The sequence below is a fragment of the Pelophylax lessonae genome, assembly GCF_965119305.1.
Source record: "Pelophylax lessonae genome assembly, chromosome: 11".
Taxonomy (NCBI): domain Eukaryota; kingdom Metazoa; phylum Chordata; class Amphibia; order Anura; family Ranidae; genus Pelophylax; species Pelophylax lessonae.
In genome coordinates this window covers 32,840,529-32,984,707 of record NC_138778.1, presented here as the reverse complement: position 1 = coordinate 32,984,707, position 144,179 = coordinate 32,840,529, and the positions used below count along the sequence as shown (strand labels likewise).

At 41.3% G+C, this 144,179-nt stretch overlaps 2 protein-coding genes across 3 annotated transcripts in view; both read right to left on the bottom strand.

Annotated features, from left to right (window-relative positions):
• Positions 1-48,116: 48,116 nt before the first annotated feature.
• On the bottom strand, positions 48,117-91,579 carry SLA2 (Src like adaptor 2). The gene is made up of 8 exons (XM_082271757.1): positions 91,462-91,579; positions 72,333-72,452; positions 69,632-69,731; positions 68,084-68,170; positions 66,830-66,933; positions 56,403-56,552; positions 52,048-52,177; positions 48,117-48,470 (listed from the first exon to the last, which is right to left on the bottom strand). Exons 2-8 carry the CDS (start codon positions 72,406-72,408, stop codon positions 48,326-48,328), a joined length of 792 nt encoding a protein of 263 aa, XP_082127883.1. The 5' UTR covers positions 72,409-72,452; positions 91,462-91,579; the 3' UTR covers positions 48,117-48,325.
• A 36,374-nt stretch (positions 91,580-127,953) lies between these two features.
• Positions 127,954-144,179, bottom strand: part of NDRG3 (NDRG family member 3) — a 108,833-nt gene continuing 92,607 nt past the window's right edge. The window contains exons 15-17 of one of the 2 annotated variants that reach the window (XM_082271753.1): positions 143,698-143,749; positions 135,508-135,546; positions 127,954-128,201 (exon numbers count right to left, since the gene is read on the bottom strand). In XM_082271753.1, the coding sequence (XP_082127879.1) occupies positions 128,020-128,201; positions 135,508-135,546; positions 143,698-143,749 (273 nt within the window). In that variant the 3' untranslated portion in view covers positions 127,954-128,019. The remainder of the gene's footprint in view (positions 128,202-135,507; positions 135,547-143,697; positions 143,750-144,179) is intronic. The other variant, XM_082271754.1, reaches the window with a different exon arrangement.

Here is a 144,179-nt window from a genome sequence, read left to right as displayed (position 1 = left end):
GGTCACTGTATAAGTTCACTGTATAAGGTCACTGTATTTTATATATCAGGTCACTGTATAAGGTCACTGTATTTTATATATCAGGTCACTGTATAAGGTCACTGTATAAGGTCACTGTATAAGGTCACTGTATTTTATATATCAGGTCACTGTATAAGGTCACTGTATAAGGTCACTGTATTTTATATATCAGGTCACTGTATAAGGTCACTGTATTTTATATATCAGGTCTTTGTATTTTAAGGTCACTGTATAAGGTCACTGTATTTTATATATCACTTTGGCAGCATGCAGCACCATTTTTCTTTATTTTGTCTCTAATTGAAACTTCCTATGGATCTGGCTAAGGAATGGGGTGTGGAAGGGGAGGACTCCCTGTTTTGACTCATTAATGCTGTATACAATTCTGGATTGCTAGATCCACAAAGGCATATTGAATTATCTAAAAGGGAATTGTTTTCAACATGGAGGACCAGAAAGGCACATGAAAGTCGGCAGAGAGCTTTAAATGTTCAACGTAAAAGAAAATAAAAAAATAAAAAATTTACCTTTAAAAAAAAAAAAAAACATTTTTACATTTTAATTATTTATTGTCCATAGTCCGTCCCATAAAAAAAAAGAAAATATATAAAAAAAAGTTAAAAATACATTCCCTTTCAGTAAATATATTGGAAATAGATAATGTTGTTACAGGTTTGCTGGCTGCTGCGAACCTCCAAAATGCTACATCTACAGAGGCGCTCTTACTTCTCTTAGCGCCCCCACTAGAGTGGACAGGAAGTGGCGTATAGATTCATTCTGTTTCAAGGCCAGGGGTCTGTTGTGTTTTGGAAATGTGGTCACCGCACTGGCTTCATCCTGTGCCGTACCACATCACACACCTCTATCGCTTTCTCAGAACACAAAATGTTGCAGTTCTTTGTGGCTGTATTATTATCACACCTTTAAAGTATGTTTATCTTATCTGAAGTTATCTGAAAGAAAATGTTACAGGCATATCATGCTTTCTTCATTTGGATATTCTGCAACTAGAACTTATAGGGACTGTCGTGGTTTTAGATCAATTGATCTTCATTTTATTTATCATATTATATATATATATATATATACAGCTGCAAGAAAAAGTATGTGAACCCTTTGGAATGATATGGATTTCTGCACAAATTGGTCATAAAATGTGATCTGATCATCATCTAAGTCACAACAATAGACAATCACAGTCTCCTTAAACTAATAACACACAAAGAATGAAAAGTTGCCATGTTTTTATTGAACACACCATGTAAACATTCACAGTGCAGGTGGAAAAAGTATGTGAACCCTTGTATTTAATAACTGGTTGAACCTCCTTTGGCAGCAATAACTTCAACCAAACGTTTCCTGTAGTTGCAGATCAGACGTGCACAACGGTCAGGAGTAATTCTTGACCATTCCTCTTTACATAACTGTTTCAGTTCCGTAATATTCATGGGATGTCTGGTGTGAATCGCTTTCTTGAGGTCATGCCACAGCATCTCAATCGGTTTGAGGTCAGGACTCTGACTGGGCCACTTCAGAAGGCGTACTTTCTTCTGTTTAAGCCATTCTGTAGTTGATTTACTTCTATGCTTTGGGTCATTGTCCTGTTGCAACACCCATCTTCTGTTGAGCTTCAGCTGGTAGACAGATGGCCTTAAGTTCTCCTGCAAAATGTCTTGATAAACTTCAGAATTCATTTTTCCTTCGATGATAGCAATCCGTCCAGGCCCTGACACAGCAAAGCGGCCCCAAACCATGATGCTCCCACCACCATACTTCACAGTTGGGATGAGGTTTTGATGTTGGTGTGCTGTGCCTCTTTTTCGCCACACATAGTGTTGTGTGTTTCTTCCAAACAACTCAACTTTGGTTTCATCTGTCCACAGAATATTTTGCCAGTACTGCTGTGGAACATCCAGGTGCTCGTGTGCAAACTGTAAACGTGCAGCAATGTTTTGTTTGGACAGCAGTGGTTTCCTTTGTGGTATCCTCCCATGAAATCCATTCTTGTTTAGTGTTTTACGTATTGTAGATTCGCTAACAGGGATGTTAGCATTTGCCAGTGACTTTTGTAAGTATTTAGCTGACACTCTAGGATTCTTCCTCACCTCATTGAGCAGTCTACGCTGTGCTCTTGCAGTCATCTTTACAGGACGGCCACTCCTAGGGAGAGTAGCAGCAGTGCTGAACTTTCTCCATTCATAGACAATTTGTTTTACCGTGGACTGATGAACAGCAAGGCTGTTGGAGATACTTTTCTAACCCTTTCCAGCTTTATGCAAGTCAACAATTCTTAATCGTAGGTCTTCTGAGAGCTCTTTTGTGCGAGGCATCATTCACATCAGGCAATGCTTCTTGTGAAAAGCAAACCCAGAACTGGTGTGTGTTTTTTATAGGGCAGGGCAGCTGTAACCAACACCTCCAATCTCATCTCATTGATTGGACTCCAGTTGGCTGACATCTCACTCCAATTAGCTCTTGGAGATGTCATTAGTCTAGGGGTTCACATACTTTTTCCACCTGCACTGTAAATGTTTACATGGTGTGTTCAATAAAAACATGGCAACATTTCATTCTTTGTGTGTTATTAGTTTATTCAGACTGTGATTGTCTATTGTTGTGACGATGATGATGATGATCAGATCACATTTTATGTAAAAAGGACATCTCTGTGGACACTGGGCTGAGAGAGATGGCGAGGTAAGGCTTTGCTGTGTGTTAGATGAGGACAGTGAAAACTCAGGTGCTGGTCTGTGCTGAGTGTGGCACCTTGGGTATGAAAAGGAGGGCGTACCTCTTGGAGGTGCTCCTTGCTAGTTAGTCTCTGTGCAAGCAATGGGACCCTGTAAGGACGATGTTATATGGGAGACAGTCAAAGGCTCTGAAGACCCCCTGCAACAACTGGAGGAGGTGCAACCGGGTTCTCTAGACTTGGTGCCACATGAGGAGGAGAGGCAGCACCTGGGCCCCCCTGGGGATGACAGGGTTGAACCTGTCTATAGAAAGCTCGAGAGAGAGAGGACCATGACACAACAACCCTTCTTCCAGCCATCATAGTTGCATAGTTGGTAAGGTTGAAAAAAGACACAAGTCCATCATGTTCAACCTGTGTAGGTGTGCGTGTTCATAATCATTTCCCGTATTCCTGTATAGTGTGCTTGCTAAGATACACGTCCAAGAGTTTTTTAAAACTATCAATACTTCCATCAACCACTTGTCAGCCAGCAATGCCAGTGGTAAGTCTACAGCTGAATCCTGCCTTACCGTAACAGTAGTGGTACAGAGGATATAACCACAGCCAATAGACCCTTTGAGTCTGAGGAAGAATAACTTATCCTCCAGAGCATGGCAGTGACCGAGGACTAGCCAGAGACATTGAGGAAAGCCCCAAGGGGTGTTGAGCCCATTAAAGAGTTGCCACAGCCAATGGACCCTTTCAGTCTGAGGAAGAAGAACTTATCTTTTAGAGCATGGCAGTGAGAGAGGACTGGCCAGAGACATTGAGGGATGCCCTAAGCGGTGTTGAGCCCATTAAAGAGATGCCACAGCCAATGGACCCTTTGAGAAGAAGAACTTATCCTCCAGAGCATGGCAGTAAGATAGGACTGGCCAGAGACATTGAGAGATGCCCAAGGGGTGTTGAGCCCATTAAAGAGTTGCCACAGCCAATGGACCCTTTGAGTCTGAGGAAGAAGAACTTATCCTCCAGAGCATGGCAGTGACAGAGGACTGGCCACAGACATTGAGGGATGCCCCAAGGGGTGTTAAACCCATGAAAGAGTTGCGGAGTATGTCTATCCCTTCCACAAAGAATATCCCATCCAAGAAGAAATGGGGTGGGGTGGGTCCAGACTAAACATGGAGGGAACATCAGCCCAAATAGGAACTCTTACGCATATATGTTGTTTCTGGTTATGGAGTGACAATGCTCTGTCTCTGCTTCCCAGTTGTGTTCCCACATTGTCACTCTGTCACCTGTTCTCCCAGTGGAGACTACAACTGGTCATTCTGATTACCAAGGTTCCTTGTAAAACCTTAAGTCCCTGGGGTTCACATGTGCATATTTCTTTAGAGCATTGTCACGTTACACGCATAGGGCAGCCTATTCATTTCAGTGGGCTTCCCGCAGCACAGCAAAAACGGCTTACGTGCCAGTACACGAGAACACAGGCAGGGCTGACAACGCTACCTGGATTTCATGGCAGCAGAGGCAGCGTTAGGAGCAAACTGGATTTCTGGCAGGACCAACAGGCATATTTTTTTTTGTACTTGCAATGTTTTTAAAGAGACAAAACATGGAGAACCATGCATGTTTTGCAGAGATGTATTGCAGAGATTAAATATATACAGGGCTTTTTTTCAGCGGGAACGCGGGGGAACGCAGTTCCGGCACCTCCAGTCTGAATGTATGCAATGGCAAAGGGGTGCTGGGGTCAGTGGGGTAAGCTATTGATGCTGGCTGCTGGGGGATCTGTTGTTGCTGGGGTGAATCTATTGTTACTGGAGGGCAATTTGTTGTGGGTGGGTCTATTGTTGCAGGGGAGGATTTATTAGGGGGGGGGGCGATTGTTGCAGGGGACAATTTATTGTTGCTGATTCCAGGGGATCTATTTTACTGCTTTTCTAGTTATCATTGACAAATTCCATACAAGTTATCTAAAACCACAACATGATACTTGGTTCTGTATTCTCTAAAAGGGGGGTACTGGTGGGTTGTAGAGGGTGGAACCAAAGGACAGCGCTCGGAGTTGGGTAGGGGGTGGAGACAAGGGGTGACTCAGAAGAGGGGAGTACCTGCACCTATTCTACGAGAAAAAAAGCCCTGAATATATATATATATTATATTGACCAAATGTACACTTTACCTGATCCTATTGATGCAAACAGGAATCTGATTGGTTATCGCATTGCCTTACCGAATACATATGCATTATATACATATATATATATATATATATATATATATATATATATATATATATATATATATATATATATGCACATTACAGCAGCAGGATTACTGAACAACCAGTTCTCGTATTTTGACACTCTGCAAAAATAGAAGCAGAAGAAAGTTCATACTAAGCTGTAGTACAATATGAGGTGTAAATTTTCCATACTGAAAAAGTAAAAAAAGCATCACACAGGATAACAAAAAAAAATTTACGGTAGCCTTGTCCGCCCACTTCTTTTAGTTTCAAAACTTTTGCTTAGAATCTTACCTAACATGGAGACTTAAAGCGGTATTAAAGTTTTACTAAACCCAGCACCCTGCATTCACTATATCTGGTCTCCCACAGTACACAGAACGTGGAAATGCGATTATTTTAGTAAATATAAACTGCTAAATACCTTTTCTCATCAGCAGTATATAGCAGTCTTGTGACTTCTATCAGTGTCCAGCTGAGCACTGGTTAAAGCTTGTAGGAGGAGTTTCCATTCTGTTCTGACTGTCCTATGAGGCTGCAGGAGGAGACTGCCCTGACCCTCTGTCTGGATAATGCTGATTGGCCTTGTGCTGATCACATGCGCTCTTCCCCCCAAAAAACCCCCAAAAAAAAACATATCTAGCAATACACACCAAACTGAGCATGTGCAGAGTGCCCCCAAGGCTCTGTACTATCAGTAGATGGATTGGGGACAGTGAAAGAAGGGGGGGATCAGAGAAGGCAGGATTAAACAGCTTTTTTACACAATTAGGATTAACCCCTTAGGTTCCCTAGTGAGTTTAACAAGCATGATTTACTGCATATACACGCTGATTTTACTGTTGTGGGTTTAGTAAAACTTTAAACCGAAAAGCACATTTTAATATATTGCAGCTTAACAACCCTTAAATGTGGTGGCTGCATTTGTTTTCTTTTTCTGAATTTTTTCCTTTCACCTGGTGGTCCAGCCTGCAATACACTTTTTGACTTGGTTGGTCTCCACTCCTGATGGTAAAGCAATGGAGGCACCCTTGGAAAGCATTGTCAATGTGGGGAGAGGGTAGTGTTAGATTGGCTAGCAGACTTAGATGGGCTTGACTAACAAATTAAAGCTGAACCCCTGATAGCACTTTATAATCAGTTACAGCAAACAGTTTTTGTTCCTTTTGAAATAAAGTGTAGCACCCTTCTAGGTAGGTGCTAGGAAATAGAATAGTTTGCTCTGCCTGCTTCACAGGGGAGCCTGATCAGTAGTTAGGCCTGTTGCATGTGTCCAGTGGGTGATTCATCTGGTCTGAGGGAGTTTCCCCACTTTATCCAATAGGGGAACCTGTTGGACAGTGGAGGAAACCCAGCCAGTGACACACAGGCTTTTATGACTATCCCATTAGATTGTAAGCTCTTCTGAGCAGGGCCCTCTTAATCCTCTTGTATTTTATTGTATTGTACATGTACTGTCTCCCTCTAATATTGTAAAGCGCTGCGTAAACTGCTGGCGCTATAGAAATCCTTAATAATAATAATAATAATATCCCAATGGGTAGGCACAACAGTAGTGCATCCTGGGATATGTTATAAAAGCCACGGGCACATGTGGCAGGTGGTCTTTGGGCGGGATGCCAGGTCCCAGGAGGAGGGTGACGGCTGTCTCTCCTCCTGTTGCTGAGGAAGGTGGTCACAGGCGGTCAACCTAGTGGATCAGAAGTATGGTGCTGAGCCAGGAGGTCCAGTGGATGCTGACACAGGAGTTGGAGGCAGAGCGACCCAGGAAAAAACAGTGTCCGTGAGTACCGGGGAGCTTGCCAGGGGTCTGCCCAGGAAGGGAACCACTCCGGGAGGGTGTCAGTGCACAGGAGGTCAGCGCACACAATCAGTGAGAAAGGGGGTGCCAAGTTAGACCCTGAAGAGGAACCTAAACGAGAGTACATATGGCACTTTTCCACTGCAAGTACCGGCTCGGCTCTACTCGGCCCTGCTTGGCCCGGTTTGCTTTTCCACTGCTGGTACCGCATGGTACGGTGTTGGAATGGTTCGGTACGGTACGGTATGGTTTGCTTTTCCACTAAAGTAGTACTAAAGTTAAGTGGGTGGGATAACAACGATTCTCTGACCAATCAGTGGCTAGTAGTGACTGCATGCAAAGGATTGTGGGATATGGTACCGGTATGGTACCTCTTGGAACCACAATCGAGGTGGTACTGTTTTTGAGAGCCGTACCGTTCGGTTCCATGTAGTGGAAAAGCGCCGCCGTACCGTACCGAACCGTTCCTACACCGTACCATGCGGTACCAGCAGTGGAAAAGCACAAAAGCGAGCCGAACCGTTCGGTTCCATGCAGTGGAAAAGCGCCAATATTCTCCATCTTCACTTCAATGGCAAGGTGAAGCAGCGGCTTTGCCGTATTCTACAGTCAGTTGTCCTCAGAATTGGGCATAGTTCAAGTTGGAGTATCCCACTCACCCCTTCTCCTATCCAAGTTCCAACAAAAACACAAAAAACCAAATCCCCTGGACTGTTCATTGCCTGAGCCACGAACTTTTAATGCCGAGTATCTTCGATCAGTTGCTTATCGTAACCCAGGGGAACCCAAGAAGTGTAATTCTCAGCAGCTCCCTAGGGGGCAGTGCTACAAAGGTTTTACATAAATGAGTAAGCACCGCGGTTAGTGGTAAATGGTTTGTCTCATCCCTCTAACTGCCACTTTGGTGGACAGCTTGGTCTGTTAAAGTATAACTAAAGGTAAAACCTTTTTTTTTTTTTAGTTTTGGACAGAGTAGAGAAGGATTAGGACCACTGTCAGGTTTTTATTGCTGTCTGTGCCCCCGTTGGGGAGATTCCCCCACTCTATTTGTCCTTTTTACCATTGCCATTGAAAGTAAAAGTAAAAGAAAACCCCACATTTTAGGTTGTCCCCAGTAAAGTAATAGAGGGGAAATCTTCCAATGGGGACACTAGTTCTGGTGACCCGGGGGGCCCCTAGAAATTCCCTTAATTTACAGGGATTTCCTCTCACTTCCTGTTTGGCTATGGGACAGGAAGTGAAGGGAAATTTCCACTGTGGTACACAGATGGTGAAGATAAAAATCTGACCGGGTTATAACCCTCAAAATGAAAAAAAAAAAAGTTTTGTCTATATTTTTACTTTACGGGAAGCTGAAAAATGACAGACTTCCTGGCAGGATTACCAGATTAGATTACAGGAAAAAAATTAAAGAGAAAACGAAGGCAGCCACTACTACATTTTTGTTTTTGGGTTTGATACCGCTTTAACATGAGGCAGGGAATAAATAGTGAGGCACCTGTCCTGTTAAACCTCCGTATGGTCTTGGCCACTGTGCTGCAGCTCAGTTTCAGGGTCTTGGCAATCTTCTTATAGCCTAGGCCATCTTTATGTAGAGCAACAATTTTTTTTTTACAGATCCTCAGAGAGCATTTTGCCATTAGGTGCCATGTTGAACTTCCTGTAACCAGTATGAGAGAGTGAGAGCGATAACACCAAATTTATCCCATCACCACCACCACCTCTGCCTCTTACTTATCCCTTTCCACCACCACCTCTGCCTCTTACTGATCCCATCACCACCACCATCTCTGCCTCTTACTGATCCCATCACCGCCACCACCTCTGCCTCTTACTGATCCCATCACCACCACCACCTCTGCCTCTTACTGATCCCATCACCACCACCACCACCACCTCTGCCTCTTACTTATCCCATTCCACCACCACCTCTGCCTCTTACTGATCCCATCACCACCACCACCCCTGCCTCTTACTGATCCCATCACCACCACCACCACCTCTGTCTCTTACTGATCCCATCACCACCATGGGTCTCATCCCTATTCCCCCCAAATCAACTCTACAACAGAGGCAATTGGGGGGGGGGGATAGGAACGAGACCTGTGGTGGTGATGGAATCAGTAAGAGGCAGAGGTGGTGGTGGGGGAGGATTGCACCCCTGTTGCCACTAATCCCAACCCCCTCACCACCACCACTGCTGCCACTAATCCCACCCCCACACCACCACCATCGCTGTCACTTATCCCACTCCCCCTCACTACCACCACCGCTGCCACTTATCCCACCCCCCTCACCACCACCACCGTTGCCACTGATTCCACCCCCCTAACCACCACCACCTCTGCCACTAATCCTACTCCCCCTCACCACCACCACTGCTGCCACTAATCCCACCCCTCTCTCACCATCACCACCACTGCCACTAATCCCACTCTCCCTCACCACCGCTGCCACTAATCCCAGCCATCCCCATCACCATCATTACCGCTGCTACTGATTCCACCACCCCTCACCACCACCACAGCTGTCACTAAATCCCCCCCCCCACCACCCCCGCCGCCACTGATCCCACCCCTCTCATTACCACCACTGCCATTGATCACCCCCCTCACCACCACCGCTGCCACTCATCCCACCCCCTTCACCACTGCCACTCATCCCATCCCACCACAGCTGCCACTTATCCAATCCCACAACCACCACCACTGCCACCCATCCCACCACCATCACTGCTGCCACTGATCCCATCCCACCCCTCCCGCTGCCACTGATCCCATCCCACCACCACCCCTGCTGCCACTCATCCCATCCCACCACACCACCGCTGCCACTCATCCCATCCCACCACCACTGCCACTCATCCCATCCTATCCCCCCACCACCGCTGCCACTCATCCCTTCCCATCCCCCCACCACCACTGCCACTCATTCCACCCCACCACCACTCCCACTGTTCCCTTCCCCCAACACTGCCACTCATCCCATTCCATTCTCCCACCACTACCACCACCACTGCCACTCATCCCATTCTATCTACCACACCACCACTGCTGCCACTGATCTCATCCCATACCAACCCCCCACCACTACTACCAACCCCATGCTCCAGGAGGCCCATGACTCACCCCTGTACACCTGGATAGGAGGGGCAGCTGAGCACTATATACAGGAAACATTCCTCTCTCCACTGCAGGAAATAAGGGAAAATGTCCAAATTGGGTCCAATTAGCCATTTTCCCTCCCCAGTGTCATGTGACTCATTAGTATTACAAGGTCTCAGGTGTGAATGGAGAGCAGGTGTGTTAAATTTGGTGTTATCGCTCTCACTCTCTCATACTGGTTACAGGAAGTTCAACATGGCACCTAATGGCAAAAAGCTCTCTGAGGATCTGTAAAAAAAAAAATCGTTGCTCTACATAAAGATGGCCTAGGCTATAAGAAGATTGCCAAGACCCTGAAACTGAGCTGCAGCACAGTGGCCAAGACCATACGGAGGTTTAACAGGACAGGTGCCTCACTATAGTCGATCAAAGAAGTTGAGTGCACATGCTCAGCGTCATATCTAGAGGTTGTCTTTGGGAAATAGACGTATGAGTGCTGCCAGCATAGCTGCAGAGGTTGAAGGGGTGGGGGGTCAGCCTGTCAGTGCTCAGACCATACACCGCACACTGCATCGAATTGCTCTGCATGGCTGTCATCCCAGAAAGAAGCCTCTTCTAAAGCAAACAGTTTGGTGAAGACAAGCAGACTAAGGACATGGATTACTGGAACCATGTCCTGTGGTCTGATGAGACCAAGATAAACTTATTTGGTTCAAATGGTGTCAAGCGTGTATGGCGGCAACCAGGTGAGGAGTACAAAGACAAGTGTGCCTACAGTCAAGCATGGTGGTGGGAGTGACATGGTCTGGGGCTGTATGAGTGCTGCCGGTACTGGGGAGCTGCAGTTCATTGAGGGAACCATGAATGCCAACACTTACTGTGACATACTGAAGCAGAGCATAATCCCCCCCCCTTCGGAGACTGGGCCCCAGGGCAGTATTCCAACATGATAACGACCCCAAACACACCTCCAAGACGACCACTGCCTTGCTAAAGAAGCTGAAGGTAAAGGTGATGGATTGACCAAGCATGTCTCCAGACCTAAACCCTATTGAGCATCTGTGGGGCATTCTCAAACGGAAGGTGGAGGAGCGCAAGGTCTCTAACATCCACCAGCTCTGTGATGTCATCATGGAGGTGTGGAAGAGGACTCCAGTGGCAACCTGTGAAGCTCCGGTGAACTCCATGCCCAAGAAGGTTAAGGCGGTGCTGAAAAATAATGGTGGCCACAGAAATTATTTAGACTTTTGGCCCAATTTGGACATTTTAACTTAGGGGTGTACTCACTTTTGTTGTCAGCGGTTTAGACATTAATGGCTGTGTGTTGAGTTATTTTGAGGGGACAGCAAATTTACACTGTTATACAAGCTGTATACTCACTACTTTACATTGTAGCAAAGTGTCATTTCTTCAGTGCTGTCACATGAAAAGGTATAATAAAATATTTATAAAAATGTATGGGGTGTACTCACTTTTGTGAGATACTGTATATGTAAAACACTAAAATAATACAAAGGTGAGAAGAGGCAGCGCTGATAACAGCTGGACGCCCTGTGAAAGGAGTCTTCTGCTGTATGATAACGGAAACATCCACAGCAAATCTTAAACATCTTGCTTCCTTTAGGGACTATGTGTACTTTTTATGTACCATAGTGGCGCCTAAAATTAAGGATCAGAAAAAGGCAAGTTTTGAAACATTATGAGGATGTTGTATTATAACTAATTTTTGAGGTCAGTAGTGGTTTGTCCATATAGACATCATCAACAGGAAGTCACCACAGAACTGAAACAAAAAACAGCTTGTGACTGATCATATTAAAGGTTAAGTTTAGGTATGGCAATTTTTTACATAGTTACATCGGTGCAGCTTGGTCCAAAGTAAATATGTATTTGCTATATCTATGAGATCCATATGGAAGCTGGAAATCGCTGTAATGGGCACTGCTACACCGGTGATTGCTGCTAGTTCCAGGTCACATGCCGATTTACTGCCCTGCTGCTCACTAAGCACTATACATTTCTGTTTATTTGTTTTAAACAAGAAAAAGACATAACACAACATAGACACAGCGCAGGGCGGACACAGAAACATAAGAACAGCTGACAACATGTCAGCGAAAACCCTTACCCCCCCCAACCCCACCCACCACCCCAGGCTCCACCCATCAGGCCCATCACAAGAAACGGATAAGCCTCCGAGGAGGCTAGAGAAACACCTCAAAATAGTCCCAGCGCGCCTACAGCGTCACTATAGTGCCATTAAGAAGTAAAATTAGTTTGACAGCACATTTCAGCACCCGCCTTTGAGTGTAATAATAAAATGCAGTACAATACAGCACCCGTCCCCGTGTATCGGTCAGTCAAGGAAAGCGCTCAACAGCAGATACCTTACAGCAGCTCGAGCACACAGTTTAACTAAGACACAAAGGACCGGTCAGCAGAGGTTGAGGCCGGAGAGTCCAGCCACAACCTCCAGACTTTATCAAACTTGCGCGGGCAACCCCTACTGAGATACGTAGCCTTATAGAGGGGAGTCACCTTATTCACCAGACCCTTCCAAAAGAGGACGGTTGGAGCTAACGGTTTCTTCCAGTGTAGGAGCAGGGCCTTACGAGCATAAAAGAGAAGCAAGCTCATTAACGTGCGAAGGGCCCTAGTGGGAACCAACCCATCCACTAACCCCAGCAGGCAAACGTCCATAGATCGAGGAACTGGTACCTTCACCACCTCCCCTATACAGGCCAGCACAGCAGTCCAGAAGTCCTGAACCACCGGGCAGCGCCAGAAGATGTGCCCAAAATCCGCAGGGGAATGCAAGCATCGCCAGCACTCAGCAGAGGATCCCGGGTAAATGCGAGCCAGCCGTGTAGTAAATCCTGTGCAGGAATTTAAAGTGGATTAAACGATCCCTAGCAGAAACTAGGTAAGTGAATGGAGAACACCACATGTTAGCTCAGTCATCGCCATCCAAGTCCGGCACCTCCTCCACCCACCTTTCCCTGCACCTACGTACTGCCAATGGGGGGGGGGGGGTGACAAATAGCTCCTTGTAGAGCTCCGACAGAGGCTGCCGCACATCCTCAGCCTGCAGAGCAGTTTCCGCAGGTTGCTTATTCGGCACAGGTGCAATTCAAAGGATACTTTGCATTTTTTTCAAGCAATGTAAAGTGTTCTTCAATAGGACGAGATGGGATGAGTGGGTTCTGATCCCAGTGTTCTTGACATGTTTCAGCACTTCATTTCCAGGTCTTTTCTGGCACTTTTTGTTTACAAGTAAAAATCTGTATTTTTTGCCAGAAAATTACTTAGAACAACCAAATATATATATATATATATATATATATATATATATATATATATATTTATATATTGTGGGGATTCGCTCGATGGTAGGCGTATGGATGACCCCTTCGGGGGTGCGTTTACACAAGGAAAATAGCCGAGAAGTGGTTGCAAACAGTTTGGTTTATTCATGCAATTTTCTTCACCAGACTGCATGCAGCAAAAATATCCAAAATAAAATAAAACACAAAATAAATCCTTGCCACTGTGGGCGGCTACCTTCTCACACAGGAACCTACCTAAGAGTCTGTCTCCAACCTACTGTTGGAGCAAACTTTGCTGATCCCACAGCAGACACTCAATAGTCCATTAATTTCTTCCCACAACAAATGTTCATTGACCATGTCCCTTTTCCTCTTCACATTGAACCTGTCCCTTGTCTTGTCTCTTCACATAGCAAACAGTTAATTTATTTCTTCCACATAGAAATAGTTCAAGACCTCACCTTGAGTAGTCTTCACACTTGTTAATTTCCCCTTCACACAGGAAATGTCCATTGGTTTCTTTTCACCTAGAAACGATCCAAGACCTCACTTCACACTTGTTACCCTCCTCAGCTTCACATCGCTTCAGGAGGTCTTCCCCATGCTCACACAGCTTTCAGGGGGCACACATCTGACTGTCCTCCTCTCCCAGCCCACACGGCGACAGGAGGCAGCAGTCCTTCTCCCATGCCCACACGGCATCGGGAGGCACACGTCTGACTGTCCTCCTCTTCCCAGCTCACACAGCGACAGGAGACAGCAATCCTTAGACTTCCTTTGGACAAATTATAGAGGCCTTCATTTCCTCATTCTGAACAGCTGAATGGCTTTCAACTTCCTGCTGGCTCTCTCTGCAGCCGACACCCTATAGTAATTGGTGAACTTTCCAAACCAGGTGGGAATGTATCTCCTGTTTGTGACTACATCCACAGATTTACCTGACTTCCTGTCACAATATATATATATATATATATATATATATATATATATATATATATAATTTTTTTATTTTTTTTTTAGCAGAGACCCTAGAGCATAAAATGGCAATCGTTGCATTTTTTTTTATGTCACACGTATTTGCGCAGCGGTTTTTCAATTGCAATTTTTTTAAGGGAAAAAAAACACTTTAATGAATTTTAATGCAATAAAAAGCACAATACATAACCCAATTTTTTGGTCAAATATAATAGATGATGTTACGCCAAGTAAATAGATACATAAGATGCCACGCTTTAAAATTGCCCACGCTCGAGGGATGGCGACAAGTATTTATATACTTTTCCATCTTTATAAAGTTTCATTACTTTGTTATGCAGGTCTTTTGACAGTTCTTTTCTCCTCCCCCATGGCTCAGTATCTAGCCTGCTCGGTGCATCAACATGAGAGCTAACAAACTCATTGACTATTTATACACAGACACTTTTTAAGCCACAGATGTGGGAAATTTAATTGCCATTTTAACCCGCATGTGTCACCTTTTGTGTCTGTACCAAGGCCAAACATTTCAGTGTATGTAAACTTTTGATCAGAGTGATTTGGGTGATTTCTGTCATCATCATGATTTAAAAAGGAGCCAATCAACTATGTGATAATAAATGACTTCATATGATCACTATCCTTAAAAAAAAAAAAAAAAATTTTGGCATAATCAGTCATATTGTCAATATAATTGCCAAAATGTCACGATTTCTGCCAGAGTATGCAAACTTTTGAGCACAACTGTATACAGTGAGGGCAAAAAAGTATTTGATCTCCTGCTGATTTTGTATGTTTGCCCACTGACAAAGAAATGACCAGTCTATAATTTTAATGGTAGGTTTATTTTAACAGTGAGAGACAGAATAACAACAAAAAAATCCAGAAAAACGCATTTAAAAAAAGTTATTAATTGATATGCATTTTACAGAGTAAAATAAGTATTTGATTCCCTATCAGTCAGCAAGATTTCTGGCTCCCAGGTGTCTTCTATACAGGTAACGAGCTGTGATTAGGAGCACTCTCTTAAAGGGAGTGCTCCTAATCTCAGCTTGTTACCTGTATAAAAGACACCTGTCCACAGAAGCAATCAATCGATCAGATTGCAATCTCTCCACTATGGCCAAGACCAAAGATCTGTAAAAGGATGTCAGGGACAAGATTTTAGATCTACACAAGGCTGAAATAGGCTACAATCCCCAAGCAGCTTGGTAAGAGGGTGACAATAGTTGGTGCGATTATACAGTATATACAGTATCTCATAAAAGTGAGTACACCCCTCACATTTTTGTAAATATTTTATTATATCTTTTCATGTAACAACACTGAAGAAATGACACTTTGCTACAATGTAAAGTAGTGAGTGTACAGCTTCTATAACAGTGTAAATTTGCTGTCCCCTCAAAATAACGCAACACACAGCCATTAATATAACAAAGATGTCTGAAGTTAAAACCCCAACCACCCGCCCGGCGCTTACGGATATTAAAACAGTGTTGAGGATAAGATGAATAATAGAATAAATAACTACTATTTAAAATATTATTAAGATATTGATTAAAATATCCTTACGGATCATATAAAATCATATAAAGCTGTGTATCCTTGTAATACACTAGCAGCCACTGTGACAAAAAAAATTCCAATGTATAAATGTGTATAATGCAACCCAGTCCGTGTGTCCTAATCCAATATATTACACATTCAGCGGCGCATAAACATACACCCTCAGTGCATGTTAGTAAAGTTCTTTAACACATCTGAAACAGTTCATAATGTTCAGAATCTGCCAAGTCCACACATATTCAGGGAACCAGATATGGTCTGCAAGATCTTCCTCAAATGCACGGCACCAGTGTTTTCACACAAAGGTTAAGAAAAGCCTTCACCACACCGTCTGTGCTCCCCTATGCAATGGACACTCACCACATATGCCTTTATATCAAGCCTTTATGCATAAGCTGCATGAGCACTTGCTTCAGGTTAATCTGCTGCTTCCATAGACTATCCTTCAACCAGGGATATTCACCAGGCCTCGTATCTCAACCAGATGGAATGTAAGTAAACAACAGGAAGCGGAACATAGCGTAATATTGCTTCAACTTTATTCAATTTACCATATTTCCAATCCCCCATCAATCTATTCGCTTACATTGTATAAAACCTTTGAACACATTTGTATCAAATAGCTGTGACTAGGATGGTACCGCTGCTCGCCGACCGCAAGCTCTGGCGTCTCCCTGCAACGGGACCTGTCACTCCACAGCCGACCGGCAAGTTCCGGAACTTCAGCTCGTACCTCCTTCCGTCTCCAGGGCAGCAATGTACGTGCGTACTGACGCGTTTCGTCACGTGGGACTTCAACCGAGGACACAGCCATTAATGTCTAAACCACTGGTAAAAAAAAAGTGAGTACACCCCTAAGTGAAAATGTCCAAATTGGGCCCAATTAGCCATTTTTCCTCCCCGTGTCATGTGACTCGTTAGTGTTACAAGGTCTCAGGTGTGAATGGAGAGCAGGTGTGTTAAATTTGGTGTTATCGCTCTCACTCTCTCATACTGGTTACTTGAAGTTCAGCATGGCACCTCATGGTAAAGAACTCTCTGGCCTAGGCTATAAGAAGTTTGCCAAGAGCCTGAAACTGAGCTGCACCACAGTGGCCAAGACCATACAGCGGTGTAACAGGACAGGTTCCACTCAGAACAGGTCTCGCCATGGTCGATTAAGAAGTTAAGTACACATGCACAGCAGAAGTTGTCTTTGGGAAATAGACGTATGAGTGCTGTCAGCATTGCCGCAGAGGTTGAAGGGGTGGTAGGGTCAGCCTGTCAGTGCTCAGACCATACGCCGCACACTGCATCACATTGGTCTGCATGGCTGTCATCCCAGAAGGAAGCTTCTTCTAAGGATGATGTACAAGAAAGCCTGCAAACAGTTTGCTGAAGACAAGCAGACTAAGGACATGGATTACTGGAACCATGTCCTGTGGTCTGATGAGACCAAGACAAACCTATTTGGTTCAGATGGTGTCAAGCCTGTTTGGCTGCAATCAGGGGAGGAGTACAAAGACAAGTGTTTCTTGCCTACAGTCAAGCATGGTGGTGGGAGTGTCATGGTCTGGGGCTCGATGAGTACTGCCGACACTGGGGAGCTACAGTTCATTGAGGGAACCATGAATGTCAACATGTACTGTGACATACTTAAGCAAGCATGATCCCCTCCCTTCGCAGACTGGGCCGCAGGGCACTATTCCAGCATGATAACGACCCCAAACACACTTTCCAAGACAACCACTGCCTTGCTAAAGAAGCTGAGGGTAAAGGTGATGGACTGGCCAAGCATGTCTCCAGACCTAAACCCTATTGAGCATCTGTGGGGCATCCTCAAATGGAAGGTGGAGAAGAGCATGGTCTCTAACATCCACCAGCTCCGTGATGTTGTCATAGAAGAGTGGAAGAGGACTCCAGTGGCAACCTGTGAAGCTCTGGTAAACTCCATGCCCAATTGGATTAAGGCAATGGTGGAAATTAATGGTGGCCACACAAAATATTGACACTTTGGGCCCAATTTGGACATTTCCACTTAGGGGGTGTACTTTCTTTTGTTGCCAGGGATTTAGACATTAATGGCTGTGTGTTGAGTTATTTTGAGGGGACAGTAAATCTACACTGTTATACAAGCTGTACACTGACTACTTTACATTGTAGCAATGTGTAATTTCTTCAGTGTTGTCACATGAAAAGATATAATAAAATATTAACAAAAATGTGAGGGGTGTACTCACTTTTGTGAGATACTGTATATACTGTATATAAAATTCCACGTGTGCATTTAGCTGTTTTCCTGGACTTCAGCATTAATAAATGCATAGTACAACAGTAGGTATAGTGCATATTTTTTCCTAATATTGTCTTTTCACTGACTTTTAGTAGTCTATACAGGGCATGCCGTTCTAGCCTCCTGTTATCAGTGACTCACATGACAATGTGACATTCATCTAAGACCTCCTGCCACCTCCTCCCACAGAGGAAGAACTCTCTTTCTTCTTCTCATTGTGTCATGGCACATTAACCTACGAGCCATTGTGATCACACACAAGCTTAGATCTCAGGGTGGAAATATTAAATATCGGCAGAAATACGTTTGAGTCACAGATCACTGAGGACATTTTCAAAAAGAGATCCCTTTTATCTGCTAAAGCTACAGCAATGAATGGCTCGCCACATTAAACACTCTACTGCGAACTTGGTTCTAAAAAAGAAAATGATGACCGAAAACGGAAAAAATATATATATATTGTTACATAGCGACTTTTATATTTTTCTCCCCATACTAAAGTCTCAAGTCAGTGAATTGAGATGAAATTTGATTTGGACAATTTCAGTGTTTTCTAATGACTATCTCACTGTGTGTGTGTGTGTGTGTGTGTGTGTGTGTGTGTGTGTGTGTGTGTGTGTGTGTGTGTGTGTGTGTGTGTGTGAGCACAAATCAGATCAGGACAATAAAACAGTTAGACTAGCTGTATTTTTTTATTCACACTAAATTAGAGCAAAATAAGTCTACTGATGACTAAATACTTAAATATGTGTATGATGGAAAAATGACCAACTCTCTAGCACATGAGTGCATCACCCAAAAATCATACAAACATTTCCTCAGCACTTTTTTTTCGGAGTGGCTCTATTGCTGACCTTCTTGTACCAATGCTACTGGCCTGGCTATTATGCCGCCCCTCTGCTATCAGAATCGCTGACTTGGAAATTAAATGCTATAAAAAAATCCATCAATGATGAAATGAATTTACAGTATGGGAACTGTTTTATTTGTCCAAGGATCTGAAATATATATATATATATATATATATATATGTATATGTATATATATATATGTATATATGTATATATATATATATATATATTTTTTTTTTTGATTCATTTATTTATTTTTTGCTTTTATTCGGCACACTGTCTAAATAAAGTAATACCTTTTATGTTTTAATTTAAGCTGACAAATGTACAAAAAAAAGTTATCTTGTTTAAATTACTGCATTATTATTTTTAATAATGTAACTGTAACTGACAGTCGCACTATTAAACAGATGGCACTACAGATTATAGCCTGACAGACTACATACAACCTGAAGGTGACAGTGAGAGAAAAGCTCTCCAAAAGAATGGACATGACAATTGTTACCAGAAGGAGTGTCCCCATTGGATGATTCCTATTTATACAACTTGAAAATTCTGAAATTTCCCTCACTTTCAGTCCCCAGTGACAGTGGTGACTAGGGCACATAGAGAGAATGAATTTCTCTAATGTGGGCATAAAAAGCTGGAAAAAAAACTACTCTATCTAAAACAATAAAGAAAATTTGAGCTAATAGTACATCCTTATTTTGCCTCCCTTTCGACTCCAATGCCTTTCACCAAAATAATGACATTTCTCTGAAACCTGATTTTTTTTTTTATTATTATTATTATTGATATTATTATTCATATTAATATTATTTTTTCAGGGAAATGGAAATGCTAAAAATAGCTCATACTTAGTAAAGTATTTTTTTTTTTTTTGTTTGTGCTCATTAAGTGCCGGTTCACACTTATGCGGTTGCGCTTGCAATGCGAATTTGCAGTGCGAGTTTACCTTATGTTTTTCAATAGTACCAGCGCGATTGTAATGAAAATTTGAGTGCGTTGATTATGTTAATTAAGCTCAGGAGGGGTGGAGCTGAGGGGAAAATCAAACAAAAAATAAGAATTCGCACATAAGAATTCGCACATATCTGAACTGATAATGCGAGTCCAGATCGATTTACATTGATGTCTATGGAGACTAAATTCGCAACGCAACGCTGTAAACTCGCACAAGACCCTTTTTATCATCGCATCACATTCGCATCTGGATCGCAACGCATAGATGTGAACGATCGTCACGAATTCAATGTATTTTGTAAATGCATGCGATTGGAGACTATTTAGAACGCATCGCATTCGCAGTACAAGCGCATAAGTGTGAACCGGCACTTAACAAGAAAAAAAAACCCAAACAAACACTTTATGATAAATATTGACCACACATTTTCTGTTTTAGAGCACTACTACATGGGAACTACAAACCTCATCCTCAATGGTCAATTTTATGTTAAAGAGGTTGTCTATTTTTATGTCAGAGTCTATTTTTATGTCTGCATTAAGAGAATGACAGTTATTCCGTTTTACAGGTCTGACTTATTATTAAACTGTATATATATAATATAATTTTTTGTGTGTCTTTTCTTTCTTTTTCAGTGTTTCGTGTCACTATTGACTTTGAAGTAGATTTTTGTTTTTACTCATAAATTGAAACTCTCTCCTTTGTGAAACAAAGGACATTTCATTTCAGATTAGAGGGGTATACCTATAGGGACTTTCCTATACAGTATGAGTGATATGTTAGACTGATGTTTTTAATTTTTTTTTCTATTAAAATTAGAAATTGAATTTAGCTTGTAAATTGATCTAAAACGTAGTTTATTGAGAATATTTAGCAATTTTTTTTTATATTAACGTATAAAATAGATGATCTATTCTTATCACTAGGTATTAACTCTGTAAAGGGCAACTCTACTTTTAGTGCAGACTTGCCTGGCAGTGCCTATTTATTAACTAAATTATTAGAGATTATATTAGAGATTATTAACAAGGAGTAAAGATTGTTCAATTTGAAAATAGTAAAAACATTTAAACCGTGTTTACTTTGCAAATTAAAGAAAGAAAAAGATTTTTGTTAACATATGATTGGTTGATTGAAGTGACCATGCCTTTATCTTTTTGGTATGCTATAGGCAATGTGAACATTCTCTATTCTTCTGGTAAATCAATGCCAATGTCTAATAGTATACATACAGGTAAATCTTTAATATTTTGTTGTAGTCAGAAAATGAACTTGCAGTTGACCAACCTCCTTGCACTTCAAAGTACATTTAAACCCATTCACTAAACTCTCATATACAGTATCTCACAAAAGTGAGTACACCCCTCACATTTTTGTAAATATTTTATTATATCTTTTCATGTGACAACACTGAAGAAATGAAGGAAAGGGGGAATCAGCGCTCAATTTCTAAAATGGTGGGCAACAAAACACAAAGTGGATGAAAGGTGTTCACAAGAAATATATGATGAATAAAACAATATATATGATATGAAATATACAATGATGATCATAAAATTAGCTAAATAGCTGATAAGGTGATAAATATTCAAAAATATGCAAATGAGCAAAAAGTGCTGAAGTGCTTAGTGAAGTGATAAATAAGTAATCATAAAAGTGTAAAAGATGCAATAAATCAAAACATAAAAGTGACTGTGACAATACTGAACAGCAAATAAATAAAAGTGCGAGTGATGCAATAAAGTAGCATACAAAAACACTGTGAGGATGCTAACAGCATAAATAGTCCATGTGTCACTGGATGGTGTGCACAAAATAGATATGCATAAATAAATAAATGCAAAATGGGGTGAAAGAATTCAAGGGTGTTCCAGTGTATAAAACAAAGAATCTCATCCAGTGATATGCGTGTGCAATTAATTTGTGAGTTCTAATCCTAGATTAAGTGCAATGGCCGCTCACCTCCATTAACAAAAGAGCGTTTTTGGTGTGTTAGATCACCATCAAGGACATCAGGGGGTTTTCCAATGAAGTATAACTGGGAATGGACAGTGGATATCTCCTCAGATCATAGAATAGTTGTCTGTAGTGGAAATTCCTCTCCTTAAGGGCGCCCCCTCTTGTCATTTTGATGATTGAGTGGCATAGGAATACATCAGGATAAAAGTCCTCTTAAGGGACCCCTTATGAGTTTACTTTATAACAATTTGCTGTCCCCTCAAAATAACTCAACACACAGCCATTAATGTCTAAACCGCTGTCAACAAAAGTGAGTACACCCCTAAGTGAAAATGTCCAAATTGGGCCCAATTAGCCATTTTCCCTCCCCAATATCATGTGACTCATTAGTGTTACAAGGTCTCAGGTGTGAATGGGAAGCAGGTGTGTTAAGTTTGGTGTTATCACTCCCACTCTCTCATACTGGTCACTGGAAGTTCAACATGCCACCTAATGCCAAAGAACTCTCTGAGGATCTGAAAAACAGAATTGTTGCTCTACATAAAGATGGCCTAGGCTATACGATTGCCAAGACCTTGAAACTGAGCTGCAGGACAGGTTCCACTCAGAACAGGCCTCGCCATGGTCGACCAAAGAAGTTGAGTACACGTGCTCAGCGTCATATCCAGAGGTTGTCTTTGGGAAATAGACGTATGAGTGCTGCCAGCATTGTTGCAGAGGTTGAAGGGGTGGGGGGTCAGCCTGTCAGTGCTCAGACCATATGCCGCACACTGCTTCAAATTGGTCTGCATGGCTGTCATCCCAGAAGGAAGCCTCTTCTAAAGATGATGCATAAGAAAGCCCGCAAACAGTTTGCTGAAGACAAACAGACTAACGACATGGATTACTGGAACCATGTAGACTAAGATAAACTTATTTGGTTCTGATGGTGTTAAGCGTGTGTGGCAGCAACTAGGTGAGGAGTACAAAGACAAGTGTGTCTTGCCTACAGTCAAGCATGGTGGTTGGAGTGTCATGGTCTGGGGCTGCATAAGTGCTGCCGACACTGGGGAGCTACAGTTCATTGAGGGAACCATGAATGCCAAGATGTACTGTGACATACTGAAGCAGAGCATGATCCACTCCCTTCCGAAACTGGGTCGTAGGGCAGTATTCCAACATGATAATGACCGCAAACATACCTCCAAGACAACCACTTCCTTGCTAAAGAAGCTGAAGGTAAAGGTGATGGAATGGCCAAGTATGTCCCCAGACTTAAACCCTATTGAGCATCTGTGGCTCATTCTCAAACATAGGGTGGAGGAGCGCAAGGACTCTAACATCCACCAGCCCTGTGATATTGTCATGGAGGAGTGGAAGAGGACTCCAGTGGACTCTAGTGGCAATCTAGATAACTAGACTAGGGTCTAGATCAGTGTTTCTCAACTCCGGTCCTCAAGGCACACTAACAGGCCAGGTTTGCAAGAAAACTGAAATACATCACAGGTGATATCATTTGCTGCTCAGTGATTGCAGTATTCTAGTCGGCATTTCCCCAAGGTAATACTTAAAATCTGGCCTGTTAGTGTGCCCTGAGGACCGGAGTTGAGAAACACTGGTCTAGATCTTATGTTATGGCATAAGCAGAATCGGTTTAACTGGAGCATAACCTTAATGCCTCGAACACGCAACGATTATCGGCCGACCGATCGGCCGTCTTTTGTTCAGTGTTGTTGTGTTGGTTGAAATGTGCTCTAGACTGCGCACAAATTTTCTCGGCCAACAAAAACCAACTTCAGAAGTGATGTCATGTGCTGGTTTACTTTCCGTGTGTTTTTTCTTCTCTGAGCATGCCCAGTCTTGCTCATCAGATTTTCGTCTGCCGAAATCTGTACTGACTGACGGAAAATCGGCCGTTGTGTTGACGGCCAACAAAAATTTTATAGCCTGCACACCAGATTTTATTCGGCCGAAAAGTTGGAGTCAGTTGTCGAAAGCATAATACTAACAAGCCGAAAATCGGCCGATCGGACGTTGGCCGAAAATTCACGGCCAACTATCGACGCGTGTGTACGAGGCATAAGTCTAAATAGGGGCAACATATTGGGAATTGTCCTAAGGGTGTTAGAGGCTGAATGACAGTGGTCCTCCAGGTTTTACGAGAAGGAGAGAGACGGGTAAACAGGATTGTCAGCATTTCATCTATTTTTAATTGATTGTAAATCTTAAAAATACAATCCTAGATTTAAACCCAAATTCTATGTAAGATATGTCTGTTTCTAAAGTAATTTTATGAATCATGTGTATGATCCGTACACATTTTATTTCAAACTAAGCAAGTTACCTATTTACCTACTAATATGTCTATATCTGTATCTAATCTACACAAATGGACAATTGTTTTTGCATCACCATTACTTTTATATATGCACCATATATTTTATTACATACAGTATGCTTGCTGTTGTAGCAGCTTTAATTATCCAATCAGGTACAAGTGTTTCCGTTTTAAATTTTTTCTTAAGTCATCTTTGCAGTGAAGCCAATTCTAATTTTACTAATATCTGAAACTTCGACTTTTTCCTCTGTCGTTGGCGAGTTTTGTAGTTCAATAAAAGTTAAGCACTGTGAAATATAAGAAATATATTTGCTGTATGAATCTTTAGACTAGTCATCAACAGAAATGTTAGACTCATGGTTACCTGAAAAATGATAAATGAGATCAATGACTCACATATACTGACTGACTCTTTTTAAGAGCGCATTCTGTTAAAAAAGCAGAGTCTGCGTCCGGTAATGTCTTGTAGCTATTAATTCCTTTTTTTTTAATGGAAAAAGTTTCTTTAAAAAAAAAAATTCGTTTTGGGGAAGAAATGCTCTTTTAAATGTATATTGTGGTTTACAGTGTTGTTTGAATTTGTTTCTTGTTGATTCTTGTCACACCTTCCCGATATGTTTCAACAGCTTCTCCCACACACTGGCATACATATCTATTATGCTTTGTTGTTGCTGTAGAAGCTTCAGACAGGAAGGCTTGAAGTTTTATTGTTTTTAAATCCTTCTGTTGTTGATATTTAAAGCGTTAAGACGCCTTCTGTTAAGGTTATTTATTATGTAACAGATAAAAAAAAAAAAATTGCTTTATAAATAAAATATAAATGTATCCAGGTGCTGAATTTGAAAATACTTTTCAAACAAGCATATTCATCTTTTTATAAATATATATGTATTTATATATATAAAAAAATGTATATACTATATATAAATATATATATATATATATATATATATATATATATATATATATATATATATAGATAGATACATAGATAGATAGATAAATAGATCTATATATTATTATTTTTATATATATATATATATATATATATATATATATATATATATATATATATATAATATATAATATATATATGTATATAAATACATTTTATACATTATTATATATAAATATCTATCTATCTATCTATCTATCTATCTATCTATCTATCTATCTATCTATCTATCTATCTATCTATATATATATATATAGTATATACATTTTATATATACACATAGTATATAGAATGTATATAGTATGTGTATATATAAAATGTATATACTATATATATATACTGTATATATATATATATATATTTTTTTTATTTATATTTATATATATATAATGTATAAATGTATTTATATATATAAAAAATGTATAAACTATATATATATATATATATATATATATATATATATATATATAGATAGGTAGATAGATCTATATATAGATACAGAATGTATATACTATGTGTATAATTAAGACGTATATACTATATATATATATATATATATATATATATATATATATATATATATTGTATATACTATGTAAATATAAAATGTATCTACTACATATATATATATATATATATACATATATATATATATACTTTTTTTTTTTTTGCAGAAAGCAGCTTCCTTTTATATCCTTTTGAAATACTGATATCAGTTAACCTTGTGGATGAGAATGCTTGCACAGTACAGAGAATGACACGAAGCTGAAGCAACGACTTTTTACTTGTATTTTATTTTTTAGATAGGATGACAGTTGGTTTTGAAAATCGCCAAGCTGGCAGTCCTTAAGCATAAATAATTTCATAGATTAAAAAAAAAAAAAAAAAAACAGTATAATTGCACAAAAAAAATGATGTGCACTTTCTTAATATGCTCCAATTAAATCCAATTTAATTCAAGAAGGTAAGATCAGTGCTAAGGATATAAATACATAATAAATATAAAATAAAAGATTAAGTTGTAAAGTATTGACAAATAAAACGCTAATGGGTTTTATTTCTATAGAAACAGTTAAAGGGCAAATTGCTAAATGTGTTTTTCACCAAAGGTAAACTGCATTTTTTTTTAAGTCGATGGAGGCTTAAATTACTTTTTTTTAATGAGTTTACTTTAAAGTTAACTTAATCCAGACAGTCAGTAAAACAGTTGTCTTGTACTGTACATATGGGAACAGTTGCTGAAGATTTTGCAAATGCACATGTTCTGGTTATCCACCCACTCCTCCTGTGTCAAACCACTTTATAGCATAGAGAGGGTACCAACACTTTTGCCATTCTATAAGCTTTAGTTCTCAAAACTATTTAACTTTGCCTCCTCCATCCGTTAATCCACAAAGGTAAAAAGCTGGCAGCTTGATTTTTGCTTTCATCAAACCAGTGTATACAATATATTGCAAAATGTAAACAACCTATGTAAGTTAATAAAAAAGCATAACTTTTTTATTAACTTACATAGGTTGTTTACATTTTGGTAGAGAAAATCTTCCCCTTTACAAAGGTACTATGCAACAAAGTCTCCATCACAAGCAATGCATTTGCGCCATCATTGAACCCAACTCTTGAATCCTATTTGTAAAAATTCAGGTGTGCACTGTTGTACCTACTACCTAATTCTTCAAAGCCACTTTCACTTTGTTATCCCCGAAATCCAAAATGGTTTCCCCCGTAGAATGTTCTTCATTGGACCAAACAAGTGGAAGTTGGAGGGGGCTACATTTAGGCTGTATGGTGGATGGGGGACCACTGACCTACTGAATTTGCCTGAATTTCATTGGCTTCAAACGCTTCCAGCAAATCAGAGCAAACTTCCACTCTTCTCATCTTTAAATCTGGTGTCAACTGTCGAGGTACCCACTTTGCACACACATTCCGATACACTAATGCCTCGTACACACGATCAGATAATCGTACGAAAATAATTGTTTTCGACAGCCGATCACGACATTTTGTCCAACAAAATCCGAAGGGACAAACACAAAAACTTTTGTCGTACGATAGCCTAGCAAACGACAATCGTGTAATCAGTACAGTATGCGTTCGCTAAAAATCAATAGACAAAGACCACACATGATAAGAAATACAAAAATAACCTGGAAAAAGCCTGGCTGCCATTGTTTTTGTTTTGCACTATCCGATATGTATTTACGCAACTAGGAAGCTTTTCCCGAATCGTACGGAAAAAAATCATACATTTAGTACGCATTGTTGAATTCGATATTCGTATCATGCAAAAAAATGTGAACGATAAGTCGTCCGATTAGCTGATCGTGTGTACGAGGCATAAGTCTTCCACCATCTTCTGTATAGCATTATGACCACAGTCCATTCGTGTCAGTGGTCACAGTTGATAGTTTCCCACTGCATGGTTTGTTTTCAATGCTGGTTCCCCTTCTTTAAACTTCTTTATTCATATTTGGGCATTACCCTTGTCAATGGTATAAACCCCCTAAATATTCTGCAGCCTTCTGTAAATGTCGGACAAGCTGCACCCCTCCTTCATGAAGAACTCATTGACGCTATGGTGCTTCTGCTTGGCATCCATTCTTTACCTGTAATGAAAAAGAAGAAGAGTTACTATAGAGGAAAGTTGAGTCATTTTTATTTTGTTTAACCAGTGGGTTGAATGAAAAAAAAAATTACTCGATTTCCCCATCCACACATTTAAGGTGGTTGGGGAATCCTCCCTGCTGAACCTTTGTATTCTGACAGTGGGGAGACCTCCCTGCCTTTAGAATACACTGATCAGTGCTGCCAGCTATAGCCTGCTTCACTGACCGAGCAAGGAAAATCTGGAAGGGATCAGTAGATCGGCTTCTGTACAACCTCCTATCCCATACATGGATTGAAATTCAGCTGGCTCCTGGTTAACTGGCCAAATTTTGATCCATGTTTTACCACTTTACTCTACCAACATGTGAAATTTAAACAACTTATGTAAATTAATAAAAAAAGTTATGCCCACTTGTGCATTACTTTGGTACAGCCCTTGTGTATACATATATACAGTACATAAACACATATTTATCTTTACACATATATACAGTATATACAGAGGAGGTGTTATTGACATTAAATGTTCCCCACATGTCGGTAACAACCCATGCAATCAATATGTACAAAGAAACCAAAACAAATAAGTTCAGAAATGAAGTTATGTGTAATAAAATGGAATGACACAGGGAAAAAGTATTGAACGCATGAAAAAAAGGGATGTGCAAAAAGGCACGGAAAGCCAAGACACCAGTGGAAATCTGTTAGTAATTAGAAAGCAATCCTGCCCTTTGTCAGTGCAAATCAGCTGGTTCATTCTCAACTGATAGCCAATAAAAAGGTGTCTCATTACCAATGTAATGAGAAACATCTCATGATGGATAAAAGCAAAGAGCTCTCTCAAGACCTTCGCAACCCCATTGTTGCAAAAAATACTGATAACATTGATTACAGAAGGATTTCTAAACTTCTGAATGTTCCAGTGAGCACTGTTTGGGTCATAATCTGGAAGTGGAAAGAACATTGTTTCACTGTAAACCGGCCACGATTAGGTGCTCCTCGAAAGATTTCTGACAAAGGAATAAAAAGAATTATCAGAAGGGTTGTCCAAGAGCCAAGGAACATTTGTGGAGAGCTTCAGAAAGACTTGGAATTCGCAGGTACATTTGTTTCAAAGAAAACAGTAAGTAATGCACTCAACCACCATGGCCTGTAGGCACACCCACCACGCAAGACTCCATTGCTGAAGAAAAAGCTAACATTAAGGTTAACGTGTTCAATACTTATTTTACCTGCTGTATATACAATACATGTATATATATATATATATATATATTATTTTTTTTTCTGGAAAAAAACAATAAAGATTTCATGGCTCTTGCAAGAATACATAGCTAAACAGAAGGTTATTTATTGTTCTTACTTGTACTTCGGGCTTCTAATAAGTCTACACAGAGCTTTAACTCCAGCGATGCTTACATGGAGTTCTGGTAGTTTACAAGAGCCAGGAGCCCCGAACACAATATTATGCAACTACCATTTGTAGATATGGTGTGGATGCTTTGGTCTGGACAGTCCTCCATTTCTCAATTTACTATTGGCCAGTACGTTCAATGGGCAGCTTCACTGGCCAATAGCAAGGCACAGGAAGAGGTGGGTCATTGTACCTACTTTCTAGCTGAAGTCAGTATTTGCATAATAGAACTCTGGTTTACAGGGTTCCTGTGGTGCTCTAAAAGGTTACTAAGTGTAATAATATTGTAATTCAGTATTATACACTTTAATTAGAAGAGCCATACCGAAGAGTAATTAAAAATGAGCACTCCAATTAAACATCCTGTATAAAAGTTTGAGCAGTACCCCTATTTCAGTTGTACATCACTGGGCTTTCATTGGACAGTCATTTGCTCATTGGGTTTTTTTATTTATGATATGATGTCTGATTCATAAATTCTACACATTATGAACAATAATACTGTTGTTCTTAAGAAATGATAAATACCCCCCAAACCAAGTGCTTCTCTCACCACCACAAAACTCTGTGTGTGCCGTCTAGCCACCTACACGCTGTGTATATACACAGGAATGTATATAGAAAGGGTGGAAGATTACAATCATTTCAGTTTCGTATGGTTACAGCAGCTAAGGAACTTGACAACCTCCCACCAGTTATTACCACAGCTTTATCAAAACATCGGGAAACGCACACAATCTTCAGTCTTATTTATCCTGACTTTGCACACCTAACTCATCTTAAGCATGGTGACTTAATAAAGTGTATGGCAAGAAAACAGAACATCTTAACAATACTTGCACATTTCCTGATGTTTATCCGTTTATATCTGAGCTAAGAGCAAAAATATATGAAATATATTCCTTATTAGCTACAAAGGATATAAATCCACTTAGTGTGCACCAAATGCTTGTGCAAGCTCAGTTATTACCTTGTAAAAGTAGCTTGTGCTCTACGTAGTCTGTGCACGGTGCAAAGCTGTGGGAGGGACCCTATTAGGCCCCACCCACTACAGGCTGCCTGCAGAAAACTTAAAGGAGGGGGCGGATACAAGACCAACTACCCTACACAAGGAGAGAGAGCAGCAGTGATTGGTCTTTATTACAGGAAGCTCCTGCACAGAGGGAAGGTTTCACACTGGATTACTGCACAGATCTAAAATAAATACACAAAGCACGCCAGGTAAGAATGCCCATGCCTCTTGTATTTTGAAAGTATTTCCTCCTTACTGAGTTGGGTTTGAAAAAATGCTGCAAGTTGAGAAAAATAACTTTTGATCTGCCAGAGCTCCTTATATCCTTTTTGAGTGGACAACACATTGCCTTTCTGCTTTTGAATCCCAAGCAACATTGTCACATCTCTCTGCTGGAGGACTGTCAGAAAAACCAAGGTTGTGTTCCTGCCCAAAAAACTGAGCATGTGCACCGAGTGGCCCACAGACCTGTGCATAGAAGGCCATGGGTGTGTTTACACCAAGGCGCATTCTCATGAGCGTGCGTGTTGAATGGACTTTTGGCATCCAGTGGCCTATTTAAAGCACTGTAAGGCTCAAGATCATTGCTGAGTGGTCATCAGCTCCTGTGACCTGTGACCAGATCCTGCTTGTTCCTGTGTTTATTCCCGGTTTGCCTTCTGACTATGTCTGATCTTGATCCCTCCGGTATCTGACCTCTTGTTTCTTGAGTCCTCGTCTTGCTTATCGTTTTGGCTCATCTCCTGCTCATCTGATACTTAACTCTGGCAGACTACTGTTTACACTCTTGTCCTTTGAATCTGTACCTCCGCTGCCCGACTGTTACCAACTTCTACCTGTCTGGAAACATTCCTGTGTCTTCTGCTTCTGCAATCTCTGTAACGACATCTGGCACGGGTTCCAGCTCGTCAGCTTCAACTTCCCTGCAAAATCCAGTTCTTCTGCTGGCCAGGATTTCCTAAGTAATTCCGTGTCTTGTCACACTCTGTCACCAATACCTGGGGACAAACAGGAAAGAAGGTGTAATGGAGAGTCCTCTTATCAACCTGGCTTCCACTGGGTACGTGACAACTACAGAACTACATTGATTTATTTTCCAGCAAAGCAATGCTGCTGCATTGACTCCATAGCGCCTGCTTATGGTTTGTGAGCAGGAAAAGGGCTCTTTGGAGATGTAGTTCTGGTGGAAGGGAATGCCTACCAGCAGAAGTAGCCGGTCCATATCTGGCAAAACCGGTCAGGCTTTGTTACCCCACCCTCTCCTGGTGATCCAACATGGACTCATAAGTAATACTTATGAGCACCTGTGATCTTTCCGATTTTGGTCTGAGCCAGGTTTATCATATTAACTATGTGGAGTACAAGCAAAGGTCCTATTGTGATCTAATGGACCATATGGATCGGAGTTGTTGATCTACGTTTACCCATGTTCACAAACATTCTGAAGTATAAGTTCCTGTGTCCTCTGCTTTTTTTAATTAAAGCCCCCATTTGGTAGGTGAGGAAGGTATTTAAAGTATTGGAATCTCTGCTTGATTGTTTATAATGAAATTGGACTCTTACATCTAAAGAACGTAAAAAGCTCTGTAAAACATCCTCCTCTGGACCACAGTGCCCTATGAGAACCTCGAATGGCATAGCCAATATACCATTTTGGGTTTTAAGTGAATACTTTAAGTGATCTTTGGGACTTTCGGCCAACCTAAGGACTATACTTTCAGTTTTACTAGGTGGCCCATTGGCTCAGTTTATAAAGTAACTGTGCAGTCATCTTCCATAAAGGATCACTATAAACTTGATCAACTTATTTACATACTTATATAAGATATTTTTTTTCACAAATGTGGGTGAGTTATACTTGAGAGAGGTTGGCACATGCTTTTATGCGTGCTTGGTCTTTGGCATGCATGATGTTGTGGGGTTATTTTAACTTTGATATAATAATGTATATTGTATATTTTTGCATTTAGGTCAGTGAGTTGTCTTCGTATTTTATTTTTCTTTTGGTGACGGTTTCTTCTCCTTGGATACATAGTTTCTATGCATGTTGATTGTCATTTCAACTCATTTTGATGCAGAACCAAGAATGATTTTTAGTGGACTGATAAGTTATATGTGAATTAGACTTTACAATCTGATTTTGTTTTTTAAGCACTGCACCTATATTAAAAAAAAAAAAATTACATATATGAGAGGTGGTTGAGTCCACATCAGGTTTTTATCTTTTGAAGCTTTTCATGTTATTTTACTGGTGACTTCCACCATCTCACATGATGTAATTTGTTATATTTATATATGTGAGATATACTTTTCTTGGGGAGATTTGACCTGGAGGGTCAAAATAAGGTTTTTTTTTTCTATATCAATAGGAACTGAGCTCTCAGCAGCTGCCCCTGCAAGAATTTTAAAAGCTTGGTGAGGATGTCACAGGGTTAAACAGTGTTTCTTACTACAAGGTAAAGGAAACAACAAGGTAACAAGGTAAAAGTGAAAAAAACAAAAAAACTAGGACAGGCTCTAGAAGGAAAGAGGGAGGTTTTGGGGTAAAATTCTTGCCCCTGCAATACTTTTAAAAGCTTGGTGATGATGTCACAGGGAGTTAAAACGTGTTTCTTACTACTAGGTAAAGGAAACAACAAGGTGAAAAGGTAAAAGGGAAAAAAACAAAAAAACTAGGACATGATCTAGAAGGAAAGAGGGAGGTTTTGGTGTAAATTTTAGTAACGCATAGACATACACTTTAACAGCGAGGCAGTAACAGTAACAGCACATATTGTACTTCCAGTCTAGGGGATAGCCACAATGGCTGAGGGTTTTTTTTTTTGCCTTGTTAGGGTAACATTTTTACAACTGTATAAACCACATGAAATATCTAGTGAAATAATTTTAAAGAAGAACAGAAGTTAAAAAATTTAAAATTGCCAACATGCAGGGTCTTTTTTGTAGAAAAGACATGCAATATCCCTTCTGCAGTAAAATGTACTTCCACGCCTGTTCGCAATGTTCTTTAGAATGTACACTGATCTATGCATGTGCCACTTCACTTACATTCGTGGCGTCATCCTGTGCCAGGCCAGTCGAGGTTGCCGATGACCAGCATCTGGAAGAATCTGGGGAGAACATGCTGTTGCCACCGAGAGACTTTGCGGGCATTGGACCAAAGTTGGAGCTAAGGAATGTATCACTGCCTTTAGTTTGGCTTTGTGTTTATAGTAATAATTGCACCCATAGTTTGTTCCCCTTTTTGGTTTTCTCTCTGCCAAAAATGTATGTATTGACAGTAACCTTGCTTTAGCCATCTCTTTAGTAAGACATGCTCAATCAGAGGGATGTCACACAGCTATGGGGAGTCTACACAGCAAGTCAGGCTGTAACGTTTCCGGACTGGCATTGGGTAGGTAGTATGTTCACATCAATAACATTTGTCACATAAATAATAATCATTGTCTGTCCAGCTCTAACTTCACAGCAGGAGCCTTTCTAGCTGGGAAACGGATCTTGTGTTCAGATCCTTGAAAAACAGTAGTTCTTACCTTCAAAATCTGTTTTTACAAAATGTCTTTCTGCAAAACAACCTGCTTTATTTTCCCTAAGATTTTAGAGACCTAGAGAGGTCCCTGTGAGAGCTGTTGCTTTCTTATAATGAAACAACACAGCCATTGCCTAATTAGGCCTTGACTAGGCCATGCTCTAAGAAACAAACCGGCTTTCTCAGTGCCCCAGTCACACCAGCAAAACCAAAGGATGACAAGGACAGTGTCAGAGTTTGCAGCTTTAAAAAATAAGTAGGAAATCTCACCTCCTAGGCTTCTATACTGACAGGTTCAATTTAACTAAAAGATCCTTCACTTCAACCACTTCCATGCTGGGCCATTTCTGGCGCTCCTCCATGTAAAAAATCATCATTTTTTTGCTTGAAAATTACTCAGAACCCCCAAATATTATATATATTTTTATATATAAGTTATAGAAATCACAAAATATTTGGTTATGTATGCTTTAGTTGTCTTTCTTTCAATGGATGAGCAACTCATTTTAGCCTTTGATACCCTAAACAATATTGTGCTCCCAGACCAAGTTTGGGGTATATACTGACAGAACTGATCAGTTGATAATAAGTACTGCTATTATTACTATTATTATGATATAATTGGTTATTATATTATCTCATTAAATATTTTTTTGGAGTTCTTTTTTAAATATTTCCATATTATTTTATATATGATGGACACTTAATTTTAAATTTGTAATTGTAGTCTTATAAACAAACCGAAAAGCACTAAAAGTTTGAGCACCTTTGGAGCTGATTATTTATTAAAATTCAAATACACCCATGAGGAAAAGCAATAAACAGTTAATTTACCTTATTTATTATATTATTCTTCTTATTATTATTTTATATTATTATTATTATTATTATTATTATTATTATTATTAATAATAATAATAATAATAATAATAATAATAATAATTATTATTATTATTAGTATTATTATTATAAGTAGTAGTAGTAGTAGAAGTAGTAGAAGTAGTGGTAGTAATATTCACTTATTCATTTTTCTCATTACTCATTTTTTAGTTTGTTTTCAAAATCATTTTAAAAGTGCATATGTTAGACTATTGTGAATTTTACATTTTAATTGCAATTTTAAAAACAACAAAGCACTGAGACTGCATATCAGAGTTAGTCAGTTTATTATACCCAAACCCAATGCAATAATGTTAATAAAATAATAATAGCATCTAATATTTTTTTATTAATATTATTATTATTATTATTATTATAAGTAGTAGTAGTAGTAGTATAATTAGTGGTAGTAATATTCACTTATTCATTTTTCTCATTACTCATTTTTTAGTTTGTTTTCAAAATCATTTTAAAAGTGCATATGTTAGACTATTGTGAATTTTACATTTTAATTGCAATTTTAAAAACAACAAAGCACTGAGACTGCATATCAGAGTTAGTCAGTTTATTATACCCAAATCCAATGCAATAATTTTTTTTTTTTCAAATTTTTTCTTTATTTATTCAAGTTCGGTTACATATACATATTATTCATTACATTTTAACTTCCAATGTTATGATTTATAAAAACAAACATATCTAACAGAAAACATTCCTTAATTATATTATAGCCGTTCTCAAATCACCCTTTTCTTTCCCTTTTCCCTCTTTCCCCTTTTCCCCAAAAAAAAAAAAAAAAAAAAATTTTTTTCCTTTTTTTTTTCCTATCTAATTGGCTTTTCATGAGGACCATAAGAATCTCAATGTTCCACTTGCCATCTTTTATCTATTTTCTAACAGCCAGTTCTTATTCTATAATTAATGATTGGCATTCCTCTGACTTTCCAATGCAATAATGTTAATAAAATAATAATAGCATCTAATATTTTTTTATTATTATCTAACCTACTTTGCATAGTATTTTTTTAATGCTGTCTTTATTTGCAAAGAAAATCGGATACGGTACAGCAAGAGGACTACAAGGTAAACAAAAGCCAGTACATAGAAAATCAAGGTTACAATTTGTCAAGATAAGGCACATAGAAACACAGATGCAATGTATATACATTGAAAACAGAGAAGTGGCATACAATAATAAGTCGGTATAATGCAAAAAAACATATGAAAGTATGTACAGCAATAACATAACTCTGGTTGTGAATTGGGGGAATATATACAAACAAAATGCCTGAAATTTAGGTTTTTAGCATAATATAAAACTGTGAAAAGAACAGTAGGAAAGCCCACCCCTGATAAGAATTGAAAGTATTTCTAAGGTGAATATGATGTACTGGTATGAGTTTGTAACTGTTTGAAAGTAAAAAAAGTTTTTTTTTTTTTTTCACAATGTTATACTTTTTATTTTTTATGTAGTCCTACATTCATCAATTATTATTATTACAAAAAGGGACCCCTGTTAACTGTGTAATTATACTGTATGTCAATAAATTATTTGAAATACAACATTGTACTTTATCATTCTGATTGATTTTGGTGGCTTACATAGCCCTCTATATGATTTTATCTTTCTATTATAATCGTGAGTTTGTCACGTCCAATGCCTAGTAATATGATAAATTGAATGAAGCCTCAGATATTTGCACTAAATTGTGGTAAAAAAAAAAGCCCTGCAGTTTTCAATGTATGCTTAGAGTGAAGTATTCGTTGTCCCAGGAAGACATCTGTCACTGCACTCGATGTACGTATGTAGAAAAAACTGTGCCCGTATCTCACACTATCAAACCCCTAAATAACAATTATTTTGTGTAAAAAAAAAAAAAAAAAGCCCCCCGAAGACTAGCTGCTATACTTAAATGGCAATATAATATTATGTGTATTATGGGACAGCACTTAAATGCCCTTCATTTTAAAATTCCCAATATAAGTAAAACCCACTTTTTCCCTTTAATCCAAGAATTTATAATAAAAAGTTGTATTTTAATTTTTTATTGTAAGTTAAAAAAGGAAGAGACTTATTATCTCATAATTTACACATCATAATACATGGCACTCTATGTACTTCAGGCTCAAGCTGCAACAATTTGGGTGCACTCTGCCCTAACGAACCACATGTAATTGTCTGTTATCTACAATGGTTAAAACAAACTCAATTATTGAAATTTTAAGGTGTGACATCATTCATCACAGAAAATGTATAAACCAAATTATAACACAGTTCATCTAGCCTTTTTATGTCCCATTCTGTCCCCATCCAAGATGTTTGGGGTATCCTAACATGCATACTAACACTAAAATATATAAATGCTGTAAGTTATAAAAAATTAAGTTTAGGTATTGGTTTATGGAGTATTATCACTGAAAAACATGTGTAATAAAACTACTGTAAGATTACTATGATTATTATGAATAATGGTATCTTTTACATAATTTTAGATATTTCCATATGGTCTTAAGGAAATAAAGAAGATATGCGAAACATGTAACCACCTCAGAATCAAAATACGATTATAATGTTCAGAATAAAAGTTTGTGTAACCTAAATGACTTAAATGTCACAGTGATCTTACTGAATCATGAGAGGTAAAGGTAAATGTATGAGAATATTATGTTATGTATTTGGCTGCGTTACTACTAGTGATAACAATGCCCTACACTTTATGTATGTTTTATGGGAGTTTTTCATTTATCCGATATGTTTTATAAAGTTGGTAAAAATATAAATTACATTTTTTTTTAATATTTTGGTACATATGTTTTCTGTAATTAATGATTTGACACCCTAAAAGTCCCATTCTGAAGTTTGTTTTAATAGTTTTTGTTGCTGGGGATGTGGTACCTAAATGGTCATAAAGTGATACACTTCTTTATGCAATTTTATTATCTATATTGGTACCAACCAGCATTACTGTGATTTGCAAGCTCTGGAAAACATACAACAATGCTGATGTGTGAATAGTCCCGAAAAGCAAATGGTTGGTTTATATATTATGCTGAGTGCTAAAAAAAAAAAATGTCTTTCTTTCTTGTATTTTTTAATAAAGTAAATCTTTACCTATTACACTTGAATTTCTCAATTCTGGTAAACTACCTCTTTAAAAGAGCAATCATTTTGTGGAGGGCTGCTGAACCCAAGCCATCAGGCTCAAGTAATGACTCAAAAAGTGGTCACCGCCTCCACCTATAACTGGTCTTAGTGGTAAGGAGCACTGGGTGCCTTGTCGGGGCCTGCAGCTTACGCGTGTATTTGCAAATGTGTGCAACCAAACCCCTGTTTTTAACGCATACTGTTAGACAGGTCAATTCGGTTGGTCGCTGGCTGGTTGGTAAGTTGTGACTGGAAATCTCTTCGTTTTTTTGATCTGCGTCCGCCCTTCCAGTGCTCCTTACCACTAAGACCAGTTATAGGTGGAGGCGGTGACCACTTTTTGCATTATTGATATCCATATTGAGCCAGGCAACGCCCTGACACCTTTGCCGCCATTGTGCGATGTGCTAGGTGTTCAGTGTGACCCTGTGCCTTTAAGGAGGGGTGGGCTCCCTCTAGTCACCTGTCCTCCATCTATCCCATTAAATGCATGTGCTCTCATTGTAGAGACTCTTTAAATTGTAGAGTTAGGGACTGCAGATCACAGGGTGCCTTGTCGGGGCCTGCAGCTTACGCATGTATTTGCAAATGTGTGCAACCAAACCCCTGTTTTTAACGCATAATGTTATACAGGTCAATTTGGTTGGTCGCTGGCTGGTTGGTAAGTTGTGACTGGAAATCTCTTTGTTTTTTTGATCAAGTAATGACTTTGTCCACTTTTTGAACATTGGTGAAAATTTGTGTTCAAAGTGTGTAAACGCTCCTGTTCTTGTCACATGAACATTGACTAATTTACTTGGAGTAAACGCTAACCTCTAGTCTCCAAAACTGTTTTGGCTCAGGGATGCTAAAAGGACTGAATGCAGGGACAACCAGATAATTAGCATTTTCAAAAGCAAGTAAGAAATTGCTAGTACAGGTTTCCTTTAAATTCAGATATGATCTTATACAAAGAGGTCTCTCTCTGTGGTTGATAGACCCATGTGACCCTCTTTTTCCCCTCTTCTGGTGTTTTTGGCCTTGTATAGAACTTTGATGGAAACTTACATACACTTGAAACATGATGCACAATGGAACTTCATGGTGTGAACCTGCAACTCAGAGGCGGATGATAAAAATGGAAAACATGGGCTACGTTTCACTATGACCCTCATTTATGAGCATTCCAAAAATGTAATCTTAATACATTGGCAATAGATATAAACTAAGTGTTACATAAAGGTTCACTTGCACTTGCATAAACCTCCCAAGGGGGACACATTTCAGCACAAAGTAGGCAAGTAGGCAATGGACACACCCCGTCATGCCCCCAGTTCCACAAACCAGAAGAAAGCCACATGCAAAAAAATATTAGTTGACCCCATAAGTGTTCTCTTTCACCACTTATTTTATACTGTTTTTTCAAAATAACAAAAGCAACACTCTCAGGTTAAAGTTTGGTAGATAAAAAGTGCATTTTCTTAATATCAGACCAAAGTAAGGAATAAGGGGGAAAAGGGACAGAGGGACAAAAAAGGACAATACTTCTAAAAGATGTACAGCTGAGAGCTATGACTGACATCAGAAGTGGCATCCATAATTTAGTTCCACCTTTAAGATGAAAGGTTAGACTAAATTTCAGGAATTGTGACAGTAAAGTGTGTTGGCAATTTATGTAGGATATTATATATATATATATATATATATATATATATATATATATATATATATATATATATTGACACAGTTTTTAATGTGAACATAGGTGTGGATGTGTGGATTAGGCCTATTAGACTGGCAGACAAGTTGCATTTTACATATTAAAGGAGCCAGAAGGATTACTTACAGAGGATTGTCAAGTGTAAATTTGTCTGATAAGACTTGAAAAGAATAGTAACGGTCCATTGGGGTTGGTTAATGCAATTTGGTAAGGATGCATTTCTGACCATATAGTACCGTAAGTATTTTATTGATAGTCATTAGACTTGAGGGGGTATTCATGGGTAATGGTGGCTTGCTTACCTGGTAAATACTAAAAAGTGACTTTAACCACTTGCCGATCGCCTCCTGTATATTTACTGTGGCACGCAGCCGCTTACAGGCAAAGTGACGTAGTACTACGTTGCTTGCCAAAGAGCCTGTAGGGGGCGAGCTCCTACCCCCGCTTGTTCCCTGCCTAGCCAGCACGTGTGACCGGCGGCTCCGATGTCCGCCGGCCACTCGCGATCTCCCTCAGGAGTGGGAGAAAGACAGACGGCTGTGTTACATCAGCCGTCTGTCTTTCTCCCTCTCCTGAGGGAGATCGCGAGTGGCTGGCGGACATCGGAGCTGACATCGGGTTCTCACTGAAGTAATGACAGAGGTTATGCAATCCCTCTATGGCACTAGCCACGCCCGCTAACAGTTAGAATCACGCCCCTAGGGACACACTTAACCCCTTGATCACCAATAAAGTTAACCCCTTCCCTGCCAGTGTCACTTTTACAGTAACAGTGCATATTTATAGCACTGATTACTGTAGTAATATCACTGGTACTCCCAAAAGTGTCAAAAATGTCAGTCAGGGGTCCGATCTGTCCGCCACAATGTCGCAGTCCTGCAAAAAAAATTGCAGATCGCCGCCATTACTCGTTAAAAAAAAAAAACAATAAAAATGACAGAAATCTTTCCCGTAGTTAGTAAACGCAATAACTTTTGCGCAAACCAATCAAAATACGCTTATTGCGATTTTTTTTACCAGAAATATATAGCAGAAAGCAAATTGGCCTAAAATGTTAAAAAATTTAGATTTTCCATTTTTTTTTAGAATTTCATATAAAAAAAATGTGAAAAATATTGTTATTTTTTCAAAATTGTTGCTCTTTTTTTGTTTATAGCACAAAAAATAAAAATCGCACAGGTGATCAAATACCACCAAAAGAAAGCTCTGTTTGTGGGAAAAAAAGGACATCAATTTCATTTGGGTACAGCGTCGCACGACCGCGCAATTGTCCGTTAAAATCACGCAGTGCCGAATCGCAAATTATGGCCTGGTCTTTGAGCAGCAAAATCCTCCGGGGCTGAAGTGGTTAAAAGGTTATTGCCAGTAATTACAAGTAGGGTCTTTTCATGTTACGATCATACGTATGTTGTCAATTAATCTGGGCTTGCGTATTAACACGGTGAAATATATGGAATATTTTATGGGAAGCGGGGTAACAATTTAGCTTTTCCAGTGTGGGCCATGTCAATAAAATCTGATCATAGATAGATAGATAGATAGATAGATAGATAGATAGATAGATAGATAGATAGATAGATAGATAGATAGATAGATAGATAGATAGATAGATAGATAGATAGATAGATAGATAGATAGATAGATAGATAGATAGATAGATAGATAGATAGATAGATAGATCATAGATATGGAACAATGTGGTCTAAATAGAATGTTTGAAAGCTTTCAAAAATCATGTAGGAAAAAATAATGCAGACCCCTAATATGAATAAATGTATTCAAGTGCCTCCAGGACCACCAGGACTTTCAGAATTCTTGCAAGCTCTGTGAATGGTACTCACAGAATCTCAGCCATTACTTCCAATGGTATGTGCAAAATCCTTGACTGAACTTCAAAACAACGCTGGGAGTGTCCTCCCATACAACGAGTATTTAATTATCAGCCCTGGAAGTGGCTGGAGCTTTGTCTTCACCAGCTACTGTTGTTACAAAAAGTTATAATACTTAACTGTGAGGCTGATTGTTGATGACCTGGATTACCCTGACTACTTGCCTATTTGCCACCTGCCTCAACCCCTCCCTGGACCTTACTATTATCTTACTAATCCCCTAGTGTTTAGTCTCCATACTGTAGCCTTCCTGTCTTCTCTCAAACCTTGTTGAAGTGATCCTTAGGGCTGCGACCTGGAACGAGCCTTGGGTCCATCAAGGCTCTTGGCCTATCTCCATCATTAGGAGCTGGTGATTAAACTCCACACCTTTGGTGGGCCCACGTTACCAACCATGGGGTGTTGCTGTGTCAAAATGACCATGACTCTGGGGTGTTAATGGGTAGAAAATACATCAGCTGACTGGAATAAAGTACTAGCCTGCAAAGTGTATGTTTAAAGCGTATATAAACCAAAATGTTATGTTAATTAGAGTAGGGAAGGGCTAAAACCAGTGTCAGGTTTTTGTTAGATGTTTGTTTCCTGTTCCCGGAGATTTCCCAACCAAGGTGATGAAAATCCCTTATTAAAGTTAAACTTCAGCTGTACCTTCTGTCTTGCACAGCTGTACAGGCCCCTCTCATGTACTGAAATTCCTTACTCTGATTTCATTGCACCTTCTGAGCTTCTCACAGTGTGCATTAGAAGATGCAGCCAGTCAGATAGAGCCAGCCATATTTCCTAGCTGAAGAATGTCCAGCATCATCTATCCATTTCCTCCCCAGCCTGACTGTCCCTGGCTCACTCTTTTCATTTATTGGATTTCAATTCTTTCCATCACCACATGTGAGCATTACATAGGGAAATCTGCACACAAATGCAGCCTGCCTTGGAAAGTCTACTCTTCCAGACCAATATCCATCCATCAAAGTGTTTTGATATTTTTATAAGTCCCCTAAAGACCTGGCCCACAGCTTGGACTTCAGAACTGAGTGGTCTTTAGAGGAGTACTGTGGCAGAGTGTACTTTTCCCATGTTTTATCATTTTAAAGACCCTACAAGCATGGGCATCTGCATGGGGGTGCAAGGGGGGGGGGGCAAGTGCCCCTCCCTGTAATCTCATCAACTTCCCCTTTAAAGTGGTTGTTAAGCCACTTTATACTATCCTGTCTGGTCTGTTTAAAAATCCTGTGTGCCCGTGCCCCTGTGTCTGTGTGTGTTTTAGCACCGATCATGTGACCCACCAGCTCTCTCCTCTCACTTTCTGACAGCTGCCTGCAGCAGGCAGGGCCAAGGATTCCCCGCTGACCTCAGTCAGGAGGGGAGGAGGTAGGGAAGAGGAGAGGCCGAGAGGAGGAGAGAGGCGGCGGGTCAGGTGAGCAGCAATCAATGCTCTGAAAACTGGATAAATATTCCCGAGTCGGGGCTTGCGTGGTGACTGACAACAGCAGCTGCATGGACCACTGTCCTTAGCCCAAGGCCCTGGTGCTATCATTCCAGGAGAGGGGGAGCCTGGGGCAAGGAAATTGAGGAGATTTGTGGCCCCGTGCACAGAGGCATGACACGGCTGACCTTAAAATGATGCCCCCCATGAAAAAAGTTTTGCGGACACCCATGCCTACAAGTAGAGAAAAACACCTGTTGATCTTCCAGAAATGCATTTAGCTTCTAATTCCTGTTGTGGGCTGAAAACACACATTTTTGTTTGGGACTTTTTTTTTTTTTTTGGTGTTGTCAGGTCTACCCAGTGTCTTTTTCTATCCCACTTAACAATGCCTACTCCCATATCTCTACAGCATAAAGGCTAATCTTTCTGTAGTTCCAAGTTAAGAACTAGGAGGGTTAAATAGACTCTGTGGGATAATACAGGAAGTGTGCAGAGTACCCTGGGAAACTCTAAAATTTGCGAACAGATACTGTTTGCACAGATATAATATAATGCTTGCAATGGTAATGGTATATTATTATATATTGCAATGGTATATTAAACAGGGACTGAATAGTAGAAGTTGTTAAGAGTTACAGTACATACACTTTAAGTTTTTAAAGATGTCAGCTTTTGGGACTCCTTAAGTCCCTCCCTATAAAGTTTGAGGGAGGAACCTAAGGGGCCATGAAAGTTTGCATCTTTAACAACTTATGTTAGCAGATAAAGGATATCACTGAAACTGGTTTTGTGTTAAAATACATGTAATGATTTTTTTTTAAGGAATCTATGGATGGATTTATGGGAATCTATGGATGGATTTATGTATGTGTTCTTAATATTTGACTATTCTTTGGCTTAAAGAGACATTGTCACTTTACCTATTCAGGATTAACAATCCCATCCCCAGCAAGTTATACTCACCAATTCATGCTTTCACACCATTCCCCCCTGCACTCCAATTAAGCCCTTGCTGCATTGCTCTTAGGTAAAGGGGAACATGTAGCCCACCATGTTACAGTGATCACTCCTGAGCGGCCATTCTTAATGCCTGAACATGGTATTGTGAAAGGAAGGGGAAGTGAGGTCCTCTACTCTGGTAAGCTCTGACACTATCTGCCAATGGAGGTTACTCAGGATGGACTCATGGAGTAGGGGGTAGTAAAATTTAGGAAGGGTAAGTATACCTTGCTGGGTGGTAGGCTATGTGTAGATGCTATCCTTGCCCTGAATGGACAAAGTGATCTCTTTAAGATTGCAATGATTCAAGGAAAGAAAGCTGCACCACTCCAAACTCCACTCTGCCTCATAAATATTCCACTGCATTGGGTTTTGGTCTACATGAGTTCATCCAACTCTGCATACATAGTGAAATTAAAAAGCAAAAATCTCAAGCTGTTGAGTTTAACCAATGTAGCTGGCTTCAAACACAATCCCCACCTTAGGCCATGTCTTTCTAACACATTTCACCCCATTAGGTTTTATTCTGAGAATTGCCTTGGGTTGAAAAGCATTAGAGGGACATGGCCTATGGTGGTGACTCAACAGTTTGACATTGATAGAATGTGGTTCTTATTTTCAATTTGTTTAGGATTGTAACAGTCTTCACCCAAAGGGCTTTTTTTCAGTGGGAATGCAGGGGAACTCAGTTCCAGGCCAGCACCTCTAGCACTGAATATATGTAATAGCAGAGGTGTTGGGGTGTGCTGGAGGATCTATTGATACTGGCTGCTTCTGGTAGACCTATTCTTGCTTGGGTTGATCTAGTGTTGCTGGGGGGGGAGGGGGTTATTTTGTTGTGGGGGTTCTATTGTTGCACTGTGGACAAATTACTTAGCACAAAAAAATTATACCTGGTTTTGTATTCTCTAAAAGAGGTAGTACCAGGGGGTGGGTAGTGGGGTGGAACCAAGGGACAGCACTCGGGGGTGGGTACGGCTGGAGACAAGGGGTGGCACTGAGAAGGGGGGGGGGGACATGTTTTAGTGACATCTGTTTTAGAGTGAGTTTCCTTTTGCTTTTGCCCCAGTTCACATTGAGTGTGGCTTTGAAATCATGCGCTGTCACCTGAAATTGCACAATTTCGAAGCTGCATCTCAGGGTGACTTTGGTTGCAACTTTGAAGACATCTGTGCGGCTTCATGCACAGATGTCTATTGAAATCGGCAAGAGTATGTACTACTTTTTCAAATCAATGCGGCACCACAAAGTTGGCATTGCATTCATTTGAACACTGCCGTTGCCGGCAATAGGATGCGACTTGTCATGCGATTTGACCTGTCAAATCGCATGACAAAGTACTTAAATGTGAATGGGAGCTTAGAGAAATTTCTTCCCACTTTCTTTTGTGTGTCGGGGACTTATATTGAGGCAAAAGGAGATGCGTATGTACAGTATGAATGTGAGTGACCTTAGATTGTAAGCTCCTTGAGGGTAGGGACTGATGTGGCTGTACAATATACTGTATATATAAAAGTGCTGCATAAATTGACAGTACCTGTAATAAATAAATAAATAAATATTAGAAAATGTAAAGAATCCGCGCTGATGGAAAAGAGTAGGGAAATGGGCGGCTGCAGCCTACCTTCAAAAGAAAGTATATGCCTCTGAAAGGGGCAAAATACCAATTGGAAAAAAGAAAAAAGGGGGAAGGTACTGGGCGCTGCCAAACTGGTGGGGTGTAAATAAATGTAGGGAAATTGATATAAATAAAAAGTATAGATATTTCTCTTTAGGACATTTTTACAACTTTTTCAATTTATTGCATCATATCGCATTTAGCACTTTATCATTTGCACCACTCCTTTGAGAGATATCTATACTTATTATTTATATCAATTTCCCTACATTTATTTACACCCCACCAGTTTGGCAGCGGCCAGTATCTTCCCCCTTTTTTCAAATAAATAATTATATCTCACCAATGGAATTCAGACAGCAACCACACAAAAAAGTTTTTAACCATTCTACTGTATACTAAAGAACATAGGCGTGCGCACAGGGTGTGCCGGGTGTGCCTGGGCACACCCTAATCACCTAGGGCACATTAGCATTATCGCTCTGTTTGCCAGTGAGGAGATGGGAAAGATCTCCCTCGGACCTGCTCTGCCATAAGAGAAGTGCCACACACTTCTATTTCACTTTGCCAGCAGGGAGAGTATTGTACCGGGGCCATATACATGTAGGCAAACACATGCATGTGTATTTAAACTTTGGGGTGCACACCCTAATGCAATAGGCTGCGCACACCTATGCTAAAGAAAAATGTTTAGGTTTTAGATAAACAGTGGGGAAATGAATTATTTGATCCCCTGCAGATTTTGTAACTTTGCCCACTTACAAAGAAATAAAGGGTCTAAAATTTTAATCATAGGTGTATTTTAAATGATAGAGACAAAAAATATCAACCAAAAATCCAGAAAAAACACATGATACAAATGTTATAAATTGAGTTGCTGTTCAGTGAGTAAAATTAGTATTTGATCCCCTACCAACCAACAATAATTCTAGCTCCCACAGACTGGCTACAGTATGTGCTCATGTGATATACAGATTAGTCCTGTCAATTTAGGAAGGTTTCTCTAACGACAGCTCGTTAGGTGTATAAAAGACACCTGTCCACAAAATCTCTTTCTTCTATTCAAACCTTACTATTATGGGCAAGTCCAAAGAGCTGTCAAAGGACGTCAGGGACAAGATTGTAGACCCTGCACAAGGCTGGAATGGGCTACAAGACCATCAGCAAGAAGTTTGTTAAGGAGAAGAAGACAACTGTTGGAGTGAATATTCGAAAATGGAAGAAATACAAAATAATCATCAATCGCACTCGGTCTGGAGGTCCATGCAAGATTTCTGGGGTAAGGATAATCATGAGAAAAGTGAGGGATCAGCCTAAAACTACATGGGAAGAGCTTGATATTAAGGCCCAGTTGGAACAGTTGGCACAGTCACCAAACAAACCAATTGGTAACACAATAAGCCACCATGGATTGAAATCCTGCAGCATCCAAAAGGTCCCCCTCCTCAAGAAGGCACATGTACAGGCCCATCTGAAGTTTACCGATGAACATCTAAAGGATTCAGAGAAGGATTGGGAGAAAGTGCTGTGGTCAGATGAGACCAAAACCACGATCTTTGGCATTAACTCGAATCGCCATGTTTGGAGGAAGAAAAATGCTGACTTTGACCCTAAGAACACCATCCCTACAGTCGAGCATGGAGGTGGAAATATAATGCTTTGGGGCTGTTTCTTTGCTAAACTTACAGGCCGACTTTGTTGCATTGAGGGGCCAATGGATGGGGCCATGTTTTGTAAAACATTGAATGAGAACCTTCTTCCCTCAGCCAAAACACTGAAGACGGGTCATGGATGACCCAAAACATATCACCAAGGCAACAAAGGAGTGGCTCAAGAAGAAGCACATTAAGGTCACAGAGTGGCCTAGCCAGTCCTATAGAAAATTTATGGAGGGAGCTGAAACTTCGAGTTGCCAAGCGACAGCCAAGAAACCTTAAAGCGGAGTTCCACCCAAAAGTGGAACTTCCGCTCATTTGCTTCCTCACCCCTCCGGTGCCACATTTGGCACCTTTCAGGGGGGAGGGGGGAACGGGTATCTGTTTTTGACAGGTACCCATCCCCATTTCTGGGAACGGCACCGTCCCTCGGAAGTTTGGCCCCCTCCTCCCTCCCCCGCCGCCAGGCTAATCCAAATACGCAGCGCGCATTCGCAGTAGGCAAGACTTCACTGCCGGGTTCCCTTATCGGCAATGGCGGCGGCAGCACCCGACAGCCAATGGAAACATAAGCTGTGGTGCCGACATCGCTGGACTCCAGGATAGGTAAGTGTCCAAATATTAAAAGTTAGCAGCTACAGTATGTGTAGCTGCTGACTTTTAATTTTTGGAGGGGGTGGAAGGGGAGGCGGAACTCCACTTTAAGGATTTAGAGAAGATCTGTAAAGAAGAGTGGACCAAAATCCCTCCTGAGATGTGTGCAAACGCGGTCACTAACTACAAGAAACATCTTACCTCTGTGCTTGCCAACAAGGGTTTCTCCCTTATGTACTAAGTCATGTTTTGCTTGGGATCAAATACTTATTTTACTCACTGAAATGCAACTCATTTTATAACGTTTGTGTTTTTTCTGGGATTTTAGTTGATATTCTGTCTCTCTTTTAAAATACAAAAGCTAAAAATGATAGGCCCTTGATTTCTTTGTAAGTGGGCAAACTTACAAAATCGACAGGGGATCAAATCATTTTTTTCCCCACTGTATATAGTAAATAACTCAATAAGCTTTTTCTCATTTCCTTGGCTCAACCTGCTATGTTCTGTATCTTTTATATAAAAAGAGTCAATTTTTTAAATTAAAATAATCATTAAATTTTTTAATAAACACAACATATTACAAAGATACAAAGGACAGCAGCACAGCTGCAATAAATAGAGAGCAATAAAGTCTTTTAAGCAGCACAAGTCAGTAAGGATTGACCTGCAAAATCTTGCTGAACAGGTACCAAACCATTTAAATATCCTTTTTTAAAGTTTGTTAGTTTTTTTTTTTTTCTCATTTTGAGAAAAATGATCACAGTTTCATCTCCCAGTCAGTGAAGTGGCTTGACAGAACTGTAGCAGAGGAAATTAGTCTCTATGGTTTCCACAGATGTTTTCTCTCTGTTGACTTTGAGTCCTTGTCTTCTGTCATGTACATGTATGAGCTGACCGCTTCTCTGAGTCCTAAGCTGACCGGGCAATCTTCACTCAGGTTGCTGTCCTCAGCAAACAATGCAGAGCTGAAAAATGAAAAAAAAAAAAAAAAATGTTATATTTTTAAGACTTCTACCTGTTATATGTATCATTTTTATTTTTTAAGGTGGACTTATCATCAAGTATATTTTTTCATGTTAAGTTCATGCATGCTACATAAAGTGTAAAGCTAGCCATTCATAAATAGAATTTTGACTGATTGTTCAAATGTATTTCTGAAAAATTATTCATCATAGAATTCAATCATGCCATCATTTATTCTACAAATTTCATTTGAAAGCAATAACATTTTTTATCTAAATCCATTGCTGATGTTTTATATTTAAACCACTTGACCTCCAGAAGATTTACCCCCCCCCTTCATGACCAGGCCATTTTTTCCTTTACAGCACTGCGTCACTCTGACAATTGCGCGTTCGTGCAACGCTGTACCCAAAAAAAATGTATGTCTTTTTTTCCCCACAAATAGAGCTTTCCTTTGGTGGTATGTGATCACCTCTGAATTATTTTTTTGTGCTATAAACAAAAAATACTCGACAATTAAAAAAAAAAAAATATATATATATATATATATATATATATATATATATATATATTTGGTGGTATTTGATCACCTCTGCATTTTTTATTTTTTGTGCAATAAACAAAAAATACCTGACAATTAAAAAAAATAAATATATATATATATATATATATTTGCTGGTATTTGATCACCTCTGCATTTTTTATTTTTTGTGCAATAAACAAAAAATACCCGACAATTAAAAAAAATAAATATATATATATATATATATATATATATATATATATATATATATATATATATATTAATTTCTGCTATAAAACATATCCAATAAAAAAAATTTAAAAAATCAAATTACTCATCAATTTAGGCCAATATCTATTCTGCTACATATTTTTGGTAAAAAAAATTCCAATAAGCGTATATTGATTGGTTTGCGCAAAAGAAATTGCATCTACAAACTATGGGATATGTGATACTCTAACTGACCATTGCGTAATCGTGCAACACTTGACCCAAATAAAATGTCTTTTTTCCCACACATACAGCTTTCCTTTGGTAGTATTTGATCACCTCTGCATTTTCTATTTTTTGCGCTATAAACCTGACATTTAAATTAAAAAAAAAAAATGATATATCTATTTTTTTTTAAAGTTCTGCTATAAAACATATCTAATAAAATAAAATGTAAAAAATCTAATTTCTTCATCAATTTAGGCCAATATCTATTCTGCTACATATTTTTGGCCAAAAAATTCCAATAAGCATATATTGATTGGTTTGCACAAAAGTTATTGCGTCTACAAACTTTGGGATATGTTTATGGAATTTTTATTTATTTTGTTATTTTCTTGCTATTACTGGCGGCAATCAGGGACTTATAGCGGGACTACAATATTGCAGCGGACAAATCGGACACTAACTGACACTTTTGACCCTTTTTTGGGAACCAGTGACACTACTACAGTGATCAATTCTAAAAACATGCACTGTCACTGTACTAATGACACTGGCTTGGAAAGGGGTTAGCATCAACAATTAAAAAAAAGAAAAAGAAATTATATATATATATATATTTATTTTTTCTATATTTATAAAAGAAATATATATATATATATATATATATATATATATATATATATATATTTTTTTTTTACTTTCTGCTATAAAACATACCTAAAAAAAAATAAATAAACAGTAAAAAATCAAATTTCTTCATCAATTTAGGGCAATTTGTATTCTGCTACATATTTTTGGTAAAAAAAAAAAAAAATCCCAATAAGCGTATATTGATTGGTTTACGCAAGTAGTTACAGCGATATATGGGATATTTTTATTTATTAATTTATTTTCACTAGTAATGGCGGCGATCGGGGACTTATAGCGGGACTGCGATGTTGCAGTGGACAATTTGGACACTAACTGACACTTTTTGGGGACAAGTGACATTATTAGTGATCAGTGCTAAAAAATATTCACTGTCACTTGACTTACGACACTGGCTGGGAAGGGGTTAACATCAGGGGCAATCAAAGGGTTAAATGTGTGCCTAGCCTGTGGTAGTGCACTGTGGGGGAGGTGCTTTTTTATAGGGGAAGGCATAGATTCTTGTCTCTGCTTTGCAGGAACACAGGATCAATGCCTTCCCTACTGACAGAACAGCAATCTGCCTTGTTTACACAAGCAGACCGCCGTTCTGCCTTGTATTGAATGATTGGCTGGTGCTAGCGGACATCTAGTCCGTGGTACCCGCCGCTGGGCTCCCGCTGTGTTTCATCACAGCGGGAGTGAGCCGCCGGCGTGCATTCATGCACCCTACCTGGAAGAGCCGGATCACGTATATATATATATATATATATATATATACACACATGTTCCGGGGCACACAGGTGCTGCCCTGTAGCAGCAAAACTGCTACGGCTGGACCTGAAGGGATCAGGATGTATAGGATTGATATAATAGAACAAGTGCAATAGGATCCAATGGGCTTCACACATGAAAACTGCATCCACTTTATTAATAATCTTCAAAATGCCATCTACAGCAAATGCCATCTACAGTGGGAGCAAGGAAACCTGATTACCGCGTTTCGTTAAAAATGTATTCATGACTAATCTCCAGCAGTGCAAAACACACTGACTGTGTTTCCTTGCTTCCACGGGGTACACATCGCATCCACCAGGACCCACCGATCATTCTCAGGAGAGGCAGAACGGTGGTCTGCCTATGAAAATAAGGCAGACCGTCGTTCTGTGAGAGGGGAAGACAGAGATCTTGTGTTTATGCTAAGCAGAAACACGGATCTCTGTCTTCCTCCAGTCAAAGCACTCCCCCCACACAGTCAGTAAGTACTCCCTAGGAGCACACTTAACCCTTTGCTCACCCCTGATGTTAACCCCTTCCCTGCCATGTACAGTGACAGTGTTTTTTTTTTTAGCACTGATCACTGTAATAATGTCAAAAGTGTCAGTTAGGTGTCTGATTTGTCCGCCGCAAAGTCAAAGTCCCGGTAAAAATTGCTGCTCGCCGCCATCGCTAGTAATAAATAATAAAAATAAAATTCCATAAATATATCCCATAGTTGGTAGACACGATAACTTTTGCACAAACCAATCAATATAGCTTATTGAGATTTTTTTTAAATCAAAAATATGTAGCAGAATACATATTAGCCTAAATTGATGAAGAAATTAGATTTTTCATTTTTTATTTTTTAGCTAAATTGATAAAAAAGAATTGATGAAGAAATTTGATTTTTTACATTTTTTTTATTGGATATGTTTTATAGCATAAAGTAAAAAAATATAGTTTTTTTTTCCAGAATTGTTGGTCTATTTTTTCATTTATAGCGAAAAAAATAAAAACCACAGAGGTGATCAAATAACACCAAAAACTCTATTTGTGGAAAAAAAAAAGAATATGAATTTTATTTGGGCACAGCGTCCCACGACAATTGTCAGTTAAAGTAACGCAGTGCCGAATTGCAAAAAATGGCCTAGTTGTTAAGGGGGGTTAAACCTTTCCGGGGCTGAAGCTTGGGCACAATTAGTGAAAGTTCCACTTAAAATAACAGTACTCACCTATCTAGATCTCTCCAGTTGAGTGTTGGTTTCCTTACAATGATTGGCTGAGAGCTCGGAACTACTGGAGGGATGAAGCCTTGTACGATGCATGGGTCCTTCAAGACGCAGCAAATACCGTCTGAAATTTCTATAAAAAGATAAAAGAAAAGAAAAACAAATTCAACATAATGTTTCTACTTAAAGGAAAATTCCACTTTTGTTAAAAAAATCGACATATTTTACAATGTTAGATGTACATGTTTGTAAATGTAAAATATAAAAAAATAAATAAAAAAACTTACTATGTAATTGCAGACACTAAAATAAAGTTCACCATTTTTTTCTCAACAAAACTGGACTAAAACAGTGAAGGACCACCCCCAAGACTGATAATTCCATGGTCGTGGTAAATCGAATCAGGTGGAGCCTGTGGCATAATCTTCCAACCCAGAAGGCGATGAGTGGCTTCCTGGTGAGATGATGCCAATCCACTATCTTTGAGGGGGCAAGGTGTACATATTTTGGAGGTGGTCTTAGGCAAGCAAAAAATAATACAATTTTCTTTGACAGTGTTGATGGGGGAATCCCTCCCACAACGCTATTGTGTTTTGCTGGCAGGCAGCCTGGCAGTTATAGCCACTGGCATACAAATAATCCAACAGGCTGGTTGTATGGATGACGATCAATGATTCGACTTTCGTACAACCAACCTGCCCTTGGATGGATCGAATCTAGACTGGTCCCTGCTAAACCGGCCGAAATTCAAACCATCTATGGCCGGCTTTACTGTTCTGCACCGGTCTAATAGTGCACTAATCTATTTACGTGCATTTTCATTCTTTTATATGTTAAGGAAATGGAAGGCATGACAATGTTTTTTTTTTTTTTTTTTTGAGTTGAGGAGCTTACCATCTGGAAAAAAGTATAATTATTTCTGCTGTACCATACTAGAAGATTTACAGAGAGAGTGGTCTGGTGGTCATTTCTGAGATATCCTAAGGAGGTGTTTGAAGTCCCTTAAAGAGGTAGTAAACTCTGCTTTTGAACTATGAAGCCTATAATAAGGCTTACCTGTGAATACAGTGAATATCTCCTAAAGTTGAGGTTTTTAGGAGATATTCACACTGGAAGAAGCCAGTGATGTCACCGACGCATACACACTTAGCTTTGAAGGGAGGGCATGCCATCCCTTCAGAACGCTGTGCTGCAGCCATGGATTCCGTGTGCATTCTCAAGAATGATGTCATTGTGGCTCAGCCAATCAAACAACCGAAGTCTGAGAACCCAGAAGGAAGACCAGATGAGGATTAAAGCCTTGTCAGCATTGACAGCACGCCACGGGAGGGCTTCATTTTAAGGTAAGTCTTCCATACTAGCACATGATGGCTTAAACCAACTGGGAGCCAACGTTTTTCTGTTTTCTTAAGGCAGTTTATCGCTGTTTTAAAGAGGAAGGCGCATTGTGACCTACATAGGTCAACATCTCCATATGAGAGCACAGAGTGAAAGGTGGTGGAGTTCACATGGCACATATTTAATGAAAAATACTTATGAGCACATAGGTAGAGAAATATTTATTCACATGGATAAAGAAAATGGACTGTTGATTTATTCTGGTGTGTATGCACTATTTGGGGCCCAGCATGGACATCAATTATGGATTATATACAGGCATTAAATTGTGCTTAAAAGAGGAATTTTGTTTTTTCAATGTTTGTTCAATTTAAAGCGGAGTTCCACCCAAAAGTGGAACTTCCGCTTTAGGTATTCTAACCCCCTGACATGCCACATTTGGCATGTCATTTTTTGGGGGGGGAGCGGGTACCTAGTTTTGACAGGTACCCGCTCCCACTTCCGCTCGGAGCGCCGCGGCGCCCTGAACGGAAGTTCTCCTCTCCCCCTCCCTCCCTGCAATCTTCTGGGACATGTCAGAGGTCCCAGAAGATTGCCAGCCAATCAAGACGCGCAGCGCGACTCGCGCATGCGCAGTGGGTACCCGGCTGTGAAGCCGCAAACTTTCACAGCCGGGTGCCCACAGCAGTGATGCCGGCACCAAGGGAGAGGATTGAGGCTTCGGGCGGCCGCATCGCTGGACCGTTGGACAGGTGAGTGAAATGGCTGGAACTCCGCTTTAATGTTTGTTGATTCATGAAATCAATTTTTTTATACACAGCCTAGCCAAAAAAAAAGTCGCCATCTGGAATTAATTAAGCAGCTAACTAAACTAAGCATGCAGTAACTATCCTATTGGATTGTTATTGCATGTGCCCAAAGAATGAGGTCAGCTGACTACCTGAATATACTGAATGACCAGGTTATTCCATCAATGGATTCTTTCTTCCTTGATGGCACGGGCATATTCCAAGATGACAATGCCAGGATTCATTGGACTCAAATAGTGAAAGAGTGGTTCAAGGAGCATGAGACATCATTTTCACACATGGATTGGCCACCACAGAGTCCAGAACTTAACCCCATTGAGAATCTTTGGGATGTGCTGGAGAAGGCTTTGCTCAGTGGTCCGTCTCTCCCATCATCAATACAAGATTTTGGTGAAAAATGAATGCAACACTGGACGGAAATAAATCTTGTGACATTGCAGAAGCTTATCAAAACAATGCCACAGTGAATGCATGCCATAATCAAAGCCAACTAAATATTAGAGTGTGTGACCTTTTTTTTTGGGGGGCAACTTGTTTTTTGGCCAGGCAGTGTATATAAGGTTATGCAGTTTATGGATTATATGTGTATGTATATTAAGGGCAATATTTAACTGAATTGGGCGTGGGAACACATCTTGCAGAGTTTCTTTGAAAGTAATTGATTGCACATGAATTAAATCAAGTAATTGATTGCACATAGGGCTATTTTGATTATAATTGATAATGCCATGGTTGCTGGTAAATTTAATCTGCCTTCTTAAAACTCTTGGGTAACCCAGTGCTGAATTCTCAGCTTCACCTAACAACCACAATCAATGCATAGCTACATTCTAGTGTACAAGCCTTCCTATCAATCCTCCATAATGTAGAAAAAGAAAGACCCGTCTAGATAACTGTCATACCTTCATAAAGGCTTTTTTGAGGTCAAAGACACAAACTATTGCTGGGAGTTAATCATTGAAGACTCAAAAACTGGCTGGTGATTCAACACACACTGATTCCTATCCCAAACTAAGGTATCAATGTTGGGTGTGGTTGGCAGCCTTCTTCTACTTCAGTGCACACTAAATTATGTGAGAACACTATGGGGTCTACTTATACGTTTTTTCACAAAAGATTCACACAACTTCCACCCAAAATTCACATATTTTCTATTTGAATCTAATTGGAAAATTGTATGAAAGTTAGATGCCAATGTAACACATACAGTACATGCGGCCTTATGGAAGGGGGCCTTATTTCCGTGGGTCCACATATATGTGTAGCTCCTTTTGTGCTGGAAGCGCACCACACGGCACGCTCCCAGCACAGAGACCATGGTTTCACTGAGAACCTCGGACCCCGTACTAATGATCGTGACCCGAATCTCCCGATTCCAGGTCACCTGATCACTCTGGTTCCTCTGATTGGCTACCACAGTAATCAGTCACTGTGAAGTCTGCCCCAGTGTGTTTTTTTTTTTTTTTTGTGAATGGAGAGGAAGATACAATGTATCTTTCTCTATTCTTGCAGAAAAAAATAAAGAAAAAATACCAAAATCAAGGTTTGAACTAGGTCAGTGCCAAGGTTAATGTTTGGGTCAAGTAGGGGTCAAAGGTCAAGGTCAGGGTCAGTATATTTTGGGCAGGATTTTTTTTTTTTAAATCAGCATCAATGTCAGCTAATGTCAGTGTGTTTTAGGTAAGACAAAAAAAAAAAAAAAAAAGCATAATAAATACTATTGTTTCTGGGCTGTAATTCGGGTACAAACAACAAATACCATACACATATGTGGTATTGCTGTGATCGTCAAGAGCAGGAAATTTCTTTTGGGTTGTTCTGCAGTGGTAGGTTATGGTAGTAACAAGGAATATACAGCTACATTTAAAAATATATATATATATATATTTTTCCTATTTTGAGCCAGTTTTTCTTTGATAATAAACAAATCTCAAGAGATATTCATAATGATTTACTACCAAATGAAAGCCCAATTTTTCCTGAAAAAAAAAAACAAGGTAAAATCCACCTGGATGCACAAAGTAGTTGTGATGATTTGTACGGTTTTCCTAACACATGTCAAAATTGCAAAATTGTGCTTAGGCATTTAGATTTGTTTTACCCTTAGGTGCAAAGGGGTTATTCTTATGTGAAAACATTCATAAATAAACCCATAGGAGACAGACAATGCACTCTTTTCAATCTTCAGCCAAATCTGAAGCTTGGTCTTACCAGAATAGTAGTCCACTATGTCCTGAAGGGTAGGGAAAGTTAGACGAGGCGATATATACAGCCACCCATTCTCTAGTTGATGGATACGATAATGTTTGATGGAATCCCGAGTAACTTGATTGGATCTTTTAACTGACAGACTGTAACATCCTGTGGGGCAACCAAAAGATTATATGTATAAAATGACGTAGAATGTATGTTCAACACTGGAAGTATCTTAGTAAATTAGGGACAGTATTTCAAAAAATGCAATAAGCAAAGCAAGGTCCATTAGGACATGGATGAGGGAGTTTGGGGTGAAGGAACTTGACTGACCTCAACCCAGTATAACATTTTTGGGAAGAATTAGAGCACAGACTGCGAGCCAGGCCTTCTCGTCCAATATCAGTGCCTGACCTCACAAATGCGCTTCTGGAAGAATGGTCAAACATTCCCATAGACACACTCCTAAACCTTGTGGAGAGTTGAAGCTGTTATAGCTGCAAAGGGTGGGCCAACCCAATATTGAACCCTACGGATTAAGACTGGGATGCCATTAAAGTTCATGTGCCTGTAAAGGCATTCATGTGCGTGTAAAGGCGTGTAAAATAATTCAGCTTTATATAATTCAATACTTTTGGTAATATAGTTTTTTTTAAGCTGAAGTGTGCATGAGGCCTAATGGGGTCCCCTCCTACCCAGGCCCCATAGCAGAGGTGCAGACCATCATCATTAAGCCACTTGGTTTGAGCATATTTACCCCTGGAGTTGTGAATGTTACACATAGTAGTAGTAATATAATATATAGTAAAATTTTGAGTTAGGTGAATCAATAACCTGAAGCAGTTAGGATATTATCCAGTAACCTACAACAAAGGGACAGCAGAAAGAGTCGGCATACTGAGACAAGACTACACAGCACCTGTGTATGTACACCAGGCTATTTGGTTTCCTGTTACTAATGTCTTCAATGCATCATTTCCACAACTCGCACCACATTTTGTTTGACAGGTGTGAGGACTTCCTGAGGGCAGATGACAAGCGCGAGATGTTCTGTATAAAGTGTAGCTTTTAGACCCTTTGTTATATCTAAGTCAGATCTCTGTACAGAACGGTAAAAATGAACTCCGTTTTTTTTTTTTTTTCCAATGTACAATACACAATCAAATGTTCCTACAGGCATCCCATAACTAACTTTATCTGTGTATTGCTGGCTTCCATAAAAAAATGCTAGTTACTTGGCTGTCTTTGGTTTCAATACTTCTGAGACACTGACCCAGCTAAATTACAGTTCTCAATGCTGCCAGATTCTCATGATAGCCAGGGAACTAGTATTTTAAGAAGAAGAAGCCGACTTGTCATTTCCCACTGAAGGTTCCTTTAAGGAGCGGTTTAACCACTTCTGGACCAGAAGGATTTGCCCCCTTAATGACCAGGCCATATTTTGCGATTCAACACTGTGTTACTTTAACGGACAATTGAGCGGTCGAGAGACGCTGTACCCAAATAAAATTGATATCCTTTTTTTTCCCATAAACAGAGCTTTCTTTTGGTGGTATTTGATCACCTGTGCGATTTTTATTTTTTGCGCTATAAACAAAAAAAAGAGCGACAATTCTGAAAAAAAAAAAAAATATTTTTAACATTTTGCTATATAACATTCCCAAAAAAAAATTTAAAAATCTAATTTTTTTAACATTTTAGGCCAATTTGTTTTCTGCTACATATTTTTGGTAAAAAAAAAATTGCAAAAAGCGTATTTTGATTGGTTTGCGCAAAAGTTATCGCGTCTACTAACTATGGGAAAGATTTATGTAATTTTTATTGTGTTTTTTTTGATCTGCGATTTTTTGTGGGACTGCGACATTGCAGCGGACAGATCGGACCCCCTGACTGACATTTTTGACACTTTTGGGGGAACCAGTGACATTACTACAGTAATCAATGCTAAAATGCACTGTTACTGTAATAATGACACTGGCAGGGAAGGCTTTAACAGTGTGGGTGATCAAGGGGTTAAATGAGTACCTAGGGGTGTGTTTCTAACTGTGGGGGGGCGTGGCTTGTGAAATGATCACAGAGACTTGTGTTCCTATATAGAAGGATAACAGGAGCTCTGTGATCATTCCAGGGAGAAGAACGGTCAGCTGTGTTTACAACAGCTGACCGTCCTCTCTCAGTGGGGAACGATCGCGGGTGTCAGACGGCAATCAGAGCCGCCTGCCCCATGCTTTGGCTCCCCCGCTAACGAGCGGAGGCGGGAGCATGCCGCCGCCGGCACGCACTCGCCCCCTAGCTGCAGGCACGCGCGACCGACGTGGACCTACGTTGGTTTGTGCAGGACTGGCTGCCTGCCGCAGTATAACTGCGGCAGGTGGTCGGCAACAGGTTATGTAAAGTCAATCACGTTTATCATTTTATCAAACAACTTTTTTTTCAAAGAAATAAATAACTCGATTGCAAAAATATTGCACTGGTGAGAAATCAAGATTCTTTTTTTTATGCGTTAGTTATATAATAATGTGTTTTTACCTAATCAATAAATATTATAAAAAAAGAACAAGAAAACACTGCGCTAAAGTGAAAATTAAGCTGCCAGCACTAAGAGCAAACATACACACTCCAAAAAAGATAAACTCCCAGGGAGTGATGTCACTAGCTTTCAGTAACCACGCCCACTTGCTTCTCTTTGACACAGCAGGAAGAGGAATTGAAGTCATGTGACAGCACAGAAAACTGCAGAAATCAGACTATCTGTGACGAAACCCGTAGGGGGTCTACGGCGGTGACGTTATCACGTTCTTTCCACCCGATTGGCTGATTTACATTAGGAGCCGAATACACGAGGTGAAGCCCACAGGAACGCCGCTATACACATGCTGTTTACATCTTGGATCTTGTAAGTGCAATCTCTATTTACCTATTAAAGTGGTATTCTTGGAAGCGCTCTTTGTCTTATATTTTCTGGGATTCGATTGTGCCTACTGAACAGGGCTCTACCCTTACGTTCCATGAGAGACTTATTGGTATTCATTGGCTCCATTTGACCACCTATAATTTAGTGGTCTTACAATCTGGTAAGCAGATTCTACTATTCACTTTAGGTGTGAAGTTACCATTCTGAGTCACCCTTTCTTGAATATTTACATCTGTCATCACCGGTGGTTTCTTCCCTGCTGTGACTAATCCTGTGGAATGGTGTCTCTATACACTGTAATCAATGTTATAGCTCTGTTTAGACCTATGCAGGTGCAACGGAGTGCGCACGCAAGTTGTTGTGCATTTTTATTTTCTTTAGGGCAGCTCGTTCATTTCAATGGCCTCCCCTATGCATTAAACATCCACGAAAGAAGTGCACAAAGCTTTTGAGAAACCATGCTGCACCAAAATGCATGGTATTTTGTTACAATGTATTTTAGCGTGTGAAAATTCACACATGTTAGCTATACACTTGGGGGGTGCCATTAAGAATTAAAGGCTGCTCATTTTTGTGCATTCTGGGAAAGTGCGCAATTTTGCACCTGATCTCACAACACACAATGTAAACCTAGCCTTAACCAATATTCCTTTTTTCACAAAACAATATTTTATTTTTATATGCACATTAAATTGCTAATTTTTTCAGCTTTCCTCATCTGCACCTCTCCTCAAAACTTGAAGTGTTACTAAACCCAGGAGCCTGCATTCACTATATCTGATCTCCCACAGTATACAGAACATGGAAATGCAATTATTTTAGTAAATTTAAACTGCTAAATACCTTTTCTCATCAGCAGTATATAGCAGTCTTGTGACTTCTATCAATGTTTGGTTAAAGCTTGTAGGAGGAGTTTGCATTGTCCCCTGACTGTCCTATGATGCTGCATGACCCCTGACTTTCTGTCTAGACAGTACTGATTGGCCCTGTGCTGATCACACGCACCCTCCCCAAAAAAAAAAAACTCTCTAGCAATACACACCACACTGAGCAAGTGCAGAGCGCCCCCAAGGCTCTGTGCTGTCAGCAGATGGATTGGGGACAGTAAAGGGGAGGATCAGAGAAGACAGGATCAAACAGCCCTTTTACACAATGCTGATGATTAACCCATTAGGCTCCACAGTGAGTATATCAAGAGCGCTTCACTGCATTTACACACTGATTTTTCTATTGTGGGTTTAGTAACACTTTAAAGTGTATCCAAATCCAAAAACATAAATGTAATATATTGCAGCTTAAAGTGGAGGTCCACCCAAAAGTGGAAGTTCCGCTTTAGGAACTCCTCACTCTCTTTCATGCCACACTTGGCATGTCATTTTTTTTGAGGTGGGGTACCTAGTTTTGAAAGGTACCCGCACCCACTTCCACTCAGAGTGCCGCGGCACCCCGAACAGAAGTTCTCCTTTCCCCCTCCCTCCATGCAATCTTCTGGGACACGTTCCAGAAGATTGCCCGGCCACTGAGGAGGCGCAGTCCCAACTCCAGCATGCGCAGTGCACAGCCGGCTGTCAAGCCGCAAGCTGTCACAGCCGGGTGCCCAAACTTGTCATGCTGGGGAGAGAGGGTTCGGGTGGCTGCATCACTGGATCCTTGGACAGGTGAGTGTTCATTAAAAGTCAGCAACTAAACCTTTTGTAGCTGCTGACTTTTAATAAACACAAAAACTACTGGAACAACGGTTTAAAGTCCTTAAATGTGGTAGCTGCATTCGTTTTCTTTTTTCAGGCTTTTTTTCATTTCTTTTCACAAGGGAATTCTGCTAGTTACATTCATCTTGTTACCCTAGGACAGAACACCTTCCCCTCTCCTCCTCTCCATAACATAGGGGGGAGGTGTTCTGTTGTCCACAGAGAGAGAACAATGCTATCTGGTAACAGACAACACAGGCGGAGAGCACAAGAAGTTATCGGCTCAACAGATCTCTGGCAGAGCATCCGTTTTTTTTTTTTCATTTTTTTCACTCATCAAACAAAAATGAGGAAACGTTTTTTTTTTATATAACACTAAACTTGATCAATGGCAAAAAAAAGTTGGTGAGTTGGAGACATCATTTTTGTAGTTATTATTGACATTATTATATGTTTTCCAATAAATATAGTAGGAATCATAAAAATGGTTGTGTCTTTGTATAATAAGTAAAATATGCTTTTTAGAGAAGACTTTGTTTATTACTTTCTTCAGCTAAGAATTCTGAACGCATGAAACTCCTCCCTGAAAACCTTGGTCTGATACAATATACCACTGTGTGGGCGTGTGGGGTCTCAAACTTAAGTTTGTTCTATTACACATAACACATTTTAATGAATGTACTTTAAAAAAAAAAAAAAGGAAAACAAAAAAGGTGTCACTGAGTAGGAGTGTGCAGCTGTAAAAGTAAAATTTGTTAGCATTGAACCGAGAATCTGCACACTTTTGCAGGAGAACCGTATCTAAGCGTGAGAATAAAAATATAATATACTGTAGCTTACCAGTACCTAGATATGGTGACTGCCTTAGTTTTTTTTTTTATACTATTTTATTTTATTTTTACCCAGTGATCTGGCCAGAAACAAACTTTCTATGTTAGGGTGGCCAGAAACGCACTTTCTATTTTAGGGTAGCATTGTCAACCTATGGAAAGGGTCGTTGTTTTTTTTTTTTTTTACTATTTTATTATTACCCAGTGATCTGGCCAGAAACAAACTTTCTATGTTAGGGTGGCTAGAAACACACTTTCTATTTTAGGGAAGCCAGAAATGCACTTTCTATGTTAGAGATGCCAGAAACACACTTTCTATGTTAGGGTGGCTACACTCACTCCTCCACTGTATCTGTGGAGGAACAGAGAAGCCACCCTTACAGAAGCATTGTCAACCTATGGAAAGGGTAGTGTTGGATGAATATGTAGATTAAGATGAACTTTACATAACTAACTAACAATTTAGAACCCAACGCCAACTAACACTTTTTAACCACCATCTTTCCCAAGCATATTCTGACACTTCCCTCCTACATGTAAAAATCTACTTTTTTTTGCAAGAAAAATACTTAGAACCCCCATACATTATATATATATATATATATATATATATATATATATATATATTTTTTTTTTTTTTCAGAGGCCCTATAGAATAAAATGGTGGGTGTTGCAATTTTTTATGTCACACTGTATTTGCGCAGCGGTTTTTCAAACGCAATTTTTTGGGGGAAAAAAAACACTTTTATCAAAAAAATCAAAACACTAAAGTTAGCCCAATTTGTTTGCATAATGTGAAAGAGGATGTTACACCGAGTAAATAGATACCTAACATGTCACTCCTCCACTGTATCTGTGGAGGAACAGAGAAGCCACCCTTACAGAAGCATTGTCAACCTATGGAAAGGGTAGTGTTGGATGAATACGTAGATTTAGATGGACTTTAAATATGTAACTAACAATTTAGAACCCAACGCCAACTAACACTTTTTAACCACCATCTTTCCCAAGCATATTCTGACACTTCGCCCCTACATGTAAAAATCTACTTTCTTTTTGCAAGAAAAATACTTAGAACCCCCAAACATTTTATATATATATATATATATATATATATATATATATATATATATATATATACATATATATATATTTTTTTTAATTAATTTATTTATTTTTTTGCAGAGGCCCTATAGAATAAAATGGTGTGTGTTGCAATTTTTTATGTCACACGGCATTTGCACAGCGTTTTTTCAAACGCAGTTTTTTTGGAAAAAAAAACACTTTCAGAAACTAAAAAAAAATCAAAACAGTAAAGTTAGCCCAATTTGTTTGTATAATGTGAAAGATGATGTTACACCGAGTAAATAGATACCTAACATGTCACTCCTCCACTGTATCTGTGGAGGAACAGAGAAGCCACCCTTACAGAAGCATTGTCAACCTATGGAAAGGGTAGTATTGGATGAATACAAAGATTTAGATGGACTTTACATAAGTAACTAACAATTTAGAACCCAACGCCAACTAACACTTTTTAACCACCATCTTTCCCAAGCATATTCTGACACTTCCCTCCTACATGTAAAAATCTACTTTTTTTTTTGTTTGCAAGAAAAATACTTAGAACCCCCAAACATTATATATATATATATATATATATATTTTTTTTTTAGCAGAGGCCCTATAGAATAAAATGGTGGGTGTTGCAATTTTTTTATGTCACACGGTATTTGCCCAGTGTTTTTTCAAACGAGATGTTTTTGAAAAAAAAAAAACACTATTATAAACTAAAAAAATCAAAACAGTAAAGTTAGCCCAATTTGTTTGTATAATGTGAAAGATGATGTTACACCGAGTAAATAGATACCTAACATGTCACGCTTTAAAACTGCGTCTGCCCGTGGAATGGTGGCAAATAATGGTGCTTAAAATTCTCCAACTCTTTAAATGCCTTTACTAGTTTAGAGGTCCACAGGAGCTCTGGAGCTAAAGTGATTGCTCTTACTCTGACTTTTGTGACAATATCTCACATGTGTGGTGCGAGCATTGTTTACATATGCGTGTGGGAGTAACGTATACGTTCGCATTTGCACGTTAGCACGGTGGAGCTTTCAATTTTATTTATTATTTATTTTATTTTTTAAAAAATTTTTTTGCACTTACTTTATTGCTATCACAAGGGATGAACAGCATCCCTGGTGGCAGCATAGGTTGTGAAGTGGTTAAGCAGTTACAGACGAATGTACTTCAAACTTACATACATAATATACTTCAAAAGTTCTGTTGCTTTTAACATTCGATTTTGGAATTAATGGAATTTTGTTCATTTGATAAAAAATTCCCATTTTGCCCTGTTGAATTTTTTCATCACTGCAGTAGAATACGAATGTCAGTTGGACCTTACTAACCATTAGAAAATCAAACAAAAAAAAAAAACTTTTCAAACTAAATTCTAATGCTGTATGCCCAGCTTAATTGGCACAAGTTTTCCTATAGTTACACTTAGAAGTGTGTGTAAACACTACCTATAAACTACTCCTATTTGATCCCTTTTGGGGCTCTTAAACACTGCAGTTTAAAAATGCAGCCCATTGTTTACAATGTGCCTGTTCACACAGGTGCGTAAACAAGTGTTGCGAATTCTTTAGTAAAAAAAAAAAAAAAACATCTGCTTTCCCGGTCAGTATTTTGTGGCGGTACATGCAAAAATGCGCATATGAGCATAAATATTTACGATTTTTGCCATAAGGGATTTATTGTACACGCAAAAGCGCATACGTGCAAATACGCAAAATACGCAAATGCGTGTAACACCAACGACTGAAATTACACCCAGAAATGCTGATGCTTAAACATCAGCACAGTGTGCAGGAGGCTGAGGTCTGGTAAATTTACAGTGAAAATGTTTTGGAAAATACCTGTTGATCCTATCAGAAATCTTGCGAGCTGATGCTCTGCCTCTGCTGACTATAGTCATATGGACAAGGGGAGACGGGCAGAACCCTGTAGTCCTATGCTTTTTTCAGTTGCCCTCATACAGTAGGGCAAATGAGTGTTGTCATTCTAGGACTGGAAGTTTGCCATCAGGTAAAAAAAAAAAAAAAAATGTAAAAAATAAAAATAAAAAAATCAATGCAGCCACCACATTTGAGGACATAAAAGCTGCAATATAGTCAATTTTCATTTTTTGGTTTAGATTTAGATTTGCTTTAAGTGAGGTTTAGTGAAATACAAATACATTCTATGTATAATGTGTTTCTTGAAATTAGAAAACCCCAATTTGAAAACATCACCTTCATGAAGGACTTTGATTTATTAATGAAAAGCAAAACGTGTTTTTTATTGTTTCTTGTCCTCTTGGTTAAACAATTTTGATCATTTTAATCATCAAGGATAATAATCAAATAACTTCTCTCTTGATACTAAATGTCTTTTTATGTTTTAATATACTAATGTATCCCATGCTATCGTATATTATCGAGTAAATCCAACCTATCATTAGATATGGAGTCTGCATTCGTTTTCTTTGGCTTTCTCCCCTCTGTTTTCACCTGGTGATCTGGGCAGTAACGCACCTTTTGTATTAGAGCACCCTCACTCTGGATGAAGGAGCATCTTTGGACAACACCCCTGCCAGTATTAAATGGTCTGTCTAATCTCCGTAGCTGCAAGAGAGCTTTTTCTGTTGAAAAACAACAGAACAACAGAATTACTGGCCAGATCACCCGGTGAAAATAAAAAGAAAGCCTAGAAAAAGAAAAACCGAACGCAGCCATCACATCTAAGAATTGGTAAAGTGCAATATAACAAATGTTTTCTTTTGGGTTTAATACTACTTTAAAGTTTGCCTAAACTCAACCCAAGAACAAAAATGTAATATATTGCAGCTTACTGGTTCTTACATGCGGTGGCTATATTATTATTATTTTTTTTTTACAGATAAGTACATTTTGTAGAGGTACAAAAATATCCCAGTTGATTCCCTTACCAATCTTGTGTCCTTGTAATTTCCCATTCACTGAATTGAAATCACAAGCACCATTGTCAGCTTTATTATCTATCTTTGTGAATGATAAAGCAATATCCATCTATTTAATGGATATAAGGAGTGGGGAGGTGTTTGTAGTCCAAGTCAGGACATCAGCCTTGTGAAAATGCTGTTCCTCTATGAGTACAGTGCAACAAGTAAGCTTTGTCACAGTAGGACAGAAAGAATGTTATTGGCAGATTTCTCAGGTCACAATTAAGGGGAAAAAAGGCCTGAAAGCAGAAAGCTAATGCAACTACCACAACTAGGAAACTAGGAACTGAAATATATTAAATACATTTCAAGCAGAATTAACATTTAATTAAAAGTTTATGCAAGGATTGTATGTATTTGAATATGAAAATAATAAAAAGTCAAGACATGCTAAATGTGTAAAACAAACTTGCAATGCACTTGCTTTTTTTCTACAACTTTTTCGTTAAAACAACAACAAAAAAATGTGTTTAATGCACATTCAAATTTACAAAGTAAACATTTACTTTATAAAGCCAAGATCTGAACTTTTTGGTGGGTTGTGTTCCACCACCCTTATGTATAACTTTTTATTATTAGATTCTGTTTTTTTTTTTATTTAATAACATTCTTTCTTATTTCTACAGTTTTTTTGACACCATAGAGTCTCAGGATACCAAAAAGACCCAAAAATGAAGCAAGCTGCTGTATAAGTGCAAATTGATTTGTAAAAATATTTTTCTTTATGATATTCTGGGTTTCTTCTGTCATAACACAATGTCAAATAATGTGTTGGGGCAATGGACTTGCCCCGCACCCATTACCGTACCCAATTTCACAAACTACACCCACAACTACAGCAATAAACAATAAATAGCAACTCATTATTACCCTGTACAAAATAATCACTTCTGAGAGTTATATTAAGTATGTTATTTTTATATGTCATACTTTTCAAGTTGAAATGTTTTTAAGAGGAAGAACAAAATTATAAATTTAACAGTATTTACCTCTTCTAGTTTCACTTTCTCGGATCAAGAAGGAACCAGTTCTGTTGCTGCTCATCAAGAGCAACTCTTCTGCTTTTTCCCGATTTATACCTTTGAAAAGCCACCTTTAATAATAAGGAACTTGTGGTTAGGTATTATTCTGTTCCCTGCATAGCACATGGTACTTTTTAAATGTCTGCACAAATCAAATGTGGATGTGGTAATCTTCTATTCCCTTTTTTTGGCAGTCACATTTAAAGGGAATGCACAGGTAATCCAATATTTTTTTATATAGTTTAAATATAGATCAACTTGAAGAAAATAATTTTCTCAAGTTTAAAGCTTTAAAATGTAGTTTTTACATATAACTTTGCCAATATATACATACACATTTGTACTACACTGTGATTGTGCTTTATTGTTCCTTCTCACATTGGAAGTCTGTGAGTTGGCTGACACATTGTAAACAATTTTTTTCCTATTTTGTAGTACACTATATTGTCAAAAGTATTGGGACACCTGCCTTTACACAATTTTAATGGCATCTCAGTCTTAGTTTGTAGGCCCACCCTTTGCAGCTATAACAGCTTTAACTCTTCTGGGAAGGCTGTCCACAAGGTTTGTGTCTATTGGAATGTTTGACCATTCTTCCAGAAGCGCATTTGTGAGGTCAGGCACTGATGTTGAACGAGAAGGCCTGGCTCTCAGTCTGTGCTCTAATTCATCCCAAAGGTGTTCTATCTGGTTTAAGTCTGGTCTCTGTGCAGGCCAGTCAAGTTTCTTCAAACCAAAAACTTGCTGATCCATGTCTTTATGGACAATATAGTGTATATCTAAAACTGTAAAGCTCTCTTTAGTGACTAATACAAAAATAAAATATGGAACAGCGTGCTTGAAAAATGTGGAAAAATATATAAAAGTTACATGATAATAATAATTAAACTTTGCATCTAAGGAAAATACGCTGTGCTAATACACAAATGCTGCTGCCAGCATATAGAGCTTGCAGAACTTTTCTTAACAGACCTGGGAATGCTTATGGGAAGTAAGTAAGAAGAATGGCACAGTTCTGCTCCTTCGTGATCAATACTGACAATTAATAAGAGTTAGTGCAGATGGTGAAAATAGACATGTTTCGCAATGGTGCTGGATACTGGCAAGTATGAACTGCTTATAAATAGTGCTTTTAATGTCTCTTTGTTGAATGGAGCCTTCCTTTTTAGTTAAACCAGAATTCTTATTCAAAGTGCAAGCATTAATTAACTGCAAACTTACCTGTTATATACTTTAGCAATATAATCCCTAGGCATGTAACATTCTCTTCCACTTGTAACAGACATCACTTTCCACCATTCGCCATCCCTAGAAAACATTGACATTTAAGTAAAGTATTAATTTATTGAAAAAAGTCAACCAAACCAACATAAATATATCACTGGACTGTCCATATTTCCTGCAGCTAAAGAAGAGTCAATGTTTCTGACAAAGCTGGTTTGAGAAACCAGTTAGGTAAAATTACCCACTTTCTAGGTAATAGTTCTTGCCTCTCTTTTTATAGTCAATATTACCCAGACATTTGAAATAACAATTGCAATGAGAACTAGACGAATAAATGTTGCCTAAGGGGATATGCCTCAACTTTAAAAAATATCTGCATTGCAACCTAGGCTTGCCACACACCCATCAGTTTGAAAGATCAAAGTGATTGAAGATATAAAATAGTGGTCTCAATCCACTATAAGGAGACAGGATCAAAATTCTCTTGGTTGAGCGCAGAAGAAAAATATGATTGTTTCATGAGAAAAGTGCAGTATTTTTTTCTATTTCATTTTTCTATAGCCTGTATCCACTTTTGACTTCTCAATTGACCGAAATCTGGTGGTCACTGAAACTTGTGGGATTGTTTAGTTTCCGATGATTACTTGAGTCCATAGTGTATTGGGTGTGGCTGTTTTGTTCTAGACCCATGAACCCTGGAGCAGAGAGATTGTGAGGAGACTGCATCTTTTGATGGTCTAGGCCAGTGGTATCCATAGCCCCATGGGGTGCGAGAACCGAATGATTGGGTTATAAGACTGGATGAAGAATTTTCCAAAATGTTATTAAACTAAATTATTATATAACATGGATTGAGGTCATGAGGCTAATAACTAATCAGTGATCAGCTCACTATGGACATCTTCCCTGTTCACAGTATAGACAGTTGATATATTGGTATGGTTGGAGAACATTGTTAGCATCTGTATTTCAGTTTCAAACTTGATTGCACAAAAGCCACAGTGAAAATGTCTCTAACCATAGCTAACTTGTGTATTTGTGATTTGCCCTTTTTATATAAATAATAAGATAACCTCCTTATGTTTTTGTTTCAGCTGTTCTTTTCCTAGGTATCCATATGTTAAGTAAAACCAAGCTATTGGCATTTTTTTAAAGTCATAGATGTACCCAATAGGAGTGGTGATGATGATGATGACTTTGACAGTTTGCTGAATGGGGTATGGGGACATATTGAGCAATCCAATTGAGGTTTGTAATAGTAAAAAAAAAGTTAAGAACCCCTGAATTGAATGCATCTTTATTATAATTTGCAAAGATCGACTCATCTGCTAAATCAAAGAAGATCCATGTGTACTTCTAATTTAAAAGCTGGCTTTCTATAGAATTTAATTTTGCAATATCATTGTCTGGCTGCAGAAGAAATACCAACTGACATACTTTGTTGAGGTTGTTTACCTAAACTGTGCCTAGATGATAAAACTTGTTTTCTGATTGCACCTCATCCAGGCTGGTCAGGAAAAAACAAGAACATTTGAGGTCACTTACTCTGAGAGAACGTTTAACTGCTCTCCAAGTCGAACGCTTAAATCGCTTTGACCACTGGCTGGAAAGTTGTACAAAGCCACAAATATGCACTTGTCTGCTACTGAAAAACAAATAAACATCATTTGCACCGTACTTGCTAAAGTTGTGACGTACAAAATGTACAGAAACTCAGTTTGACAACAAATTATGCAATGACTTCCTCTATACTAAAATAAGGAGTTAAATCTGGACTCCAGCCAAAACCTTTTTTTGAGCCTTGAAAGCTATTTTGAAGGGTTTGAATCTTTGTTTTATTAAACACTGGGCACTATTATTTTCCAGCGTAGAGCTTATAAAACCAAAGCAAGCGTCGCTAAGATCGTATTCACACCGGAGTGATAAATAGTCCCACTGCTGGGGATAAATGCTAATTTTCTCCTAAAGGTAGAGCGAATAAGCAGTGCTATACCTACATTATTCTTTGCCCCCGCAGGCTTCCGCACACTCTACAACTGGTCTCCCAAAGCCACTTCTCTTGACTGTCCCACAGGTCACAGGCTTCCAACATAATCACATAAAATGCAGGACTAGAAGTCCTTCAATATAATGTACATGAGGACAGTGAGAGCCTGCCCTCATCTCAGAGTGTCAGAGAGCAGAGGAGAGTGCCAGGGGAATGAGGAGTAAGGAAGTATAGCTGTTTATTCAACCCAATTTTACTGGAAAGTAACTAGCAAGTTAAATATTCAGGCTTAAAAAAATATCTATTAAGCTCAACAAAAAGTAAAAAAAAAAAATACAATATAAAAATAAGAAACACAGACATTAAAAGAAACCTTAGGAGGATTAACCCTTCCCCACCTTATTGTTGAACAGACTTGGCCTAACTTCCCAACAGGAAACAGAAGGCTTGAGCTACAGTGGAAATTTTTTTCTCTTCACGCAGACCCCCAGATCGCAGAGCAGCCAAGTACAAATGAAGGCTATCCAAACAAGTACCTAAATTTGACTTGGTAGAATCTGTCCTGTTAATTGAAGCTTAGACCAGGAGATGGAGAAACAGCAGTCAGTTGTGCTGCAGCGCTTATGTGCTAATAAAGGGGGGAGCTGCTCCCTGGCTTGTTCCCTGCTACCTCAGTGCCCCTTATCTATTGTTCTTATGGAGTTGAACCTCCAGGATAGGGGAGTCCATGTGACCTCTCCCATGTGACAGTGCCCGAGTAACTAATCTCCTGGCCCTAACACTGTAACATGAAGTGGAGTGGTGACCTTGTCAACCAAGGTAAGCTCTGACACTATCCAACACTGTAGCTTATCCTGGTGGACTGCTGCAGTGGGGAGGGAGTGGGGATAGGGGAAAATGCTTTACTAGAAAGGTAGGGGGATATCAGCAGACACTGTTGTCTCCCCTTAAATTGGCAAAATGACAGTGGGGTTGATTTACTCTGCATAGAAACCAATCAGCTACCAGGTTTTTGTCAAAGCTTAAAAGAACAAGCTGAAGTTAGAAGCGGATTGGCTACCATGCACAGCTGCACCAGATTTGAGTAAATAAACCCCACTGTTCCTTTAAGTAGTTTCTTTAGTGCCGGTTCACACTACGTCGCTCCGACTTAGGGGGCGATCTGTGAAGTCGCGTGCAGCGCGACTTCGGCGCGACTTGCACGGACTTCATAAAATGAATGTCAATGTAAGTCGCCTCCAGGTCACCCCGAAGTAGTACAGGACCCTTTTTCTAAGTCAGAGCGACTTGAGTCGCTCCTATTAGAACCGGTCCTGTACTACTCAATGGACCGCGACGGTGCACGACTTGCCAGGCTGACCAAGTCGCCTGACAAGTCGTATTAGTGTGAACCGGCACTTAAGGTGAACCCTACAATAATAATAATTACATTGATGTGCTCACTGAAAATGCACTTTATTTTTCATTTACCAGTGCATAGTTGCCTCATATATTCCATCGCTTTGAAACATATTCCTTTTGTAGGCGATTTTGTTCTCTTACGCAAATTTTGATTCAAAAGCTACGGGCAAGTATTACCACCTTCTACCCAATTTGCATATTGAACCAACGTCTTTCATTATGACTACTCGAATACATGAGTAAATCATTAAAAAGTTGAGGAATAAAAAAAGCCAAGGACACCACATTTGATTACCCCAGCTCTGTGAATAAGAGATGGAAATTATTAGGCCTATTTTATCAAAGGGATTTTAGTTTTGGGTGGATTCCACCATCACCTCAGCATTTATTCCTTACTCTAACCTAATGATGCAATTATTATAAGAGGTCCATCTTTTATTCTCCACAGCGGGACACAGAAATACAATGAGAAACCCCAAGAGATAGAAGAGGTGATTAAGCCCAACAGTGTTATACAAAACTAAAATAAGGAGGATATTGGGGTCACCATTGCTGACCTCTCCTGAAAATTCTAGTTGAATGGATGTCATGTTTACATGAAGGTAAGGACCTCTGTCATTTGTGATCTGCACACTCATACCAGGACAGCCACTCACAACATATTGAAGCCAGAGGATCAATATGACTTCCAGGCAACTAGCATTTTCAGAAAGAGGTCAGCAATGGCATATTCCTCCTTTTTTTTATTTTTTAAAGCTAAACCTAAAACTTAACATTCATATAGAACTCTACAGTATGAAATATATAGATATGAAAGAGATATAATACATTTACCAGTGATTTCTTAAGTGATCTTACCAGCAATGTTTGCTTGAGAGTTGGCTAGAGTTGTCTGAATCGCTGAATATCCTCTTTTGCTGGGTAAGCTCCCCATTGATCTCGTTGACTCAGTTGTAGAAATTCTTAGGTAATGTAAATCTGTCAGGAATCAGAAGCATGTTAATATACAAATCCCTGGTTTATCCTTTAAATGTGAAATATATATATATATATAAGATAATTTTTTTTGTGTTCCAGGTAAAGGTGTTGTGTTTTTGCTAGTTTGAGAACAATGGGTATGAAGCACTGGATATTTGGTTGTTTCTAGTCCATTATCAAGGAAAATGGCTTGATTCATGGAGCATAATGCTCTGGCTATGGCAGTTAAAATACAACGGGGGCCTTAGCAGGGGGGAGCAGCTCAGGAAGAATCCAAAACATCTAGGACAGCCATTTTTAACAAGGGTTCCTCCAAAGTTTGTTAGGCGTTACTTGAGCTGGAATCTTTGGCTGACAGACATTTGATGGTGCCTTCATAGTTCCAGGGCCAATGCCACTTGGCAGAGTCAGCAGCATGGAACCAATGATATCTATTTGTAAGAGTTTAGTTCTGATCACCACTGTAAGGGGGACATTTTTTCCACTGACCACCAAAATAAGGGGCATTTTCTCCCTGATCCCTAATTAATTGGTATTAGCAATGGTTCCCTAAGTCCTGAAAATTATTTCAGGGTTTCCTCTGGGGGAAAAAGGTTGAGAAAGGCTGGTCTAGGAGCAGAAAGAGAGCCGCACCAATTTTCAGTCTAGTCCAAAGATATAAGTTGATAAGTCCTTAATCAAAATGACAAAATATGTAACATGGCAATGCATTCGTCAGGGAAATTGCCTTTAAAATCTGGAAATGTTACAGCAATCAAGTGGATCCACTAGGCTGCTGTGTCATTTACACATACCTATAAAAGGCAATTTTCCTGATGAAGGACATGTACAATCCCTGAGACGTCGGGTGTCACATCTTGTGGCTTAAGTGAGCTTCAAAATAAGCATCAAAACAAGCCTTACTGACCTCTGTAGCTGCAGGCATTGTGGAGTAAATGATTGAAAAAAAAATTCTTATCTCTATTCTTGTTTCAGGTCAAACATTGAAACCAATGTAAAAGCATGACAGCCAGGCAACTAACAATTTCAGAAGGAATGGTCAGCGATGGCAGCTTTCTTGTTACCCTTATGACAGATTTCCCTTAAAGAAAACCTTAATTAAGATTCTACTAGGCTGACTGCCATTGTTGAACCTATATGTTGCCTGGTTGACAGTCATTCTCCTGAATGACTAAATACTTTTTCCATGGACCTGTAAAAAGTAGGATCTGGACTTCCGAGTGGACTTCGATTTGACTTGCTGCATGTTTGATTTGGGTCAGGGGTACAGTAAACTCTAAAGCCACAGGGAGCCAGGAAACTAGCATTTTCAGAAAGACTTTTCAGAAATTATGGCCTAAGTACTCCTCCCGGTAGAGGTTTCCTTTAAAGTGGAATAATAATTTGTTGTCAAATATAGGATTTCCTACCACACGCATGCAAAACAGAAATTTTACATGAAACCCAAACTGCACAACAGGCGTCCTATCTTTTTTATTTTCGGTGGAAAATGAATCATATATTTTCCCAGGTGTATGCTGCATGTGTTCCACATTACAAGCATGCTTTAAAGTTTAGATTTGTGTGGGTGATGGGGGAGAACCGTCATTTGATAATGAAGATCAGTCTGTGATAAGTAAATGGAACAAAATTCAAAGAGCCTGCAGACAGTACATTTTATAAGAAAAAAAATTAAGCTGGTCATTAAAATGTAAAAGAAGAATAGAAAAAAAAAAACATCTACAAGGCTGCCCAATAATGCACCAAATGACCAAAGCTGTGTGGACACCTAAACATTACACCTATATAAGCTTGTTGAACAATCCATTCTAAAACTATAGACATTAAAGTATAGAGTGTGTATAGCCAAAACTTTATTTTTGCTTTGCATAGAGTAGGGAAGGGTTAAAACCCATCAGTTGATTTTTTTTGCTGCCTGCATTCAATTGGGGATAATTTCCTTAAGTACTTTCTTGGAGACACAAAAGGAAGCTGTAAGACATCTCTCCAGAGAGGGAAGATCCCTCCTAAGACAGTTGTCACCAGAACACCTCACTTTTAGATATGGTGTACAATTTTAGATTTCACATCCTCCTCAGTCTTGGTGACAATGGCCCCAAGGATAAATAGAGAAGATTTGGCTGCACGTACACTTTAATGAATATTGAGTTGCCCCCCCCTTTGAGGCTACTTTTCTGGGAAGGACTTCCACATATTTTTCTGTAGAGTGTGAATTATTTTATAGATAATACAAATTGTCTAGGAAGGCTTTCCACAAGATCTTGAAATGTGTCTGTGGGAATTTTTGGCTATTAATCCAAAAGAACATTTGTGAAGGTACAAATGTTGGATGAGAAGACCTGGTTCACAGTCAGTGTTCCAATTTATCCCAAAGAAGGTGTAGGGTTGAAGTCAGGGTTCTGAGCAGGCCACTTGGGTTCATCCACCCCAAACTGGTCAAACTATGTCATAGCTGATTTTGTGCACAGAACAGAAAAGGGTCTTCCCCAAACTGTTGCCATAAGGTTGGAAGCACACAATTGTCTAAAATGTCATTGAAAGCCGTAGCATTAACAGTATACTTCGCTGATGGACACAGTTGTTCACTGCATTTAGCATAAATAGGTTTTAACTAGTTCTATTAAGGCTTTGAACTTGGTAATTGATCAACCAGCTGTATCTGTATGTGAATGGAAACCTTAAGAGACCAGAGGTCTGGTTGTTTAGTTCACCAGCATCTATCAATTTAGAGTGGGCTGACTCTTCACTCTTTATTAATAACATCACAATTCGAATATTTATCATCGTAGGAAATGACAACTCCTGGCCACCAATCAGAAATTATTGTTCTATTACGGAGCCTTGTTCGATGTGCTATAGCGCACTGGATTAAACGACAGTAAAATACACTATAAGGAGGGCCTGTTAAACTTATGAAAGAATTTGGTGGGTTTCATCATTTGCGTTTCGTGTTCTTAGAATTGAGTTATATATAGAGTATTCCTCCCACCAGCTGTGAAGTTTAACCATAGGAAAAACAAGTGGCTTAGTTGCAGAGACGGTGTTACAGCCCCTTCTCAAGTATTGTACTTTAATGATTTAGAATAAACTTTGTAAATTCATCAAAGCCTCATTAAACTAATTCATTAAGGTGGCACAATAGGTAGATATATTTCCCATTTCACCGGTAGCCTCCCTTCTAATATTACCATGGTGCCATCTAATAGCCTAATTAAGACTGGGATTCCTAGGGAAAAAGGGTTCATAATTAAGAGAACGGGAGTCTCGATATTCAGTCAAAGGGAGAGGTCTCCAAACTTTGGCCCTCCAGTTGTTCAGGAACTGCAATTCCCATCATGCTTAGTCATGTCTGTGAATGTCAGAGTTTTACAATTCCTCATGGGAAGTGTAGTTCTGCAACAGCTGGAGGGTCGTAGTTTGGAGATCCCTTGTCTAAGGGCTTGTGTACACAGGCATTGTTATCAACTGTTTTCATCAATGTAGCAATGATTGAACAATGATCGAATCCAAAAAACGGCATTTGACTAGCAATGTAAATGCAACTTAGTAAGGCCTTCTCTGTCCAAAGAAACACAATACAAAGCAAAGCAGGTCAAATGCAGCCAACGCAGTGCCCTGTTTTTTTCAGCACTCTGCTCTCCTCCTGCCCAGTGCTCCAATCGACAGCCATAATACTCCGTGAGTTAATTGGAGCACTGGGTAGGAAACATGCTGGTCCACTAGAGACCCAGACCATTGTTCTGTATTTTGCAAATGTCTGATTTCCTAAAGTGCTGCTAGAGCAGGGTATGCCAACTGTAGCACAAAGTAAGTAAAAGGAAGAAAAAGGAACATTATTAATGTATATGTAGCCTGATTGCATTACAGGAATACATGTCTAAGCTGCATTTGAGTTTTAAGCAACCAAACTTAATACTGATAAGACCTAGCACAGCCTGTACCACAGTGGAGGTTCTGTGTTGGATTACTGTATTGAAACATGTGATGGTGGATGGTAGAATTATGCCCTTCCAGGATTTGGGGCACCTATATTTAGTGCCTAAATCCTTTGAATTCCGGTACTGACAACTGAGAGATGCCATCGGGATTCCGGAACTCACTTGCGGGGAGATCATCTAGTGGGGGTCTCTGCATCTGTACTGCACCCCGGGCACCTGCATCTCCCTTGTCCCCATCCTGCACTTAGGAGATCAGATCTGTGGGAGCCATTCTGAGACAAGCTGTCACTTGTAAACACACAAGTCAGATGTCTGTGTTTCCAAGTAATAGTGGTGAGCATGGAGCAGAGGGCCTGAGCCAGAGGTGGTGGAACTGATTCCACCAAGTTCCAGCTGAAAAAAAAGCCCCGGTGGTACCTCTGGACCCTCTGGTCTTACTGTTAAGTCACTTGGAGGATATAGAAGGAAACAGGTAGAACAAGCTCTGCCTTACTTTCACCTTATTTTATGCGAGAAGCGGAATTCTGTTAAGATGAAAGTCTGTGGAGCTCCCTACGTGAGCTTCATGGCTGCAAACTGTCAGTTCTGTACTACCATTACATACAATTACATATGAGAGTAGACATTGTCCGAAGAAGTTCGATAAAATTTGGTTACATTTGGTCAAATTGGACTGATAACTGACACGGTTATGACTAAGCGAATTTCATTTTGTGAAACGCGTCAACTGTATTGTCTCCTTTCTCTGGTTTGTCACTATGGATTTTTTGGACTTCCAATAAATGGATTTTATCGTTTTCCACTTTCAAGTCGGTGTGCGGTTGCCTTCTTCTTTAATTGTACAGCTGCCGGGATTGCGGATCTAACCAGCACCCTTCTGATTGTCAAGACATTCCTACACCTGAGCGGTCTCTTTCCTTTTCTTTGTTCAAATTGGACTGATGCTTGTGGCTAGGACTCCCTATCGAATGAGTGAGACCAACTTTGTGTACATCTGATTCGACCATTTCATCCCTTGTTTCCCTTACCTCCTTCTGCTCACCTCCCCCTTCACTTTCCTTTCCCCCCTCATCTCCTATCCCTAATCCTTCAGGCGTTTGTAATAGGTGATCCACAATGAGTTGCGTAGTCCTGATTGAAAGGCATATGTCTTTCTTCCGTACAGTATACGATGGAACATGCTTTATTTTATATGGTGCACAAGTCAGGGTTAGTATTTACTTCTGGAACTCTCCATGTGAAATGTATTGTTGTGCAACCTAAAAAATTGTTAATATGATGATGTTTTTTTTTTTTCGTTGGTTTGTTCAACAAAAAACTTTCTGCTAAACAAAAAAAAAAAAAAATTATATATATGTACATGTACAGTATGTATATATTTTTTTGTGATCTCTGTCCTCAGCTGCATAAGGGGGTTGGAGAGGTGGGGGTGGAGAAACAGCAGCAAACTGATCATTCTAGTGAATGACTGTGCACAACTCTAATCATTGGAGGACAGGCAGGCTGTTCTCCCAGCACAGCCACAAGACTGACAACGCTGGGATGGATGTGCTTCAATGTCTAGTGTGGTCAGGTTGAAGTAGGAAGGCAGAGGGACTGGCAGAATCACCAGGGGTTTCATGCAATGGAAGCAATAAAAAGAGAACAGGATACTTTATAACAAGTACATGGTACAGCAGACACATATGAGGAATATAAAATGTTGGGGTGACAATTTTTAAGCTGGCTGCAGAATACATTGTTAAATGCATGGACAGCATTAGAAGGTGTTAAAGAAAATATAAAACTATTGCATGAAACTTGATGATTCCAGAATGCAATGCAGAGTCCTGATTGGTTCTAAATGACCACAAGTCAGGGGCGTAACTACAGGGGTTGCAATTGCAACCGGGCCCCATGTTCCAGGGGGCCTGTGCGGCTTCCCTGTACACCTGGATAGGAGGGGTGGCATGTGCAGCATGTAGAGAAACCACTGTCCTTCTTTTTCCTCCTGTAACTGCAGGAGGAAAATGGAGGAGATTGGTTCCTCTGTATGCTGCCCCCGTCACTCCTCCTGTCACTTGTGTTCTACTGTCTCTGGGCCCCTGTGTGCTCCCCTGCCCCCCCCCACTGTGCTGCCCCCCCCCACTGTGCTACCCCCCCACACAGTGCTCCCGCCCCTCTCCTGCCGGCTGCTGCAGGGGATGTGTCACAACAGAGAACCAGTAAGGGGTTGGTAAGTATGTAATTTACCAGCTCCTTCATTCTCTGAATGGACGGAGTCATAGTCAGTGACATTGTAAAAAAATAAAATAAAATGATAAAAAAATAATATTAAAATACCAAAAAATAAAACTACTGACACCAGTGGGTGAACTTCCAGGATCACAAAGGTCACTCTTGCAACCGGGCCCTGGCATTCCACTACTGGCCCCAAGATGGCAGGAAGGGGGACCATTGCAAAACTTGGGAAAGGCTCAAACTGCGGGACCATAATAAAGGGCCCCGCAACGAAAGTAAAGGGCCCCATGATCAGTGGGAAGAGCCCCAGGCTTGAAGGGAAGGGCCCCGGCCAGGGGTCAGGGGGGCCCTTCATGGTTTCTTGAACCGGGGCCCTGAAGGTTCTAGTTACGCCTCTTCCACAAGTAGTTTAGTATAAAAGCTTTAGCCAATGAGGTTTAGCTTTTACAAAACCTGTGTTATTGATGGGAGATCCTTAGCAGTATATTTTTCTTTCTGAATACAACATGAACACCTTCTACACGATGGCTGCTTAAGGGGGTTTCCTTGCCTATCACTGGAGGAATGAGGAGGATGCTGAGTAAAACAAATTTGCAATTGGGTTTTATCAGAAGAAAACAGACTGCTGAGAAAGTAATAGTGATACTGAAAACACGCCTGGGACTCCAGCTCTAAACGCATGAAGGAGCACAACCATAAACAACCTGTGTATATAGAAAGCTCCCTATTTCTGATTATTAAAGGAGAACTCCAGACAGAACACATGCTTTATGCCGTATTTAGAGCTACGTACCTCCGGTTTTAAATTTTATTATATTTATTTGCATTTTATTTTTAGGGGCAGACAATGTCACATTTGCAAATGCATCAGCTCATGAATTAGATAACAGATACGTTCTCTCCAACTCCAACTATGAGTTACAGCAGAACTCCAGAAAATGTTCTTAGTCCGGCAGTCCGCAAAACAAAAACAAATGCAGCAGTGGCAGGCGGCAGCGGCGGTCTCCTCCGTGGGTCGGGCTTCCCCCTCAGTCTCCTCCCTCCTCTTCCTTGGCCAATAGCATGGCTTCTCCTTTTGGCCAATTTAGGAAACGGGTCTCAGGACCCGCTTCCTGATTGGCCAGGGGGAGAATCAGTAAGGCAATAGCGAATATTTATTCGCTATTGGCACACAACTGGGTGGGCTCAGTGCACAGTGCTCTGCGCCCCGATTCCACCCTTTTTTGAAGCCTATTAGAGCCTCTGGCTCTAATTACGTGCTTCAAAAAAAAAAACCCCATTGGAATCCATGCGTCCGGCGCCCTGCATGTAGATTAGGGGGCCGGACGCATGGATAGAGTCACCACATCTAAGGACTAGTAATCTGCTATATATATAACATTTTTGTTCCTGGGTTTAGGTGTCATTTAACTACACATTTTATAATGTATTGCTTTTTTCAAAGCTGAACTTCAGGCACATAATAAATGTACAAATGATCGCCGCTGTATTTAATAATATATCGTCAAATTAATTTTTTAAAATACAGTCTAAGTACAAAAATTTGACTCTGCATAAGACTCCTGCAGTCTCAAGGGCATAAGAGGCCAATACATTGTGCTGCAGTGCAAGGAGCATGCTGAGAGGAAAAGAGAGCAAAGTGACAAAGAGATGAGCTCATCAGTCTAACTGCTTCTCCTTTTCACTGCCAATTCACAGGGTGGGCATAGGGACAAAACCTGTATATATATATATATATATATATATATATAAATTACCAAAAGTATTGGGACACCTGCCTTTACATGCACATGAATTTTAATGACATCCCAGTCTCAGTCCATAGAGTTCAATACTGAGTTGGTCCACTCTTTGCAGCTATAACAGCTTCAACTCTTCTGGGAAGGCTGTCTACAAGGTTTAGGAGTGTGTCTATGGGAATGTTTGACCGTTCTTCCAGAAGTGCATTTGTGAGGTCAGGTACTGATATTGGACGAGAAGACCAGCTCACAGTCTGCGCTCTAATTCATCCCAAAGGTGTTCTATTGGGTTGAGGTCAGGACTCTGTTCAGGCCAGTCAAGTTCCTCCATCCCAAACTTGCTCATCCATGTCTTTATGGACCTTGTTTGTGCACTGGTCCAAACCATTTTGGTGGAGGGGGAGATTATGGCGTGGGGTTGTTTTTCAGGGGTTGTGTTTGGCCCCTTAGTTCCAGTGAAGGGACCTCCTAAGGGGTCAGCATACCAGGACAATTTGGACAATTTCATGCTCCCAGTTTTGTGGAAGCAGTTTGGGGATGGCCCTTTCCTGTTCCAACATGACTGTGCACCCCTTTTTGAAAGATAAAAAGTGCATTTTATATACAATTATATACTTTGTAGATCAGACCAAAATGAGGGACAAATGAGGAGGAAAGAGGAAAAGAGGAACCTTGTTCCGAATGAGGGATAGTCCCCCAAAATGAGGGACAGTTGGGAGCTATGTAAAGGTACTCTAAGAAAGCAGGTGGAAGCCAAGGGAAGCCTTTTTATTTTCTTTTTACTTCCAATGGTTTTTTATTTTTTTTATTTATTTAGCTCTTATTTGAGGGTTTCTTTCCTAGGGGTGGGGATAAGCAAGCTATTTAAAGCTGAACTTTATTTGGATATAACAGACACACATAACGCCAACTCTGTAATTATTAAAGCCAATTTATGGTCAAAATGTATAATCACATATTTGTTTCCACAGTGTAAACATTTCATCCTAGGCCTATTAATCTGAAAGATCTTAAAGTTTGAAAACGTACTATTCCAAGAATCCCACACATTTATTGCCTTGAATTCTGTGATCTCCTGTGTATATGCACTGCTGTGTCACACATTTCACAGAGCCTGCCTTCTGAACTATAGAGGTGCGGGGGGGGGGGAGTTTTAGGAGGTGGACTCAGTACAGAAATCACAGCTTGCAGGCATCAAGGTACCATAGGATATATAGTCCTTAGACATAGAAAGTAAACAGAAACTGCAAAGCATGCAGGGAATCCAGGAAATTGTGAAATAAGATGGATAGCAGACAGGCAGAACTCACAAAATGAAAGGAGATTTTTCAAGTAAGCTTATATTGTAATTGTCCACTATAAATATTTTTTTATTGCGATTACAATGCTGATGTTTTACAGTAAAAGTTTTGTGCTTTGACCATAGAGATCCTTCAATACATCATTGTAACGGAACCGCGACCCCACAATGCGCTTGTGTGCTTCCGTCAGAATACCACTTCCTTCAGTCTTGAACATTGATATCAGATATTCTAGCCGCCCCCATACAAAACTAGCCAAGAATATTTTGTAAAAGATCTGGAACATTTATTGAACAGATTCACACCGAATATATATACCCCACCAGGTCATGCGCCTGATCACATTATTATATGCAGATGAAATTGTGTACAGAAATATAATTAACCTAAACTAAATTACCTAGCCATCTGGACAGAAACAATAGGTGAATGAGTATCCACATCTAGACAATGTTATAATTCACGTGTTACTCAGCATTGAAACAAAGCTAAAACTAAATACATTACACATTATCCTAAATATAAACACAGACCACCTTATTAAACAGACAATAGCAGGAGACCCTAGTAGCAGACTGTCTGGCTCCTACATTGAAGTACATGGAATCCACATCTAAGCAATGCTTTGATTATTTAGGAGTCACAGACTTCATGGCAACAGGCTATAGGTCTCACAATCATTAATTGTTATATTTTTAAAGCTAAACTACAGAAATTCATTTAATTGCATATTTACATTGGTCTAGCTTGGCACAATATAAATATCAATATCTCATACCCAGTTGGACCATTGGAGAAGCTGACGATCACTATAGTAGTCAGCACTACTACAGTGAAAGTTGGGATCTTCACTAGTCCTTAGTGGGCGACTTCTCCTGTGCACCCTGACCACTTTGGGTCAGTTGCTTGGCACTGCCACCATTCACAGAACAGCATTTTTTTTTTCAATGGATACAAGGTGTTCTCAGACTGGACAAAGTGGAGATGTGATGCCACTGCCCACCTTTACATCAAAAAAGGCATGGAAAAATCTATTTCATTTTTTCATCATTTCAAATTTCATAATGCATATAGTGAATTACAGGTAATAACCCCATGAAAGTAATTAGGTGTTCTAGGAGAGGGGTTAACCTTAGGATGATCAATGAGTGCTTGAAGTGATTGCAACAAATGGTGCCACTCCAAAACCAGACAGTAAAATACAAGGTCACCGTTCTCCAAGTAAATCCAAGTAAATGTGTATTAAACCCATATTTATTGTAAAGATTTATAGAATACAAAAAAGAAATGCCACTATTCTTGTTCTTATATGACATGATCTTATCAATAAATGTAGAGTTTGATACACATTTACCTGGAGTGCTGGTGATTTTGCATTTTCCTGTTGGGTCCTTAACCAGTTGCCTACCACCCTATAGCAGGTTTACTGCTACAGGGGGCCGCGCTGCACAGGATCACGTATATAAACGTGATTCTGCACTTCCGGCAATCGGGTGCGAGTGAGAGCCGATCAGCGGGTCCCTCAGACTGTATGTCTGTTGGCACCTGCTAATCGTTCGGTACACAGGCAGAACGGCACTCTGCGTATGTAAACAAGGCAGATCGCCGTTCTGTCAGTACGGAAGACATGGATCCTGCGTCTCTGTAAAGTTGGGTCACCAATCCATGCCTTCGCCTAGTAAAAGCACCTCCTTACTACACTAAAACACAGGCTAGGCATAAAGTTAACCCTTTGATCGCCCCTGATGTTAACCCCTTCCCAGCCAGAGTCATTAGTACAGTGACAGTGCATATTCTAAGCACTGATCACTGTATTAGTGCCACTGGTTCCCAAAAAAGTGTCAGTGTCCAATTTGTCAGCCACAATATCACAGTCCCACTATAAGTCACTGATCGCTGCCATTACTAGTAATATAAATAAATAAAAGTTCCATAAATATATCCTGTAGTTTGTAGAACGCTATAACATTCGTGCAAACCAATCAATATACGCCTATTAGGATTTTTTTTTATACCAGAAATATGTAGCAAAATACATATTGGCCTAAATTGATGAAGAAATTTGATTTTTTTTTTACATTGGATATGTTTTATATTTTATTGGATATGTTTTATAGCAGAAAGTAAAAAAATATTGTTTTTTTTTTCAAAATTAAAAAACACAGAGGTGATCAAATACCACCAAAAGAAAGCTATATTTGTTGGAAAAAAAGGACAAAAAATTGCACAACCGCGCAATTGTCAGTTAAAGTAGTGCACTGCCGTATTGCAAAAAAATGGCCTGGTCATGAAGGGAGGTAAATCTTCTGGAGCTGAAGTGGTTTCACAGGGGCTATCCATACCTCCTGGAGATATGGGAACCCAATGATGGTGGTATATAACTGGTCCTTTGAATAATCAATAAACCTTGAAATAGGACTGTCAACATTACAGAACCTGAAATCAAAGTGATAAAATCTACCTAATGGGAATGCCATTGTCAGTAACTGTACATCCATTCCATGCGTTCAGTGCATAAAAACAACAGCAAAAAACTCACTGGCTATAGCTAGTCTTGTGTATTCGTCATTTGCCATTTTTATAAATATAAAGCATATAATCCATAAAATCTCTTTCAGCTCTTTTGTCCTTATCTATCCAAATGTAAAGTAAAACCAAGCTACTAATGTCACATTGGTTCCCAATAGGACTTTGGAGGATGATAACAGTCTGGACACGGGATATGAGGACATACTGGGCAACAAATTGGAATTCGTAAAAAGGATATTCAGTTTACCTGGTACACATTACTATTCTTCCTTAGTTATTTTATTTTGCACATTTTTATAACATTTTAGAAAACTAAAGAGATTTACACTCATAAATGTGATTTAATGAATATTAACCTAGTACAGAAGTCTTTTGGTGGGTCTTGTGTTAAATATTGGATTGTAAGTGACCATGGCATGGCCATGGCTGATGTCCAATAAAGTTTTTATTTATGTGTGTTTTAAATCTCATTTGTTAAATCTCTCATTGTGGATGTAAGAATTAATATTGGACCTGGCGGGATAGGGTCCTCTGCAGCTGCTCTCATTAGTGGGATCCTGGGTCTGATGGATGTGATGATTGTTGCAGAGGTTGAGGAGCACTGTGAAGAAAGGTCTGAGACCTTCTGATCTTTATAAATTTTACAAAAATTTGACTTAGGGCCCATTGGTGTATGGACCGCGTCTGTATTTATTTATTTTATGTCGCTGGATATTAGTTTAATAATAATTTATTTGTGCTTTAAACACAAGTGCAGTACACACTTCTGCGTTAAACACCCGGTGCAGAATCTGTGTGAGTTTGAGTGCGCAATGCAACTCTTTTGCAACAAAACTAAGCAATTTCACAGACAATGCAAGTTTTGCATGCAAACAATAAATAACTAATAGGAACATATGATTAGCTCGATTTTACATAAAAAAATATGTATGAAAAACATGCACAATTCGAAAATGTATGTTGTGCCTGAAACAGAGTAAAGGGTCAATTTACTAAGAATAGGAGCTGAAAATATAAGTCAGGAGGCTAAAAATTACAATTATTATGATAAATAACACATAGGGGTCAGTTTACCAATATTTATCAATATTTTTATTCAAGATTTATGCAGCTTTTACCCAAGATTTTTTTAATTCAGTTGAGTGAAAGTTAAAAAAAATCTTGTTTGAATACATAGACCCTACAGCCAAGTCTATTATCTCTAAATTGAACCATACTAATCTCCCTTGAATATCTAAAAATTAAAGTACGATACCAAATGCCGGTAAGAACATAACATCAACTAGAAGACATAATGCAACATTTGCTGCAAAGGAATGCAATCCATCAACCTGGAACATTCATGCTTTCATTGGTTCACACGTTTTGACAAGTTGTTTTTTTAATTGGCAGCGGCAATCAGGTTTCTGGCAGTGTCCAACTGGCAGCTGCCCAAGAAACCATGTTTTATTTTCTTCTAAAAATTTATTTTTTAATTAAGCCCTGTTTTTAATCTTAAATGGTCAGTCCACTTAGAACTGTCATTTCAGTTTTTGGTAGATGCTTGCTGCCCAAAAAACCCACGAAAACTCCCAGTTGGACAGGAACAAAGTTAAGAGTTAAGGCAATGGATCTCACTCTCGGAGAGCCAAAGATGTATAAGATGCCAAGGACCTTTATAAAATATATATTTGCCATGGAAAAATAAAGACATATAAGACGCTAAGGGCTGAATTCACCAACAAAGTTCCACTTGTAACTAAAATATCGTTGTTGCATGGACCTTTAAATAATATCAAATTTGCCTTAAGCCAAATGGACAAACCCCATGCCTAACAAAATGGGAAGCATCCATAGCAAACACCTTTTTTTTTTGCTACAGTATTGAAAAGAAAATAGCTATTAGATTTAGGCAAATTGCAAAGCATTTGATTTATAATATACACACTTGCCCAATCTTATAATTTAGGAAATATTATCAGAAAGACCTACAAGCAAATATTCAAGAGAATAGAAAACAATGAATCTGCCATTCCCCTGATTCAATCATCCCTACTTGTATGGGATCATAGACACCAACCATTATTGATTTCCAAGGACGTTCACAGATTTTGGATATTGACCTTTCATTTTTTTGCCATAAGGAATATTAGAAGACAGGGTCTCATAACAACAGATTTTCAGCTCAGTCTGTTATTTTATTTATATTGCCAGGGCTTCAACCAAAGGATCCATATTTATCCTACTTTTTGTCGAGTTATTACACAGTAAAAAAGTACAAAAAGGAAAACGTTTTTTTCTGGCGGGATTTTTGAGTCCCAAGTCACACAAAGTAAATTAACATTTCAATAACTTTATTACAAAAGTACTCAAAATTCCCATAAAAATGTAAAATGTATTTACATAAATCCAAAAGTGTCTGTATGCTGATCGCAGTTACCTCAAAGACCACTGGAGGCATTGTACTAGCCTAGAAGGTTCAAGAGGGGACCCCAATCCATGACAGTGGGGGCAACCACTTTAAGTGATTCTGGAGTTATGGAAACAATTTTTTTCTATTTTTTGTTATATAGCTGTTTTTAATTGTCTCCGCAACACCTGTTGCTGAAAAAGTGGATTGTGATCCAAGAAATGCGTTAAGCTTTATTGGTGTTACTTGGTGTAGCTTGTGCCTCAAAAATCAAGCCGAAAATTATTATTTTTTTACTTGTTATGTGAGGGATGTGGTATGCTATTTAGCCAAATTCCTATAGCCTCTAAACACAGGAAACGTGTTTTCAAATGCTGTAGGCAATTCACTGTCATGATCCTAGTAAATCAGCTAGCATCCACGAAAATAAGTGTGAAATTTATTGGTACAGAGACACAAAGGTCTTCTCAAATAAGCAATTTTATTTCTATGTTTTTAAGCATTGAATGGAAGACTATACATGAATACAGTAAATTGTTGTAACCTATAGCAGTCAGTAGTCACCTTTCGCTTTTTAGGCCTGGTCCACTTACATTTACTTTAAAAAAGTGCTTACATTTCATTGTATTCTATGCTGCAATTAAATACAAATATTGTGTGTAAAAAAAATTCTGCGCTAATTAAATACAAATATTAAAGCTTTATTATTTGAGTGCACGAAACTGAAAGCTAATAGGCTGCTATGGTTTGTAGCAACTTGTATGGCCTTGTTAAATTTAACGTGATTTTTTTATACCCTTTTCTAAACTGTAGGCATTCATAACTTTGGCAGATGCCCTCTCATATTATATCAGCAGCCTCTGACTATCAGATATTTTCTAGCATGGCAACATATGTTGCAAGAAATAATTTAAGGCCCCTCGGTCACCTCTAAGGTCTGAAGTCTCCAGTATAATTGATCATTATCTACAAGAACCAAAGCTGTGCCATCAAGCATGGTTTTGGTTCTAGTGGACAACATGTTGTTTTTTTTTTTTTAACAATCTCACACTTTTGTTGGCAATTTAAGTGTTTTTCCTAGGGATGCGCAAATCTTTGCCGTTCCTGGCAGACATTCGGCCTGTCTGTGTCCTGCATCCATTTAACACAGTTCTTGCTCTCTTTAAAAGTGACCACTACAGCAGATGAGTGCGAAATCAAAGACTACAAGTGAATAAGTAAAAAAATAATTGGCTTCTGTCCTATAAAGGAAAATTTTTTTGTACAGCTCACAGCAAGCAACAAGACTCAAAGCTCTACCGAAAAATGACATCTGATTGAATGTAAGAAGCAAGCTTATGCATTGCTGTGGGGTATTATAGACAACTCTTATTTCGCACAGCTTGATATATAGGGCCTCCAGTGAGTTGATGTCAGCCACAGCCGATAAACGAGTAATGGGTACACTTAGATTTAACAACAAAAAGAAATGTGTCCATAGACAGCAATGTGTTTTGCACCAAGCAATAAAGCGTTTTGTGTTGCTTGTCAAAAATGTAACAAATTAATTCAATGTACTGAATAAGCAATGATATGAGTCCAAAGGCACTGTTGTAGAAACCTTCCATGCAGGATCTTTCTCCAATGGAGGGTAAGTCATTAAAAAAATGATCAACCGCTGGAAAACGTACAACAGCAAGCAGTACCTGTATCCATCGAGGTATACTTGTCTTCTACAACAAACTGTTACTGACAAGTTTCAGCCGTGAGTAGACCATTATGAAAATAAATTGGAGCAAACACATTGCAGTTATATAAAAATATATTTAACTGCATAGAAACCATTTTATACACTTTTAGATACAGTATACTGGCAATAAAGGCAATACAGGGGGGTACTACAGACCAACTGACACATACAAGAAGGTATTTAGTAAACCACTGCTACTGTATAGGGCCACACAGTAAAACCGGAGCGGCATGTTTAATCCTTCTGTAAAATTCTGTAGAACTGGTGGTGGGAGAAAGCTGAAAATCTTCTGAGCATTAAATTATCTGGGAAATTAACTGAACTGTAACAATGGTGAACAGTCATTTTGTATTGGATATAAAGTGTAGCCATTCAATTTTTTAAGCCAAACAGGAGAATTCACGGGCACATTAGATACTACTAATTGTCAAAGTAGGCAGTTATCAATTATTTTGTCATCAAATAGTCTAGCTATGTAAAAACACCATAATATTGCCAGCCTTATCCAATTTTGGCCCCAAAGTAATAGGGACTTTTGAGGATTGCCCCAATGAGGGTTGCTATTGCAGTTTGAGGGTATTGTTATGCATTTACAACACCTCCTAGAAATTGCTCTAGCCAATTGTCAAAGTAGGCAGTTATCAATTATTTTGTCATCAAATAGTCTAGCTATGCAAGACCACCATAATATTACCAGCCTTATTCAATTTTCGCCACAAAGGCCAATACCAACAGTAATAGGGATTTTTGTGGTTTGTCCCAACAATGGAGCCTATTACAGTTTGAGGATATTGTTATGTATTTACAAGACCTCCTAGCCATTGCTCTAGCCAATTGTCAAAGTAGGCAGTTATCAATTATTTTGTCATCAAATAGTCTAGCTATGCAAGACCACCATGATATTACCAGCCTTATTCAATTTTTGCCACAAAGGCCAATACCAACAGTAATAGGGATTTTTGTGGTTTGTCCCAACAATGGCGCCTATTGCAGTTTGAGGATTTTGTTATGCATTTACAAGACCTCCTAGCCATTGCTCTAGCCAATTGTCAAAGTAGGCAGTTATCAATTATTTTGTCATCAAATAGTTTAGCTATGGAAGACCACCATAATATTACCAGCCTTATTCAATTTTCGCCACAAAGGCCAATACCAACAGTAATAGGGATTTTTGTGGTTTGTCCCAACAATGGCGCCTATTGCAGTTTGAGGATATTGCTATGCATTTACAAGACCTCCTAGCCATTGCTCTAGCCAATTGTCAAAGTAGGCAGTTATCAATTATTTTGTCATCAAATAGTCTAGCTATGCAAGACCACCATGATATTACCAGCCTTATTCAATTTTTGCCACAAAGGCCAATACCAACAGTAATAGGGATTTTTGTGGTTTGTCCCAACAATGGCGCCTATTGCAGTTTGAGGATTTTGTTATGCATTTACAAGACCTCCTAGCCATTGCTCTAGCCAATTGTCAAAGTAGGCAGTTATCAATTATTTTGTCATCAAATAGTTTAGCTATGGAAGACCACCATAATATTACCAGCCTTATTCAATTTTCGCCACAAAGGCCAATACCAACAGTAATAGGGATTTTTGTGGTTTGTCCCAACAATGGCGCCTATTGCAGTTTGAGGATATTGCTATGCATTTACAAGACCTCCTAGCCATTGCTCTAGCCAATTGTCAAAGTAGGCAGTTATAAATTATTTTGTCATCAAATAGTCTAGCTATGCAAGACCACCATGATATTACCAGCCTTATTCAATTTTTCGCCTATGGCCAATAACAGCAGTAATAGGGATTTTTGTGGGTTGCCCCAACGATGGCGCCTATTGCAGTTTGAGGGTATTGTTATGCATTTACAAGACCTCCTGGGCATTGCACTGCCACAAATAAACTGTAATCGATATGGGTTCTCACACCAGGCATATTAGTGAGATCAGGGTTCAATTTAGGCTCACACCGTCATTACAGAATCCAGGCAGTAGTAAAATGGATGCATCCATCTGTGGTTTGTGAGATTTATTGAACCTAGTACAGACTTGAAAACTTTGATCATTAAAATGAAGTGTTGGCTATAGCCACCTGTTCATCAGTGATATAATGAACTGGCTAGATAGAAAAAAAAAATTATAATATAAAAAAAAAAAAAATGGGATAAACGTAAGTCTATACTATTAAAGACAAAAAAGTTTTTTTTTCACCGTCACTTTATATGTGGGAAATATAGAAATACTATCTACTATACCAGTGATGGCGAACCTTGGCACCCCAGATGTTTTGGAACTACATTTCCCATGATTCCCAACTACACTGCAGAGTGCATGGGCATCATGGGAAATGTAGTTCCAAAACATCTGGGGTGCCAAGGTTCGCCATCACTGTACTATACTATTAAAGACAACAAAGATTAAAAAAAATAAAATAAAAAAATAAACCCCAAATGTTAAAAAAAATATTAAAACTTTACGGAAGTAAAAAAATATTAAAGAGGGTAGAATTGATGGACCAATTGATATTTTTTTTTTTTCACTGTCACTTTCTATGTGGGAAATGCTCAGAAACAAGCTTATCCCCCCTCCTTTTTTTCTAAAAAGTTTGAAAAACTTTTGTTTGTCAATACGAGCCGGGACCAAAGGATGGAAGTATGGATTGTTACCCCCTATTGATGACCTGCACAGCCCAGTCCTTGTCTGATCACTGCAAGGCATGCTAAAACTGTCAGCCTAGCTTGCTTGGATAATTCCATGTCTTCTGTAATTTGGAAGGGTTTTGCTAGATAGCAAGATAATTGTCTTTCTCATAAAATAGGTTTCATAGTAAGGGGTTGAATGTACTTACAAACACAGCACCTCTATTTAAAAATCCCAATATAATTCCTATAAAACCAGAATCAGCGAGAAACAGGTTTCCAGGCAGCAAGCAGAATGTGGACATTCTCAATGGGTATCATGACTACTTCAAGAGCCTGTATAGGCATATTGGAACAAGACCAGCATGGAACACCACTTAAAAAGACGATCTGAAATACTGTATGTGTCGAATCTGTTACGTAAGTAGAGTTAAGGTAAAATAATGTGAAGACCTCAGCTATTTTGGGCAGATAATACACCTTATCCTATACCATAATCGCCATATGAGAATAATAAAAATTAAACTTACTTTGTTAGCATGTTTTCATCAGCTGAGAGTGGAGACTGAACACACCTGCTAGTGAGAGAGTTTGGAGGAAGTTTTCAGTGTGGGTTTCCTAATGAGTTGCCTATGCTGTCACATCGAGAGGCAGCTGAGTCTGAGAAGTAGGATGTGTCTTGTAGAAATATTCAGCCAGATCTGTGTGATGACATCACTCCCAAAATTCTATGGGGAGACCTGAGCATGTAGGAGTGCCTGAAACTGCACCAGACTACTGACTTGTGTCATGGATCGTATGGTGTAAGATCAATGCACCCATAGGTCATGGAAAGTACATTATGTTTTCGTGACTTTTTAAAATAAAAGAATGCAATGGCCCAGACGAAGGTTTTCGTAGTATAGATTTCTCATTGTCGTACATGTCATAGATCCCAGACCGTAAATATCTTCTGACTCTTGCCTGCGGCATCTACAACAGCCTATCTCAACCTTTTTCACCCAAAAGAACCCTTGAAACAGTTTTCAGGTCTAAGATAACCCCAGCTAAAATGAATTAATCAGGGCTGGGTGGGAAGAATGCCATTACATTGGTGGTCGGTGGGAAGACTGCCCCCCTTACATTGGTGATCAGTGGGAAGAATGCCCCTTACAATGGTGGTCAGTGATGAAAATGTTCTTTACATTGGTTGTCAGCGAGAAAACTATTCCTTACATTGGTGGTCAGTGGTTAGAAGGTTCTTTACATTTGTGGTCAGGGGGAAGAATGTCCATTACTTTGGAGGTCAGTGAGAAGAAAGCCCCCTGGAAAGAATGCACTTTACTTTGGTAGTCAGTAGGAAGAATGTTCTTTACATTGGTGGTCAGTGGGAAGAATGTTCATTACATTGGTGGTCAGTGGGAAGAATGTTACTTACATTGCGGGTCAGTGGGAAGAATGTTCTTTACATTGGTGGTCAGTGGGAAGAATGTTACTTACATTGGTAGTTAGTGGAAAGAATGCCTCTTTCATTGGCCAGTGAGAAGAATGTTCTTTAAATTGGTGGTCAGTAGGAGGAATGTACCTTACATTGGTGGTCAATGGGAAGAATGCTCCTTACTTTGGTGGTCAGTGGGAAGAATGCCCCTTACATTGGAGGTCAGCAGGAAAGAATGCAGCTTACATCGGTGGTCAGTGGAAAGAATGTCCCTTACATTGATGGTCAGAAAGCCACGCTTTCAGACAGGTGAAATGATTAGTGATGTCAGGCTGCTGGCCCTACTTTGTGGCGTTGGACCTTGAACTATTCATGCTTCATCAGAAGGGAGGTCTTTCAGCCACAGCTCCAGGAAACCTTAACAATCTCTGGAAAAACCCTAGGGTTCCATGGAACCCTGTTTGAGAATAACTATAGGCTACACCAAAAACCAAAACTATTGAGTGGTTCAACCAGAGGCAGAATCACTGTACTGTGGGTCTTTAGCTGTTCTCAATTTACGGGCCCCCTGCCAGTTTAATGAGGTCATGAATATGCATACTTCCTAACTGTCCCTCATTTACAGGGTGTCAGGGTTGGGCTCGCAGCAGCTCTCTTCTCTGTGCTCAGGCTGCTCAGCTGTCAAATAATTGTCAGCATTCCTTGTTTCCTCAGTGGCTCACCTGGTTATCATTATCTGCTCATCAGTCCCACCTACATTCAGCCCCTTCTGGCTATTTAAGTTGCCTTGTTCATGCCTTTCCTTCCTTCGCCTTATCAACATATCTGGAGTTTCTCTGTTGTGTTTCTGTGTAAGACTTTGCCTGGCTGACGTCCCTTCTGGTTCCTGATCCTGTTTCTCTGCCTCCGACTAGGCTGATTTCTGGTTTCCTGATCACTGGCTGGTCTGAATTCCCATATTGGATTCTGACACCAATCTTTTCTCAGTCATGGAACCATATAAAAGTATTCATAAAGCTAAAGGAACCCTGGTCTAAAATGTAAATGTAACTTACCATCAATGGGAGGGGAATAACTACTAGACTCCAGGTAATCCTCTATACTCCCAGACATTTTCAAGCGCGGCCTATGTTGATCGATCACTAGACTAAAGTTACCCTTGATGACTTTAATTTCCCAATATCATTATTACATGTAATTATATAGCACCAACAATTTACACAGTGCTTTTTATATTGTACGTTTATATCAGTTCCTGCTGTCCAGTTAACCTAACAGCATGTCTTTGGAGGATATTGGAGAACACCCAAGCACAGGGAGAACATATAAACTCTATGCAGGTAGTGTCCTGGTTGGGGTTTAAACCAAGAATCCCAGTGCTGCAAGGAAGGAGAGCTAACCAATAAGCCACTGTGCTGCCATTTATAAGGACAATTATTTCAACAAGCTATATTTGACCAATATGGTCCCTGGGCAGCCTGGCATGACCCACATCACTTCTTTCATGATCTCCAACGACACTAAATCCTAGATCTATTCTTAACAGCACTACTGCCTTTCTGCTGATGCATCTGGTAGCCAATCAGAGACCATCTCCAGTGCTGCATGTCAGAATCATCTGCTTGCTGATTGGCTCCCTGTGTGCTGGATAGCGCAGTGGGCAGGTGAGCGGACCCGATCCAGCAGGGTGAGTGTGTATCGCTGGAAGCATCTGGTGTGTACTGCATTTCTTACCAAGCAGAACCTGAGGATAGCACCCCTGATGAACCCAGAAGGCACCCCAGAGAAAGACTGCTCTTAGATTATGAATTTATATTTTTTAAAAACAGTGGTGGTTTACCAATCTTTTTGCATAGTATTCTTTTAGAGGTTCATAAATTCAGGGGCGTGGCATATTCCTACATTATTTAGGCTCAATTCACAAAGCTATAACACAAGCCTTTAAGGTACGCTATTGTCAGTTATGTGACTGTAACTTTTTTATCTTTTTTAAATTCTTTATTTAAGAGGAAAGAACATTCAGAGTTTATACAAGTATAACGTATTTTAGATGTGTAAACATTACTTCATTACAGAAAAGGGTCCATGTGACACAAGTATAGCAATCTTTCCTCTAAAGCAGTGGTCTCCAAACTGCGGGCCAGAGGTCATATGTGGCCCTTTGCTTGCTTTTATCCAGCCCTTGGGGCAATATTCCCCCCACTCACTGTCAGTAACAATGGGGCATAGTTCTTGCCACTGACAACGGGGCAGTATTCCTCTCACTGACACTAATGATGGGGCATTATTTCTCCCACTGACACCACTGATGGGGCACTATCCCCCCCACTGACACCACTGATGGGGCACTATCCCCCCCACTGACACCAATGATGGGGCACTATTCCCCCCCCACTAACACCAATGATGGGGCACTATTCCCCCCACTGACACCAATGATGGGGCAATATTCCCCCCACTGACACCAATGATGGGGCAATATTCCCCCCACTGACATCAATGATGGGGCATTATCCCCCTCCACCGACACCAATGATGGGGCACTATTCCCCCCACAGACACCACTGATGAGACCTTATTCCTTATAATGACACCAACACGGCACTATTCCTCCCACTGACACCAATGTTTGGGCACTATTTCTTCCACTGACACCAATGATAGGGCACCATTACCCCACCCTGACACCAATGATGGGACACTATTCCCCCCACAGACACCAATGTTTGGGCACTATTACTCCCACTGACACCACTGATGAGACCCAATTCCTCCCAATGACACCAATGATAAGGCACTATTCCTTCCACTGACACCAATGGTGGGGCACTATTTCTCCCTCTGACACCAATGATGGAGCACTATTCCTACCACTGACACCAAAGTTTGGACACTATTCCTCCCATTGACACTAATGATGGGGCACAATTCTCCCCCTTATACCAAAGAGGTGACATTGTTCACTCCCACTGACACCAGGACACTTACTCCTGTTGGGCACAGTCTGGACCTCATAAAGTTTGAAGGATGGAAAACTGGCCCATTGTTTAGAAAGTTTGGGGCTTTTTTTCTTGCAACCCTCCCATACAAGCCACATGTGTGGAGAATTTTTGATATTGTTGTCAATTGCACACAATGACCACTCTTTATCATAAATTCCTGCAACTGCTTCAGAGTTGCTGTAGGCCTCTTGGTAGCCTCTCTAACCAGTTTCCTCCTGGTTCTTTCATCCAGTTTAGAGCGATGTCCTGATCCAGAGATGGTCTGTGTTGTACCAAATACCTTCCACTTCTTAATAATAGACTTCACTGTGCTTCTAAGCATTGATAAAGCCTTTAAAATGTTTTTGTATCCATCTCCTGACTTGTGCCTGTCCACAACTTTTTTCCAGAGATTTGTTGACAGTGCCTTGCCACTCATAGTTGATTGTTCGCCTCAGTTGCACTACAAGGGACTGAAATGCTCAAGGAAAGCTCTTTTCATGCTGAGCTAATCAAAATGACCATAGTTGATCACAGTTGAAAGTCAAATGGCTTTGTGTGCCATTGAGAAGGTGATTAGTTATACCTTATTGAGTTTACAAATCATTTTTAGGGGTGTGTGTGTGTGTGTGTGTGTGTGGGGGGGGTGATCCTTTTTCCAACTCAGTGACTTTGTTTCCTGAAATGTTGGTGTTATATCTTTCACTTGGATGTTATAAACTGCACTGAGCAAATACAGCTGGATAAAACAAAAACTGTGTTTGCCTTCAAAATGTGATTTTTTTTTAAAGGAGGGTGATTCTTTTCTATACCCACTGTACTTATTTGAAAGCTTATCGTTCCTGATGGCCTATTTCATATCTAAAGGGATAGGACAATACCAATACCCCCCCCCCCTCCTAAAATGACTCCACTTTGGAAAGTAGATAGTTCAGAGTATTTAATAAGAGGCATGGTGAGATTTTTGAAGTTGTAATTTTTTATCACAATTTTTTCAAAAATGAAGAAATCAAATGTTTTTTCACTTTTTTTTTTTTATATACTGTCACCAGGAGATTGCAAAAGTAACACTTTATTAGCCACAATGTAACAACATAAAAAAAAAAAGCAATAAAAGTTTCCTTTCCTCACAGTGCTGTCACCCTGCTAACATAATTTTAAGTTGAGTTTCTTATCAATTTTGACAGCAGTAGTGATCATCACATTACATATATTATCCAGACGCGGTTCACACTTCCCTCCACTGTCACCAGTGCAATACAGTGCCATCATATGACTGGTGTGGTGGTGATCAGGGATACTTTGACTTTTGACAGTATGTAAAAAAAAAAAAAAAAAATTCTTTGCTTCTATGCTTTCAGGTATAGGGAGTGAACATATGTATTGTGTATTATTGTTTAATAACCTTAAAGCGGAGTTCCACCCTGGAATTTTTTAATTTTTGTTAAATACCCCCGGGACAGTCAGGGCTAGTGCATTCCACAATGGCTAGCCCCTGATCTGTCCCGGGTTGCACTTACCTGTTAGGACAAATACTTACCTTGAAAACGTCTTGTCCAGCGCTGCCATCTCAGATGTGGGCAGCTTGAAGCCAGCGAGATCCTCTTCGGGGTCCTCTTCCGCCTTCTTCGGTCCCACGATGCCCTGCGCCGGCCCCGACGTCACTTCCGGGTCGCGCGCGTCATCCCTCCACAGCTTCTGGGCATGCCCAGAAGCTGTTTAGAAGGGGATGACGCGCGCGCCCCGGAACTGACGTCGGGGCCGGTGCAGGCGCAATGATTCCTGGGAGCGATGACGTTCAGCTCCCAGGAATCATTGCAGAGCCAGGAAGTGACGACGGGCCGCGGCCGAGGAAGGAGGAAGAAGGAAGTAAGGTAAGTATATTTTCTTCCCTACGAGGTAAGTAGAAAAAAAAAATGCGATTATCCATTTCTTTTTCAGGTGACCCGGAGCGAGAAGATGGAGGTAAGTATAAAATTAGGGTGGAACTCCACTTTAAAGCAGAACAAAATGAAAATGGACAGTCCATTATATATCCACTTGCCGACTGCCCTATAGCAGATTTACTGCTACAGGGCGGCTGCACTGCACAGAATCACATATACAGGTGCATCTCCGTGCTGATTGATTGGGGAGCCATTTCATCTGCTGGTATTGGTTCACTGTATTTTTATAAAGTCCAAAGTCAGCATAGCCCTCTACCAGGTAATTCTAGAGCACTTCATACTTCCCTCTGCTGACCAGCTTTATGGAGATGCTGATTTCATTTTCCAGCAGGCCTCAGCACCTGCCCACACTGCCAAAAGTACCAATACCTGGTTTATTGATCATGGGATCAATGTGCTTGAATGGCCAGCAAACTCGTCTGACCTAAACCCCATAGAGAATCTGTGGGCTATTGTCAAGAGGAAGATGAGAGACACCAGACCAAACAATGCAGAAGAGCTGAAGGCTGCTATCAAAGCAACCTGGGCTTCCATAACACCCACAGGCTGATCGCTTCCATGCCACGCCGCATTGATGCAGTAATTCATGCAAAAGGAGTCTCAACCAAGTATTAAAGTGGAGTTCCACCCATTTTAGTGACTTTAGATGTATGTAATCCCCTTTAAAACGACTTTTACCAATGGAAAGTTTTTTTTTTGTTGCTAGTAAATACCTTATTTTCTGCTTTATTTATCCTCTTCTCACTTCCGGGTCTGGTCGGCGATTACGTCATTCGGCGATTTGCAGTGTGTGCTGGGATGTATCTCAGGGCATGAAATCTCACATTATTACACAGGAGATGAGCTGTACTGCGTGCTCTGCCCCGCCTCCTCTCAGTGAGCTCAGTGAGGATATAATGCTTTCAGTCCTCACTCACTGAGAGGAGGCGGGGCAGAGCACGCAGTGCAGCTCATCTCCTGTGTAATAATGCGAGATTTCATGCCCCAAGATACATCCCAGCACACACTGCGAATCGCCGAATGACGTAATCGCCGACCGGACCCGGAAGTGAGAAGAGGATAAATAAAGCAGAAAATAAGGTATTTACTAGCAACAACAACAAAAAAAACTTTCTATTGGTAAAATTCATTTTAAAGGGGATTACATAAATCTATGTAATCAAATTTATTAAAAATGGGTGGAACTCCACTTTAAGTGCATACTATACTGTACATGGACATACTTTTCAGTAAGGCAACATTTCTGTATTTCATTTTTTTTTATTGATCTTATCTAATATTCTAATTTTCTGAGATATTGAATTTTGGGTTTTCACTAGCTGTAAGCCATAATCATCAAAATTAAAAGAAAGAAATGCTTGAAATATATCACTCTGTGTGTAACGCATCTTTATAAAATATAGGAGTTTCACTTTTTGAATTGAATTACTCAAATTAACTTTTTGATGATATTCTGATTTTTTGAGATGCATCTGTATATACGTAATTCTGCACTTCCGGGTAGGGGAGCACGCCACTTCTACGGTGATCTTTCACAGCGGAAGACGATCAGTGGGCGCCGGCCAATGGACGTCCCCTGGCACCTGTCGATCATCGGGAGAACACACAGAATGGAGCTCAGTCTATGTAAACAAGGCAGAGCTCCATCCTGACAGGGGGGAAGTGATGAATTTTGTGTCCCTACCAAGCAGATAATAAAATCCATCACTTCCCTTAGTAAAAGCACCACACCATAGTAAACACAAACACTGGCTAGGCACACATTTAACCCTTTGTTTGCCCTAGCTATTTAACCCCTACCCAGCCAGTGTCATTAGTACAGTGACAGTGCATATTTCTTGTGTCAGTGTCAAAAACGTCCGCCACAATATCACAGTCCCGCTATAAGCCGCTGATTGCCTCCATTACTAGTGTAGAAAATAAATAAATAACAATTCCAGTATATATCCCATAGTTTGTAGATGCTCTAACTTTTGCACACATCAATTAATATATGCCTATTGGGATTTTGTTTACCATTAGGGTTGAGCGAACACAGACTGTATTATTCGGGTCCGTACTGGATAATTGGATTTTTGTTACCCGGACACGGACCCGAAAACTTTACTGTATGTTCGGGTTTAAAATCTGTGGTCGGTAATTTTATTTCCTGTTTTGTATGTAATGGCGCGGTTTTAATGGCGCGGTTTCAACAGCCAATCAACAAGCGTTTAACTGGTGTGCCATAGAAGCCATCACAGCCATGCCTACTAATGGCATGGCTGTGATTGGCCAGCTGAAGCATGTGACCCAGGTCTTTATAAACTAGAGACACAGCGCGGTGCGCGTCAGTCTGTTCTAGTGTAGGGAGGGAGCACACACAACGGTGCTGACTGCTGCTGATTAGGGACAGAGACAGGAAAAAAAAACATTGTGGCTGTTAGAAAAGAATGTAGGGGCAGGTCGGAGTGTAGGCAGGGAAAGGTAGAAAAGCATTTTAGGGACAGGCTGGAGAGAGTAGGCAGGGAGAGATTAGGAGACACAGGACAGAACAATCATCCGTTAGCGATCTACATCGATTTTGCTGTGTGGGGGGTGGTGCAGTGAACGATCTTTTTGCCCTCAATTGAGCCCACTGAGGAGGAGGGAGAAAAAAAATATTTTTATCAGTCTGTTGTGTGCAGCATTCAGCTATATTTTACTACACAGTGCTGTTCTAATCTGCTATTTAAAAATTACAATTTTTTTTTAAGAGCCCTTGCCATGCTCTTAACTACATTTTGCTGCCATTTGCAGCACTCTAGCCCTTTCCATTGGTTTTTTAGAGCCATTTTAGTGATTGAAAGTTCGAGTCCCCATTAACTTCAATGGGGTTCGGTGTCCGGGTCAAGTTCGGAAAAAGTCCGGGTCACGGACCCCAACGTTTTTTTCAAGATCGGCCGGAACCACCGAACACGGACATCCAGGTGTCCGCTCAACTCTATTTACCATTACCAAAAATTTGTAGCAGAATACGTATCGGCGTAAATATATGAAGAAATTCGAATTTTTACATTTTTCTATTAGATATGTTTTGTAGCAGAAAGTAAAAAAGGTTTTTTTTTTTTTTTTTTGTTTGTTTTTCAAAATTGTTGCCCTTTTTTTTTTTGTTTATAGGCCAAAAGAAAGCTCTATTTGTGGAGGAAATACATTTCATCTGGGTACAGCGTTGCATGACTTCGCAATTGTCAGTTAAAATAGTGCTGTATCGCAAAAATAAATCTAGGTAAAACCTTCCAGAGGTTAAGTGGATATAAATTATTATACATTATATATATATATATATATATATATATATAATATATTATATATATTATATACACAAACGTTTCATTTTAAAGTGAATAGGTTGTTACAGAAGCTGAGGGATCACCAGAACAGGATATTCAAATGACAGCGGTTCTTTACCCTGTTAGTGGTGCTGTCCCTTTTTATTGTGCTGGAAAGAATGCACTCACTGGTCATACCTCTGTATGTTTTAGAGAAGCGAAAATGATTTCTAACCTGTACATTTTTTCTGTAAAGGGTATTTGCATAGGTTGTGCGGGGAAGGTAAATCCTGTGTTGTTACAGTAAATCATTCGGTGAAAATACTAGAAGTTTGAGGGTACACCTTAACAGAAAACCAGAACTTCAGAGTTCACTGATTTTCTGAATACCTGTTTGCTGATACGATGTTACCAGTAATACTGTTGTCCTTGTTTAATATTTATTGTATAATAAATTCTACAGTATGTGGTTAGATATTGTGGACATTCTACAGAAGATGGTCAGAGACTATGGATGTGCTACAGGAGATGGTCATGGACTGTGGGAGATGGCCAGACTGTGGACATGCTACAAGAGATGGTCAAAGGCTGTGGATGTGCTACAGGTGACGGTCAGAAACTTATCACATGCTACAGGAGAGGGTCAGAGACTGATCGCATGCTACAGGAGATGGTCATGGACTGTGGATGTGCTACAAGAGATTGTGGGAGACTGTGGACATGCTACAAGAGATGGTGAGAAACTGTGGACATGCTACAGGTGATGGTCAGAGACTGTAAAATTGCTACATGAGATGGTCAGAGACTGTGGACATGCTACAGGTGATGGTCAGAGACTGTAAAATTGCTACATGAGATGGTCAGAGACTGTGGACATGCTACAAGAGATGGTCAGAGACTGTGGATGTGCTACAGGTGACGGTCAGAAACCTATCACATGCTACAGGAGAGGGTCAGAGACTGATCGCATGCTACAGGAGATGGTCATGGACTGTGGATGTGCTACAAGAGATTGTGGGAGACTGTGGACATTCTACAAGAGATGGTGAGAAACGGTGGACATGCTACAGGTGATGGTCAGAGACTGTAAAATTGCTACATGAGATGGTCAGAGACTGTGGACATGCTACAAGAGATGGTCAGAGACTGTAGACATGCTACAAGAGATGGTCAGAGACTGTGGCCATGCTACAAGAGATGGTCAGAGACTGTGGCCATGCTACTGGAGATGGTCAGGAAATGTGTACATGCTACAGGACATAATCAGAGAGACTTGCAGACATGCAAAAAGAGATAGTTGGAGACTATGGGCATACTGCAGGAGATGATCCATGCTACAGGTGATTGTCAAAAACTGTAGACATGCAACAGGAGATAATCCGGAACTGTAGGCATGCTACAGGAGATGGTTGGAGACCAAAGGCATGCTACAGGAGATGGTCAGAGACTGTGAACATTTTACAGGAGATAATTTGAGACTATGGACATTGCTAGAGGAGATATTCAGAGACTGTGAACATGAGCTATGAGAGAAGGCCAGAGGTTGAGGACATGCAACAGGAAATAATCAGAAACAGTGGGCAAGCTACATGAGATATTTAGAAACTGTGGATTTGCTATAGGAGATGGTGGGAGAGTAAAGGCATGCTGCAGGGAATGGTCAGAGACTGGTAATATACTACAGGAGATGGTCAGAGACTGAACATTTTAGAGGAGATGGTCAGAGACTGTGAACATTTTAGAGGAGATGGTCAGAGACTTTGAACATGCTACAGGAAATATTTACGGACTTTGAACATGCTATAGGAGAAGGCCAGATACTTTGGGCATGCTACAGGAGAGATGGTCGGAGGATGTAGGCCTGCTACAGGAAATGGCCAGAGACTGTGGACATGCTGCAAGATATAATCACAGACAGTAGATTTAAAGCATTTGAATAAATGCTAACCAAATAACACATCACTGGCAGTGTTATAGTGCCAGCCAAAGCCAACCTCAGCAATGCTGATCAGTTTGATTTTCATGTTATGCCCCGTACACACATGCAGATTATCTGCAGACTTTTGTCTGCAGACTTACCAAAACCATATAATATGAGGTCAAACCTAAACATTTTCAATTTGTATGCAATCCGGCAGGCCCTTGCACTACATAGAAAAGGTAAGTCTGCAGACAAAAGTCTGCAGATAATCTGCAAGTGTGTATGGGGCTTTAGACTCCATTCACACCAGCGCGACTTGTCAGGCGACTTGTCAGCCTGACAAGTCGCGCTCCCTCGCGGTCCATTGACTGCTACAGGACCCGTTCTAATAGGAGCGACACAAGTCACTCCGACTTAGAAAAAGGGTCCTGTACTACTTCGGGGCGACCTGGGAGAGACTTGCATAGACTTCCATTATGTGAAGTCTTTGCAAGTCGCTCCGAAGTCGTGGTGCATGGGAATGCACAAGTCGCCCCCGAAGTAGTACAGAGTCGTGCCGCCCCAGTGTGAACCGAGCCTAAATGTGGAGAATAACATAAATAAAGCCACGTCAAAATAAAAATAAAAAATAAAAAAAGATTTAGTATCCTGATCACGGTCATTAAAATCATTAAAGTGTATGTACAGCAAAACTTTCACATGAAATTCTCATGCCAAATTCACATTTTTAAGCTACATTGTGGTGTACTAACAAAAATGCCGCAACAAGAATAACAAACATGAATAAAAAGGAGGTGCTCTGGACTGATGAGTTAAAATGTGAAATATTTGGTTGTAACAGGAGGCAGTTTGTTAGCGAAGGGCTGGAGAGGGGTACAATATTGAGTGTCTGCAGGCAACAGTGAAGCATGGTGGAGGTTCTTTACAAGTTTGGGGATGCATTTCTACAACTGGAGTAGGAGATTTGGTCAGGATCAATGGTGTCCTCAGTGCTGAGAAATACAGGCAGATACTTATCCATCATGCCATACCACCAGGGAGGCGTGTGATTGGCCCCAAATTTATTCTGCAGCAGGACAACGACCCCAAACATACAGCCAATGTCATTAAAGCGGAGTTCTACCCTCTTTTTCTTCTTTCCGGATTCCTGTGAGGAAAAGCATGTCGAAAAATAATTGGACATTTTTTTTGGGGGGGGGGGGGGTCACTTACCTTATTTTAGGGGCATCTCTGTCAGACTTCCTCCTTCTGCGGCCGTGGCCCCGGACATCACTTCCAGTTTCGCATTGCGTCCTGGGAGATGTGAGTCATCAATCCCAGGATGCAATGGGAATGGCCAGCCGCTACTCTGATTGCCGATCGCAATCTACAGCGCATACGCGAGATTGCAATCGGCATTCTGGGAGCCAGAAACCAGGAAGAGGGACTCAGCAGGGGACACAGCGGCTTCAGACGCCCACACCGGAGGTGGCCGCGCTGTGCAATCAATTTTAAAGGTAAGATTTTATCTAAATTAAATTACTGTCCTGTACTGTAATGTGGGGTTAGTGTTAGTGTAATTAGCGTTAGCTTCGGAGTAGGCTGGTATTTTTATCTAAAAAAATTTTTTGTGGTTGGAACTCCGCTTTAAAGAGGTTGTAAACTAATTTTTAACTTTTTTTTTTTTTACAACCTGAAAGAGAAACACATAATGAGCTAGTATGCATCGCATACTAGCTCATTATGAAATACTTACCTTAGAACGAGCCCCCGCCGTGCCCCCCGCTTACCTGTATGACGGGCGACATGTTCAGTCGCCCATCTTCCGGGATCGCGGCATCCGGCCATCTGATTGGCCGGAGTCGCGGTGACGTCACTCCCGCGCACGGGAGCCGACGGTCACGGCACGGGGCCCTGAAGGAACGGCACCAGCGGCCGTTCCTACAGAGTGCATGCGCCAGTGACATCACTGGCTGCATGTAAGGTAAATATCTCCTAAACGGTACATGTTTAGGAGATATTTACAGTACCTATAGGTAAGCCTTATCATAGGCTTACCTATAGGTACAACTTGCAGAGGAGGGTTTACTTCCTCTTTAAGAACAATCTTCAGTCCTGGAAGTGATGGTTTGGCCCCACAGAGCCCTGATCATGGAGTCTGTCTGGGATTACATAAAGAGACATACTGATCTGAGGCTGCCTACATCCACAGAAGATCTGTGGTTAGTTCTCTAAGATGTTTGGAACAACCTAGAGAAAATATGAAAGTGTTCTCATGCACTGCCCTATTGGTTAAGAAGATCAAGGAGCTGCTGCAAGCACCCAAATGTGTTCCTACTAATTAAAAGATTCCTGATGAAGTCATGTGTTCTGTGATGCAACTCACCAGACCGGAATTCGGGCGACATCACTTCCTGCGCAAGCCCCAAGTCGCCCATCTTGGTACACCTACAGTTTCTCATTGAGCCTATTACTGTTTTATACACTGTGAGTGGCTTTTCATGTATTGTATGTGGATTCAATAACATTTTCTGCACTATGAAAGCTCTTTTTTTCTCTTTTCTGAGCCCTTCTACCTGCTGAATAGTCGTCCTTCTGGGGACAAGTGTGAAGACCACCATGGATACCATAAGGCTTCATAACAAGCACCATTTGACCTCCCTACAGGTCTTTACTTAAGGTGAACATGCATTCTGGCTGGTGGTGGATCACTCTCGTTCCTGAGAGAGGCAGAATAAGGGAGACAAGGCAGATCGCTGTTCTGTCAGAGGTGAAGATGGAGATCTTGTGATTTTTCTAAGCAGGAACATAGATTTCTGTCCTCTCACAGTACAAGCACCTCCCCCACACAGTTAGCAAGCACTCCCAGGGAACACATTCACCCCCATTTGCCCCTGATGTTAACCCCTTCCCTGGCAGTATCATTAGTATAGTGACAGTGCATTTTTTTTTAGCACTGATTACTGTATTCGTGTCACTGGTCCCCAAAAACCGTCAAAAATGTCAAATTGCTGATCACCACCATTACCAAAAAAAAAAAAAATTCCATAAACATATCCCATGGTTTTTAGATGCTATAACTTTTGCACAAATCAATCAATATACGCCTATTGGGATTATTTTTTTCTACCAAAAATATGTAGCCGCATACATATTTGCCTAAATTTTTGAAGAAATTAGGTTTTTACATTTTATTTTTATGAAAAAGTAAAATAACCAACAAAAAAATATATATATATATACATACTTATACTTCTTTTTTTGTTTATAGCGCACAAAATAAAAACTGCACAGGTGATCAAATACCACCAAAAGAAAGCTCTATTTGTGGGGAAAAAAAGGACATTCGTTTTATTTTTGGTACAGTGTTGCACGACGGCACAATTTTCAGTTGGATGTTTCTTGCCTGCAGACCCCCAAAACCACCAAGTCAGGGTTGTGTGGAAGAGACCCTTGTCCTCATCAACAAGTGGACAACGTGCTTTGCCAGGACGGATCCTGGCACATGGTACCCCCCCCCCCCCCACCATTTTAAAGGCATGTGGCTTGGTATGTTTCGGGAGAGGTGGGGCACACACTTGTCTCCCCACCATTTCTGGCCCACCAGGCTGCATGCTCAGATAACCCCTGTGAAAGGTGACAGCCGCTGTAAAAATTACTGATACTACAGTCATTGCTGCTGTTTTCAAGGTCCAGAACCAAGCAGCTGCCCCCTGAACTCTTATTTTTCAGTTTTTGTTCTTTTCCTTAAAAAATTAAAACCCAGTAGTTATTAAATACCACAAAAAGTAAGCTCTTCCTATATGACTATTACATGACTGAGCAATGGTCTGGTAATGAGGGGGTCATACAGGTTGGTACTGAGGTGGTTAATCTGTCTTTAACCACTTCCATACCACTGGACGTCATATGACGTCCTGGGCTTTCAGTGGAGATATCTGAATGATGGGTGCAGCTGCAGAAATCATTCAGATAACCAGCAGAAAAAAAAGCAGCTAATTCCTGCACAGTAAAAACAATCATAGCGGCTGTTTAGCTGCTTGATTGTTTTCATAGGCGGAGGGAGGGGGCGACCCTCCCGCCACCCTTAGATTGTCTCCGGTCCTCTCTAGGACCTTTAGAGGTTTAGGCGTGACGCTTCGGCCCCGGCAGATGTAAATACGGCAGTTTTTGTGGTTGGGAAGCCGAGATTATTATTTTTTTTATCTCAGACTTTCCAGTCTAAAGGAGAGATCTGGGGACTTACAGACCCCAGATCTCACTGTAATGAGGACCTGTCATGCCCTATTCCTATTACAAGGGATGTTTACATTCCTTGTAATAGGAATAAAAGTGATAAAAAAAATGCAAGGGGAAGTGTAAAAAGAAATAAATAAGCAATTAAAAAAAAAAAATGAAAACGCCCCTGTCCCCTTGTGAACACACACAGAAGCGAACGCATACGTAGATTGCGTCCACATATGAAAACGAAGTTCAAACCACACATGGTTTGTGAGGTATCACTGTGAACATTAGAGCAAGAACAATAATTCTAGTGCAAGACCTCCCCTGTAACTCTAAACTGGTAACCTGTAAATATTATTAAATCGTAGCCTATGGAGATTTTTAAGCACCGAAGTTTGGCACTATTCCATGAGTGTATACAATTTTAAAGCGCATAATGTTAGGTATCTATTTTTTCAGCATAAAATCATCTTTCACATTATACAAAAAAATTGGGCTAACTTTAGGCTTTTTTTTTTCTATTTTGAGAAATTGCTGCGCAAATACCGTGTGACATAAAAAATTGCAATAACCACCATTGTATTCCCTAGGGTCTGTGCTAAAAAATATGTATAAATGTTTGAGGGTTCTGAGTAATTTTCTAGCAAAAAAAAAAATATGATTTTTTACATGTAGGAGAGGAATGCCAAAATTGGCCTGGTAAAAAAGTGGTTAATATCAAGGATGTTTTATGAGGGAACTTTGTGGGTCTGGTTTATGAAAGACGGCATGGATGGAGTATGTACACCATCTAGTGGGAAAAATTGAGAATACGCAATCTGTTGCTGATCAGTAATGGCCAGCTTGTAAACTAGAATTGACGAGAACAAAGAAAATGCTGACTTTTAAAATTAGGACACTTACCTGTCCAGGGATACCACAATTTCTTCACCCCCAAACGAGTTTTCAATCGGCTCTTGGTTGCTGCCACCGCCATTGCTTATGTGGGAAAACAGCAGTGAAGCAGCCGGTTCCCTGCTTTCCCGGCGGTGGAAAGAGGAGGGGGCCGGATGTACCCGATTCCGCCCCCCCCCCCCCCCCCGGAGGAGGCAGATAGGTGGAGCTTACCCTATTTGAGTGGAGCCTCCATTTAAGGACAAGTGTGTGAGATGATTCGGTATTAATTTCACATTCACTGAAAGCCAGGCCCGACCATATAAATGGTACCATATACATTTGTATCATCAGTGCCCCTTCCATAAATAGGATTTACCCTATACTACTAAAAATAACTTCTGTTTTAGATACCTTCTAGATTTTAATATATTGGTTGCCAGCAGGTACAACAAAATTCCTTAAAAAGTGACTCCACAATAGCATTCTGCAGAGGTTGCTGGGCAGGGCTGGCGCAAGGCATTGTGCTGCCCCCCCCCCCCTCCAAAAAAAAAAAAATCACACCCACCAAAAGGCCCCCACATCCATTATTTTGTATAAATATAAAATTTAGAAAATATTATTTACACTGTTATTTTATTTTATAACTCACCACCGAACCGGTCCACCAAACACCCACTGTCTGTCCTCAGTCTTCCTATCACTCCTGTGTCTGCCGCGCATGAGATCCAGCCTGCCCTGCATGAGATGGAGTGTGCTGTCTGATGTCACTGTGCACACCACAATCATGCAAGGGAAGTTCCCCGTTGGAAAATAAATCATGGGAGTCAATTTGCTGCCCCTCTCTAAGTGTCGCCTGGGTCCAATGGATCCAGTAGGACCCATGGTCCATAGGACCAGGGCCGGCCCTGGTGATGAGACTGCGTTTTGAGGATTTTTTTCACCTATCCTTGTACCAGTGTAAAGTATTATTCAATTACCAGAGCTAGAGGTGATGTCATCAAGATAATTTTTATTTTATTTTAGTGTTCAAGTAGATATTATTGGTTGTGTTGGGAAAGCAGACAGTTCTTGTTTCAGTCGCTTCTAATAAATTAGCTGTATTAGGTACATTCAAGGCAGTGCAAAGAGGAGAATTTCCAATGTAAAACAGCTTCCTGATGAAGCATAATTAACATGAAACTACCAAAAGCGGTAACCCCAAGCCACACTCGGGATTACCCCAGAATCTTACTCATCTTCCCTGCAATCCCCCGTCGTCCTCCCACTCTCTCCCCGCTCTGTGTTCGGCAGATGCCGGCACTTGCCTTCCGGTTCCCTTCCCTGGGAGCGTTGCGAGGCAGGGCGGTGGAACCGGCGGCAAATTCAAAAATGTAAATACACTAAATGACATGATATAAAGCTGTGATCCTAACGGATTAATACCAAAAGCAACCAAAAAAGTCCTGGCGCTGGTCCTCCGGACAACCACCTATAGGATTATAGGAGCCAACATTCACAACAGTGTGGTGGTGGGAAAAATTGCTGGGAGTTAGATGTCACACGTAGTGCTGCCAAATCCCTAACACAGGATGAATTGTGTCGCATGGAAGGACTGGAAGGAGGGATGGCGCATAGCAATGTAGTGTAGAACTGATACCCCTGGATGAAGGACAACCAGTGGACAATGATAATAAGAAAGTTTATTGGAAAGTACAATAAAATCCACAAACCGGTCACAAGGTCTTCGGCATCACGGGAGGACACTGTGGGGGTCCTGCTCAGTCTAATGGGCTGACACTGTACCAAATCCAGGGAAGGACCGGGAGTGGAATCCGATGGGTCACAAAGACAGGGAAGGAAGTGCGCCCGGCGCGTGTGTTAGCCGTAACACAAACAGGCGCCGGACCTTGCGTCACTTCCGGGATCCTCCTACTGCACAGCGTCACAGGAAACAGAGAGCAGAGGACAGGACAAGGAGCAGACCAGCGTGGAACTCAAGCTTCAGGTTGCCGTGACGCATGCGCTTTGTCAAGTCCTGGCGCTTTGTTCTTCATCCAGGGGTATCAAGTTCTACACTACATTGCTATGCGCTGTCCCTCCTTCCAGTCCATCCTAACAGGTTACACTGTATCATGCCATTTCAGCACAGGATTTCACCTGGTGACTTTTCCAGTGCCCTGTCTGTGCTTTTCCAGTGCTTTGTGCCTGGAAAATAGAGAACGCAGTTTGTCTGTGATTCCCACACTACTTAAGGATAGGAAGTCTACTTCTAGGAAGAGCTACCATCCTATGTGGAAAGGGTACATTTCGGGATGTGAGTTGCTTAGTGTTCACCCGTGCTCTTTTTCGGTGGCTCTTTTTTTATTTGACTCCACCAGTGCGGTCCCCATTACCGCCTTGGGATCTCAACTTGGTGCCTTCAGCTCTCCAGAAGCATCCCTTTGAGAACATTTGGGAGATTCCCCTGCTTACGCTGTCCCAGAAGGTGGCCTTTGTGGTTGCCATCACCTCTGCGTGCTGTCCCCCTGATGCAAGAATGCCACCACTGACCGCAGGGACTCCATGCAAAATTTCTGGACACGCACAAAGCGGTTCAGAGTTTTGAGGTCCAAGATTGGACACAATTTGCCCTCCTATCTTGTACCTGGACTGAATTACCTTGTTGACCCACCTGTCGTGCAACAGTGAGGTCCAAGGATCCTGAAGTGTGTGGGGGCGCCCCTTCAGGCAGAATGGGTCTGCTTGGAGGGGCTGGGGGCAGAGGATTTCAGCTTAATAGCCCACCGTTTCCCAGATTCCTTTCCACCCGAAAAAGAAGCTTCTGGGCTGTAAAAGGAAGGATCTCAGTTACGCAAGGGAGACTTACCCTTAGTGGAGTGAGGAGGGAGTGTGCTCTTTCCCCCAGTGACTGTCTTGATCAAGTCATCCAAGGCGGAACCAAAAAGGCGATCACCCTGAAAGGGAAGATCTGCCAAAAGCTTCTTAGAAGCCTGGTCGGCCAACCAGGACTTTAGCCAGATCGCACATCTGATGAGCACACTTACCACTGATGCTCTGGCTGCGAGCAGGACGTCCAGGTTAGCATCGCACACAAATTGCAGAGTCTGCGAGTTCCAGGGCAGATGACGGTAACGGGGTTACTGTCATTGCCTCTCTCAGAGCCTTTACCCATTCAAACATAGTCTGAGAGACTAGTATGGTAGTCAGGGCAGGCCTGAGAAAAGATTCCCACTACCGTATACAGGTGTCAGGATAAGACCTCAATACACCTGTCAAGCGGATCAGGGAGAGATGAGGATTCTGCAACCGGTAAATCCGTGGCCTTGTGAATACCGCATATCTGGGGGTCCACCTGAGGGGGGACCGTCCATTTGCGTAAGATCTCTTCCTCAAACGGGTAGCATCTGGCCAAACCTTTGGAGGACTGCAAGCATGCGACATTGTTCCTCCACCAAGGCGGACAAGACTTCAGGACAAGGGAAAACTTTGGCCGATTTCTTTGCCCTGAGGGATCCAAAGGATACCAAGGCTCCTTGCGATTTAGAAATCGCATCCGTGATTTGCAGGTTGTCCCTCACTGATGATATCAAAGTATCTACCAGCGCCTTCTCCTGTGCCAAGGCGGGTGTGGAAACATCCTCTTCTGCATCAGAAAATTCTGAATGCAGGGACGCATCCTCCAAAAGGGGGTCTGCATTGCTGGCGACCATATCGGCCTCAGAGGACTGAGATGAGACAGGGTGTTTCTTAGTAAATGCTGCCGCAATAGCTTCAAAGTCCATTTTTCTGGACATTTCTTGCATCACAGACAATAAAGTCCCATCGTGAGCATTAGAAGCGTGCCCCAACGATAGACAGATGGCCAAACAGTAGGATTGCACAGTAAAAATGTAAGAGTAGACAGGGAAATACCGAAATCTGCACCGGAAGGGGTTAAACAGAAGCTTCTCCTGAAAACAGGAGCAATGGCCTAAGAGGGAGCAATCGGCACCCAATCGCCAAAATATTAACGCCCCTAAGGCCATGCCACAGGTCCCAGCAAAGGCATCGCTACCGGCGTGCACTGTGCCTTTAAGAGGCGATCCTGATGCACACAGCGCTACTCCGGGGGATAGTCCTAAGCCCCCCTAAAGGCCTGAAACCCCGCTGAAGATGAAAAGGTGAAGGCTAGGGTAATTAAACTCCTTTAAAATAGTTACCACATGGAGAACACAGCAAGGTTCATCAGCAGCATGGAGAAGTAACAGTAAAAGGAAACGCCCCCGACCACAAGAGCCAGAAGCTCCTGTGCTGTTCTGTCTCCAGCCCCAGCAAAATGGCCACCGGCATTACAGGGATAGGGATACCCAGGCAGGCTGCTGAGGCCTGTTAAGGCTGCAGGCCATGTCAAAATGGCGGCTTTGCGCCAATGAGCACATGTCCTCGAGCTTAGTGAGGTCTACCCTAGTAACAGGCCTGGGGGCCCTGGCGGGGGTCATCCCGGCGGATGACCCACCCCCCAAAAAGTAGCGGTATGAGGCGCAACCATGTACCCCCCACCGTCCACTACCCGGTATAGCACCTGAGGGGATTTACATAGGGGACCCTGGGGGTCCGAAACCCAGGGTAGGGAGAGGTCAGGGTAGGAGGCGAAGGTCCCAGATGACCCCCTCATATTGGAGGAGGGTGGTAGGAGATATGGGTACGCAAGGGTCCTACTCACCTATGGCGGAGCCCACGTCCTCCCCAGTCCCCCCTAACCAGACAGAGGGGCTGTACTTACCGGACCACACTGCTGAGGGTGGGCGTCCATCCTGACTCTGCACCGCAGGGAGGATGCGGTCGGCCAAGGGGCATGCTGCGACACTGGCATGCCAGGTGTGTGCATCCCAGCGGGGTGTTTCACCCGGAGGCCAGTCCCCATCCGTGGGACTATAGTCACTATGGGGTCCCAGCGCAGAACTATGTTCTGCAAGCGCTCGCTGTCACAACCTGGGAGACTGCAAGGTTCTCCTATATCCATTCCGAAACCCAGCCGGCATTCCACAGGAACTGGAGTCAGCAGTAACAAAAATAAAATAAAAAAGGTTTCCTTTTAAGACGTTTTAAACAGAGCTAGGATAAAAGGTCCCAGGGGGGAGCTGTTTGGCCACTCCTAAGACCAGGCAGCTAAAACTGAAGATGCAACTGGGAGGCCAGGGGTAACAGCCCAGGGACCCCGCCCCCCTGGACGTGTCAAAGCCTTCGGCTTTACCTGGTCAATCCTAGTGGGAGGGGCTTATTTCCCATCCATCTATGATTTAAAGCAGCAGCTACGTCTGTCGGTGGACAAAAGAAATAAAGGTTTAAAGAAAAAACACCCTTCATGAGGGAACAGCCCCTCTTAACCACTTACGGACCGCCCACTGTAAAAATACGTCTGTACTTTGACGTTAAATACAGATAACTGCCATAACCCCAGTATTTTTTTTAAACGGCGGGTGGTCCTCTTCAACATAAGGGGGAGTCCCAGTGGCGGATTCGCCGCGGGATAATCCTTATGGGCGGCGGGAGAGCAACGCTATGTCCTCATTCAAATGGAAGTCAGACAACTTTGGGCAGGAATGATGGACAGGGATGAAGTCCTTTATCCCTATGGACCACTAAATAAGGACTGAGACAGGATAATGCCCCCAATTCCAATACCCTGCAGGCCAAGGTAATAGCCACCAAGAATGTCACCTTCTGGGATAACATAGGCAAGGGGATCTCCTGAATATTCTCAAATGGAGGTTTCTGGGGAACCAAAAGTACTAAGTTTAAATCTCATGGCGGCAGGAGACCAAGCAGTCTCAAGCACTGCAGTGATAAGTGCGTCTAGCAGCAGTTTTTCATTCACTGCTGCGACCATGGAGGAATCATCCCCACTATCTGATGGATCAGGGGGTGCGATATTAAATCCCCCTGGACAGACCTCAGGGGAAGGGGGGGGGGTGTTGCTTCCTCCTGGGTCTTTGCCCACACGCCACTTCCACCCAGGACACTAAGGACTGCAGGACCACCATCAGTGCAACCCTGAGAAGTTGGGGTTCCAAGGGACCTACCACCTCCATGAGGGGGGTCAGTGGGGGAGATATGACCTTGTGGCTCCATAAGGAAAGGAGGACCTTGCAGGACAAAAACAAGCTTTTGGCACAACTAAAAAGATCCCCTCAAGGCTCAGGGTACCTATCAGCAGAAAGAGAGAGATAACAGGGAGCCCCAAAGACTCACCTTACCGACTGGAGGAGGACCGAGAATTCAAACACAGCATCATGGACGGAGGAACCGGAGGAGCTTCAGCATCCCCAAGAGGCTTCAGTCGTCTCCAGCATCTCCCAGACTAAGGGAAAATGGCCCCCATGGCATCACCTGTCTACACAAACATGGCTGCCAATCGGAGACCAGCCAGACTAAAGGCCCGTACACACGTACCGATCGTCGGCATACAAACGTCGGCGGACGAAAGATCTGCCGATTGTACGCGTGTTAGTATGGTGCCTCCGACAGATGTCTGCGCACAATCCGCGGACAAAAGTCTTTCTTGCAAACATGAAAATTTTTGTCTGCGGACACCAGAACGGACGATTGTTCGCCTGTCAGTACAGAATTCGGCCGACAGACCGCAGATTTGCAAGACTGGGCATGCTCAGAAAATTAAAAACACAGGGAAAGTTAACCATTACATGACATCACTTCTGCAGTCAGCTGAAGTCTGCAGACAAAATTCTTGTGCTGTCCTTGTGCTGTCTTTGCACTTTTCAACAGACACCGACATCCCGGGGAGAAAAGAGGAACATTTGTATGCCGACCATCGGTACGTGTGTACGGGGCTTAAGGGAAAATGGCCACCATCAGCAAACACTAAAGCATGCTGCTAGAATCTTTCCTGCACTCTCTGCAAGGGGAACCATCACCCACCCTGAAGGTAGAACTTACATTTAGGGGAGACTCTGCTGTGCACTCTGCAGTGTGGGTATAGTACAGGAGGGTCCCAGTACAGAGACCGGTGCAAACAGCAGGGCATGCACCTAGGAGTCTCCTACACTGGGGCCCCCTCCAGACTACCAGGGCGGGCCCACACTATCCCAGGACCCTTACAAAATGGGATAGTGGGGGAAGACCCCAGGAGTGTCTGCTGCATTCCCTGCCCTGGTACCCCCACTAGACTCTAGATCCAGACAGGGGGGAATGGGAGTGTGGGGGAAGCCCAGCTCAGTGAGGGATTGAAGGATGGGAGGAAGGAACCTGCCGGCAGGTCCGACCGTCCCTGGAGGTTACTTGCTTCCACCCCAAAGAAAACCACCACAAGGGGAGAGGGGGGCTGTCCTTACCCTTTTAATGGTGTGGGTAGCGCTCCAGACAGAACTCCTTGCCACCGAAGTAGGGGGAGCTGTCAGCCCAGGGAATCGCTGCGACTCAGACCCAAGGCCAGTTATCTGCGACCCTGTGAGACGTTTAACTCGCAGGCCAGCCTCCGTAAGGCTATGACGCGGGCCGACCTAGCGCGTAGCTGCGGTCTGCACACACTCGCTGGTTGGGCTGCTGGATCTAGCTTATCCAGCCCGGCATTTGGATTGTAGATCGCCCAAGAGAAAACAAAAAAGATGTAACGAAGTAGAAAATTGCTAGGACCAGAGATCACAACCAGGAGCCTAGGTCTTTACTCGTGACTGTACAGATTAAAACTGATTACCTAGAGCAGAGAGGGGTGTTAAATACCAGCTGAAAACGGACCATGGGCATAGCCAGGTGTTTTTTGTTCTGCCTAGTCCTACTCCTGGAGGAGGCAATATAATCCCCTAGTTAGGATTTATAGAGAGCTGTGTGCATCAAACGAAAGCGAAAATTTTTGACTTACCGTTTCTCGGACGTTCATTGACAGACCACTCCTGATCTTTTGACCATTGGGTTATACTGCCTTCTACAGGAGTAGAACACCAAGCCGAAAAAGAACTTGACTACCCCTATGGGCAGTCCCAGGAGGTATACTCCCTCTCTCTCTCTGCTATAGGTAATCAATTTTGTTACAAGCAGTGGCAGAAGTAACCCAGCTCCATAGAGGGACCATCAATGAACATTAGAGAAATGGATTTAAGGCAAGTCAAAAATCCCATCGCTTCCCATTTTCTCTTTCGTTCATTGATGGACACAGCTCCTGATTTTCTTAACCATTGGGAAGTCTCAAAAGCAGTGGCAAACCTGAAGGGGTGGAACAGTAAGAAAAAATTCCCAACTCGTAAACAGGAACTCAACCAAAACTGGAGCCCACCTGAAAAAAAAACATTACACCCCCAAAAAGAGGAACAAGCCCCCTAAACAGCAACCTGCAAAACCTTGTGGCCAAGAGGCATCCGCAGATGCCAACACATCCCCTTTTATGAAAGTGTGCACTGACGACCAAGGAGCCGCCTTGCGCACCTGGGTTACCGACACCTGAGGACGGAAGGCCCAAGAAGCACTAAGCACCCGCGTAGAGCAAGAATTCACAGGGAAAGGAAGAACCAGACCCTTAATCGAATAGGCCTGAGTCACCGGTCTGTCTGATCCATCTAATAATGGAAGCAGATGAAGCGGATAATCCACGTCGAGGCCAATACATAAGCACACAGTGAGTCTGACTTCCTAAAAGACTCCATAGCTGCCAGGTACACCCGAATAGTCCAAACCACATCCAGGGAATACAATGCAATTTCCTTAGGAAGTTGTGGCCTGGGACACAAGGAAGGCAACAGAATGTCCTCATTCAGAAGGAAATCAGAGACAACTTTTGGAGGGAATGACGGACAGGGGCAAAGAAGCAGGTTTTCCTTGTGGATCACCAAATAAGGGGGAACGACAAGACAACGCCACCAATTCCGACCGCCTGCACGCAGAGGTGAGAGCCACCACAAAGGCCACCTTCTGGGACAGCGTAAGCAGGGGAATCTCCCGAATTTTCTCAAAGGGAGGCTCCTGGAGAGATGAAAGCACCAAGTTCAGATCCCAAAGCGGTAGTGGGGACTGCTTACTTACTGGTGGAGTAAAATGAAAAAAAGAGCCACAAAAAGAGCAAAGGGTGAACACTAAGCAACTCACATCACGAAATGTACACTTTCCACGTAGGATGGTAGATTAGCCTTTGGGACAGCAGATTTTCCCTGAGAGGTAGTCTCCAAGGGACGTCCGCAACCAGCCGCACCAGGTTGGCATACCAAGACCGGCAAAGCCAATCCAGGGCCACTAGAAGGATTGGAATTCCTTCTGCCTCGATCCTGCGCAAGAGTCTTGACAGAAGCTTGAGGGGGCAAGGCATAATTCAGACAATACTGGCCCTCCAAGGGGCCACCAGCACATCTGTGGCATCTGCTAGCAGATCCCGTGACTGTGCCACAAACCTGTGCCCCTTTCCCGTTTAGCCGAGACGCCTAGAGATTCACCTCTGGGATGCCCCACCAGAGACATAACTGATAAAAAAAACACCCCTGAATGAAGGGACCACTCCCCTCGTTCCATCGCCTGCCGAGGTAATCCGCTTGCCAAAATTTTCCACCCCTGTAATGTGTATGGCAGAGAGGGCAGGATCGAAACACTCCTTGTTCCACCCTGGTGATTGACATAAACCACGGCCGTGGCATTGTCAGATTGTATTTGCACCCAACACCCCTGAAGGCGATCTGTCCAGTGATTCAGGCACAGCCTAAATCACTTTAAGTTGCAGGACATTGGGAGTCTGGACTCTTCCAGTGTCCAAACTACCTGAGCCGAGTTCAGACCCAGGACACCTCCCCGCCCAGAGAGACTGGCATCCCTGCTGACCACTGTCCAATACAGGGGGAGAAAATATTTTCCCTGACGAAGAGCTGGAGGCCACCAGATTAAAGACCAATTGGTTTTTCAGCTTAGCCACATTTGATTGTCCAGAGACTTCGGACACTTGTCCCACTTGGCCAAGATCTCCCTTTGCAGAGACCTCATATGGAACTTTGCAAATGGGACCGCCTCAAAAAGGTAAAAACTATCAAGCGCAGTACTCTCATGCAAGCCTGGAGGGATGACCACCTGCTGGACAGCAAGAGATGAATCGCAGCATGCAACTTCTGTCCAAGTTTGTCCAGATGAAGGAACACTCTGGCTAGAGCAGAGTCAGACCCAGATAGTCCAGTTTCGTGGAAGGAGCCAGCGCAGACTTCTGAAAATTCAGAAGCCAGCCGAACTCCCATATAGGGATGTCCACGTTGTGCATAAGAGCAGTAGGAGACACTGCTCGCAAGAGAAGGTCATCCAGGTAGCCCAGCACTGCGATTCCTCACTGACATAACACCGCCAACACCTTTGTGAAGACCCAAGCAGCAGATGTGAGAACATAGGGTAACACCACAAAGAGATAATGCTCCACTCCCACTGCAAAGTGGAGGAAGTGTTGGTGACCGACACATATTGGAATGTAAGCAAGAGTCCTTGATGTCGATCGGGGGATTTCCTTTCCTCTGATGCAAGGATGCCACCACCATGCAAACAGACACCATTGTGAACTTCTGTACCCACACAAAGCAGTTCAGGGCCTTGAGATCCAGAATTGGACACACCTTGCCTTCTTTCTTTCTTCAGGACCATAAACCGGTTTGAATAAAACCCCTGAAAACGTTCCAAGGAGGTCCACGGGTCCGAAAACCAACGAAGACCTGAGTGAGGCCGCACCTTCATACAGAAGGAGCCTTGTCTGCAGGTCTGGAGAAACCTACTTTGGACTTGCCAGACCAAGTCCGCTTGGATCCTTGAGGCCTCGAAAGACTTTGAACCATTGTCAACCGACCCTGAGGGACGAAAAAAAGCTTCCTGTGAGCCAAACACGGGTCATGTCTGCAACAAGGTTTCTTACCCTTACTAGTCTGCGGAAGAAAAGGTGCTTTTCCCCCCTGTGAGACTCAATGTCGTCACTCAGAGTAGCTTCAAACAGGCGATCTCCTTGAAAAGGAAGACCAGTTCAGGCTTTTTTTTTTTTTTTTAAAAAAGGGTCTGGTTCGCAGACCAACATTTCAGCCACAAAACACACCTAAGGACCACTGCCGAAATCAGGGGAGCCGCATCCAAAGAGGCATCACAGATAAACTGCAGCACCTGGACCAACTGGTCCACCAGCTCCACAAAAGCAGGGGGGAGCTGCTCACCCTCCAGGTCAAGGCGTAAAAGCTTAGCCCGCTCGGTCAGAGGGCAATGGTGAAGACCGATCTGAGTGCAGAGCCAGCCACAGTGAACATATTGCAGGCCAAAGCCCCAGGCTGTCAGCCAGATTCCTAAAAGTCGGCGATTAGTCTACTGGAATCAGAATTGCCTTTTTCAACTTATAAACCGGGGGATCCACCACCGGTGGAACAGTCCACCTAAGGAGGGACTCAAATGGGTACCTCATTGTGAAGGGATCAAAGGGACATTTTGGATGTTCCCACTCTTTTGCGACAAATCTGTCAATAGAAAGGTGTGACGGTACTCACCATCACCGAGAGTGAAAGACAGATACTTAATGGACACTGAGAATATGGTTTGGATAACTTCAAATGGGAGAGTAATATTTATCAACAATATCTCTCAAGAAATATGAAGATTTGATCGTACTTTACAATGAGACCTATAGCCATGAACTCTGATTCCTAAATACTCAAAGCAATGCTTTAGATGTGTATTCCATGTACTTCAATGTAGGAGATGGACAGACTGTCACTGCAAGGCTCTCCCTACTGTTTATCTATTGAGCTGTGATGTGGATTGTGTTAAGTCTGTCTGTTCCATTGTTAAATGTTAATGACCTCACATTGTTCAGATGGCTAGATAATTAGATCAGGTTAATTCCATTTTTGTAAACAATTTCATCTGCATATGAGAATAATCAGGCAACCCCTGACCTGTGTGTGGAAACCACGGGGGGTCTATGCTGTATATAAATTCTGTGTGGCTGTTCAATAAACTGAGATTCCAATACAAGCTAAGTTGTCGGCTAGGTTTCTATGTAGGGCGGCTGGGAAAATCTGATACCTATGTTCGCGACTAGGAGGAAGCTGTATACTGACGGAAAATGTGACTAGGAGGAAGCCGTATACTGACAGAAAACCACAAGTACAGTGCGGGTCGAAATTCCGTTACAGAAGGAAACCCCTTTGCCACTCTAGATGGCTTGTGGGTGCCAAAGAGAACTGGTGCCTCTGCCGCAGCTTCAGCTGCGTCCATTTTTAAAGTCTCACACACAGACTCACATCAATGGATAGTTGGGACCCAAAGGGCCCTGCAGGCTCTGAGAGGTCGTCAGGTGGAGAAATGTGCTCCAAGGACTCCATGAGGAATAAGGGGACAAAAAAAAAGTGCAAAAAACACTGCTAAGTGACACCACCACCCGGTTGCCAGCCACAGAGCACCCCCTGATCCTGCAGCAGAGAGGTAGAGGACCCCACCAGACTCCCCCAACCCACCAGAATCAAAAGCACTCCACATGCTGCATCAAGGAATAAAAAGAGGCCCAGTAGTCAGCACCAGGACATAAGGAGGGGCTCCAATAGTTAAAATGGATGCCAAGAAGGCTCCACAGTAATGGCCGCCATTCAATTCAGTGCCGGACTAATGCAAAAAGAAAATGCGCTACAACAAAAATGGCAGTCAGCGCGGCTCCAGTAGGTAGCCCTAGGGCCAGGCAAAACTGAGCAAGAACGGGGGTCCCTGCCAAGGTACAGACCCCTCCCACAGCCGATCGCTGGGAGTGCACCCCCACCCCTATCGCCAGCACAGCACCCTGCCCCAGGAGGTAGCCAGAACACCATACAACCCCAGTATATGTAGAAGAGGGGGATAGGGGGCAGAAAGGTTGGGGGGATAACTGGGAGAGATGGCTACTCCCCATACCAGGCAGGCACTGCTCCAGCCAGAACCTCCTCGCCATCGAAATGGGGGGGGCTGTTGGCCAGGAAGATAACAGTGACCTCGCAAGGCTTTTAACTTCCGATGGGGCTATGTCGAGGCCGACATAACGCGGAGCTGAGGTCTGCGCACGCTCGCTGGCCAGACTGGGGTGACCACTGGATCTAGCTTATCCAGCCAGTTGCCCAGTCCGGCAGTCGATTGTAGATCTCACAGGAAAAAAGAAAAATCCATCTAAAGAAAAACCTTGCCAGGACCAAAGATCCCAGCAAGGAACTAGGTCCTTACTAGGCAGAAAAACAAAAACTGAGTACCTATAGCAGAAAAGGTGGGGGGGCTGGGGGAGTATACTTCTTGGGACTGCCCAAAGGCATAGTCAAGTTCTTTATGCATAGTGTTCTACTCTTGTAGGGGGCAGTATAACTCAATGGGCAAGTAGGGGGCAGTATAACTCAATGGGCAAGAAGATCAGGAGCGGTGTTCTTCAATGAACAAGATAGAAAAATACCTTCTAAATGGCAGTCTAAAGACTTTAAAATATTAAACATATTATGGCTTTAGTAAGCACCAAAAGCAAAGAATAGTTTTTAGGGGCCGTGAAGGCCACACAAGTGCCAAAGGGCTGCAGGTTGGGCACCATGGCACTTTAGTATTCCCCTTCTCTCCAATCCCCAGCAGTTACATTATGTGTTCTACGGAAAGGAAAACCACTGTAAAGGTTTTAAATACTTAAGTTTTCTGTGTTTTAACCTGCGATGTTTTAGGGTACGTTCAGACGTGCAGCTATCATTTCCATCCCCCACAGTGGAATGTTTTTCAGAGGGCAGATTACAGGCGGTGAGGCAGCCATGACCCCTCCTCACTACCAGTAACCCTCAAAATTAAGACCTATTGCACTGCAACAACTTTATAACACAGTTACAGGGAGGTTGTGGCACAACCTCTGACCCACTGCACTGCAACTAAGTGTATTACACAGCAGCAGGGAATTCCAACCCACTGTACCGCAACCACACACATTACACACAGGAAAACAGGAAAGTGCTTCAAGTTCAGACTGCTTTATTAAACATGTAAAAACAAAAAGCAGCAACTCACAAAACCAGATGTAATTAGGCTGTCATAGCATGAGATGAAGGATTCCTCAGGATGGTGCCGTCTCTCAACGTGTCATCCAGTGTCACCTGAGGAAAGAGCGCGCATGTCCGACTTGGCGCATGCTCAGAAATGCGTTGTGCGCCCATCTGCTTCCGGGTGACACTGCAGTGGCTTCCATCCCACTCCCGCCCTGCAGCTCTGTTGGAAGACCCGGACAGCTTTAGGAGAAAGCCGGCACTTCCCCTCCTGCTACCGACGGCTCTTCACCGACACTGCATGACACATTGAGACGGCACCATCTGGAGAAATCCTTCATCTCATGCTATGACAGCCTAATTACATCTGGTTTTGTGAGTTTCTGCTTTTTGTTTTTAACATGTGTTTAATAAAGCAGTCTGCACTCCGAGCGCTTTCCTGTCGTTTTCCTATTTGTTCCAGAGTTTTCCTCACTTCTGGGTTAAGCTGCTTGGTGCAGCTGGACTTTATTCATTGGACCCCTTTCCCCCTTATTGGACTATTACGGACATTGCATTATAACATTATGTGGATGGACTGTAGCGCTTACATGTCTGTTTTTTCTTGCACACAATTACACACAGTTGCAGCACAGCCTCAAAAAGTCCAACCCACTGCACCACACCCATTACACACAGTTGCAGGGAGGTTGCGGCACAGCCTCCAAATTCCAACCCACCGCTCCCACATGCATTGCACACAGTTGCAGGGAGGTTGCATTCAGTGGTAGTACTGACTAATGAGGTTTAACTTTTCACCACAGCATATGTACAGCGCACATTGGCTGCCTGTCTGTGTCTAGGTAGGCAGGTGAACCAATACTCCACCTGCTTTTAATGCCCCCTGGCTATCCATTTAAACAAGCCTTTAGGTTGGTGATAGGGTCAATTTAGAAGTAGCTATAAAACCTATTGTGCTGCACAAGCGATAAAACCAAACATCACACTTCTCAGTTTTATTAGCAAGTACAAAGTCAATTAGACTGACAATGCCTTTATTTAAACAGCAGAAAATCATTGATAACAGTTATAGTCAAGTCTACATTTTTGCTCAGCTACAGGAAAAATATATATATGCAATATAGGTTAGTTGGTAAGATACAAATTCAAAACAATCCCTTTAGGTTTAATTGGTCTAAAAATACCAAGTCGCTAGCCACAAAGTTGCACGTCCATCCCTAACACCAAAGTGGGTTGTTTCTAAAGGCGGGTCTTTTGGGTGTCACACCAAAAAAAACAAATCAACAACAAAAACAAAACATTTCAAAAAAGGGAAGAGAATATGTATATATATTTAACAAAAACTTGAATATATATATATTTGTATTTAGAGATAAACTTCTTATTTTAGGTGTTCTGATGAATTTAAAAATTTTGTATTTCAGCATAAATAGCATTTTTGGTACAAATCAAAGACATTGGCATGCATTTTATCCCAAATGGAAAGTATGAAGATTTAAATCTTGGTCAACCTACGCAGTTATCAGCTTGTACAATAGTTCTCCCAAAGAGTAGGGTTTGACCTCTTTTTGGACAGTCAGTGGTCAAAGTGCATCCAACATATATTCTGCTGAAGCTGGATGGTGCAGCATGGGACCTTGTTTGAAAAGTTCACTTAGGCCAATGAGAAGAGTAACTTGGCCTGTCACGGCCATTGCTTGAGTGGAAGTCAACTTGCTGTGGTTCTAGAGAACAAAAAGACACCCCATGGGAATGTCAACACACTCTGCCCAAACCTATATTTTTGGTAGGGTCCTCTAAAGATGAGATGGTCAAGGTCTTTCAGGTGTGAACCATGCCCACAGTGCAAGGAACTTTTTGGCTTTCAGAGGAACCTGTAGTAAACGATAGAGGATACCATTCCTGATCTCACCTTCTGAAAACACTCCTTGCCTGCTGTGTTGATTAAATGGTGTCAGTACTTTGGAGCTGACACAAGGATGCAGATTAGGAGCGCCGACTTAAAGGACAACTGTAATACACAACCCTCTGCCACCTCCCGCACCTTCTTACATACCCTCTGGTCTCAAACTCATATTCTATGCAATGTTTTCTTGACCTCGGCTAGTATATGGTTGTCTTAAGATACTGCTCCAATCTCAGGACCAGTGACATACAGGTCTATAAAGTCTTGGTACACAGGGGCTGCAGAAGAAAGCAGTTTCCCAAGGGTATAAAAACATTGAATAGTATGCAGCTCAGTTAAGAAGTTGGGGGCAGAAGTAGGTGGGTGTGTGCAGTAATTGTGCAAGGACAGTAACTCAAAGGATTAAATCCAGAGCCCGCAAGGGAACTAGCCTTTTTAAGAAGGTCATCACCTGTGTCAGCCTTCCTGGTCTCTGAATAGCCTTAAACACATCATTGTACTCATTCTGGAAAAAGTGACAGGTACTCTAGCTGGGGCAGCCCCTGGGAGCATAGCACTCAACAATTATCTATTGTTCTGACAATTGCAAAAAATTAGAGGGGAAAAAAAAAAAAACAACATCTGAGTGCTATAGGTTATTGTTCTTTCAACTTCCATTGAATGAACCTTGACTACTGACTTTAGCCAACCAGTGTGCCAAGTACTGATCAAATGGAGTGAGGCCCTTGCACTTGGCAAAGAGGTCCAATGAAAGTTCTCCTTTTCTACTGAAAGCCGACACCTTAAAAATCACTTTATTTTCCCTGTAAAGTCATTAAGGCTTCCATATAACCGTCTATTGCTTGCTCATATACATAAGTAAACAAACACTGTAGTGGACAATATATATTATATTTTAACGTTAATGACAACATGAACAAAATACAAAAATCGGGTTAGTATTAGATGTTCCCTTTCGTAGTTTAAAAGAACATTCATAATTGATCTGAACTTTTATAGAAGAAACACTCAGAAAAGGACACCAAAAGAAGAAAAGGAGTATATAATGTACATCTAGGAAAAAGGGCAGACTGAAGCACCAAAAGGATTGCAGACCAGCTTAGGGCTTGTAGTCAAGGGCATTCATTGATTTACTGATCTCCAAAAGCGCCTGTGCTTATCGGCTCCTGGGTAAACAAACCAATCATTTGTTGTGTGGTTAAACAGAAGTGTGGGTACTCCCTAACATTTTACTGATCAAACCTTCACAGTGCGTAGATTTTTGTACAGGAAATCTATCTTACGTGTGTCACATTGGAGCACATGGAGTGAGAAAGAAAGTTAACAATGTTTAAAGAGGACCTGTGATTTGTCAATGCAGGGCAAAGCAATTAGCTTACCTATCCCTCCCCAGCTTCACATACTCGCCTTGCTTTTTTTTCCCCCTGGAAGTCAAGACAGATCGCCCTGAGTAAGATACAAGTATTGGAGTGTGTATAGTGTTAAAGAATATCTTCCCACCCTAGTCCAGGCGTCTCCGAGCTTCCTAAACAAAAGGCCAGTTTAGTGCCCATGAGACTTTAGGAGGGCTGGACTGCGGCCAGTAGGAGTACAAAATGCCTCAGCATCAATGGGAGTCCACAATGTCTCAGGCTTGGTGGTCAGTGAGATTTAGAAAATATGGCCAGTAGGAGGAGGAATAGTGTCCCATCATTGGCACTAGTTGAAGAAACAGTGCACCATCATTGGGGTCAGTGGGAGGAATAATGCCCCACTGTTGGTGTCAGTGAAGGGCATAGTGCCTCAAGGGCCAGACAACAGCAAGCAAAGAGCCACATCTGGTCCTCGGACCGCATTATGGAGACCTATGCCCTAGTCAATTACTAGTGTCATAATTTGGGAAATAGAAAGGGAAGTCACACGTTCCCCAAACCCAGAAGGTACTAAGCATAATCTCTACTCTCAACAGAATGGAGCCACCAGGGAAGCTGCAGTTGGAAAGAGTGGCAGTTGTGTCAACTAGTTGCTTACCCTGCATGGACTATCACACGTTCTCTAAATAAGCAATAATGTAAGCAGGAAATCAGACTGCAGTATGCATGTCTAGCCTGCATTCCTGCCTTCTTAGTATTGCCACCAGGACTAAACTGCAGACAAAATGAAAGCATGGAAGCCGAATCAGCTGCACAGTCTCTGATCAGCAGTCAAATTGTCAGGAGCTAATGGATAACTACATTCACTTGAAAACACAATCCTCCAAGTTGGAATAGGTTGGTATCAGACCTAATAAGTGCATTCTCTCCCAGAAGAAGCAGGCACAGACTATATGAGATTTCCAGTTAGACCAGAAAAAAAAAAAAAAAAAAACTGCACACGCAACTCTGACAAGGTTTCATCCCTGTTATTTACAACGATAGAGTTAAGCCCACACATTCAGCTATACTTGAACTCACAAAAGCAATATAGCAAAAAGGATGAGCTGCAACACTGAAGTCTTGGAGCAGGTGGCACTGCAAGAAAAACTGAAAATTTCAGCTCCTGGTAAATCCAGGAAACTATAGTAAGAGTTCCCAAGATACAGTCGTGAGAATAGAGCCAGAAATTTCTCTTAAAGCGGAAATCTATTTGTCAGCGAGAGCCTTTAAGCATTATAAAAGGTCCCTTTTATGCTTCTACAAAAGGCTCAGATAAGCTTTTCTGTGAAGTGCTGGCAGTGTATCTTCTACCCCAAACACTGTAGTGAAGACCTTATTAAGTGCATAAAACCCAACTACCATTACACCACCACGAGGCGGGAGAAGTATGCGAAGAGGCTTAGAAGCTCCAAAGCACCACACCTAAAGTGTGTTTTTTTTCCACATCTTTCTAGTGTTATTTTTTTTTAAAAAACAGATTTTTTTTTTGTTTTTTTTTTTAAATAAGTGTTCAAGCTGAAAAAGTCAAAATATAAACTGCAATATAAAAACAAACCCAATGAAATGTTTAAATTTTCAACACCAAAATAAAAAAAAAATATATATATTTAAAGGAGATTTCAGGGAGAATGGAAGTCTTACCCCCTCTGGGAGAGGGCCTGGAAAGGCGCCAACCTCCAAAGGATCATATTAGAAAACTGCCCCATAGTTGTAAGTGCTTGAAGAACTTAATACCCACCAGGATGGAAACTGGGAAGATGCCATTGCCGAATTGTTGTGGGTGAAATTCTAGGAATAGTGTTACTCGGGAAGTCACCAACCCAGAACAAGCAAGTTGGGAACTCTTTTCGCCGGATGTATGCTTGTTTTAGCTTGGTAGTGAAGGATGGAATGACTGCTTTGAAACTTGTTCCCATCCAAAATTAGGTCTGCAATGGCAGCTCTCATTACTTCAATCCTGACAAGTTTTCTTTAAACCTGAAAATATTTTAATCAAGATTATCTGTGCGTCAACACCAAACCAGCATTCACTGGAAGGTGGAGCCATAAGAAAGTTACATATATTGTGTCAAAACAAGGATAAGGATTGTTCATCATGAAGCCTTCACCTTCACAATATACCTGAACATACCCATCCTGAAAAATTCCCTTTGAAGTTCAACTCAGGGAACACAAAGTCCATACTTGCAGTGGGGTTGCACGCACACTGCAAGGCTTAACTGCTCATTTAGTCTAGGGGATGGCAAGAGCACTTACACTTACCTGATCCAGCTGCCCTGGCAAATGATGCTCCTCTTTGTTATAGCAGTGGACTGCCCCTCTGGGTCTTCTACAGTGCAGGGCTATTGGTCCTGAATCAGTCTCCATGTCAAAAGACCTTACAATTGCCAGAGTACAAAGGATTAGGCAACTTTTATTGGTCCCCCAAGACATAAATGAGTAGTTAAGTGCAGGCATAGCCCAACTGCAAGTGGGGATTCAGCTTTGAAGTGAACTTGTATGCCACCTTAAACTTGACCGGTTTAAGGATAGAACAGTCTTTTTGTACCTGCTCCCGACTGAGTTTTACTCATTACCCATCTAAATGGCTAACCACCAACAACCGCCATCTCCTTGTCCAATGAGTGTTCCCTTAATGCCAACTGATGCAGTCCCATCAGTCAGGAGGAAGTAAGTTGTCAGGTCATGGCCATTAAGTCAGGCTCCACTAATAGGGTCAATTAGATCAGATGGGCACAGAATAAATAGCCGGGATTGTGATCTTGGAAGACTTGCTATTAAAGGATTAAGATGGAGTATGGGTTAATTTAAGTACAACTAACCAATATTTCTCAAACAGCAACTTCATGTGTATGGCCATACCACAAGCCCAGCCCATAGTCAAGCAGAGAGCTGCAAGTGAAACCAAATTGGATCATTCGTTAAACCCCCCAAGGGCAGCTGGAGGGGAAGATTAACCCCTTTATACTATGAAACAGAGGGGGGGGGGGTCAAACCAATGGAAATAAATTCTCCTGGAAATCCCCTTTAAACACAGGGAATGATACATGGAACTGTTATTTTCAGAAGTATCAAGACTATTAGGTTAGATATTTAGAAAGTTCATGCACAAAGTTACATGAGGATCAAATAATGGAAAGAAAATGGGAATTTTTTTTTTCTCCAGAGTTGCTGGTCTGGATGGGTTCATTGTTGGGCAGATCTAGGAAATTAATGGAGCGCTTTAGCAAGATAATTCCAGTGTCTGTGGAGCTTCCTTGACATCGTTTGTGATTGCAGAGCCAGGCGTGGTGTCAAGGTGGGCATTGCTGGTTTGAGATCGGCTGCGGGGGACTTCTGTTGAGCCGCTGCTGGAGGCAGAGTGAGTGCGGGAACGGACGAGTCTGGTCATACTTGCCGCTGGCACTACAAGAGGGAAAAAAAAAAAATAAGTACAACCTGGTAAACTGCAGAGTTTATGTTCCATTAGCAGATTGTCTTGCTTCCAGTTTAAAGGTCTACATCTAAAATAGAGGACTTTGGTGCTCCCCTCCATAAAGAAGCAATGTGAACAGATTGGAATTTCCCCTGGTGATCCCAAACACTGCACTGAAGGCTTTTTATGTAAAATTGGTCACATATGGCAATTTTTAGACAGTTTAAAGCAATTATAAGCTTTTTGCAATTGCAAATATGATTGCAAGAAGTTACCAGAGAAAAAAAAAGCCATCTACCACAGAATTTAATTGATTGGGTAGTCGAGACTCAGCAGTATATTGAAAGCCTCAATAGTGGTTTTGTGGAGCAGAGCATTAAGAAAAAAAAATTCCCAAATGTTTCCCTAAAACACAGTACCCCCAAAAAAATTTTGGCTGGAAGTCAAGTTGCCTCTTGAACCAGGTTCAAGTCAATCCATAACAAGCATTTCCAGGATACAAATCGACAGAATTCCTCTTCGGTTTAATTGGCAGAGACAGTAGAGAGCAAATACAAAACTGATCCGAGAGATATACTGCAAGTTGTATATTGGAAACGCTTTGTCAATGTGTTTGCATCTGTTGCGTGAAACAGTCTAAAAGGCCGAGTCCACCTTTTGCACACAAAAAAAAAGCAAATTTTTTGGAAAACCTATGCGCTATTTTTGCAAAAGAATTTACAAAGTACTGCAACCACGACCAGGGGATCATGGGGGCAATGCCAGGCTCCTGTAGACTCTTCCTTCATTTCCCTGCCTCTACCGAGGTACGGGATATGGGAGGGCTGGAGGAAGTGTCAATGGATTACAAGTGCAGTGATCATCATACTTGTTTTCCATTGCGAACTACACCACAATCTGCCACAGCAGCAGATGGGACTTTTGTTCATTCACAGATTCCTGTAAATGGATGATGCAGCTGTGCAGGTGAAGCCTTATACAGTGATGCCATTTTTAAATCTGACAGCCCATTTAGATCCATGTACATGCATAGAGATGCTTTTGGTAGCATTAGGCAGGTGTATGGTCATGTAACTTTCCTTTGTGTGTTGATGCATTTTTGCATTTAGGGATAACAGCCATTGACCAAGGCTTTAAAGACGTGCGGGATGGAGATACATATATACATACATACATACATAGATACAATATATAAAAATAAATAAAGAAAAACAAAAAAACGCATGCACATCTTTGTTACTGCAGCACCGGTCAAATGCACCAGCTGTCCCCCTCCTGCTCGAAGGCTGAGATCTGAGCAATCACATGACTGCTGATCGCTCAGTTCTCGGTCTTCACTGTGCAGAAAGCGGAGACTGTCAGTCACCCACTGCCAGTCACAAGCTGGAGCACTGAGCTGTGGTGTGAGTGGTGGCGGCTGGCTCCGGGCTGAGCCCTCTGTCGGTCAGGCATCTGGGTGGAACCTGACATTGTCACAATCCCCTCAGAGGCTGAACCAGCTCTATGGTGTCGACAGCTTTAGCCTGCCATCAGCTGAATTTGGGTCACAGGAGTGCAGAAATAGGTGCACTCCAAAAAAAGCTTTGGCCACACTTCTTTAATACTTCTTGCCAACACACAAAAAGAGGAAATATGCATTTTGGTTCATTGCCACTAACCTTTAAACGCAGAAGAAAAAAAATTGTTTTAATGTGTCAGAACATGTGCATTTTTAGATTGTAAGCTCTAACGAGCAGGGCCCTCTGATTCCTTTTGTTCCAAATTGTAGTGTAACTAATGTCTGCCCTCATTTTGTTAAGGGCTGCGCAAACTGTTGGCGCTATACAAATCCTGTATAATAATAATAAAGCACAACTGTGTAAATGAGCCCTAAAAGTGAAAGAACTGAGGGCCCTAAATAGCTAAACAGTCCCTATTTGTCGCAAAAGAGCACCAATTATTGCAAGATCCTCCAACTGGAAGAGAAGTCTGCGGTGAAAAAAAAACAAATCCACACCTTTCAATACATCTAAACCCAAGAAGACACAAGTACAGAAAATGACGAGTTGACATACACTTACCTGTAATTTCCATATCTTGAGTATAGTACAGGACACAGGCATCTTATTCATACACCATGGGTTATAGGCTTTTTGTACCTTCCGTTTAATGGACATTGGCAAGCTTTTGAGGACATGCCCCTTACCTCCCCTATAAGTCTTCAGCTTTCTAGCAAGCACTGGATATAACAAGGAGAGTTGAGAAGGCCTGTATCCTGTACTCCAAGATATGGAAGTTACCAGAAAGGCAAAATTCCTCATCTTAAATTGTACAGTACAGGACACAAGCATCTTATTCAGACACCATAGGAAGTCCCAAAGCAATGCATACAAGGATGAAAACTAGGCAACAGAACTGTGGCAGGTCCAACAACAGGAGTAACTATTACCCAGGTTTAAAGTGCCACTGCAAGAGCCTTACAGCCAAAAGCTGTGCCAGCAGAAGGTAGAACAACTACCTGGTAAGAAAATGATGAGCAGAACACCAGGGGGCAGCCTAACCAAGTTGGGCACCAGAGGCGCATTGCCTAAAAGCCCAACCTGTTTCAACCAACATGGTGGAGTGTACGCACAACAGAGCGCGAAAAGGTGCTTGGTTTGAGTGTAAGCTTGAACAATTTTTATTCCCATAGCAATGGAGGGTTTGCAGTGGGGTGCCCTCAGAGTTGGAGGAAAGAACAAGGATGGCAGACAGCGTTGTCAGCAATGGAACTCTGAAACCAACTTTTGAAAGAATGGTCTTGGGCATACCACGACCTGATGGTTGCAAGTATGAGAAGTGTCTTTCCTGCAGAGAGCCCTCAAACACTGAGATACGTCTAAGACATTTTGGCAGATCAGAAAAGGCTGCTATATAAAAGTGTAAGAAATGCTAAAAAAGAATATCCCTGATGGTAAAAGGTTGGTTTCTGCCAAGCAAAAAAATTCACTTTAAGCAAAAAAGAAATTAAGGTCTATGGGGATCACAGGGGGCTACATGTGGGTCCAATACAAGAAAAAGCTTGAGACCCGGTTCACACTGGTGCGACATATGCTCCGACTTTGGGAGCATATGTTGCATGACATGTAAAAAAAAAAAAAAAAAAAGATGGTACCCTATGCGAGCCATCTAACTGGTCCAGCTTGTGTCAGCTTGATTTTGAAAAAAGTTCCTGCACTACTTTGGTCCGTCTTGGACACGATTTCAGCCCATTGATTTGAATGCAAGTCGTATCCTAACTTATCAGACTTGTGGCATGCGACTTATGCTCAGAGGATCTTGAAGGGAAATCCCACGTCAAAATTTAAAATGGCGTAGGGTTCAAACCCAATTGCATAATTGGGTCTGAGTCTGGTATCCCCCAAAATCCATACCTGACCCTTATCCGCGCACGCAGCCTGGAAAGTGAGAAAGGGGAGGGGGTTAGGGGGACGAGTGAGAGCCCCCCCCCCCTCTTGGACCACACTAGGCCACTTTATCAAAATAGAGAAGAAAATGCACTAAAAATCAAAGATAAGACAATTTAGCAGCAACTCATCTGTGAGCTATAACAGTCCCAAAAAATTTATCAAATATGGAGTTGCGCTAATAATGAATAAATTTATCTTGTGATAGCTTGAGTCCAAACGTGATGAAAGGGTTCTTAAACGGTTTCCACACCATCCCCCACCTTGCAGTTTGTGATCCTTGAACACCTCCAGAGATAAAACATTTGCTTACCAGCTTGCATAGACCCATCATAGGTGGTCAGTAACATTTGTGGCCTTAAAACCAGCCGGGAGCCTTTACACCCTCCAGAGAACCTCAGGCATGTAAACTGAAAATCCAGAGGGCGTTCGCATAGGAGATAGCATAGCATAAAATCCCTAAAACCTTTATTCAAGTAGTCAAAACATTGCACAAATGGTGGGTCTACACACTAGAGATCGACCGATTAATCGAGGGCTGATATGCACTTTCCCTGATCTATCGGGATCGGCCTTTGGGTTTACAGATATTTAGGGAAAGTGCTTGTACCGAAGTGATGCCTGCAGCTAGAGACATCACCCCGGTACCAGTGTCCATAGCCGACGGTCGGCTGACTTGTAATGACAACCGATGCGGCTGTCCTACCTGCACTGCCGCCGTCTGACCGGGTCTCCATTTTTTTTAATTTGTCGCCGCCGAGTACCCGGAAGTGATGGCATGACATGACTTCCAGGTACTGGCGGCGCCGAATTAAAAAAAAACCTACAGCATTCAAATCAGCCAAACTTGGCGTTTTGAATGCTTTTAGGTGCAGAGGAGGGGTTTGGGGGTCTTTTAGACCCTCAGATCCCTCCACCGCAGTAACTGTAGACCTTAAAAAAAAAAATACTGGTATCGGTGTTAAACGATATCAGTCGATCACTACTACACACCTAAAGAGGTCTCTAGATGTTACTGCCCCAGCATGCTTCGGGAGGTGAGGTCACAAGGGGACAGGGGGTCTCTGGATGGCCACGTCCCATGGCTATATAAGAAATGGCAGACGCCGGAGCCAACAACAAAGGGAGCTAGTGTCGGAAAATACATCAGCAGAGGGAGACACGGAGCTACGACGGGGGACATTTTTTTAATAGGACTTTGTCAAAACCTTGCGTACGGTTTTTATTTGACACATTTTTGGGGTAAATGAGTAGGAGTACAATTTTCCCTATACTTGATCACCCTGAGGGGGCTGGGATCTGGGGGCCCCCCTCAAGATTCGTACTAGACTCAAACACCTGGTATAGACCGATCTTGTTCATTGAAGTTGCATGGAAGTCTGACATGAAGCCGTAGGGCAAAGTCTGATCGAAGTCGTCTGACTTCGATGTCTGAGCAGTGTGAACCCAGCCAGAAAACAGGTTTTCTGTGAGGGAAGGCAAAGCTGGAGGCTTTAAGGGATAGGAGGCTGACCCGTTACCGTGATGGGTGCAAGATTCTGATAAGATTTGTTTATAGGAGGGGCAGACATGTGGTATAGAGTAAACAATGGGATTCAATTGACTGCTCTCACCGCAGGTGAAATAAGATTTCCAGGGACGAAAATATTTTTCCTGGAGATGGGCTTTTTACTCAGCAGGTTAGCAATGACAGAAAGAACCCTCTATACTCTAAATATGTTGTAAAGGCAGAAGGTTTTTACCTTACTGCACTCTATGCAGTAAGGTAAAACCTTCTGCATGCAGCTTCCCCTGCAGCCCCCCTAAATACTTTAAGACCTGGGTTTCAACAGTCATGCCATTTAACCTAGAGACTAAATCAGGGTGGAATAGAGGGCCTTGTGACAACTGTTCTGATCTGCTCGGAAAATGCCAGGAGCGTGCCAAATCTAGAGAACCTGCTTTTTCCATGATGAGCGAGGGTTTAGTTAGCAAGTCCTTTCTGAAATTGGGTGAAGGACACCATCTAAGAAGGTAACCCTTTTAACTTCAAGCTCTCATGCTGAAATTTCTTTACAGCCAATACTCAACTGAGATTCAACAGAAATCCCACCCTTTTGGAAAAAAAAGATGCATGTAGAAAAATTTTTCAAATACTCAAGGCAAATAGAAGGCTGTAGTAAAGATCTTTGAAGAGGACAACTGAGCAAAAGGCCTGAAGCAGGTGGAATAGTCTTTTGGAGATTTCCTGCAGAACATGAAGGGGATGCTTCATTCAGGAGAAGATTGTCTACTCTGTCCCCTGAAGAGTCCTAGAGTATTGTGAACCTTGTGGGTGAATAAATTTGCTGAGTGAGTAAGTCAAGGATAGGATAAATACCTCAGATGTGCTTTGGACCTGCGCTGTGGTGATACTGGCAGAAAGATTAGGGAAAGGACGTGGTTGGCTTTTGCAAATCTGACTGTCCTTGGACATTTTAGGTGATGTGACAGAAGGAAGCAGTGAGGAGGTAGAGAGTTATGTACTACCTAGAAACAACCTATGGAATCCATTAGTTTGGGATGTCTGTAGACCAGTGGAGACACTGCATCAGACATCCCCCCACTCCTAAGTGCGAGGGCATCACTTCATTGTGAAAAGGGATTGGTTGCTTTTTGGGGCCAAGCCTTGCGTCAGAATGAATGGTTAAACTTAGGTTTTGAGGTTAAAGTCTAGGAGAAGCATGAAGGTGTCCTACTATTCGAGAAGTAGAAGCACTTGGCAAGGAGTTAGCAGTTTGACATTCTGGAATAGCAGCAATAGCTGGTTGCAAGGTTGGGCCTGCAAAGGTGAATGTAAAGCTTATTTCTCCGAAAAAGAAGAGGTTCATCACCATAGTACAAGGAAACTGAGGACTCACGTAGCAGATCACTGAGGGTTATAGGGGAGGTGCCCAAGGGGCCAGGTCCTTTAAAGCTTACCAATGTCCAATCGACTGCAGGCATGAGCCTATAACCCATGGTGTATGAAAAGGATGCTTGTGTCCTGTAGGATTAAAGTAAACCTGGTAATGCTGCCAGATTTTCATTCAGTGCCTCTAACTGCACTAAATGGAAATCAAAAAAAGGGCTTGTTTAGATGTCCACCCAGTGGGCAGCTATACTGTCCACCTTAACAAGGACATGCAGCCACTCAGCGCTATACACACGCCATGGTCAAGCTGCTTTGCTTCACGGTAAAATAAATCAAATACTCTTAAATGAATGGGGCACATCCCAATCATGTGCAATGCAGGTGTGATTTGGTGGGTTGGCATTTCAGAAAAAAAAAAAAAACACCAGATATATTGCCAGCTCTCTGCCTGTCAAATGCAGTGGATTGCTTTTCAGAGAAGTTGCAAGGGCCGCCACATGCCAGAAACCGAAATTTCTGCTTTAGCACATTACACAGCATCTCCTCCCTACAGCAAAGAGGCGTTTGCAGTCCAAATCAGGGCAACAATGGTTCATAGACAGTACAGTGAGTTTGTCACTACGACAAAAGTATGATACTGGCAGGATTACCAGGCTAAAATAGAGAAAAAAAAAAAAACACTAGTGTAGCCACCATATATCTAAGGACTGGTAAGCTGCAATGTGTTCATTTTTTAATTTAAATATGCTTTAAATACAGGAGGTCTGAACACCAGGCAAAAATTTAACTCCAAATACATTTACAACTACCATGCAGTATCATGCATGAAATAAAATAAAAAAAAAAAAACACCACAGACATCAACATGCCAAGCTGCCTTTTGATGCAAACAAAGTGAAGTTCTAGAAAGAGAAACTAGAACCACACGCCACCCAGCAAAGCACAGGACTATTCTGACCAATCCAAGACGTGCTGCACACCATTCTGGACTATAGGTACCTGATTCACTGTTCAGATGACTGAGCTGAACATATGGAACTGCGGTAACATTCAACAAGGGGAAAGGACAGACACAAACAGGTTAGTAAACTGAGAAAAAGGACTTTATAGACCAGGGGTAATGAATTAAAATTCAAGGAGGTCCGGTCGCTAAAATTTTCATTGGGCCGAGGTCCGAATCTCAAGTCGGTGCTGACTCAGGAAGATTGTAGTCACCGTATGTCTTATCAAATCAGTGTGCCCCATAGCGTAAATATGTCGATCAGAGTGCCCCTTAACATAAAATATGCCCATCAGTGTGTACCACAGCATAAATATGCACATCAGCATGCCCCTTAACATAAAATATTCCCATCAGCGTTACCATTAACATAAAATAAGGGGCACGCTGATGGGCATATTTTATGTTAGGGGGGCACTCTGATGGACATATTTCATGTTAGGGGGCACTCTGATGGGCACATTTTATGTTAGGGGGCACTCTGAGGGGCACATTTTATGTTAAGGGGGCACTCTGATGGGCAAAAAAAAACGTGTAAATCAGCATTGCTCTTAACATAAAATATGCCCATTAGAGTGCCCCTTAACATAAAATATGCCCATCAGCGTGCCCCTTAGCATAAAATATACCCATCAGTGTGACCCTTAACATAAAATAAGAGGCACGCTGATGGGCATATTTTATGTTAGGGGGCACGCTGATGGGCACATTTTATGTTAGGGGGCACTCTGGTGGGCAAAACAAAACATTTAAATCAGCGTTGCTCTTAACATAAAATATGCCCATCAGAGTGCCCCTTAACATAAAACATGCCCATCAGTGTGCCCCTTAACATAAAATATGCCCATCAGCGTGCCCCTTAGCATAAAATATACCCATCAGTGTGACCCTTAACATAAAATAAGAGGCACGCTGATGGGCATATTTTATGTTAGGGGGCACGCTGATGGGCACATTTTATGTTAGGGGGCACGGTGATGGGCACATTATATGTTAGGGGGCACTCTGATGGGCAAAACAAAACATTTAAATCAGCGTTGCTCTTAACATAAAATATGCCCATCAGAGTGCCCCTTAACATAAAACATGCCCATCAGTGTGACCCTTAACATAAAATAAGGGGCATGCTGATGGGCATATTTTATGTTAGGGGGAACGCTGATGGGCATATTTTATGTTAGGGGGCACGCTGATGGGCACATTTTATGTTAGGGGGCACTCTGATGGCCAAAACAAAACATTTAAATCAGCGTTGCTCTTAACATAAAATATGCCCATTAGCGTGCCCCTTAACATAAAATATGCCCATTAGCGTGCCCCTTAACATAAAATATGCCCATCAGAGTGCCCCTTAACATAAAATATGCCCATCAGCATGTCCCTTAGCATAAAATAAGGGGCACGCTGATGGGCACATTTTATGTCAAGGGAGCACTCTGTTGGGCACATTTTTTTTTTTTATGGGGCACTCTAATGAGCAGAACAAAATATGGCAAAATATGCCCCTAAAATGTGCTCCACATACCTGAAGTCCTGAACTGCAGCCAGGAGCCAAAAGCCGCGAACAGGGGGGCGGGGCGTGCACATAGTGTCACGCCCTAGCTCGCTGCCCGAGTGTGAGGGAGCCGCAGTCAGGAGCAGGGGGCGGGACGCGCACGTGACGTCACGCCCCCTACTCGCGCGGCGGCCCGACAGGACACCGGCTGCGAGGGAGCCGGGAGCCGGGAGCCGGGAGTCGCAGCGAGGAGGGGAAGGACTCAACCTAGGTAGCGGGCTCGCGGTCCGGGCAGAAGCATCGCGCGGGCCGCCAATGGACCGCGGGCCGCCATTTAGTGACCGCCGTTATAGACCATATACATTTCATTTCAAAGGTTTTTCTTTTTGTAGTCTCATTTAACCTCTTAAGCTCCAGAAGATTTACCCTCCCTTCATAACAAAGATGTTTTTTTTTTTTCAATACGGCACTGTGCTACTTTAACCGACAATTGCACTGTATTTGCAATGCTGTACCCAAATAAAATAGGTTTTTCCTCACAAAACTGGATTTTTGTAAGAACTTACCATAAAATCCTTTTCTCTGAAGTTTGACAGACGCAGCTCTATATCTTATTACCATGGGGTTATGCTGCTCCAATCAGGAATAGGCACTAGGCGGGGGGGGGGGGGGGGAACTTTACCAGGTCCATGGGGGCTGTCCATGCAGGCATAACCCCCACACACTACTTCAAATTGAAGTTTTGTTGCAAGCAGTGTATAGAAGACAAAAAACCCCCACACCCAAAAGTAGAGGGGCGGGTGCTGCGTCTGTTGATGAACTTCAGAGAAAAGGATTTTACGGTAAGTTATTACAAAAATCCAGTTCTCCATCGTTAATCGACAGATGCAGCTCCATATCTTATTACCATTGGGAGGTCCCAAATCAGTATTGTCATGAGGGGTGGGGAGAACGCAAAGAACGTAATTCCCCAAAGGCTAAACTTAGCCAACCAGGTGAAAAGGAGCTCAACCAGGAAAAACTGGAGCTCACCCAGAAAAAGAAAAACAACCTCAAAGAGAACAAAACAGATTCTTTAAAACAGCAGCCTGCAAAACCTTGCTGCCAAAAAGGCAGCCGAACATGCCAACACATCTACACTGTAGAACTTTGCCACCTTGCAAACTTGTCTCACAGACGCTTGATGGAAAAAAGTCCAAGAGGCACTCCGCACCCTAGTAGAATGCACCTTCACAGGGAAAGGAGGAACCTGACCCTTCAGTGAATAAGCCTGAACCACCATCTGCCTGATCCATCTGGATATGGTCGCAGAAGACTCAGCCAATCCTTTACGAGGTCCCTCGGTAAGGACAAAAAGAGCATCTGATTTTCTAAAAGACTCAGTGGCCTCCAGGTAAACCCTGATCGCCCAAAACACAAAGAATGCAAAGCAATTTCCTTAGAATGCTTAGGCTTGGGACAGAGTGAAGGCAACACAATGTATTCATCCAAAAGGAAAATCAGAAACCACCTTAGGAAGAAAAGACTGATTAGGTTGAAGTACCACTTTATCTCTGGACCACCAGATAAGGTAAACGAACAGCAAGACAACGCTGTCATTTCAGATACTCTGCAAGCAGAAGTGATAGCTATCAAAAAGGCAACCTTCTGGAGACCACGAAAGCAGAAAAATCTCCCGAATGTTCTCAACCACGAAAGCAGAGAAATCTCCCAAATGTTCTCAAAAGGAGGCTTTTGAAGAACAGAAAAGACCAAATTGAAGTCTTATCCCACGGAGGTAGTGGGGACGATCGGAGGAGCCACATGACATACTACCTGAAGAAAGTATGAATCAAGGTATGTGTGGCTAACAGGTGTTGGAAATATATAGCTAAAGCTAATGCACACTGGACAGTTCTGAAGACGATCAATCCAATGGTCCAGACACAAGGTCTGATCGCTCAGAGTTCCAAGAAATGGATCAGTAGTCTGGACTCTTTCAGCGTCCATATCCCCTGAGCAGAATGCTTGCCGAGGAGGCCTCCCCAACCAAACAGGCTGGCATCCGTGGTGACCACTGTCCAATACAAGGGGAGAAAGGATTTTCCCAGCCGAAGCACGAAAGCCACCATATCAAGGACTCCTTTGTTCCTCGACTCAGCCGGATCTGATTTTCCAGAGACTGGGGAGTCTTGTCCCATTTGACGAGACTCTCCCTTTGCAGGGCCCTCGTATGGAGACGTGCAAATGGAGCCGCCTCGAAGGTAGACACCATCAGGCCCAGCACTAGCATGCAAGTCCAGAGGGACGACCATCTGTTGCACAGCAGAAGGCGAATTGCAGCCTGCAATTTCTGGAATTTTGCCCAAAGGAAGGAGCACTCCTGCTAAGGCCGAGTCCAGAGTAACACCCAGATAGTAAAGCATCGTGGATGGAACCAGTGCAGACTTCTGAAGGTTCAGAATCCAGCCAAACTTCGGCAGAGTTAGTATTGTGCTCCCCAGGTTATCCTCCGGAGCAGAGGGAGACCCCGTCCACAGAAGGAGATAGTCAAAGTAGCCCAGTACCGCGATCCGAAGGAGCAGAGGAGAGACCAAAGGGTAATGCCACAAACTGAGAATGCTCCTCTGCCAAAGTAAAGCGGAGAAAACGCTGGTGACTGGCACATATTGGACTTCCTTCTTGGGGACCGAACATGTTTGAGTAAAAACCCTGAAAACTTCAGAAGTCCGAATGAGGACAATCACCCCTTGAAGGAACAGGTCTTTTAACGCCCCTAACAGGCCCTGTAAGCGGTCTGGGGACAGGTGCAAGGTGCTGGGGGACAAGAGCAAAACTCGATCTTGTAGCCGGATCGAATGACTTTGTGGACCAACTTGTCTTGGACAAGGTAAGGCCATGGGTCTGGAAACGAGCGAAGACATCACCCCACCCCTGATACGGGTGAGGGCACACCTTCATGCTGAAGGAGCTTAGTTCATTGGTTTGGAGAAATACGATCTTTGCTTTCCAGACTAGGTTCGTTTGGATCCTCCTGAAAAGGCCCTGAAAGGCTTTGACGCCTAGATCAAAGGAATGAACTTAAAGTTTGTCTGTACATAAAGTTTAACCACTTAAAGACTAAGCCTTTTTCTGACACTTGTTGCTTACACGTTAAAAATCAGTATTTATTGCTAGAAAATTACTTTGAACCCCTAAAACATTTTTTAGCAGAGACCCTAGAGAAGAAAATGGCGGTCGTTGCAATATTTTATGCAACACTATTTGCGCTGTGGTCTTTCAAAACGCAATTAAAAAGAAAAAAAAAAAACTTGAATACACCCGATTCTGCCCTGTAGCAGTAAGAGTTTTCTTTGCATTTAGGGTCATGTCAAAATCTCAAGTGTAGGCGGACTCAGTATTTAAAAATTATGGTCTGCTTTAAACAATTGATAGTTTGATCTTCAAGAGCTATGGCAGTCTGCAGCTTCAGTTTTCAGCCCTTCACGGTCATTTTGCTGTATACGGTGGTTCATCCCATTGGCCCCTAGACACAACTGTGTGATATCCCAGCCACATGACATATTCGTGGACCAGGCAGCCAACATATGCTGGAAGCTATAGCTCTAAGAAAGCCAAGTGAGCACTAATCACCCTCAGGAAAAGCGATATTAAATCTTCCTTTGCATGCATAACATTTATATCAATACATTTTCTTAAGGGTCTTCATTACTGGAACACCACTAGATCTTAATAGCCGGCAGGTACAGTCTTAACCCCCACCCTAACATGTATAAACTTTGTGATGACTAAGCCCCATCCTCATGCAACACTGATGAGTTTAAACAAGTCGGCTACAGACTGTCAGGCATTTCAGAAAAGATTAAAGCGGAGTTCCGGCCTCGGGGTGAAATTAAGATAAAAATACCCCCGGGACAGTCAGGGCTAGTACATTCCATAATGGATAGCCTCTGAACTGTCCCGGGTCGCACTTACCTTGAAAATTTCTTCTCCAGCGCTGCCATCTCGGATGTGGGCAGCTGAAGCCAGCGCGTCCTCTTCGTCCCAAAATGCCCTGCTCAGCTTCTAGCATGCCCAGAAGCTGTTTAGCAGGGAATGATGCGCCTGCACCAGAACTGAAGAGCGGGGCCAGTGCATTGACTCCTGGGAGCGATGACGTTCAGCTCCCAGGAGTCATCGCAAACAGGCAGAGACGGCGCGGGCCGTGGCCGAAGAGGGAGGAAGTAGAAGGAAGGCAAGTATACTTTCTTCAAAAACAAGGCGGATGGGCCAAAGTTGTTTTTGAGCCCGGAATTCTGCCTTAAAGTGGTTGTAAACCCGAAAACAAAAAAACAAAAAAAAACCTGCAAGACAAAGGCATAATGAGCTGGTATGCATCGCATACTAGCCCATTATGTATTACTTACCTTAGAACGAAGCCCCGACACGGACCCCCGGGCATCCCTGCCGGCGCTGCCATGATCCCTCGGCGTCTCTTCCGGGTTCGGCGCTGTGATTGGCCAGAGCCGCGATGACGTCACTCCCACGCATGCGCGCGGGAGTGATTTTCCGGCAAGCTCCCGGCAAGGAAAACTGAAGGTCCCCCCCGGGCCTTCAGAGCGCATGAGCCGCAAATATCTCCTAAACCGTGCCGGTTTAGGAGATATTAATTGTACCTACAGGTAAGCCTTATTATAGGCTTACCTGTAGGTAAAAGTGTCAAAAAGCGGGATACTACCGCTTTAAGCCATTCCCCCACAATCACATCAGATGGTGGCATAGGATGAGAAATAAATATGATATCCTGGCAGTTACACAGCACCTTTTAGAACAAACACCCATCATAAAACCTCTGCTTCCAAAACAAACCAAAAAAAAAAAAAGTAGCAGGGTTGCACCGACATCGTCGATACCGAGTATTTTCAAGAGTACTCGTGAAAATGCCCCATTACCCAAAACTGATACCTTTGTGGTACAATTTGAGCCCATACAAAATGAACAGGCTCAAATTCACTATACAGAATCGCATAAAAAAATAAAAAAAAAACACCATGATTTGGACAGGAATTGCACCGCATTCCTGTTCAAATTGCAGGTGATTCGAGACCATTTGTTATAGGCTCAGCTAACACAAAAAGGTATTGATACCAGAAAGTACTCATGGGTACAAAAAAAAAAAAAAAAAAAATGTATCAGTGCAACCCTAATGACTAGAAAAAAAAGGTGCCAATCAGTACCCAGGACTTGTGAACCTGTTTTTTTACAGGATGCCATAGAAACCTAGCACCTGCAGTATGCAATTTACAACTTTCGGAAAAGTGGATATGGAGACACACCCCTGCTGTCTCCCACAATACAATGCAGAATCTCAGAAAGATACCAGGAGGTTTTGTATGGTGTGAGGAGTCGTGAATTTATCAGCTCTGATATTTCTAAAGCAGCATTTTAGAAGCAGTGTGGCACTACATTTGAAGGACTTAGGGGGCATCCTGCAGCATTGGATTTACAACTCACTAGTGGGAACCTGGCGGTACCTGTAGACTTTCTGAAAGGGTTAATTCTGGAAATCGTTGGGTACACCTGGACAGACAGGAGCTATTTTCACTGTCTGTTGAACCGGTTTTCCAGAGGATCGAAGTATCGAGTATAAAAGTTGTGCTCACCCCAACCCAAACAAAAAAAAAAAACCCTGTTGATAAAAAAATAAATACATTTGCCTGGAGATAGGCTTTACAATACATTGTACTGAAAGAAGAAATTAAAAAAAAAAAAAAAAAAAAAAAAAAAAAACGAACACGAGACTCAAATTTTGAAACAAAATGTTAATGGATATTTTATCATTTCTCCTATATAAGAATGTGTTACTATATTATACTGAAGCTATTCACAATGGATTTTTTTTTTTTTTTTTATGAATAAAAATTAGGGAACGAACAATTTGAAAAAAAATTGTTCAAACTATTTAAAAAAAAACAAAAAAGAAGCAAACTGCAAACACTGTTCTTTGGGTGTTAAGCCCCGTACACACGATCAGATTATCGAAACGATCTGTCGTCCGTTTTTTGTGGCATGCTAGTCTGATGTCGAAAGTGAAGGTTAATTTTCATACGAATTTTCCCGTGCGACAAAATTCTACTTCAGAAGTGAGGTCATGTGTTGGATTGTTTTGTATGTGTTCTTTCGTCTCTGAACATGCCTAGTCTTGCTCAAGATTTTTTTCTGTCGAAAACTGTACTAATGAAACGAAAATCGGACGTTGTGTTGGACAAAAATTATATAGCCTGCAAATCAACTTTTCGGCCGAAAAAATCCTGGAGTCGGCTGTCGAAAGCACCATACTAACAATCCGAAAATCGGCAGATCGGTCGTCAGACGAAATTTCCCATCAGAATTTCTTATTGTGTGCACGGGCCTTTAGGAGCAGAAAGATCTTTCCTATGTAATCAAAGCCACGGCTGTCAAAACCGCTTTAAATGCAGATGAAGAGCAGAGGAGGAGGGGCTTGGCACATTGCATGCCAACAAAGTGTTTAGATTTTAAGTGTTGCACACAAAAAGGTCAAAAACTGGTTAAAACATTTGTGTATGTCCCATTTCTAAATACTGAATTCCCTCCAGGAAAAAAAACATTCATACAGGAAATGGCAAATCAAATGCTCCAAAGTATAATAGACTGCAATCATTAGATTACATCAGAGTAAATTAAAAAATAGAAAACAAAGCATAATAGAACTTACTGTATCCCATTCCTTGTACAAAATATTTTAGGGCCTCTGCCAGCTTTCCAGGCTAAAGAAAACAAAATATGAAAACGGAGGTCAGGATTCAAGGCAAAACAGTTAAGGTGGAAAAACATCACGTGATGTTCACCTATATAGAAAGATATCTTCCAGCTAACAGAACAAATGGAAAACTTTTGAAAAAACGCATTCAATTTCTTATACCACTATGATACAAAACTTCAGCTGAACACACATTCCTAACCACTGCACATGCCATGTTGTGTGCTACGCTGTTCTTATAGCTGAACCCTACATGCTATGTTGTGGGCTACAAAGTCCTGATGGATGTGCCACAAAAAAAAAAAAAAAAAAAAAAAAAAAAGAGGGCGCACCAGCCTAGCACATTATCCTCAGTAGGCTTTTATTAATATTTAAAAAGTGTCTACTCACAAACAAGTGATGTAAACCAGCATATAAAATCCGACTGACAACGTCCA

Coding starts and splice junctions, on each gene's coding strand:
- SLA2 (XM_082271757.1), bottom strand. CDS start 72,408: ATGGGGAGCTTACCCAGCAAAAGAGGATATTCAGCGATTCAGACAACT. Junction 56,553..66,829: donor AGAAAGTGAAACTAGAAGAG/GTAAATACTGTT, acceptor GTTGCCCCACAG/GATGTTACAGTCTGTCAGTT. Junction 48,471..52,047: donor AACTGGAGAGATCTAGATAG/GTGAGTACTGTT, acceptor TTCATTTTTCAG/CTCTGCATTGTTTGCTGAGG.